Here is a 131,898-nt window from a genome sequence, read left to right on the forward strand (position 1 = left end):
ACCATCATCACGAAATCTCATATGCTCCTAGGGTTCGCGGACGACATCGATATCATCGGTGTTAACCGTAGAGCTGTGGAAGAAGCGTACACGCATCTTAAAGAGAAAGCTGCGAGGATAGGGCTTATCATAAATTCTACCAAAACAAAGTATATGGTGGCTGGTATACAGCGTGGTAGCCCTTCGGGTGTTGGAACTGCGGTGGTGATAGATGGAGATACTTTTGAAGTGGTCGACGAATTTGTTTACCTTGGTGCGTTAGTGACATGTGACAACGATGTGAGCCGTGAAGGCAAAAGGCGGATAGCGGCTGCCATTAGACGAAGGAGTGTGACGCAGACGCATGAATCTTGAAATATACCAAGTGTACAAACATGCGGATATTGTGAAGCGACTAAAATACGGCAGGCTACAGCGGGCTGGCCACGTAGCAAGAATGCCGAATGAGAGACCAGCGAAAACAATATTTAGCAGAGAACCCGACAGAGGCCGACGACTTCGAGGCAGACCCCGTACCCGTTGGATGAGCGCTGTTGACGAGGATGCTAGAACAGCGGGTGTTAGGGGCGACTGGAGAGTGGCAGCCCAAGACCGAGTAATTTGGAGACGGCTCCTGAATTCGGCATTGATTCGATAAGCGGATTGTCGCCGAAAAAGTAAGTATCATCCAGGAGGTTTTTCTGTATTCCACACTTCCTTTTTTTGCAGTATCGTTATAGTCTGAGTGAGTTACGTATTATCCATTTCTAATAAGTGTGAGTGTTTTTACTCTTTTTTTGTTTGTGTCTTTAGTCTTTATTACTCTTCAACCAATTTTGTTCTCTAGGACCAGGAAGTGCGGAGAGTATTTATAATTTGAGAGAACGTTCGGCGAAACAAGTCGATAGAAATAAGTCAAACAATTCGTCGAATTCAGGCGAATTAGGAATACAGAATGAGCGAGTTTGTGAACGTAATGAACTTTTTAATAATATCTAATTCCAGAAAACATTTACACTTAAAAATTGGCCACAATTAAAAATTTTAAACCTCGAAATCGAGTACCATACCTCAGTGAAGATGCACAAAAACTTCAGCTGCTTATCTTTGTTTCAACTTGAACAATTATTGTCAGCCAGTTTCGTCTTACCACCCGTCCGAACATTCAAACGTTCATGTGTTAACATTTTCGACCACCCGAAGAAAACCATCCATCAATCCCGCTTGCCGGCCGGCCGGCGCGAACGCGACGGTATTGATTTCACATTATCGACTTTTCGCCCTTTTGACATGCACGGCAGCAGTGATATGACTACGACGAATCATCGCGCTGTTAAGCGCTCGAAAAAGACACCGAGTTCCTTTTTCCGGACCGGTAGTTGTGGTTTTTAATCGGAATTTATTTTTACTGTCTTAAGTATGAGCTGGATGATGTACAAGAAGTAAATCAATACGATTAATTCGGATGTCATTCTGTGGCCGTGAAGATCAATCTAGTTTGTTCTTACCTTGATCGACTTCCTAATCGGATTCGCTTTCGCTCTCCGACTGGAAGTCACCCACGTTGATGCTGAAGGTGTACTCCTGATCGCATCCCAGGTACGAGTCACTCATGTAGTACAGCGTGTACTCGTGATGGCCCGGACTGGGTGCCACAAAGTCCAGCTTGACCTTGGCTTTCTGCTGCAGTGTCAACCGTTTGATCGACAGCAACGAGTTGGTTTTGGGATCACCAATAACCACCCACCAGCCTTCCTCACGTTTCTGAGGAAAACACATGAAATGAAAATACGGTAAATTAATTAGTATAAAACTTGCCGGGCACGTTCTCAAACAGTAGTTTCGAGCAAAAATATGGGCTAACCAACAATCGCATTCATTTTTCTCTAATAGTCGACACGCTCGAAAGAGCCATCAGGATGTGTGGAGCTGCGAAATCCCAGTCACATTATTTTGTTCCCGTTGATAATGTGACCGGGGATGCGATTTACTCTCGAGGGAATAGAAGGTTTCTGTTTATTTGCTCATTGTTTGTAAATAGCTGCCCAACTTCTGATTACGGACGACGGGCATGGCTGATAATGATGGCAAAAAACAAGCCCTGCCATTCATTAGTAGGTGTAGCACGCGCACACGCTGCCAAGTTGTTTGCACAAAACTGTGGCGCCAAGGTTCGATGGAAACTTACCTGCGGGAAGAACGGAGCAATAACTGGTCCAGTAACATCATCCTCGCGTTCCAAATTGACAACCACATTGACGGAGGATCCGGAATGTATGCGGTCTCGGTCCACCACTTCGAATGTCATCTCGATGTTGGGATAGCGGTTGCAGAACCGTGCAACGTCCGACATTTGCAGGTCGCTCAGCTGCAGCAGACGGCTCCGATCGTCGTCGTCCAGTTCCATTATATCGAACACGGTTTCGATGTTCTTATCCTGGCAGCGTTTGATTATGTCGCCGCTAAAGTGCGGCAGCTGCTTCAGGTACGAGTCCTTGCTCCACATGGCTTGCGTGACCATCTGGGCCAGTTCCATAGCGGCAACGGCCGGCGAGAGCCAACCGTTCGAGCTGAGCACGTCAACGCAAGCCTGAATGAGCCGGATTGCTTTGCCCAGGATTTGCTCCGTATCGCCCTGCAGCTCGGCGCCAAGCTGAAGTCGTGATAGATGGGCTTGCAGCAGGAGGTTCGTTTTGATGTGCGGGTCGTTGTATCTGGAAATGTTAGAATGCATTATGTTAGAAATTAGAAATCCTTGAAATCCACGAATTCAGTTAGTCAATAAACTTATTATCATTTGTTTTACCGCTATCGGACATCTTTCTATTAAGTTATAGGCAATCAGTTTATCTTATAGTAACGAGCAAAACAAAGTGAAAATTTTCACTAAACCGTAGGAAACGTTCATACAGAACCAGTTTAAATTGAAACAGTCTAAGCGGCACCAATTCAAGGCGAATCAAGTCAAGTAGAATTAGGACAAACATTGACAGAAATATTCCGGAACGTATCACCAGCAAGTGGGCGCGGTACGTTATCATTGGCAGAGCAATTGCGCGGTCAACAAAACCGCAGCTTCTGAGTCTTTGCTGTTAGGATGATGGTTATTCGTGAAGATCCGCCGAAGTTCCGTCGCCAATCCGCCGGATGGACTATCGAAGCGGGCTCTTACGACAATATGCTTGGAACAGCCTGAAGGCGGCCTGCCAGGACAACGATTACGAATACGGGAATTCGGGCTGCTCCGGCAGTAGACCGGGGTCAAACTTGTGGAGTGTAAATCAGTCGAAGCCTACGGCGTTGATCTTCTGATGACCACTCGGCACAAGTTGGCTGCAATCGGATTTGAATAAATATAACGAAGGTTGGGTATCCAGTATCCTGTTGATGAGACTACCGAAGACGTACGATCCTATGAGTATGGGCCTTGAAACACCCAGGATCAAGCTGAGGGCGGGTACTGTTTAAGTGAGTATTTTCCAGGATATCAAGTGACCAGATGAGTCAGCAGGATGCGATGTTGTAAGGGTGTTCGATAGCCAGAACAAGAATAAGGCCGTGAATGTGCAACCGGACAAGTTTAAGATGAAATGTTACTGGTGTAAGCAGATCGGACACTTCGTGTCCAGATGCAACCGAAAATTTCAAAGGAATCACAGAAGGGTAAGAAAAAGTCGAATACGCACTCGGCGTTTGTGGTGTCAAACGGAGGGAAAATGATCAAGGAAGATTGGATTTTCGACTCTAAAACTTTGTCCCATGTCTGTCGTGATCTTGATGACCTGGAGAACCCTCAAAACGTGTCTTACTAACACACACAGGATTGCTGCTTTCAGAATCCAGAGCATTCCTATTTCATAGTGAAGGGGATTTATCGTTACCGAGTTATAATAATCCTGGAGATTCGACTGTTGGATTCTCATACTAGAAGCAAGATCTATAAGTGTTCTATAAGCAAGATATTCTGTACGAATCTTATGCAAAATTCCACAACATGATTCCAATGCGAGGAATCCTAGAGATTCCCAGAGTTTTGAGAGTGCCATTTAGCGAGGCGGAAATTTCGGATAAAACTTTTTGAACTGAAGTAGTTGCAGGCTAGCAGTTATACCAGAAGACAAGTTCACCGGAAAAATACCACATTCATCGCAGTTGTATGTGTGCGGGAGAAAAGCTGTGGATTATGTTTTAAAAATGCGAAGGAAGAAATGGGATTCCAAGTCCGAGACTGGAGTATTCTTTGGATATGCAACAGGGACCAAGGGATACCGTGTCTGCAACCCGCAAACGAAGAAAGTTTTCATAAACCAAGACAATGTGTTCTTGAGTAAACAGTAAAGCGGACAAAAGAAAGACAAATTTGTAAGAACTTATCAAGCCGGCTTCGTCGAAGATCGATTTACAACGGATCAAATATTTACCCTGCGGCAGATCCTTCAAAAGGGCCGTGAATACAAAGTTCCCGCGCACCATTCGTTTGTTGACTTCAAAGCCGCATATGATACCATCGACCGGAAAGAGATATGGAAAATCATGGACGAGAACATCCTCCCCAAGAAGCTCATCAAAATGATTCAATCTGCGATGGATGGTACACAGTGCTCTGTTCGGATTTCGGGTGGATTGTCAACTTCATTCGAATTACATAGAGGGCTTCGTCAAGGTGATGGTCTCTCATGCCCTCTGTTCAATATAGCGCTACGAGGTGTTATGAACCGAACGGATATCAACACGCGGGAGCGATCTTCAACAAATCTAGTCAATTCATCTACTTTACCGATGATATGGATATTATCCATACTACACCAGTACACCAGACTAAAGCGTGATGCAGAAAAGGTTGAAGGTAAATACGGAACCGACGCCGCTTGGACAGTAGTATAATGCGTGGCGATGAGTTTGAGATAGTCGACGAATTTATCTACCAGCCGTGAGATTCGGAGGCGTATTATCAGCGGAAGTCATGCTAACTATGAATTTCACAATGGCAATTACGGTCGAGCAAAGTAAGCCCCCGCACAAGGTGTACCCTGTACAAGACGTTTATTAGACCAGTTGGTTGTTCTCTACGGGCATGAAACATGAACAATCCTCTAGGGCGACCTGCGAGTGCTCAGAGTTTTCGAAAGACGAGTGCTAAGAACGTTCTTCGGCGGCGTACGGGAGATCGGCGTATGCAGACGAAGGATGAACCATAAATTCGCTCAGCTCTATGGCGAACCCAGTATCCAAAAGGTAGCTAAAGTTGGGGCAAGAATGCCGGACAACTACTCTGCAAAGATGATGTTTGCCTTTATCTGGTAGAAACAAGACGACCGCAGTGAATAAGATGGTTAGACCAGGTGGAGCGAGAACTGACGGAGAGTCAGTCAGTGTCCGAGGAATTTGAGAGCGGTAGTCCACAACCGAATTAACTGTAGAAACCTTGTTCAACAGGCTTTGTCTTAGGACGGCAAGCCACTAAAGTAAGTATGGACGAATAACGAAAATGATGTTTCTTGAACAGTGGTCTATTAGTAACTAAGGAAAAATATCTAGGTAACAGACCTTAATAACGAATGAATATAAAATCGACTGCTACTTAGATTTGTTTCTTCAACACCCTCTCTCAGTTGATTTCAGTTAATCCTATTTTATCCCGCAAGTTTAGGAATTGAGGTGATGCTAAATTCTTCGTTGAGAGATCTGCCTCTTGTTGTTGTGTTGTTATGTATACCAGTTGAAACTGCTTTTAAGCGACAGCCTCTCGTACAAAATGATATTTAACGTCTATGTGTTTAGCCCTCTTTGTTTCTTCCTTCTGCGCCATTGCTATTGCACCTTGGTTGTCTTCGAATCTTGGACCGGGTATATATTTTCAGCTTCCATTGCATCGGTCATTAGTCCACACAGCCGTAATGTTTCGGCTTGCACAGCTACTCATAGCAATATATTCTGCTTCAGTTGACGGCATTGCTACAGCGTTTTGCTCCTTTGAAGACCAAGCTACAGTAGAGTTGAAAACTTTCAGTAGATATCCTGAGACACATTTTCATCACTAGCAAAATCCGCATGGACAAAACCAACTACAGGTGGTGAATGGGCATTGCTTTTGTATACTAGTTTAAAACGTTTAGTACCTTGAAGGTATCGTAGCACTCGTTTTGCGTGCTTCCAGTTCTCCGGTCCTGCTGCATCCTGGAATCTCGATAAATAGCCAACAATATAACATAAATCCGGCCTTGTTCCCAAGTCGCAACGAAGATTAGCAATCTTTACTCCAAACTTCACCGTCACCATTGCCTCATACACCGAAGTAATCAAACACTTGATCTTTCGGCTTCATAAGGTACACGACAGCAAAAAGAGTGTAATCGTCCAGAAACGAAACAAAATACTGAAACCCATCGTGTGTTGCAGGAGTGATTTTTCCACAAACATCTGTATGCACTCCTTCCAACGGTCTTGTAGTAACGGGTCTAGTTCCACAGAAGGGCAAACGTACCAGCTTTCCCTCCGCGCAGGTATCACAAAAACCACCATCACCTCGTAGTTCATCCATTCCTTTTACCATTTTTGAACTTTGCAGCTTTTTTAAATTTCAATAACTCAGGTGTCCGTATCGACGGTGCCATAGTTCCAGTTTATCGCAATCAATTTTTGCAGCTAATACAACACCAGAATCCATATCCATGGACAAATAGAACAAGTTTCTTCGTAAAATCGCTTCGCAGATGAGCTCTCCATCTTTGGTAAGGAGTGCACGATCTGGCAAAAATTGTATTTTCACTCCTAGTTTCAAAAGAGCAGCCAGAGACAGAAGATTATACTTCAGATGAGGAACATGCATTACGTGGCTTATCCTTGTCCTTGGCACTTTTGATAGTCACGGGGCCGGCAACATTTTGACAGAAGACAAATATTTTTCTTCCTTCACCATATGCCTGCTAGCTCCAGAATCCAAAATCCATTCCAGTTTGTTACCGGGTAGCACCTCTGCTTCCTTTGAACTAACCAAGGCTATTTCACGATCAACTGGAATATCCGCTGCATTGGCCCGTACCGTTTGCTTCTTTGCCTTCGGACAGAATGAACGTTTATGCCCGAAAAGTCCACAGTTATAGCATTTTCCAGCGAAATTGCTTCTAACAAATTGCTTTTTTTCATGCTTTGCTGCCAACACTACACCATCAGATCCGTTGCTAGTACTTGAACCACCTTCTCGCCCGTTGTTTTTCAGTTCCTGTGCCAACAGGCGTGCTTTCACGGTATCCAAGCACAACTTGTCGTCAGGGAGATTTTCTATCGCCGTTGTTGTAACATCGAAGGATGTCGGCAAAGTTATAAAAAGTTGGCTAACCTGATCAAGTTCGCTCACGGTAGCTCTCGCATCTTTGAGTTGCCTTATCAGCTCATCAAATTTCCGGAAATGGTCTTTTAACGGTGTTCCTTCTTCCATTTTCAGTAGCGAAAGAGACTTACGAATATACGTTTGTGCAGCAAATCCTTTCTTCGCAAACGTGTTGGCCAGACTTCCACATTTCCTTTGCCGTTTCCTTGTCCCGAACGTACTCCAAATGACTATCTGCAATAAAGGCCACCAAAAGAGCTTTTGCCTTATCGTTTTTGTCCTTGAACGCCGCTTTCATTGCTTCAATTACGTCTTCAGCCGGCGGATCCTGTTTCACTGCCTCCAAAACTACGCGAGCTGCTAATTGCGTTTCGACTCGAAATTTCCACGTATCGAAACCTTCTCCAGCACACTGAACTACCCCAGCCTTTTTCGCGCTGAGTAATATTGTGTCAACACCATTCGGCCACTCGATATTCCTCGAAGAAATGAAGGATTAAAAGCTTGTGTACGGCCTAGACGACCCGATCGAATTCAGTGTCTTTAGCGATGCAGACTGGGGATTGCGATTGTTTGGCATGCGTTTGCGTCAGTGGAGTAAGCGTTAGATGCTTTGCTACTCACACTCGCTCGCGTACGTGTCGGCATCATAAAACCCGAACCAGAAATCTGAAATTTTCATCAGTTCGACATGCCATTAAAACATCTCTTTAACAGACTATTTAAGAAAACACGCTACCACACCTGTATGATTAAGAAATCATCCCACACCTGACTCGGCAAGGATTTTAGCTACCATTATTGTAAGGAATTCCGGAAGAAGTAAGCTTCAAATTACGATACATTGCCGATTTCACGCACCCACCCGTTGATTTGTTGAAATCAGCGTTGCCTCACTACGCGTGTTGGAGTCTAAAATTTTCTATTCACCAGCATACTTGGATCAGCCACTGACATACAACCGATTACATGATAGCGTTACAATCAGACACAAGGAAACTATTATTAACGTACTACCTATAAAAAATAAGGTAAGAAATTGATCGGGTTTGTACTTACTTTGGAGCGGTCCCGTTGGGACCGGTCAGCTTGTTCGGAAGCCGACCGGCTAAGCTCTTCAGGATGTTATCTTCGTGATGGCGCACGACTACGTCTTCATACTCCGCTGCCGATGAAATAATCTCCAGCAAACCACGAATTTTAGTTTTACTATTCAGCGAGAGGCTGAACAGTTCGATCGTCGTGTAGTTGATGTAGTAATAGGCAGCAATCATGCCCAAATTCAACGGGAGGGTATCCATTTCGTCCTCAATGCTGATGCACTTGGATTGCTCCAGATCGGAGAGGGTTGTTTCTACCAGTTCGGATAGATGATCGGACAAATGTCGATGGGTGACACCCTGTAGGTTGTAGTAGTTTGGATTTTGGGTCAAACGCCGGTACAGGAAGGTCCATGTTAGGTAATCGACAGCATCCTGTTTGTTTTCGATGGTTTTTGTTACGATTTCAGCGTTGAAATGATCGTGCAAACGATGATCCAAATGACTTTCGACCGGTAAACTTTCGTTCAGGAATTTTTTGAAGAAGTCCTTCTTGGAACTCTGACACATTAGGACACACTTGGCATCGTCATCTTCCAGTGGACGGTTGGCTCTGCCAACCATTTGCATGACGTCTGTTATGGGATAGTCGTCATAAGAATGGCTTTTTCCGTTGTAAAATTGTGTGTCCATAATAACAACCAGGTAGGCGGTGATGTTGAGGCCCCAGCAGAGATCTCGCGTAACCACAGCAACCTGAACGGCTCCCGAATCGAACAGCTGTTCGACGATACGATGGTCGGATGCAGTCAGTCCCTCATGAATGTAGGCCACTCCTTGCGAGAGAGTTTCCTTCAACGTCTTATCGGTCATTCGATCCAGGAAAGGTTTGATGTCCTCTTCTTCGGCATGGAAGAAACGATTCGGTTGAGCTTCTGCTGCGCAATATGTCAAGATATCGATCGCCGTAAGGCGAGCAAGTTTACGTGAGGACACAAAAACGATCGCCGGTTTATGCGGGCTGAACTTAGTTATGGCATTGTAGACAGGCTTTGACATAGCGGCGATTCGCGACGCATTGTGGGTTATGTTGAATCCTTGTACGTGCAATTCCAGTGGAATCGGACGAACGCTGGGGTGGAAATTAAAGGTCGCATTGGCGTTGCATCCCAACCAGTTGGCCACATCGCGTGCATCCGACAACGAAGCCGACAAAGCAATGATTCGAATCTGTTTCTCGATCTGCGAAGAAATGTAGCGCATACGGGAACAGACAACTTCCAGAACGGGACCATCCTCCCCTCCGATCAGCTGCAGTTCATCCACGATAAACAGCTGAATGTTCTGAACGTTCTTCCTCTGCTTCCAACGACGGGACAGAATGTCCCACTTGTCCGCCGTTGTCACAATGATCTGACCCTTCGCGATAAGCTTCAAATCCGTCCCGGTTTCACCGGTTAGCTTCACGACCTTACAGCCCATGTCGTCATTTTCCAAATTCTGTCCAAACTTGTGATGCCAATCCATGAAGATCAGCTCGGCGAGCGAATCCCTCGACACCAAATAGACAACCCGTCCGTGCGGGTTTTGTTTCAGCATGCGAAGCACTGCAAACTCGGCGATCGTGGTTTTGCCCGACCCCGTCGGTGCGCCGACAAAGACATTATCCTCGCTGTTGTAGACGGCATTAAAGACCTGCGTTTGAATGGGATTAAACTGCGGAAAACGATACAACTGCTCGAACCGTGGCTCACGGAAAGCACTAATGGGAAGAGCCTGCAAATCGAGCAGCTCCGTTGGGGGAAGATTTTTCTCTGGTAAAATCAAATGTCGGAAAGAAACCGGCAGCTGCGTTTCCGAACCGATCCAGCGATCCGACACGATGCGTAAAAAGTACTGCGGTGGCAACGGTTCAAAGACCGGCACGAAAAATTTCACCAAATGATCGTCCTGACAGTACTTTGCCTTCAGTAGAAAGTACTCATGATGCAGAATGACCTCCGAGTCGACGTCTTCGACCAAAATCCAGAACGCTTCCGACTGACCGTGAATCTTGTCGTCCCACTGGAAGTCGGGAGTAATGGTTAGCTCCACGCGGAGCGTGGAACGCGTGATCGGTTGAATGTGCGTCGAAAGTTCCAGCTTCGGAAACTGGTGAACATACTTATAGATCGTTTTGCCCAGCTTTGGAACGCGGATCAGTTCGCCGATTTCGTTTGCCTCCAGATCGTACAACCGTTCCCAGGGGAAGTTTTTCTTTTCGATTTTTTTGACGATTTCTTCGGGCATTTTGCGGAACTGACGCAGAGGGGACATACTTTGCCACATTCGACGGTCGATCATTTTGCATAGCGTTAAGCATTTGTCCGCCAGTTGAGCCCACTCTCGGTGCAGGACGATTTCGAAGATTGCCCGAAGCAATCGAGATGCCGATTGGGTTACGTAGACCATGTCGGCCATCAGGGCGAAGCCCTCGAGTTTCAGCTGCGAGATGTAGGCCTGCAGCAGGACATTAACCTTGGCGCTGGCTTCCTCCATGCTTTCTTTGATCGGAATCGGAACGCGTTCCATTAGCTTTTGCAGTTCCAGTTTTTCCTCCTCACGAACGGTAATGTTGCGGAACTCTCCCGACAGGGAAAACACACGGAACAGTTCGATTTCGCTGAGGGTTGGTTTCAGTAGTTGGTTGTAAGTCAGCATGGTTTCGTGGGTACAATAATAATGAGAAGCGATTCTACCGATTTCCGTCACCTGGAAGTGGCCACTCTTGCGATCGTACTTAATTAGGCCACTCTTCTCCAAATTCAATGCAGCCGTGTGAACCAAATCCGCACGGAATTGTTCTAGCAGAGGATCATCCTTAATGGCATCGTACGAAACCCCGTACAGAGTCGGCTGACGAAGCATCCGGATGTACAGATAGGTGTAACCAAGCCAGGTGACTGCATCCTTAACGTTCTGTATGGTTCCCAGAACGATCTCAGCATTCAGCATGTCGGGCATCTTGGAAATTAACTGCGATTCGATCGGTAGCTGTTGGTTGAGAAGCGACAGATAAAACTGGAGCTCACTGTGGTTGGTAATCAGAATGCCTTCTCCCTTGGTATCGTACTGTGGACGACCGGCTCGACCCAGCATCTGAAGAACATCCAACGCTCCAAGCTCAACCCAACGGCCTTTCTCCGGATTGTAAACCTGTGTCCCTTTAATGATGACAGTATGGGCGGGTAAATTTACACCCCAAGCCAGGGTAGCAGTTGAAACCAACACCTGGATGTGCCGATCGGCGAAAAGATCCTCCACAAGCGTCCTGTCGACACGAGTCATACCGGCGTGATGGATGGCAAAACCATACGGAAGCAAATCTTTCAACTCGGCATTTTTCACCTGCTCAGCTTCGGACCGTAAAACTTCCATACTGGCAGAACCTTCCCGCAGAAAGTTTCCCAACGTATCCTTCTCCAGACACATGTCCCTAATTGCACGCGCTGTTTTACCGGTTTCCTTCCGCGAATGGACAAAAACCAGCACCTGATTCTTCCCGGCATGTTCCATAACCTTCTCGTAAACGATATCATTCATCACCTGGAACCGCTTGAGGGCTTTCTTCTCCGTAACACCAATGTACTGCTGTTCCAGCGCAACCGGACGGTAGCTGTTATCGAAGTAGAACAAACCAGTTTCCGGTCGAACACGCAGAAAGGTCGCAACGTCCTGATAATTCGGCAGAGTAGCTGATAATCCAACCAAACGAACATCCTCCTGAGTGGTTTCAATGTTTCGAATGGTTCTCGCAACCAACGATTCCAAAACTGGACCCCGTTCGTCATGCAGCAAATGAATTTCATCAATAATTACCAATCGAACCAACTGTGTGTAAGTTTTCTCTCCTCCCTTTCGCGTGATAATGTCCCACTTTTCCGGGGTACATACTATAACCTGCGTAGCAGCTATCTGTTCTCGACTAAGCTGATGGTCCCCAGTTAATTCCGATACGGTCAAGTTGTAAGTAGCCAAGCGCTTACCAAAGTTACCGACCATTTCCTGTACCAACGAACGCATCGGAGCAATGTAAATTATTTTAAATTCGTCCACATTAATTGTACCATCATCGTTAATATGTTTACCAATTTCCCGCATCATCGTCAGCAGAGCTACGTTAGTCTTACCGGCACCCGTGGGGGCACACAGTAGTAGATTTTCATCACTTTCCAAAGCCGTCTTATACAGCCGACTCTGAATTCGATTCAGTGTCTTGAATCCAGCAAAAACCGGCTGCACATATTTCGGCAGCTTTTCGATCGTCAGCAGCTCTTCGTTTTCCTCAAACGCTTTAGGCTTCAGCGCCGGCACGTGAACCTCCTCATAACCCTTCCGCTGCTTCCTAAAGCTACCATCCGGCAGCTGACACCGTTTGTTAGCCATCAGATGCGAACCCTGCGTGAAAGCCAGCTCATCCAACTCCAGTAAATTCCGATTACCAGGAATCTGCCCTCCAATACCTTCCATGTTATCATCGTCCTGTTCCTTCCTGCGACGTTGCATTTTAGACTTTTCACTTTCATAATCCTCTACCTCCTGCTTACCGGTATCGAGCTGCCTCAAAATTTTCGCCAAATAGGCATCTCCCTTCATCTTTTCACGAATCTTAATACGCTCACTTTCGCTTTGCGAAGAAGCCAGCATTGTACAGTACAGAATCATTTGCCGATTTTTCTTCAACAGTTTGATGAAATCAAAACAATCATATCCCAGCAGCAACACCAATTGGTTTTCACACTCTCTATCATCCCCAGCGTCCTTCAGGACGCTGAGTACTTCGCCAGCCTTCGCCTGTGACAACATAGAATCGTTGTAGTACTTCCGCAAGCAGCGCTGCAGCCAATGGGCATCGATATCACGTGGATCCAGCGCCTTTTCCTTTTTACCCTCCTCGTTACCACCGAGCTGAAAAAATTCAAATTACTCAATCTACACTCTGATAAGCAACTCAATTCAGAACTCACATTTTCTGCGTGCAACATCCCGTCATCCCTCGCCTCCTCGCCCTCATCCTGCACGTCATCATCCCGAATCTCCCCGTACTTATCCTCGTCACTTTCCTCCTCGGACTCCTCAAACTGCACATTAATCCCGTACGTATCGTCGATCTGTTCCTCCGCCGTAACGCCCATCGCGCTCGCCGCATCCGACCCAAAGTCGGTAATTTTCTTCCCCAAATTAACCAACAGCGCAAACCGTTCATCCGTAACATTCCCCAACAGCCCATCGATTTCCCGCTTCCTCTCGCGATCTTTCATCTTATCATTTTTCAAAACCGCCAAAATCTCGTCGGCCGCACCGCAGAGAATATCCCGCGGTTGATCACCGATCGCCTCCTGAATGAAGCTCAGCAGCACCTCGTACGTCTGGCGGGTTTCCTGCGTCTTCGGCCGGTACACGATGCCGACCATTTCGTCGATTCCCTCCGACAGCAGGGTCGCGCCCTTCATACTGTTGAAATCGTACTGCGCTTCGTCACGCTTCTGCCGCTTAGCCTTGCGCTCCTCTGTTTTTTCCGGCTTGGTGCGCTGCGCCCGGTCTCCCATGCGGGTGCCCTCCAGCTTGCCAACCAACGACAGCACTTCGCCCGTTGCCTCATCCCGCCGGGGACGTTCGATCAGACGAACATCCGCTTGCAAGACAAGATTCGAGTTCTGAAATGTGGTGAAATAAATATTACGCATATAAACAAAACGTTTTTAGTGCGTTTCGATTTCAACAAGGGCACCCATCTTGGTTACCTTTAAATAATATTGAAATAGCGAATAATTCAATACGTACCGCTTTATACTCGTATTGCAGCTGACGTGCTGCGGCATCAGCCATTATATAAATGTGATTTCAACTGAATATAGTTGATAAAATTCTGCAAAATTGATATTTTCTCGTTTTTCTCCGACGGACACAACACTTTTTCGGCTTGTTTTCGGTTTTGACAGTTTAATTTAGGCAAAGGAGTGCGTTCGCAGAGTTGAGTAATTTGGTTCAAAGAACTTAAAATAGCAGGTTTGTGTGTCTCGCGCTCTCGCTACCACCCCCATCCACTAATCGAAGTTTGCTATTCGCTGTGACGGCACCGCACGACCTTTTTTCTACTCAACTGCCCGTAGCTGATTGCGTGAAAATTATTTCCGACATATTTCTGTCTTTTGCACTCTTTAACAAATCGCTATTCTGCTTCACGCAAACTCGAAACTAATGTAGGTGCCTGCACTGCGGTGCCTTCATAGCGAATCCAGCTTTCCACGAGCGATAATGGCGGATATTGAGCACAAGTTGGCACAATCTTTTGACATTCATTGGAGGAGCGTCGATGGATACATTCATGATTGTTTGTTGTTCGAGTGTAAAAATGTAAACATTGTTTAATCGCTCGTTGCAAAGCTGGATAGGCAGACTCGCGATGCGCAAAGATCGCTCGTGGAAAGCTTGATAGGCAGACTCGCGATGCGAACTTAAACTTTTTCAGTACTGATACTTTCGTGGCACGCTGGTCAAGAGTTCGTATTTTCTGATGAAAAACTCTTCATCTTGCAACAGCCACACAATGTCCAAAATGATCGGCTGTGGGCGCCGACGTTGGCCAGCATCCCCCGTCCCACATAAACATCCCGCGGTTCCAGAGCGCCGCGTCGGTGATGGTTTGGGGGGCCGTATCCAAGCGTAGGAGCTTCCACTGGTGTTTGTCGAGAAAAACGTGAAAACTACAAGACCGAGGTTCTGGAGAAGGTCGTGGCCCCGGTTCTTCGTGACCTCTACGGGAAAGATCATTACGTCTTTCAACGGGACGGCGGACCTGCTCACACGGCGAATATCGTTCTACCGTGATGTCGGGAGAATTTGACTGATTTTCTCGATAAGACTTTGTGGCCTCCCAGCTCCCCGCATCTTAATCCCCTGGACTTTTATGTATTGTCGTACATGCTGGCCAAGCAGAGAGAACATAAAGTGAGCAGTATGCACCAATGTATGAAGCTCATTTCCAAGATCTGGGACGAGATGCCCATGGACCAGGTGCGTGCCGCGTGTGACTCTTTTGAGTAACGTCTCAAGCTCGTCATAAAGCACAAAGGGGGTCTGCTTCCACCAAATATGTCGTGCAGGTTCTCAATAAACCTTGCAATAAACACTGCTTCAACAAAAATTGACTCAGAAAAGGATATCTTGTATTTTCATTTTTTAAACACATTTTGGGTGTTGTGGGTTCGAATCCGGTTATAATCTCAGATTACAGCTTGGTTCGACTCATGTACCTTCCAGCATTGGACAAAAGGTAGGAGTCAAAATGACTACTTGTCAAGCATAGCTACCAATACCCTCCCCCCCCCCTTCCTTTCCGCTCTTCCCCCCACCTTCACCAAAAAATTTTCATTTCTTTGCCCTACCGTCCCTTCATCAATTGTAGAACCATCGTTTCAAAAAAATATTAATATATGTATGACCTCATTCCAAGGTCAAGACTAAAAACATGAGATTAGTCTACATTTTTAAAGGTTTTAAAGTGTATTCGAACTTTTTGAACACCCTGTACTTGGTCCTTTTAAAGAAGGCACGTTCACAGTTTTTCTGTTAAGATTAAAGCTTTTGTTTTTTGTTTTGCTTTTCGTGATGCACTTTGTTGATTTTGTGATTTTCGCATATTTCGTGATTAGATGAGACCTCGGATGTGCGTCTTTAGTTATTTTGTACTGTAAAACTGTAATTTGTATTGTATCAACTGCAGTTTAAGCATGAGCATAGTGCAGTCGAATATTTCCACTACGATCCGTAGTTTTAACATTTCGGACGACATCCGGATTGAGGTGAAAAAGTTCCGAACAGATGCTGGTATCGACGAGATTGATATCGAGGAGGATGAAGACGATATTTGTAAGTAACTAGCACGTACGATGGTTTGATGGAATTTTGATCCCGATAGAAGTCATTTTTTCATCCAAATACAATTTATAATATTGTTTTGTTTCTAGCCGTCATTCAAAAAATTCATAAAACATTCTCCGATCCGAATGAAGTCGAGTTCGACCCCGATACATTGAAGTCCATCATTTCTCGGCTGGATGAAATCGAAAAAAAGTTAGAGAACATCATCTATATGAACGCACAGGCAGATAGCCTAAATGCGGTACACATGAATGGGCTCATAAATCGCCAACTGGTGGCCGCTTCCGGTTCGATGACACCAACAACACTGACCATAGCTCAACCGGGTTCTCCCGGACAGATGGCAGTGGAACCGATGGTACAGGATGACATGATTGACGACATACGGCTGGGCATGAGCTTGGATGAGAGTGAATTGATCGGCGAATTTGTCGAACATGACGAGCTGAAGCTGGTGGAGTTCCCCATCAATCGGGTCGACGATTTGCGGGAACTGGAAGAGTCAATTACCAGCGATCAGGAATCGTTTGTTTCATTTGTGAGTAGGCCTGTATTAAGAAGTCGCAGTTTTCTTACGTATCTTTACGTTCGCAGGCAAACTTTCTGGGTGCAACAGTTCAAAAGCACAATCGCAACCTGGAACCGATCCTGCGAGATTTTGTAACCGAGAGTCTGATCAATGAGCTTGGTTTTTCTTTTGAAGTCAACATGATGTCGTTCTACATTTTTAATCAACTGTTGTACGGTGAGTTTTTTTTATATTAAAGAATGTAAACGTTTTTGATAATGTAATGATGAACTATAGATATTTGGAAAACGGACTACTCAACCATGAATGATTACCGAAATCAGCTGCGTAAAATTGCCGCTAAAATTCGTAATCGAGCTGCGAGGAAACAAAAGTAAGCTGATTAAAAATATATTTGGTTGTTTAATGGTTCGAATAAATTAAAAAAAAGAGTAAAATTTTGCTTTATGATTATTCTAGATAGAATAAGTAAAATATCTGGCATAATTCTTAAATCTAGATCGTAGCAAAAGTATTAATCAATGATTTCCAATAATTTGTATAAATGGAATTTGGCTTGTATATTTATTAAAACGATGCTTGGTTCGAGTTTTGAGTTTTTGAAATAAGCGTCGATCATGACAATCGAAAAATATTCGTTGGAGTTTTATGCGAAACTTGACTACATACCTACTTGATTTTTTTGAAATATTTAGTTCCACTAACAATTTTTAAAAATTCATGTGATTTACAGTTAACATTTGAAATTACATGTCGGGTAGAACATACTTACTTATGTGTCCATGTCCGCCGGTCCGGCAGAACAAAGGGATGATATCAGAGATCTCCACTGCTGACGGTTGCCCGCCATGACTTTTACCTGTCGCCAGGACAGGTTCTCGTCTTCAGCCCGGATTTCGTTGGCTGCGTCGCCATGAGCCTCTGGGTCTGCCTCTCCTATGCTGTCCTTGTGGATTCCAGTCGACTGCTTCTCTGCAAACCTCGTTCGCTCCTTTCCTTAAGGTGTGTCCGATCCACTTCCACCTACGTTCACGAATTTCTGTGGCTATTGGCCGTTGATGGCACCGACGATGGAGTTCCTCATTGGATATCCAGTTGTCAGGCCACCAGGCACGAATGATATATCGCAGGCACCGGTTAATAAATACCTGCAGTTTTTGCGTTATCTCCGCCTAGACGCACCACGTTTCGCAGGCATACAGCACGGATCTAACGTTTGAATTAAAGATTCGGGTTTTCGTACGTAGAGTGATCTGGTTTGAGCACCAAATGTTTCGCAGACCTGCAAAGGCACCCCTGGCCTTCCTGATCGGTCTGGCTATATCTGTCTTGGTACCACCATCGGGCATTGTCTGACTATCAAGGTATTGAAAGGTGTATACCTGTTCAACTTGTTGTCCCGCTACTGTGAAATTGATGGAATTGTCAGTGTCCACTACCATAGACTTAGTTTTTGCTACATTGACTGTGAGACTTGCTGCCTGGAAGCTCTCGGAGAGGTCATCTAACTTGCTCTGCATCGTTTCGGCGTTGTGCGAGCAAGACAATGTCGTCGGCTAGGTCGAGGTCATTTAGTTGCTCCATCGTCAGAGGATTCCTAGGCAATCCTCGATTTGGTCTACTGTCAATTGCTCCAACTAATATCTCATCCATAACAATGAGAAACAGAAGCGGTTATAAAATGCAGCCCTGTCTCACGCCTGCAGTACCCTTATGGGGTCGGACAAGACGCCGTCATGCAAAACCTTGCACGAGAACGCTTCGTACTGAGCCTCGATGAGATGGGCTAGTTTATCTGGAACTCCTCTACGCCTAAGTGCGCCCCAGATGTTTTCGTGGTTGAGTCGGTCGAACGCTTTTTCGAAGTCAACGAACACCAGCAGAAGAGAGTCCTGGAATTCGTTGATCTGCTGCAATATGATGCGGAGCGTTGTGATATGGTCTACACATGATCGGCCAGCACGGAATCCAGCTTGTTGCCGCCGGAGAGTAGCGTCGATCTTCTCCTGGATCCGGTTGAGGATTACCTTATAGAGTACTCTGAGAGTAATACAGAGCAACGTGATGCCACGCCAATTACCGCATTCCGTTAGGTCTCCTTTCTTAGGGACTCTGACCAATATGCCCTGCATCCAGTCCACCGGAGAAGTTGCGGTTTCCCAAATATTGCTGAAAAGCTGATGCATCATCTGGGCTGACAAAGATGGGTCAGCTTTGAGCATTTCGGCTGAAATACGATCTATCCCTGGCGCTCTATTGGATTTCATTCTCTTGATGGCTGCTACAATTTCATCCAGCGATAGCGCCTCCGAGTTGACGCGATTAGTTCGACGAACTGTAAGCGTCATACGCTGCTGCGTGCGCTGCTGGTTCTGTTGGTCTCTGACATTTAAAACTCTGAAGAGTTGTTCAAAATGTTCAGTCCATCGCTTAAGGGAACAAAGTACTTTTTCAATTCTAAGAAATCGAAATTTTTTTTATTGTTTATATCGAAAGACTAACATTTCGAGCATATGTATTTGAAACCGTCAACCGAGACGTGAAAATCATCATCGGAGATGCAAACGCGCAGATCGGGAGGGAGGAATTCTTCCGTCCAGTTATTGGAAGACATAGCCTGCATCTGCACCAATGATGGACCAATGACCAATGATAACGGTCTGAAGCTCATAAATTTTGCCGCGGCCAGAGGGATGGCCATCTGTAGCACCTACTTTCCACGTTTGAATATTCGGAAACACACCTGGAGGCATCCAAATGGAGACTAGCTCTCAGATCGATCATGTCTTGATTGACGGTCGACACTTTTCGGACGTTATCGATGTACGGTCTTTTCGTGGACCAAATATCGACTCTGACCACTATCTCGTAGTGAGTGAGATTCGCGCAAGGCTGTCGAACACGGCTCGCACTGAGAGGACGCTGCGTTTCAACATCCATCGGTTAACGGCAGACGGCGTAGCAGTGGAGTACGCCAGGAAGCTTGACCAGCGAATCGCAGAACAGCAGGTAGAAGAAGAAGATATAAATGGGCTGTGGAGGAACATCCATGGTGCCATCCAAACAGCAGCGAGAGAGGTGGTAGGCACGACGCGTGAAAGACAGCGTAACACCTGGTTTGATGCCGAATGCCAGAGAGTGACAGATGAAAAGAACCAGGCCAGAAGCCGCATGCTCACTGCGGCAACGCGTCAAAACAGAGAGAGATACAGAGAGACTAGAGCTGCGGAAAAAAGAATCCATCGTCTAAAAAAACGCGAGTACGAGGAGCACGTGCTCGTCGGCGCCGGCAACGACACAGGGAGTTTCTATAAAACGGTGAGATGCAGGAATTTTGCCATGCCTGTGATGTGCAATGATAGTGCTGGCCACCTGCTTACTGACAAAACGGCGGTAGCAGCCATGTGGAAGGAGCACTTTCAGACACTATTGAATGGAGAGGTAAATGCGGAGATCAGCAAGGACAGGATAAAAATTGTAATCGGCGATGGTCAAGCTGTGGAGCCACCAACACAGGAGGAGGTTAAGAAGGCAATCAGTGAGCTGAAAAGGCTAAGACTGCTGGGAAGGACGGTATCCCTGCTGGACTTCTAAAAGCGGGGTGCGAGCGGCTGTACGAAGCAATCCACCGGATCATTGTCAGGATCTGGGAGGAAGAACAAATGCCGGAGAAGTGGTTGGATGGCCTGATTTGCCCAATGTTCAAAAAGGGACATCGAATGGAGTGTAAAACTATCGAGGAATTACATTGCTCAATTCTGCCTACAAGGTGCTTTCCCGTATCCTGTTCTGCAGACTGAGACCGTTAGCGGAGTCCTTCGTCGGCGAGTACCAAGGTGGTTTTCGTGAGGGTCGCTCCACGACGGATCAGATGTTTACCCTGCGCCAGTTGCTAGACAAGTTCCGGGAGGACAACTTGCAGACATACCATCTGTTTGTGGACTTTAAAGCGGCGTACGATTCAGTTAAATGAAATGAGCTGTGGCACATAATGCTAGAACATGGTTTTCCGACGAAACTAGTTACGCTGATTCGTGCGACGCTGGATGGATCCAAATCATGCGTTAGAATAGCGGGTGAGACCTCAGCTGCTTTCGTGACGTTGGATGGACTGAAGCAAGGGGATGCACTCTCTAACCTGCTATTCAACATTGCCTTGGAAGGTGCATTACGAAGAGCAAACGTGGAAAGGAATGGAACTATCATCACGAAATCCCACATGCTTCTTGGTTTTGCGGATGACGTCGATATCATCGGAATCAACCGTAGAGCAGTGGAAGAGGCATTCAGGCCCTTTAAAAGGGAAGCTGCGAGATTGGGACTTACCATTAATACCGCCAAAACGAAATACATGGTTGCTGGTAGGGAACGTGGGAGCTCAAGTGGTGTTAGTGCCGAGGTGGAGTTAGATGGGGAACGATATGAAATAGTGGAGGAATTTACATACCTTGGTACACTCGTGACATGTGACAACGATGTAAGCCGCGAAGTGAAACGACGAGTTGCAGCTGCGAATCGGGCTTTTTACGGATTACGTAGCCAGCTGAAGTTCCGTAGTTTGCAAATTTGCACAAAACTGGCGTTCTACAGAACACTAATGCTCCCGGTGGCCCTTTACGGACACGAATCATGGACGCTAAAGGAAGCTGATCGGCGAGTGCTTGGGGTTTTGTGAGCGCAAAATTCTCGATCTATACTTGGTGGCAAAATGGAAAATGGAGTGTGGCGCAGACGCATGAATCACGAGCTGTACGAAGTATACAAATATGCTGATATAGTGAAGGTAGTGCAATGTGGCAGGCTGCGGTGGGCTGGACACGTGGCCAGAATGCCCGACGAAAGAGTAGCCAAAACTATTTTCAGCAGAGAACCAGGAAGAGGCCGTAGACTCCGAGGCAGACCCCGCATCCGGTGGGTGTGTGCTGTCGAAGACGATGCACGTTCAGCTGGTGTTCGTGGGGATTGGAGAACGGCAGCCCGGGACCGACGGTACTGGAGGATCATAATTCGTTCGGCGCAGGATCGGTAACGGACCGTTGCTACTAAAGTAAAGTAAGTAAGTATTTGAAACCGTATGGATGATTTCCAAAAAATGACCACTAAGGCAGCGAGAAATATCGTACAACAAAAGGATATCACCATTGGCGGCGGCGGTTTCTCTTTGCTCGGCTAGAGAGTTAGTCCAGGCTCTCTTGGTTCGCCTACAAGCACGGTTAACAGCCCTTTCCAGTTCGGCGTATCGTTGACGGGCAGCTGTCTTAGCCGATTTGGTCCGCGCTCGCTCAATGCCTCTCTCCGCTCGTCGATCTTCCTCCAAGTTTCATCTGAAATCCACTCCCTCCGCCCGCTGCGCGCTTTGCCGAGGGTTTCATCACTGTCCAGGTAACCAGTAAGCATTTCCAATGCAATTTAAATGCAAGCCAATTAGCATTTAAGTTGCCTTAAATGCTACCTAAACGCTATTTTAGCAAAATATGCGGCTACTTTACTGCTAGCCCTCTTATAGTGCTGACAATGCTTATTTGCAGCTAGTTACCGACAAGAAGAATTTAAATAGAATTGTGGATGCCAATTTACAACAGTTGTGCAATCAAAATGCTGATAAATAGCAACCTGCAGTATAAAACGCCAGGGATGCTAATAAACGATTGATTTACTGCTTATACTAATGCTTATTGGTTACCTGGGTGGTTGTGATGAAGGCGTTGTTGATGCCGGTCTATTGCTCTTCGACGGTTCCACCAGGTGGCAGCTCCGAGGCTCGAGATTCAAGTTGTTCGTCATAGGCCCTTTTCACCTCAGGATTCTCCAATCGGCGGACGTCGTAGAGGCACCCAACTTTCTCCTCCCGTCGTTGGACACGTGCGACGCGCAGACGTCTCAGCAGTAACAAGATGATGGTCGGATGCAATATCAGCGCTGCGTTTGTTGCGTACATCAAGAAGGCTCTTTCACCATTTCGGGCTAATGCAGATGGGGTCGATATGGTTTTGTGTTCGACCATTGCGGGAAACCCACGTGACTTTATGTACTGGTCTATGGGGGAAGAGCGATCCACCAATGACCATGTCGTTATTACCACAGAATTCTGTAAACAGCTCCCCGTTTTCGTTCATCTCTCCTAGGTCATGGCGTCCCATGACGCGTTCAAGGTCCGCTTTGTTTGAGCCAATATTCGCGTTGAAGTCGCCCATGTGGATTTGGATATCCCCCTTCGGGATTTTCTCAACCACGCTGTTCAGCTGGCAGTAAAAACTCGTTCTCCTGCAGGTCGGCAGCATCTGTTGGCGCATAGCACTGGATTGCTGTAAGGTAGGAACCCGTGTTCTGAATCTGGCAACGATTCTTCGCTCACTTATCGGTTCCTACTTCATCAGGGCCACATGTGCCCCTGGGCTCAGTAGGAATCCAACTGCTCTTTCTCGAGTAGCTCCTTATCCTGGTGATGGAGCTGATATCTTAATGTGGGCGGGAGCCACTATGCCCCCTTTTTCTGTTAGCGTACGACAACCAAGGTTGCGTACTCCAGCCGGCACCTCGTGGAGGTATAGGAATATAGGAGTTAATGAACAGAGGTTACGGAATTCACATGTTCATCCATTGCCAGCCAACATACATTTGCCAGGGTAGAACATATTTACAATCAACCAAATCATTCCGTTTAAAGAAAAATTTGACTAAATATTCGCGCGAAATTACCACAGCAAGGAAGAAATTCAGAAATTTATCTGGCCTCTCTGCCTTTTATTGAGCCATTTTCTGATGTTTGGCTTCACCCTGTGACTGTCAGATTTGAGCAGGGATGCCAGATGTGTAGATTTGTACGCAAACTGCCCAAAATGCAGACTGTTGAGTTTGGGTGTACGCTATACTTTCAGATCTTTTTTCAAAATATTTTTTTAGGTTTCCATTTGTTTGAGGCTAATTTGTGTTCTAAGCTCTTAAGATTATCAAAAAACGTTCGAATATTATTGCACAATGTTTCCAAAGCGGCAATATTTTCAAACGAAATTCAAGTAGTTATTTTTCGGATTTCAACTGTTCATTTTTTTTTGTAAAAAAAAAATCTGGCATTGCTGCGTTTTAAGTTGAATAATTGACGTAAAAATATTACTTTGATTTAATACGATTCGTGTTTGTAAATGGCTTGTTTTGGGGGGAAATTTTAAATATTTCTTCTAATATTTTGGATAAAATGATTTTTAGTTACTGCGAGCGCAACCTCTAATACGTTCTTCGAGAGTGGGTAGAAGAGAACAAACCAAATCCGTGCGGAACCTGTGCTGAAACCTCTTGTTTACGGTGTCGGATTACTCTACTGCAAGATCTAAGAATGGACAATTGCCATAATTATGCTACGACTTGTAAGATTATCAAACAATATGAATTTAACTGCTAATTTTGAGATGTTTTGGTTTGCAGCAAAAAAGCGAAGAATACCGATCTCAGACGACATTCACATTATTATCAAAAAATTCCGAGACAAGGATAAGCATGACGAAAAACCCTGTAAGTAACTGTTGGCTTGTGATATATACAAGTTTACAAATTATTTCTGGCATTTTTTTCAGCGACGTCAGGCGATCATGATTACGACGACGAGCATAGCATGGACTCGGAGGAACTCAAACGAGTTCGACAGCAAGAGCCATCCTCCTCCTGTGTAGTGGCTAGCACTTCCAGTAACAGTAGCGGAACACTATGTTCATCGAACAATAACTTGGGCGCTGGTAGTACTGGAATCACTATCGGAGGAATGACAATACAACAGCAACCAGTTTCTTCACAGCCCGATGATATCAAACTTATTTTGAAAAAGTTGACAAACATCGAAGAGCTGCTGAAAGTTGTTGCCGAACAGAGTTTCAACCGGTTGGCTGCTCTCAAGCAGGAAGCTGGAACTGGTGCAGCTACTGCCGCCAATCTTGGCTTGATTGCTGCCGAGCCAAGTTGCATTAACGTGGAGTCTATGTTTAAGTTCCCACTGAGGACACTCAAGGAACTGATCGAGCTGAACAAGGGCATCTGCAGCGACGAGAGCTTGTATAACAAGCTGTTTGAGTATCTCACCAAAATTAAGCTGGAATGTGATGAAAACATTGTGATGAATGCTCTCGGTTCGATAGTCAGTGACGAGGTGCTCGATGCAGTATCCTGGGATGGCGGTAAAAAGTTCAAATTGTCTTCGCTGGTGATTTTCAGCGATTCTCTGTACGGTAAGTACGATAATTGAGTTCGGTTTTTGCGTTGACTCTATACCTGCGTACGATTTATTTTAGTGGCCTGGTTCAAGGATCGGCTTAAGTACGACGAGTACGTCGCGGAAATGAAGGACGCAATCGAAAAGTCTCACAAGCGGTACGCAAAAACAAAAGCGAAAAAATCCACCTTACAGCAGCAGTCGCAGCAGCACCAAACGCTCACACTGACAACGGCCAGTGGAACCACAACGGCCACGGTCGTCACCGATGGCGGTCAGCTTTTTTTGTCGTAGTCATCCATTTATTCAGTCAAGGTAGGTCGTTTTTTCACTAATTGTTCCGTTCATTTTATTATTTGCTCTGCAATAAAATTCTGTGTCACTATACATGCACTTTCTTCTTTATAAAAATCAGTTTGTTGAATTGATATGTCTATCATATATTGCACTTTCCGTTGAAAAAAGAATCGGACAGAAGTTAGAAACACGGAAGTAGGTTTTACTGACGGTAGCGTTGAAAATATGGCGAGGCAAAGGCAGTTGCTAAATAACAAACTTTATAGTCAAGTGTGATCGATTACATAAAATAACAGAAAAAAAAATGTACTAATGGTTTTGAAAACTTGATAAGACAAGAATACAAAAATCTGAGAACAATTTTTTGTGGGTTTGTTTTTAAGAGCATATTAAACTGTGAAAATTATTCGTAAAAATTTTTAGATGTTACAAAAAAAGCTGTTTGCGTATGATAGGTACTTTTATTGGTTAAAATACAACAAAACTATACCAAAAGTCTGCAAAAAATTATGGCCCTAGCAGGCGTTGAAAAAAATCGCACTCCTAAAATAACGTTTTCACTTTTTTCTCGGACCAAATTTTTAGTGAATATCAATATTAAAAGTAAAAATGAAATTACATTACGACTCGGAACTGTGTCGTTATCCTAGAACTGCTTTTTCGTTCATTCTAAATTTTCTAACGTGGAAGTATAACTTCGTGACAAAAATGTGCACTACCTGTCCGTTCTACAAACATTCGGCCATTTTCGCTGGCTTATATCTGATCGTAGAACTGGTAAGCTCGCTTTAATCCGGCTCGCTAAACGTATAAATACTAGTCAAAGCTTTATGTCTCGACTTCATTGTAGGCACTGTCTTCGTACAGCCTGATTCAGTTGATGCTCGGTACCACCGATCCCGCCGCTCGTGTGTGGGTTCTTCCGCTGCACCTGGGTAGCTACCATGTGACGCTTCGAATAAGCAGTTACTACTTCCAGCTGGCAGGTGCACTGTTTTCCGTTCAGGCAGCGGCCCGCAGTCTGTACTATCTAGTTACCGGCGGTTACGAAGCGCTGCTTGGTTTGGTGGTTTTCGTTCCCCTGTTTATCGCAATAGCTGCAGTTGGCGTAAGTAGTGAATACAAACGAGAATGTCCAGGCCAACACTGCCGAAGGTTTATACTGAAGCAAACGCTTCGATTCGGTTCGGCGTTGGTTTATTGGTCCAGCATTTGCTGTTTGTTGTACAACGTATACTCAAATTGTATATTCAGTGGGCATTAAATAGATCAAGGATTCTCTAGGAAGGTATTCGATGTTTCTTTCGCTGGAATTTATAGATTCTAGATCAAATAACTAACGATAATATCTTCACCCTTGCAGCTAATTTGGAAAACGCTCTACAACTCTGGTGACTTTAATTTGTCATCTATTTAAATCGTTTTGCATCCTACATGGGTCTTACTTACTTACTTACTTAATTGGTTTTCCGTCCCAAGACATACCCTGTTAAACAAAACTTCTCCAATCCATTCGGTTGTGGGCTACGGTTCTCCAATTCCTTAGTTTCTTGTATGGACATTATTACTGCGACCAGTACCAGGTTCTTATGTAACCAATAATCATTATCTTAAACAGTAAATCAATCGCTTAATAGCATACCTGGCGTTTTCACAGCACTTCGCTGTATATATTAGCTTTTTAACTGCAGCACAACTGTTGTAAATTGACATCTAGAATTCTATTTTAATTCTTGTTGAGCAGTAAAGTTCTACATATGGCCCTGATTAAGTGGAAACCAACAAACGAAAGAATAATCGTTGCCAGATTGAGAACTCGGTTTAGAAACCTTACTGCAATCCAGTGCTATGCGCCAACAGATGCTGCCGACTTGCAGGAGAAAGCGAGTTTCTACAGCCAACTGAAAAGCGTGGTTCAGAAAATCCCGAAGGGGGGCATCCAAATCCACTTCGGCATTTGAACTCGAAGATTGGCTCAAACAACGTGGTAATAACAACATGGTCATTGGTTGATCGCTCTTTCCTCATAGACCAGCACATAAAGTCACGTGGATTTCCCGCGACTTTCTAACAGAAAACCGAATCGACCACATCTTACTTTCTTGCTTATTCAGCCGAGAGCCGGGGTGGCTCTTGCCGTATCAAGAATTCCTCTCCATTGTACTCGGTCCTGGGCTACTCGTCGCCAATTCGTTGCGCGTCTTGACACACGCAAGTCGAGCCATCTAGCACGTTGAACGCCACTATTCCTGGTGCCGGTGGGGTTCTTGAAGAGAACGGATTTCACTACACAGTCGTCCGGCATCCTTGCGACGTGGCCGGTCCACCGTAGTCTTCCAACTTTCGCCAGGTGTACGATAGGAATCTTTCCAAGCAGTGCCTGTAGCTCGTGATTCATACGTCTCCGCCAATCTCCGCTTTCCGTTTGCACTTCGCCAAAAATAGTCCGCAACACCTTTCGTTCAAAAACGGCAAGTGCACGTAAGCAAAGTTACCGTTTCAAGTACGTAGAGGACTACCGGTCTTATTAGCGTTTTGTACATCGTCAGCTTTGTGCGACGGCGTATGCTCCTAGATCGAAACGTCTTGCGGAGGGAAAGGAGGCTAGGTTTCCAGCTTGAATGTGTCGTTGGATCTCCTTACTCGTGTTATTTTCGGCGGTGACCAGAGATCCCAAATATACGAACTCATCAACCACTTCCAGTTCATCGCCGTCAATAGTCAATGTCCGTGGGAGGTAGACAGGAGCCTTTCCTACCATATATTTGGTTTTCGACGCATTAATTTGTAGTCCTATCCTCCTAGCCTCCGTTTTTAGTCTGGCATAGACTGCCTCCGCCGTCCCACAGTTTCTAGTAATAATGTCGAGGTCGTCTGCAAAGGCTAGGAGTTGGCTATTCTTGCTGAATAGCCGCTCGTTTTGATGCCCGCTCGCCGGATCACACCTTCAATAGCGATATTAAATAACATACAGGACACTCCATCCCCTTGCCGTAACCCTCTGCGCGATTCGAAAGGACTTGAAAGTGCCCCCGAAACGCGCACGTAACACATCACTCGTTCCAGAGTAGCTTTGATCACCCGCGTTAGTTTGTCCGGAAAACCGTACTCGTGCATTATCTGCCATAGCTGTACGCGTTCAACGGTATCGTATGCTGCTCTGAAATCCACGAAAATATGATGCGTGGGCACGTTGTACTGTCGACATTTCTGAAGGATTTGTCGGAGAGTAAAAATTTGATCCGTAGTAGCACGGGCCCCCATAAAGCCCGCCTGGTACTGCCCTACGAAGTCTATTGCTATTGGGGATAGACGACGCAACAAAATCTGGGAGAGCACCTTGTAGGCGGCGTTGACCAGCCTAATGCCGCGGTAGTTACAGCAGTCTAGCCGGTCACCCTTTTTGTAGATGGGACAGACTACGCCTTCCATCCACTTCTCCGGTAGTTTCTCTTCTTCCCAAATCCTTGAAATCAGCCAGTGAAGTGCCGTTGCTGGCGGTTCTTGGCCATTTTTATAGAGTTCAGCCGGGAGTCGGTCCTTTCCGGCGGCTCTATTATTCTTCAGCAGACCGATTTCTCGCCGGATCTCTTCGAGATCGGGAACCGGTACGCTATTGTCGTTTGTATTGTGATTGTTTGTGATTAGATCCCCTCCCTCGTCCCTACACATGTCAGGTTTTGGTGTGTGGGCCTTGCGAGTTTGGTCCACCTTTTCGTAAAACTTGCGGGTGTCATTAGCCCGGAATAGTTGTTCTAGCTCCTCACGATCTCGGTCCTCCTTCTGGCGCTTTTTCCTCCTCAGGATCGTGGTCAACTCGTTCCTCGCTTGTCGATACTTGGCCAAATTCTGTCTCATGGATATGCTCAGACAGTTTTCCCAAGCTCTTTTTTCCTCTCTATCGCTTCTTGGCATTCCCCGGCGAACCAATCATTTCGTGCACTCGAGGTTTCCACACCTAGCACCGCGGTTGCGGCCTCGTGGACGGCCGAGCGTATCCTACTTCAACCGTTTTCGAGGGTCGAAGCATCTAGCTCCACAGAGGAAGGCAGAGCTTCATCCAGTACGCGCGTAGTTTTCGGCAGTTCGCGGGTTGTCTAGTTGCCGAATGTTTAGCCGAGGAGGGCACCTTTGTTGCGAGGTATAAACCGTCGATAGTTTTGAGCGCACTTGTACTGCTATTAGGTAGTGGTCCGAGTCAATATCCGCAGTCCGTAGGGAGCGTACGTTAGTGATGTTCGAGAAAAATCGGCCCTCGTTGAGAATATGGTCGATTTGATTCAAGGTTCGTTGGTCAGGTGATCTCCAGGAGGCGTTGTGGATATCTTTATGGGAAAAGAAGGTGCTTTTGATCACCAAGCCTCGGGAAGCCGCAAAGTTGAAGCATCGCTGGCTGTTATCGTACGTGTCGGTGTGCAGGCTATGGGGCCCGATCACCGGTCTATACATTGCTTCCCTGCCGATTTGGGCGTTTAAATCCCCGATGACGATCTGGATGTCCCGTGGTGAGCAGCTGTCGTACGTTGCCTCCAGCTGCGCATAGAACCCTTCCTTCTCGTCGTCGGTCCACCTTCGTGTGGACAATGCGCGTTTATGACGGTATAGTTGAAGAAACGGCCTTTTATCCTCAACACGCACACCTTCTCGCCTTTGCGACAGATCTCCTGCAGTGCCATGATGCCAAACTTTCGTGGTTCTAGCTGATCGAGCAGCACCCTGTCACCACCAACGAAATTTAGCGATCTGCAGTTCCAGGTACCAAGTCTCCATTCCATGTCCTTATTTCGTCGCCTTGGTCCATGCCGAATGTTCCGAGAAGATATATCTTGACTCTTGTTGTAAGTTTTTTTTGGGTTCAGATATGATCGGTTACCTGATCTCCGTTAAGCTTGCTCGTATTCCGGCTGGTACCACCTGGAGGTAGGGATAGGAGTTGCTTGATAAGAGGTTAGGGACCACAATGGGGTCTGTTTTACACATTATCCAACCATTTATCGACCAACCAGGTGAGTCACCTAGGTGACAGTTGTCACCTGATTCGCGGCGAATCCAAAATAGTCACGTCACTCGCCTCGCAGAATAAGGGTGATAGGTGGAGGCGTTGGAGAGGACGGCGTGAAGCCGTGACGAAGGCCGTACTACCGAACAAGACTGACACATGCAGGAAGGTTGGTAAACAGGAGGAAGGAGAAGTTTAAGTACATTCATTGTTATTGCTTATACAATTACAGCGGGTCTGGAAAGTGTAAAGTTCTGTCATTTCTTCTTCCTCCTCATTAATTCATCATCATCAGCGTATTATGGCGCTAGTGTGGTCCGCATGGACTCTTTCATCATTATCACAACCACCTTCGCTCAGCCTTGGACAGACTTGGCTCTAACTGCCTCACCTCGTGCTGCAAACGGAAACTTTTACCCCCATCGCACTTTTGCCTCTTTTTACTCTATCCTACTCTAGCCCTAATAACTTCGTGTTAACGTTTACGTCCCCGACATCAAAAATGAATGTACTTTCAGTTACACTTTTGGCTCTATCTCCACTGATTTTCAATCGATTTATATGCAACTAGCCTTAAAAGAACCACATTAGATTGGCCTTTAAAGGAAAAATATGTTGGTAAATTATGGTTCCATTTTCCCGGAAATATTCCAGATCGCGTTGGGATTTTTTTTGACGTCATAAGTAACAGATGAAATAAAATTAAAAAACAGCTTAATTGACTGTGCAAAAGTTATCCATTTTATTTGTAGTCACTAATAATGACTTTTACACTATCCTGTAAAACGCTGGCTTACGCCTCACACTCCGGAACATCTGTTGTCGGTTCTACCGGAAATCAGAAATGGTCATTTGGTATTCTCTTCGAAAGTATGGTAAATGGTGTTTCAAATCACAGGATTTTTCAACACGAGGTCTTTAGTGCATACTTGGACGTATTTTGAGTCGATCAGGACATTCCAGAGCTTCCGGAATCGGTTTTACCGGAACTCAAAAGTGGTCATTTGGTATTCTCTTCAATAATATGGCAAATGGGGTATCAAATCATAGGAGTTTTCAACGCGAGCTCTTTAGAGGACATTTGGATGTTTTTTGATTCGATGTGGACATTCCGGAACATATGTTCTCGGTTCTACTGGAACTCAAAAGTGGTCATTTAGTATTATCTTCGAAAATATGGCAAATGGGGTATCAAATGACGGAATTTTTCAACCCGAGCTCTTTAGTGCATATTTGGATGTATTTTGAGTCAATCTGGATATTCCGAAACATTCGGATTCGATTCTACCGGAACTCAAAAGTGGTCATTTGGAATGCTTTTCGAAAATATGGCAAATGGGGTGTGAAATTATCCAAATCGGCTCAAAATACATCCAAATGTCCACTAACGAGCTCGTTTTGAAAAATCCTGTGATTTGATACCCTATTTGCCATGTTTTTGAAGAGAATTCTAAATGGCCTCTTTTGAAGTCCGGTAGAACCGACAACGGATGTTCCGGAGTGTGAGGCGTAAGCCAGCGCTCTACAGGCTAGTGTAAAAGTCATTATTAGTGACTATAATTACAATGGATAACTTTTGCGCAGTCAATTAAGCAGATTTCTAATTTTATTTCATCTGTTACTTATGACGTCAAAAAAAATCCCACCGCGATCTGGAATATCTCCGGGAAAATGGAACCATAATTTACCAGCATATTTTTTCATTAGAGGCCAATCTAATGTGGTTCTTTTAAGACTAGTTTCAGAAAAATCGATTGTAAATCAGTGGAGATAGAGCAAAAAGTGTAACTGAAAGTATCTTCATTTTTGATGTCGGGGACGTAAAGGTTAATTGAATGTCCTCAAAAGTGTTGTTTTACTGGTAGACTAGAATTTCTTTTTATGTCCATTCATTTTACGTGATTTCGTTTTACGTCAGAAGTTTGAATTAACGTCCTCTCGTTTTACGTCCAAAATTTGAATTAACGTCGTCGTCAATTCGTATTACCCCCACTTTTTTTGTATGTATGTATGAATGTATTGGGGGAATCCACCATCAGTTCAAGCTCCTGCCAGTGTATGTGGGTAGACTAACTGTAGATCCAAATCTGATTGTCAAATGAATTTCACACTAAAGCTGTTGTGGAAGGACCAAAAGGGATTGGGCGGACCCACAAGCAGAGACACTTGTGCGCATTCCGGGATTATGAGAATTTTCTTCCAGCATTAGGATTAGGATCCTTCCATGTAACAATCGATTTCGCTGCACCAGCTTTAACCCACGTGGTTTGTTTGTTCGAAGAGTGCAACATAAATATTGTTTCAGACCTTCAGGGATTTCCTCCTAGTGATTCCGGTTGACTCCTCACTCCTTCCTGCAGTTTTCCACTCAATGCCTCTGTATTTACGAATTTATCGTATAATGCATATAATGAATTTCTCACATGACATATAATGAAATTAAATTAATATGGATATAAATAGAACGAGCTCACCAGCAGTCCTTTGCATCAGTATAGTTGCATCATTTGAGTTTCCATCAGTGCCACACGATACATCAGCCCAGCAATATCCATGTACATTATTAGTAAATTTTACGGTCAATGTTTCCATTGTATAGTAGGTGTTTGAAGAGCTAGAACGAAACAAATAATTAGAATATATGTTGGAACTTACCTAGACACGTCTGCCCAAAACCACAATTTTGAAATCAGGCAGCCGGGATCCACGCAGCATCGCATCTCCTAGCTTAGCTATTCAATCTTAAGAAAAAAGCATTACCGGGTATGACCACGTGGAGGTGTTAGATAGGAACTTGGGATGGCTAGAGCTATGTTGGATGCATCTTCATTGCCTTCCCCCTTTCATACCCCGAATTAACGTCTACTTTGTTTTACGTTCAAAATTTGAATTAACGTCCTCTCGTTTTACGTCCAAAATTTGAATTAACGTTCACTTTTTTTTAAGTCCCCCCAAAAGTGGACGTAAAACGAGATTTGAGTGTACCTAAGTTGAGAACCGCTGCAAGTTACCCTGTTTGACGATACGCGATAATAATACCAGTTTTTTTTACTGTTAAGGGGGATTTTCGGCTTTATATTGACGGTATGGGAACCAATAACAGTTTTACATCGAAAAACTAGCTCATGATTTTATTGAGGATCTTTTGAATAAACCACCGTGTTTTGGAAAATAATATTACATCATTAAAGGTGATTGCAAAAATGTGGAGTTTATAATAGGTCATCGAAAAATGATTTTTTTTTTTTGCATGTATAAATAATGTGTGAGAATTTGGTGAAATACTTATATCACAACTGCGTAAATTGTTATAGCTTAGTATTTATGCTTGTTATAGCTATGTTATAGCTTGTTATAGCTTTGTATATATGTACGTGTGTGAAATGGTTGACTTTTAAGCCTAGATTTAATCTAAATTAGGTGTCGTACAAATCTGCAAATTTAATATTTCAAAATGGCCAAACTCAAGCGTCACTTCCACAACCTTACGATCGATGGGTGTCCCCAAAATCAAGAAGGATGTGAAATTTCGTGGTGCCGGTTTTCTTGCATTTTTCTTAGTTCTACGCCTTCAAGAGGAATGTTGAATAGTAAGAGCTTTGATCCTTTTGACTCTTACAACCACTTCCAATCGAGGGCTGGCTTTCAATGTCCTACCTTGAGGTCGACGAGGCGTAAACATCGGGCAACATCGCAAAAACGCTTCGGAGCAAATGACTACTTTATCATGGAAATACACCAAAAAGAAGCTCGAGTGTTGATTTTCATGGAAAAATACCGATCTGGAGGGCCGCCAGGTATAAAATAGTCCAACTTCTCTTTTTCGTTTTTTATGCCCAAATATTTTTTTCACAAAATTAAAATAAAGCATGTAAATTACTCATAGAAAAAAATTGAGGTATAGATACCCTTAATAGATACCCTTTTTTCATCAAAAGATGGTCAGAATGTTGTGATATTAATATCAAAATGTCAGGAAATCTGTTCTGAACATATTTTTCATATTGTTAATTCAAGAGAAATTTCGTATGATCATCATCATCAAAGAACAAAAGTGGAAGTTCAAACAGCCCGACGATCAAAAAGTGGTAACACAAATAGTGTTTCGATTTTGTCTCTCTTTTGGAATATTTCCACATATAGAGGAATAAAATAGTACGGTTGCTTTTTTCGCTGCTATATGCTTCCGTCTTTTTCTTAACTTCCACTTTTTATCTTAATTACCTTATCTTAATTACCGAAACATGGCTCGACAAGAAAAACCCGGACCGGACTGATCTGCCACAGCCAGAACTTTGCAGCCAACGTTCACCAGTCGTCCCGTTCTGTGTGTGAGATGGATGACGAGGTCCGTCGACCTGCATCTGGCGTCAGGCTAGTTTTTTCATTATTCCTTGGCATAGTACAACGTAGTACAAGTAAAACTGGTCGTAAACCATCACCCGTCGATGATACGCAAGCAAGTAGCGTCACGGTCTATTCTGGAGTGCAGTTACTCGGTCGACTGTCTTTTGTGATACTATCAGAACGTCAGAGGTTTGCGGACTAAAATCATCATAGGAAAATTAACCAAATTTTCTGGATTTTGGAAAAAACTGTAGATAACAAAAGCCCGATCTAAAAAATCACAGTTTTGCCTGCGTTGGTGACTGGAAATTTTCTCTATTCGCGCTGGTGCACGTACCAAATGTGCCAATAATCGATTTCGAAATATTCTTACTTACCTAACTAAAAGGATTAGCTGACCATAATAGGTCTTAGGCCTAAAACACGTTCTAAATTTAGGAGGTTAGGAAACGATGCGCATGGAATGGATATGTCTCAACGAAACTTGACAATTGATTGATGATCATTTAAAAAAAGTAGCAGCCGGCATTAAAACTTAGAAGCATTTTTTAAACAAATTCCTTAAATAACATTTGGTCGTTTCAATATTCGATATCGTGTGAATGGTTTGGCCTGGCCAAACCACAACCTCGTATCAAACGAACACACACTTGCACAAACACACGTATTTAGTTATAGATATAGATTGCATCGTTGATGTCGGACAGGACATGGGACAGTGTCAGTGGTGAATTTGTCGACACTAATCCACTTTATAAGTACCCATTGTACTTAAACGATATCGCTCACTTGTTGACACCGCGAGCTTGTCGTCGACGGTGGCCTAAAGCTAAGAAATATGTCCTCCAGCGAGGTTTCATTTATCGAGAAACTATCGATCAGTTGGCGGTACTCCGCCGCCAGGTTTGTCGTTTTCGTAAACAGTTCCGACAGTGGTATCCGTTCTTGCACAAGGAATTTTAACATGCCCTGAAAGTAAAGTAGAAAATTAAATCTTGCTTTAGATTTAGAGACTTGTTTCACTCACATCATGTTCTTCCTTGAGTGAACATGGAACTTGCTGTCGTGTCTCGGCAATTAGTTTGCAGGTATCCTCTTGACTGCAATTTTTCAGTTTGAGGAACAAATTGAACCCTTTTCCGTACTTCTCCTTCAGTCGCTGAATGAATCCGATGCAGCGCAGCCGGCCGTCTACCATAATCGACAGTCGATTGCACAGCTCTTCGCACTCATCCATGCTATGAGAGGTGAGAATAATAGTTTGCTCTAGTCGCTGTAGCATTTTGATCCTGTTCCACACGAAATGGCGGGATTTCGGATCGACGCCCGTTGTAGGTTCGTCCAGAAACACGATGGGAGGATCACCCAACATCGCGAGAATTGTGTTGATTTTACGCTTCGTACCACCCGAGCACTCATTGATGCGACTATGCGCGAAGGGCAGAATGTCAAGATCGGTCAGCCACTGATTGATCAGATTTTCCCGGTTTGTTAAATTTTTCATCAAAGCACAGTAGTTGATTATTTGATAGGGAGTCATGAAGTCCAGCAGGGAATCCCCCTGTGGGCAGTAGCCATACTGCGAACGATAGTGGTAATCGGATGATTGCCGAACCTCTAGTTCGTTCAAGTAGATTGTTCCGTCCGTTGTCGGTAGATTTCGGGTGATCATTTGAAAAGTACTTGTTTTTCCAGCTCCGTTCATCCCCAAAAGTCCGAAGCATTCGCCTTGTTTGACTGCGAAACTGATCCCCTTTACCGCCGAAAGGTTTAAGTACTTTTTGCGCAAGTTATAAATGGCGATACTGTGCCGGGCAAATTCCGGCGGCTCCTTGTTGATCATTTCTTCTATTTTACGAGACTCCGCATCCACATCGTCGTCGACGCCGGAGCCCATTTCGTAGTTCGAATCCGGTTGATCAAGGCCATTCTTTTTTGTTTTGCCACGTCGCAGATTGTTCTTAAAGTACAGGTCCAGCCGTGCCTTTGCGTTCAAAATAGCATCCATCCGATACATGTCTTCCACGATCAAGTTTAGTACCAACCACAACACGAACCACATCAACGGTACCATCACGTAGATGTTAGTCAAACCGAGTTGAGGGAGAGGTTCTTTGCTGGGGCGATCGATGGAATTCGCCCTGATTAATGCTTCGATCTTTGTAACCTTGTGGTTTTCGTAGACCACTCGCAGCGAGTGCTTCAATGCGAACTCCGGAACAATGTGGAACAGTGAAATTAGGCCCTCATTCTCCCGTATTCGATCGTAGCCATCGGAAAGCAAAAGCACACCAAACACGCCCACAATCATAAGGTAGCTCATGGCCGTTACGGCCGTATCCATTTTATCCACGCACTGACTGATCAGATATATCACCGGCAAAGCAGCCACACCGTACAGTAGAAGAATACCAAAAATTTGGTTATGCTCGGTTCTGGTGAACAGTGCCTCACGATCCATGTTCACCGCTAGCGCGAACACTAGCAGGCAAACGAACGCGTGAAGCGCCAAGTCCAGCAGAAATGTGCCACCCCAGTACACGTACCGGTTGACGTTCTGAAGCTGCTTGAAACCACTCGATGCTTCCAGAAAGGGCAACTGAAGGTACTGAAGTATGTACAGCATGAACACTAGAAGAAAAGCAAAAAACTTTGAGGTGCAACTTAACGTAACTTAATTCAGTGAGATGATTCCTACGCAAAGCAATTCCTTCCGTAAACATATACGGCGTCAGTGAATCCACCTGAAAGCGGCGCGTGGAAGGACTGTTCTGAACGGTGACCTCAGCCTTCGGGTAACCGTAGTAATGCAACAGCAGATTGCTTCCGATGTTGGCTGCAATAGCGGCACTGTGCAGCAGATTGTTGTTGTGTAATATTTTCAAACTGCGATCGCTAACGTTAAACTCGATGGCTGCCACCAGGGCATCGTGGTAGCGCTTCCAATCCTTGCCCCCTTCTTGGACCAGAAAACCTTCGATCTGTTGGTCCTCTGCTACGATTATGTCTAAATTTTTGAAATAGGCTTCCTCCCGGATGGTAGCAACGTTAAACGGACGGTCCTTGTCGTTGAGAACAACGACGGCGAAGGCACGGTTAACCGTCGAATGGTGCAGGGCAATCGAATCGTACTCGGTGCTAGAGTAACCACTACGCAGCAGAAAGCAGAGAAAGGTTACGAAGATCGGCAGGGCCGACATAAAGGCGTAGATGTGAGCATTTTGCTTCACGTGTATAAACTTTTTGTAGGCAATCGCTTTCTGTTGCTGTACCATGGACAGCAGTAGCGGTTGGTGATTCTTCTCCGGGGGCTTTGGTTGGTTGCTACTGGCGGACAAAATGCGTGGTTTTATTGGAGCGTCCGGAACGTCGAAACTCTGGTCCAGTTCGAGGGCTTTGTTGTCTGAGGAAGAACTGCGGGGGAAGAGAAAGTAATTGATGAGAATGACCCGTCGCTTCTAGGTGTCATAAATTTGACAATATTTTTGAATGTACTGCAGCGGAACTAAAAAAGATAATTTGTGCGTTTATGCAGGTTTAAGTGCCGATTCCCAGAGTTCGCCAAATTGCGCAGCGTTTGATGCTGTGAAATGCTATTTGATTGCAGTCTGATTATAGTGTTGAATAACGTGAATAAACGGCTTCCTGCAAATTTTCATTCGCTCCTCTTCTTAAGATATACCCGATCTACCTGAACTCACGCTCCCGAAGTGCTGTTTCTATGTGAGGCTGTCGATATTGCCGCCGGAGTGCCGAATTAGAGATCCAAGTGTGAGATCAAAAAACTCGAACAATACTTTGCTCTCTGTTGGTAAACCTTTTAGGATCTTACGTATAAGTAAACCGCAGAAAACCTTACGCCTTATGCGGAATGAGATGAATTAGCTTGTCTGGGACCACTGCTGCGAGGCCCGTACTCGTGCGGCTAAATTTTTTCACACACGGGCTCTCGTTCTAACCAACAGACTAACATGAGCAACTATTTCGAACTCCTTTTCTTATTTTTCATAAACTGCAACGAGTTTTTGCGAGCGTGTATTTAGCTGTCAGTCGCGGTCGTCGCTCTCAATCATCATTACGACCCGAGTCGTTGATAAGGATCGCGGGCAAGGTCACGATGAAGAAGACAAGAAGTAAAGCAAAGTCTGTATCCTTAGCATACATTCTAGTGTTCCACTCGCGCTAGCGAGTTGTTGGCCTGTTGGACGGTAGAAGGCTGTGCACTCGCGGGTGTGTAGGTAGCAGAATGTATGCACATAATACCAGCGGTGGTTTGTCGTACGCTTGTGTCAGTGGAGTGGAGTTTGTTTCTCGCTTGATTAATAACATTGCATGGCACTTAGCTGGCTTTAGTGTTACTTCGCATGTTTTCCTGATTTAATACTAGAAGTAGTCCTGCAATGCATGGATTTGCTCTAATCCAACTTGCTACCGCTGAAAAGTAGCGCGAATTTTCTCTTGAATTCGTTTAAGAGTGCAAGAGTGCAGAGTGCTTTGAGTGTGAGAGAAACATGATGTTGCACCAGTTTCCATTTTCAGATAGGCCCCTTTTCTTGGTAACTTTTATCTAGATGGCCTGCTTTCCATCTACAGGAAATATCATGATTTCCTAGTTATTGTTTATTAAAGGGACATAAATTACTAAAACTTTTGAAAATTTCATTATTTTTTCAGATTTGGATTCTGCAGTCTTTTGCGCTTAATTTGATACTAATTTTGACCACGGGAAGTGGCCGAAAAGCGATCATACACATAAGCATTCCACTTGATAAAGACTTTTATAACTTTTGAGCTTTGTAAACGAAACACAACCAGAGAAAAAAAAGACAAAATTTTATCTTTTTGGCCTTTTTTTCCTCTTCTTTTTTGTTTTTCTCAAGCTGTATTTCGTATTTCGGAAGTAGCCTCTGCCGTCGCAAAAACCCTGGCATTGGTATCAAAGGCATCTGCATAGCTAAGCCTAGAAGTTAGCTACCCTCGGTGAAAATCGTGCCTTTCGTTTCGATGCCCACTCGTCGAATCAACCACTCAAGAGCGATGTTGAACGGCATGTAGGATGAGCTATCATCTTGTCTCAACCTTCGCCGCGTCTCGAAGTGACTCGAGAGTGTCCCCGAGATGCGCTCGAAACACATCACTCGATCTAATGTATAGCTTTGATTAGACGCGTCAATTTGTCGGAAAAACCGTGTTCGTGCATTATCTACCATAGCTAGTCTCAATCGATTGTATCGTACGCTGCTTTGAAATTGATGTTATGCGTGGGTACGTTGTACTTCCGACTGTGAGATCTATCGGATGGTAAAAATTTGTTTCGTAGTACGCGACGTTTATCGGCGTTATGTCGCAATAGTTTCAGCAGTTGAGCCGACGACTCTTTTTGTAGGCGTGAGAAATCACACCTTCCAGCCATACCTGCGGTAGTTTCTCCTTTTCCCAAATTTTAGGAATTACCCAGTGTAGAGCCGATGCCAGCGTTCACATTTATAAAGCTCTGTCGGTAAGCGATCCTTACCGGCGGCTCTGTTGGTATTCAGCAACTCGATTTCTCGTTTGACTTCTTGGAGATCAGGTGCTGGAACATTACTATCTTCCATGGGCACCTCCTAGGTTAACTTCCTTTTCGCCTCCTTCTGCAACTTCGTCAATGAGGTGTTTATCGAAGAACTAGTTTCATCTGTCGACCACCTCGAACTCGTTTGTGACTAGATTCCCTTTCTCGACTCTATACATACATGTCCGGTTTCGGTGTGTAACCCTTGCGAGTTTGGTTCACCTTCTTGTAAAACTTTCACGTGTCATTAGCTCGAAACAATTGTTCTAATTCTTCACGCTCTCTGTCTTTCTGTTGGCACTTTTTATTCCTCAAGATCATTCCCCATTCCCCATCAAACCTATCATTTTGTATTCTCCGAGGCTCATCATCTAGCGCTGCGGTAGCGACTTCTCCAATGTCAAGTGTATTCTGCCCACACTGTTTTCGAGATTTGAAGCACCGAACTCCTCGGAAGAAGGCAGTGATCCAGTGTTAGCAGGTAGTTCTCGAATCTCGGGAAGCTGCGTAGCAGTATTCGCGCGTACCTCTCGGCAAGCTGCGAAGTCTAATTCCAAGGACTAAATTTTAAATGGTGTTATATCTGAAAACTATTATAACATTGTTTAAATATTATTCTAACTCAAGATTACCATTTAATTCCCAGTCCATGAGCACATTCAAAACAACACGAATAAGCAAATGTATAAAACAAATAAAAACATGTGTTCTTACTTACTTCAAGAAAACTTCCTCCAGCGTGGCATTTGTGATGCTGATAGAATCGATTCCGAGCACGTCTTTGCTGTCCTCAAGCTCCTTCAGCAGTGGTGCATACTGTTCAATACAAATGTACGGCAACGTAATGGAAAACACCGGTTCAACCGCCGGCTTTTCCACTGCTCCTTGAATATAGTGATTGATTTTGTCCATCACCTCGCCCCGGTTGAAATTACCCTTCTTCAGCAGCTTCAGCGTGTAACCCTTTCCATAGTGAAATTTCAGGAAAATCGAAGTACCGAACGCTATCAGCTCTCCATTTTCCATGATGGCAATCCAATCGCCGAGTACGTCGGCTTCCTCCATGAAGTGTGTCGTAATTAGGATGGTGTGGTTCTTCTTCAATTTCAGTAGAATATCCCAGATGTCCCTGCGGGATTCGGGATCCAGCCCGGAAGTAGGTTCGTCCAGTATCAACAGCTTAGTACGGCCGATAATCGCATTCGCTAGACAAAGCCGTCGTTTCATGCCACCGGATAGTTTTGATACTACTTGTTCGCTTTTGTCCTGCAAATTAACTTTCTCTAGTATTTCATCTGCCTGTCGTTCCGCTTCCGACATGCTCATCCCTCTGAGGGCTCCGAAAAAGATTAGATGCTCCCGACAGTTCATAAAGCTAAGCGCAACATTGTGCTGCGGACAGAAACCGATTTGCTGCCGATAGTTGTTGGCATTATCTTCCCCGTCAATTTCGATCTTGCCGGATGTACGTGGGGTCATACCGGTTATAATGTTCATTGTAGTGGTTTTTCCTGCCCCGTTGTGACCAAGCAGGGCTGTTATTTTATTTTTATAAATTCTTAACGAGAGATCATTGACAGCCGTTCGCGTTCCGAATGACGTTTTGAAAATTTTGTACAAATGATCGATCCTAACCACTTTCTCCAGATGATCGCCGTTTTCCATTGCTCCTTTGGCATTGTTGCTGCCCTCACCATCTGTGAGGCTTGATCGATCATAACCATTTTGTACCTTATTTTTACCCTTTTGGTAGTATTCGCTATTGAACAGGAACAGCCAGGGCTTCGGCGTGCCATACTGCCCTGGTCGCACGTTGGATATATAAAACCAGAAGAAAGCCCAAATCGATGTACCCATAACGAGCATTAACATAACCTCAAAGAGACTTATACTATTATTTCCTGGGTGACCGGTTACGAAGGCATCGCCTACCGTGAAGCTATGCCATGAGTTCTGATAGTCGTGTAGAATCGAAACGCCAACTTTGAAGCCTACCATTGGGAAAAACGTTAGGTACGGTTCGAATCGTTTTTGAGCCGAAGTGAATACGACCGGAGCAAAGTAGCAGATCGGAGCAACTATGGTCGAAATGGTTACCGACTCAAGAAGTGTGCTGACGAAAAAGGTAAACATAATGGTACAAACTAGAAACAAAAACAAAAGAATGTAGGAATAAACGATCTGAGCTATAGTTAGCTCCCACACTGCTGCGGTGTTGGTTATTATCATGCACACCATGGAAACGACACCAAGGTGGGCAAAATTCGTGATGAAGTAGGCTATTTCGTTCCAGTAGCTGGCCGGAGTGGCAATCTTAAGATACTCCTTCATACCGGAACTTTTTTCCTCCACCAACGGAACGAGCAACAGATAAGTACAGGCCACCGATATAAATACCGCTAGCATCAGGCTGACAACAAAAATTTCCGACGACTCCTGCGGTCGATCTGCCATCAGCGGTACGTGCTGATAGTTGTACTCTGGCAGAGTCTCTTCCGAGAGTCCAGTTCGGATTTCTACGAACGATTTTTCGATCGCATACTGCAGTGCAAGGAATCCACTTTCGAAGTATTCGTTGTGATCCTTCAGATAGCTACCGTAAACATCACGCGAATAGATTTGCTCCGTTCGAAAGTTATTGTTCTTGCTGCGAATCGTGTACGAGAGCCACGCTTCCGACGAATTAACGGCGAAATCGATTGCATAAAACTCCTGGCTGGTTAGAATGGCTTGCTCCATTTCGCCAGCCGTCGCAAATGCTTCCACACCTGGACGGACGGAAAAAAAGCAATGCATTAAAACCCTCAAGTGGTTCATATATGGCTTTAGAAAGGAAGAAACTTACGATCGAAGGTGATAAACAGCTTTACCCGAACAAGTTCGATCAGCTCCTCGGTGAACGCATTCTTTGGCGAGTAGAAAAGCTTGCTGGAGTATCCGGCGGGGTAAAATCCTACCAAGTCATCCTGTGGGACGAAAAATTGGAAGCATTTATCGGTACTTGGCTATAAATGTTAAATTTGCAGAATATTTTCTCAAATCATATGCGGCAAGTGAGCTTGCCTCTCCCTCATAATAGTTATGTTATGTTTTGCCATGATCGTAAATAACGGTTTGGACCCATTCCAGCATTACGGGACACTATCCCTACTATGCAGATCGGTTCCTGTTTCATCAAACCCCTTGCATTCTAGTGGAAGATAAAATACTCTTTTAACAATTATTTTACAAGGTATTTGTCAAGAAATTAGTGAAACAGGAGGCGACTCACACGGTAACAATGGGTGCTAATTGTGTTCCGTAACGCTGGAATGTGTCTTTGAACGGTTTAGCTAAATGTAATACTCAGCACTATGGGGCAAAACCTCTGAATTTTTATTTGAGATACTAGAAGACCCGGCAAACTTCGTACTGCCACAAATTGGGCTAAATATACGATATGTAAACTTCAGATGAACTCCTGCTGCGTTTTAGAAAAAGGGATATTTTCTAGGTATAAGTCAAGTTTTGCCGTTGTCTAAGAAGTTCTGCATATCGGTGTAAAAGTTGGTTTGCCAATCCCCGCAATATCAACAGTCGTGTTTGTGGTAGTTGCATTGAGTCTTGTTTTATAAACTCTGCTGGTTAATAATAGTAATACTGGATGTTAATATATTTGTTGTAAAATTTGGTACGACGGCTAATATCGTCTGCTGCAACTTTGGAATTTCTCGATAATTTAAGGGCCAATTTTATATTCTGATATGTATTCAATATCAATAGTCATCAGATTTTTTTTTTTTTTGATTCATAAATCTATTGATAAGAATTACCCAAAGGAATTGCATCGATGAATCTCGATAACTGTTATTCTCAATTCTCAAAACAAACTAAATTTTATTATTCCACAAAATCAATTGATCGCTGTATTGTTCCTTTGGTAATTCACGCACTAAAGCAATTTAACATAAAAGCGTCATTTTATAAACCTTTTTACACTTCTAAAGAGTCTAATACGAAATGAAATCGACTGAATGTTAAATACGATTGTTTTTTGTTTTGATTACAGCCACTTTAACCAGCTTGGGTCATTCGTGACTTCTGCGGGGTTGGGATTTGAACCTGGGTCCTCGGCGTGAAAGGCGTGAATGATAACCACTACGCAGGGACTGATCCCTTAAATACGATGTATAATAGTTGCTTCGTTCACTATTTTTTTTAAATTTTAAATCATATGCTCTTACTGTTGATTTATTAGCTTGATATTCAGTTAAGCCGAATATGCTCATAATCCGTTATAACATATGCAAAATGTATTCTTCATTTGACGATTGGGAAGTGGCAATTTAGTGAATTTAGTGCTTAAACCTTTTGTTAACCTGCATCTCCTGGCTACGCATCCGATGTAAAAAGGAATAAAAATGATTCGTGTTTGTTTCATAAATTTGATAAATGAATGAACGAATGAATGAAATTAACGAATTTTATTGCTGACACTTTAGGCTTGAGTTTAGGTTGATTAATAAGTTGGACCTATTGATTGGTTATTTTCTGAAATTGTAAACCCCCAAAATGTTTAATAGCATTGTTAGATGTGGCGATTCCAATGAAGGTAACCACGTGTTTGTTTGAATACGAAAAAGGTGCTGCAAAAAATCCTACGATGATCATAGCAGCCAACGACATGGCGCATACAATGCGTTGCGGGTTTTATATGGAAAACTAATTTTTCGAGTTTTCCTATCTTCCGAGTAAATTTTTCAACTTTTCTCGCCGTAAAAGACGGCTCAAATCGGACGCTCCGTTCTCAAGTGATACGCGGTCGAACTTTTTCACTTCCATCTTCTATACCTATAAAGAAGGATTTCTGTCTGTCTGTCTGTCTGTCTGTCCTGTGTTCCTTATAGAATCAAAAACTACTGAACCAATCGGCGTGAAAATTTGCATGTAGAGGTTTTTGGGTCCAGGAAAGGTTTTAGTGATGGTTAGAGACCCCTCCCCCCACTAAGAGGGGGGGCTCCCATACAAATGAAACACAAATTTCTGCATAACTCGAGAACTAATCAAGCAAATAGAACCAAATTTGGCATGTGGGTGTTTTCGGTGACAAGAATTTATTCTAGGGTAATTTGAGACCCCTCCCCTCTTTATAAGGGGAATTATAACTCCTCTCCCCTTTAAGAGGGGGGGTTTCCATACAAATTTCCTCATAACTCGAGAACTAATCAAGCAAATGGAACCAACTTTGGCATGTGAAGGTTTTCGAGGGCAAGAAAATTTTCTACGGTGAATTAGGACCCCTCCCCACTCTAAGAGGGGGGGCTCCTGTACAAATGAAATACAAATTTCCTCCTAACTCGAGAACTAATCAAGCAAATAGAACAACATTTGGCATGTGGGTGTTTTTTTTGGTGACAAGAATTTATTCTATGGTGAATTGAGACCCCTCCCCTCTTTATAAGAGGAATTATAACTCCTCTCCCCTTTAAGAGGGGGGACTTCCATACAAATTTCCTCATAACTCGAGAACTAATCAAGCAAATGCAACCAAATTTGGCATGTGAAGGTTTTCGAGAGCAAGAAAATTTTCTATGGTGAATTAGGACCCCTCCCCACTTTAAGAGGAGGGGCTCCTGTACAAATGAAATACAAATTTCCTCATAACTCGAGAACTAATCAAGCGAATTGAACCAAATTTGGCATGTGTGTTTTTTGGAGAAAATTTTTTTTTCAATGATGAATTGAGACCCCTCCCCACTTTAGGAAGGGGGTCCTATACAAACGAAATACAAATTTCCTCATAACTCGAGAACTAATCCAGTAAATGGAACCAAATTTGGCGTGTAGGTGTTTTTGGAGGCAAGAATTTTTTCTGTGATGAATTAGGACCTCTTCCCACATTAGGAGGGGGGCTCCAATACAAATGAAATACAAATTTCCCCATAACTCGAGAACTAATCAAGCAAATAGAACCAAATTCGGCATGTGGAGGTTTTTGGAGGCAAAAATATTTTCTACGGTGAATTAGGATCCTTCCACACTTCTAGAGGGGGGGCTTCTACACAAATGAAATACAAATTTCCTCATAATTCGAGAACTAATCAAGCAAATGGAACCATATTTGGCATGTGGGTGTTTTTGGAGGCAACCATTTTTCCCATGATGAATTAGGACTTCTTACCTTTTTAGGAGGGGGGGGGGGGGGCTCCCATTCAAACGAAATACAAATTTGCTCATAACTTTAGAACTAATCAAGCAAATGGAACCAAATTTGGCATGTGAGAGTTTAAAAAGGCAGAATTTTTTTTCTGTGGTGTATTACGACCCCTTTCCCTTTTAAGAGGGTGGGCTCCCATACAAATGAAATACAAATTTCCTTATAATTTGAGTACTAATCAAGCAAATGGAACCAAATTTAGCATGTAGGAGATTTTTGAGTCTTGAATTTATTTTATGATAGTTAGAGACCTCTCACCCCTGTGGTAGGGGGATACGGACTCTCATACAAATAAAACAGAAATTTTTGCGAAACTCAAAAACTAATCCAACTCGAGAAATTCGAGACTCTTCCATAAAACATTAATCAATAACAAGACCACAAAAACTATCTATAGTAACACTAGATCATTCAGGACGAGCCGGTCGCGAGTGTTGCCGGTGACTCGCCGTCGGAAGCGCCGCCCACTGGGGGGCTTGCAAAACTCGAGAAGTGACAAAGATCATCCGAGATTCATGATTTATGTACAACACAGGTTAATTTGTGGCAATACGAAGTTTGTCGGGTCAGCTAGTTTTGACGTAGGACTACGTCTTACGGCAAGTTTTGAGATAGGGTGTCATTCCAAAAAATCGAAAAATGCGAGCGTCACGAAAAATGAAAGGTTTTGAGCGCTAATAGCTTAGCGGTTTTCCGATCGATTTTCAATATTTTTACACCAATCGATCGGAAAATCTTCTAAGAATTGACCCAAATGAAGAAAAGTATGGATTCTTGATGTTGAACTATTGAAAAATTGAAAATAATGAACCTATGTTGTACCAGAATTCTCGCTTCGTGATTGGTTGGAAGATTCTTTGCGATGATCTAAACCTATACCAATTTAATATCTGTGCTTGGGAAGTAAACCAAAACAAGTGACAAAGTTCTCTCATTTCAACAAGATTTCTTAACACCGCGGTTAAACCTAGACCATTTTGATGTCCTTGCTTGGGAAGTATGCCAGAAAGAGTGACAAAGCCACCTCGTACCAACAAATTTCTTACGAACGCGATTAAACCTAGTCCAATTTGATGTCTGTGTTAGGGAAGTGTGCCAGAAAAAATGACACAAGTTCGTCGTCCCAACAGATCGCAAATTCTTTACTGCGAAACGATTAAACCTCGGCTAATTTGATATCTGTGTTGGAAAAATGTACTACAGCTGTAGTGTTCGATTATAACACGACACTGTATGAATACGCATACTTGCCGTTCCATTAGAAGTGTAGTGAAAAGATGTGCTGTTGATAAAATAGGATTAAATTGGTAAAATCCCTTCAACGTGGGGAACCGTGGGTAGTAAAAACAATCTTTAATTTCAGTAAGGCAGCAGGAAAGCAATAGTTTGTGTTCTTGATTTTGTTAAATTGTTTTCAAATGTACAATCTTTTGAGAATTGAACGTATGCAATGTTACTACTTTGATAAATGTTACATACAACGCATGTAGCATGTATATATGTTGCATATAGCATGTATACATGAAGAATCGAATGATTACAAGCATGAATACATGCCACTATCACTACAAAGACACTTACGTAGTCCTGCGTCACCTATATATGCGGTCGTGTCTTGTACACAACCCCTCTGATTTTTTATATATAAGATTATGCCAAACTGAATATTCTACCTACCAAAAAAAAAGTAAAGCCTTGGGCTTAAACGTCTTTCTAAGACTTGACCCTTCTTTATCGACAGACTTCACAGCCAGCTATTAGAGTCAAATCTTAGAGTCAAATTTTAAGTATGATGATTATGATGATGACGGAAAAATGATAGATAGATCGAATTTGTAAAGGTGTTTGCCCTGAACATTTTGTACCACTTGAGTTGTAAAATGTAGTATAGCGAAGTGGAGATCTCGTCAGCCTCACTTAACACCGGTTGTCCTCAATCGCGCAGCCGCCATCAATATTCCAACACAACAACTACAAATGAATCAATAGGAAGACAAATCTCGAACCACTTTTAGTTATCAACTTATCAGCGAACAAACCCATGGAACAAATTTCATCTTCCATTCCCCTGGAATTTATGCGCTGTCCCAAAATAGATCTACACAGTTAATTGAGCGCAGCACGACGTGGGTGTTCGCGGTAGTCGACAGAAGCTTTAAACCATAGAGTCGCACCCTCGAGACCAAACAGGCTAGGGAATCCGCCGCCAAACCTCAAAAAATCGACCGGATACCGGAAGTCCTTTGTGAACGACGCCTTAGCCTTACCCGAATGTTTAAGTTTTAGTTTTATCGATTCACTTTCTGTTCAAAGTTTCTGAAAATGATTTGCCTCATTGGCCTGACGTTTACGTTTCATAACCAGACTTACATAACGTAATTCATCCGTGTCTGCTAGCCTTCAGTTCCACAGGCTTCTAGTGCTCACCAGAACTTGCTTTCTTTTCCTTTCTTTCAGAGCTTTGCATTCTTTCAGGTTACTTGTCCGGCAATCTGACGAAATTATGAATAAGTACTGAGTTCGCCGTAGAGCCGCATGAGTTCATATTTCATCCTTTTTCCGTGCAGCATTCCCCACGCAACCTGATAAGTATTACGCCGGGCGCAACCGGTCTAATTAGCGTTTTCTATAAGGCGCACTCACGCACAGCTCTGGCCCTCTCAAGCACCTAGCGCCTTCTCTCAGATCTAAGTCAAACACGGACAATCTATGGCCATACCTGGAAATGCTTCATGTACATACTGGAGCAGCTAAGCTAACTAGGAGGTGCGAGCTTGAGCACCTGTTTCCCAGGTGAGGAGCGGCTCAAACAGGGTCTGTCTCGGAGCGCTACATCTTCGTGACTTTGGATAGACTGAAGCAAGAGGATGCGCTTTCTAACCTGCTATTTAACATTGCCTTGGAGGTGGCAATAGGAAGAGGAAACAAGGAAAGGAACAAAGGATATGAAGTAGTGAAGGAATTCATATACCTTGATACGCTCGTGACATGTGACAACGATGTAAGTCGCAAAATAAAACCGACTAATTCGGCACCAACGTTTCAAAAGGGCCAATCGGCAAAATTTAAACAAACCGAGTGAGGGATATTTTTTGCTGGACTACCATAAGGAAAGAAACCCTCACTCGGTTGGTTTACATTTTGCAGATTGGCCCTTTTGAAAAGTTGGTGCTGAATTGCCGCTGCGTATCGGGCTTTCTACGGATTACGTAGTCAGCCTGAAGTCCCGTAGTTTGCAAATTCGTACAAAACTGGCGCTTTACAGAACACTTATCCTTCCGGCAGCCTTTTACGGACCTGAATCATGGACGCTATAGAAACCTGATCGACGTCCCCAAGTTTTTGTTGAATTCTGCGATCTATAGTTGGTGGCGATCATTTTCGCATTGACATCGGTACGGTACAGAGCAGACAGCAGAGAGTTGCGATTATATCTCCCTCACTGGACTCGGCAAACTGGTAAAACGCAGCGCAGCGGCAGCAGCAGCAGCCGATCATTGTTTGGTGTAGAGTGCGCCGAACGCGTTGGTACCGGAGCATCGATCTATTATCTGCTATATTAGAATATTTGGTTGCGGGAGCGGAAGAGCTTGAATTAATGGAAAATGCTCTGTGCGGTATCCATTGTAAGCGTGTAGGGCGCTATATCTCTGCATATTAGTGTTGATAGGAGGAAATGCTTATCAACTTAGGAACTATATTGGCTTGTTTCATTATGCCTGATTTTTGTTTTCAGGTATAATAAATTCAAATTTGTCACGAGGTTTTCGAGTCATTTTAAATCTCGCATGTGCATAATATTTTTAGATATAAATTATCAAATTATGGTTGTATATGAGCACCAATGGCATTATATTAAATTTATTAAAAGGTATTTTTTAAAGGTATCTTAATTTTCGTAATTACTGGCTTTACCAGAAAATTTTTGAATAGTCAGGTTAGTCTTATATAACTCCCCCCATCTACTAACAACAATTCCTTTCCCGAAATACTTGTGAAGATGCAGAGGATTCCCTGGTCTTTAGTAGCAACAAGTATTGGACTAACATTCCTTCCCATCCCACCAGGACCCGCATTCGGACGTGGCCGGCGTCGGTATTGATCAGCATGCAGGGACCTGATAAGATTGCACAATGAGGAATAGCGTGCTGTCCCAAGTATGCTCTTTCCAGCCATCATTTTGCAATTTTCATCGGTCCTGGTCAATAACGGAGTAGCAGCACACGGGCGGTATCCTATGCTTATGCTTATGCTTAATTCTGTGATCTATAGTTGGTGGCAAAATGAAAAATGGAGTGTGGTGAAACTGTCACACTCTACTGAATCCTTTACACTGCTGATAAATTTAGTTCCTGGAAAATCGTTCTCGTCCAGAATTTCCCATAGCTCTTGTCGGTTTACTCTCATATGCGACTTTGATGTCAATGAATAAGTAACGTAAATGGGAATAAGGTTCTCATTCTTCCACTTTTCCGGTAGTCCTTCAACCAGTTGATACAGTAACAGTTTCGTTCCAATACTATCCTTTCGTGCTGTCATTATTGTTCAGTTTGTTTAACTTTACCTGACGTTGGACGGCATAACTCCGTCGCTTGCTGAACTAACAAAGTTCCTTCCTTCTGTCAAGATATCTCCATTCATTTCTCTGCACATTTCAGCTCGCGACAGGGCGCGTGTGTTTCGTGTATCACTAAAACGGTACAGCCGCTCGAGTTCTTCGCACTCTGAAAGGTCAGTCAATACGGAAGCTTAGGCTGTGAACCATTTCGCGAAATTTTTAACTTTTTAGTTAACATTTGACAGTTCGATGATTATTTCTCCTCGTGTGGTTAAAATCAGTTCAGAATGCGAACCATTTCATATTTGACAGATTGATAATTGTTTTACTTAATGAGAGCATATATAAAGTGAGGATGAAGATATGTTTCTATAACAGCGAATTTATTTATTCAGTCCAGATTGAAATTGGATGAATCTTTGGTGACATTTGCTCCTATTTGATAGATAAACTTTATCTCATTTTATTTCGGGTTGAATAAACAAATTTATTATATGTTAAACATCCATACGTTGGTGCAAAAAAATTCAAGGAAAAATCAGTGAAACATATCGAAGCTCTTTCCTCACCTGTGGCATATCTCATTGGCTCTCAGAAGCGAACCATCGAACTGTCAAAACTAACCATGCTTCCCGAGCAGGGTTCAGTCTTAGCTGCACATTTTTTCTGTATTTTATACAAATTGAACTTTGAAAGACAAATAATCTAATTTCGTAAATAAAAAATTTTATCAATTTACACGCATTCTCATTTGATTAAAGTTTGATCGTAACAGCGCTTTAACAAGTATGCCTTCCACCCTAAGCGGCGATAAATGGGATTTTCTAATTAAACACACTACTCAGTCTTGATAAAAATAGATTTCTCCGAAATTCATTCGACGACTCGGCACGTTCTGACCAACACTTGTAGTCAAAATAATTCATTTACCACATATTAGATAGCATTACTAGGAACCGATCCGTACACGTATACGTTGTGAATTCCAAATGGATTAGATTAGTTGGAATGTCGTTATTTCTTTCATTCCTGCGAACGAAAAGTTGATGCAATGTCTATCTAGATCTACAGCAAGATCTCAAATGTGATAATTGGTAGGCTACCGTTTATAAATGTGCTAAAAAAAGGATTCTGTGTTTGGCCATTAAGCTTCCCCTACTTTCTGTACTCAAGTGCAATGTAAATATAATACACTTAAATGGCATGTAAATAACACACTTTATCTTATCTGGGTAAAGTGTTCGTTTATTAGGAAAAAAAACTTTACGTTTATCAGAGCAACAAGAAATCGTCCGTCAGTGATAATTGAGTAATAAATTCCAATCAATCAAATATCAGTCAAAACGACTTTGATCCTTGCGATTTTATTTTGTTGACAAAGGAACTATGTTCAATTCTAAAATAGAGAATACCAACTGACACATGAATTTCAGTGTGCAAATATGTAATTCCTTTAAATTTATTCTTTCTTGTGTATGAGTCTATCGTGGCCATAACGTTAACTTCTTTGGAAGTGGAGTAAATGTAAGATGTAAAAACTGATTAACCAGCAAAACTAGATGTTAGGCTACCTACCGAATAGAAGGATGCGGTGGGGACGTAAGGGTGGCAAACTTGTATGCATTTTCTGGCGATCCAATTCTTTATGATGATTAATAACCGACCGAGGAATCCTCTGATTTAAGCACAAGTTTCACAGGAAGGAAATGTTGCTAGTGGAGAGCTAGGTGAAACAATAAATTATTCGAGCTCGCATACGATTTGAAGACGTGTTTCGCGAAACAGGTAACGTAAATCCGAAGGATCGATATAAGAAAAGAAAAAAATACGTCAGAAGTCAGATTACCGACAACAACGATACAAATCTTCCACACGACATCGAGGAACGTGCCGCTCGAGCCACAAATTCTGATTACGGACAACGAAGATTATGTGCTATTAACATCATCGGTTCATTCAACGCGCGAATAGATACCGGTAGACACTTGTTGCCTTTTGGCATCCTTCAACCATGGCTACTTTATTGGGGAATCGTGCAAAAATTGTCAAGCTTTTGATATACGATTATCATATAACGGAAATTAAACGCGCAAAGTTTTTAGGCAACCGACTTTCATGAGAGACATTCAATTTAGCCAACATGGACAAACTTTCTGTTGTTTCGTTACGAATTCTACATTCCAATACCAGCAAAAAGACTACGATTTAAAATCGCTGGCACAAAAGGGTATTCACAACCACGCGATTATCTTGTATTGGCCTTTGCGATTTTAAAAATGAACCCAATCTACTGATTAGCTATGGAAAGAATGTTGTTATTGTGCATACCAAAAGTTAGTAGGTTATCCCGTGCGGCACCGTGACCACTAAAGTTGCAACAAATGCTTCGTCTTGTAACTAAAAGCTACGACACTAGGTATTGATCAACTTGTTATTGAAGCTCATCTCGAAAATGTTTGCAACTGAAAGAACTGACATTTAATTCTTAAAAGGAGAAAAGAGAAGTGGTCCAAGACAGCTCCCCTGTGGTACGGTATGTTGAAGAATGAGTCGGATTAACACCAACGGTGTGATAGATATGAATGTAGCCACTTATAAAACATTGGCGAAACCCCCTTCGGTTACACAGGCAGAACGAATCGATATCAACAAGGTTTGTAGAGTCTAAAATTCCTGTTAGTCATCAGAGATCTAGCGAGGATAGTTGAAGAAAATGTAGCAAATCGAGCGAGAAGCAAACGATGCCCACTCTTACGCGAGCGAGTGTGAGATGCAAAGCGTCCAACGCTTAAGGCCTAAACACAATGCATATGGATTTTAATACATATGTTGCGAAAAAATGACAGAAAATCCATGTGAAAATTGTCAAATGTCCGCATTTTACTCCACTGTCGAAAACGCACAACAAACGCTGGAGCTGTGTATACATACATTCTACACCTTACACACTCGGAGTCAATCCCGGTGTAGTGGTTAGCATTCACGCATCTCATGCCGAGGACCCGGATTCAAATCCCAACCCCGCAGAAGTCACGAATGACCTAAGCTGTTAAAGTGACTACATATAATCAAACAAAAAAAACTTACACACTCGCGAACGAACGGCCTTGTAGCGTCTTCTGCATAGCCCGCTCACAAGTCAATACCAAAAGCACGTGAACGCGAGCAGCACACTAGAATGCAAGGATACAGATTTTGCTTTACTTCTTTTTTTCGCCTTAGGCCCTTGCTAACACACGCAGCGATCCAGAATCAACTGCAGTTAAACTGCTTTAAATCTTTAAATGGCCGCGTCATGATTGACTTGATTGATTGAGTTAAAACTAGGGTCTTATAAACAATCAACCGGAATAAATAGTTTTGTTGCAGAATTACTTATTTGACATGATATACAAAAAAAAAACGTTTTTGGGTATTTATGACTGTCGGTTTTCTGGCTGAGCGGTTCGGTTAGTTGTAATATCATGGGTACGGTAAGTTTCAATATTATGTTTTGAGGTATAAAAATCTACAGTCGTTTGTCTTTCCCTGCTTTTTCCTGCTGAATTCAAATCAGATAATAAATTTCTTATGAAAAGTAAACAAAATTAACCATTTGTAAATACTTTCTATCTTATCTGTTCTACGCGAGTCGTTGTACGGAATATCATTTTGTTATCAGAGTTCATGAGGGTTTTCAGAGAAAAGAATTATTTCAAGACATGATGTAGCAAACTTGAAGTGGTAGGCTTTTGAGCTTCACTTCTCACAAGCTTTAAGGTTTATCTTACTTATTCTTTAGTCACCAAGGCACGGCTATCTTCCAGTGATTATTATTGATAGTAGAATCACGTAGCAGCCCATAGTAAATCTATGACCGAACAGCCTCTATATTCGGACACTAGTGATTTCTCAAAAATAATTAAAATTTTTGAATACAGTGGGACAATAATAAATTAACAGATTTTATGGTTTACAAAATATGACGTTTTAGTTTCAACCTTTAATGTGAAATTTGTCAAAAGTTTCAACTAACTGTCCAGCCATAGAGGAATTTCCCCTATATGGTAAAATCTCATCCTTCATACACGATAAGCTTATCTATTTCCTAAGTTATCTGTTTATTTACGCAAATGATCGATATATGCTGCAGCAAAAAGGTAACAAATATCTAGTGACCGAATCTGAACGTGATTTACTGCTGGAGAAATGAATGAAACTACAGACTTCGTATTAGAAACAAAGTTGATCATAACTCATACAAATTTCCATTAGATATGCGATATAAATTCATTAACCTGCTGAAACAAAGCATCTGTTAATTATAATCGACAGACTCGGCTATAAGGCAAGAACTTGCTCACACATGAGAATCATATTTTGCTAAAAAAGCACGATAAGCGGTTTAACGATAAGAATTGCCAGTTTTGAAACTGGGAAATTCCCCTTCATGCTTTACTGAAACTCAATATGTAAATACATATTGTAAACAGTATAGGCTTACGCTTAAACATCCGTTATTAATAAGTGTGAGTTTATATCAACTTTGACTATCAAATGAAGTTGGTGTCACCAAATACTTAATACGTAGATCGTCCATTTTGCTCGTTAATAGCTGACTCAGTTTAAAACTTGTTTTATTTCGTTTACTATAATTATTCTTGATGTATTTACTTTACTCATGAATTCTAAATGCTGTGAAAGTATCTAATAGTCCCCATATTTATATTATTAGTGGCAATAACAAGTTATAATTTCCTTGTCCATTTCTTCCATTATTATTGATGCAAAATGTTAATTCATAACATTGATAATCAGGCTAGACGCTAAAGCTCGGTGAAACTTTATGCCTATTCTGATGCATCATCACCTAGTTCTATTTCCTGGGTGCATATTTGTCTAACTCATCTAACTGCATTATAATTAGTTTTACAATTTCACCCTGGAAAACCAAAACAAACCAGTACCACTCATACACACACATACAAGTTCCGAACGTACCTGCGACAAAGAGGCAAACGTTGCAGTGGCAATCTCGGAATTGACTCGTTTGGCCCCACCGCGCTGGAAACCGGAGCGGCTGAACACATACAGCGCAATAACTACTATCGGAAAAACGGTATTTAACAAATTCCGCACTGGGTGGCGCCATTTTTCCTTCCAAGCTTTGTAGAGAAAAATTACGATTGGACTGGCTGCGGTCATAGTTGGTGCACCCGAGGGATCCCGTTTCGTGTTTCCTTTATATAAACAAAACTCAATAAATGGTAACAATTTTTTTTGTCTCTTCAACTGATTCGCAGCGAGTACCACTCGGGAATTGGCATCGTTTATCTTGTAAAGAACATTAGTCTATAATACGATTTTTATGCGCGATACAACTAGCACCAAGAACCGACGAACGACGAAACATTTGCGTTAAACAGTATTTAGTTAGCACAACTAAATGAAACTCTGAAACCAATGAATGATTGAATGAAACACTTTTACTTCAACTGCACTGCACGGAAAGCTGCACGACCAGTTCAATGTTCAACACACTCACAAAAAGTTTCTTATTGGAAAAGTGACGTGTACTGTAGCAAAGCTGCCAGATTTTGTTTTAATTCAAAACTTTTCAAATTTGGGACTTCGCCGGATCATCAATATTTTGTTTAATTAATCATAAAAATAATGAAAATATTGTCAATTTCAAGGAAAATTATACCATCCAAAGTGCGATATCGCTCATAAAAGTGTTATTTTAGCTTAAATCGTTTCGGTCTCTTCGGTGCACTTATTGCTTGGAAGATGACGAAAAAGTGCGCCGAAGATACCGAAACGATTTAAGCTAAAATAGCACTTTTATGAGCGATATCGCACTTTGGATGGTACAATTTTCCTTGCAATTGACAATAATAGTCTGATTAATAAAAATAGTTCTATGTAAAACGGCTTGTTTTCGCTAAATCAAAAAAGCAATGCTTTGGCAATTTTTCGCCCGCGGTGTCCAGAGTCAAACACCGTTCATTTGAAATACCTTTACTTTTGGGATTTGGCAAATTACTGAATCGTATTCCACTCTTGACTAAAATTTAATAACTCTATCTAGTATTCTATATACAGATTAGAGTGACTATATACAGAGTGGCGGCATGTCATCCCAAAAGTATGCAAGGCGCATTTTCTTTCTCTTGCCTGCATACGCGTTGGATTGGTCGTCTGCTCGATTGGAATGACACTGACAGATAATTATCATTCCAATCTTGACATTGTCGCCACTCTATATATAGTCACTCTAATACAGATATACAGTCAACAAAAAATTGTTTCCCCACAAAAGGTCAAATTCAAATCTGAGAAAGCGACTTACAATTTAAACGCCACAAGCGGATCCAGCTGATCGATTTTACAACCCGAAATGTATAGGATCAATTTTCAGAAAAGCGATTTCTATCCGAAAATCTAGAATGCCAGTTTACTTGGTGTTCTATTCGCCACTCCACTTGAAAAAAATTGTCTGTCAGGCGTCGGACCGACGCAAGTATAGGTCTTAAGTCTTATCCGGAAGCAGGCTTGGCATACACTTTTCGCTTCGATTTTGCTCTTTTGATTACTGCACCTTAGCAAAGCAAAATTTGAAAAAGTGATGTATGAGGCGTTCGTAGAATTTGTTATTATCTACAATATTGCTGAAGTAATCATTACTGTGCATTTTGTATTTATGGCGCTATAAGGCTGTTCCAGTTGGAAGTTGAACTGTTTTATCATCGCAATATTATCGACATTCATCTTGTTTCTGCAACATCGATAACCATACTTTTGCATTATCGACATTTGTTTACACCCACCGTAGCGACATTTGTCCTGTTTAACCAACGTGCCTTTCTTCTGCTTTACCGATGCGACATTTGTACTGCACCCGCTTAGTCGACAACGATCTAGTTGGAACTTTATCTGCGCAGCCGTTTTTGTTCCAATATGAATTTGCACCATTTAATGGAACTCCCGTGGAACATCGAACGCAAGTGGTGGGGGTATTTACTTATGTACAACATTATGTATTTTAATAAATCGCTTGTGCGACTTGTACACTTTAGGTTAGGACAGCGCTCCTTGTACGTTAGTTTTAAGTTTTAAGTGAAATATACCGCGTTTATATTCCGTACCAGTGTTTTACTAGCAGTGTAGTCCAAAAGTGAAGAACAGTAATAGTCCTGACTCTAGTGCAAGTGTTTCCATCCCAGCGAGTCTGCAGAAGCAACCTAGTGCTCTGCAAGTAGTGATCCTGTGAAAGCAAGGTGTCCACCAGGAATCCTTATTCCGTCGCCTTGTTTGCTTCTTCCGACAGAAGCCCTACAGTCCATTTTGCTTGTTCCACCGAAGAGGAACATATGGTCCTTCGAACCGGATCTCCGAGCCGGTTATTCCTTCTTGCCATTGGATACGCTGCTAGTTTGAGTGAAAAGTGAAAACGAACCCGAAGAATAAACACGTTAGTGAAGTGAAAAAAAATGCCAATAACGCATAGCCCACAGGGGTCGCAAGGGGCTAAGTCGCCCAATGATAAAGATGCAAGTGATAGTGAAAGTTTCCATGGTTTCGATGAAGGCGCGAAGCGCCCTTCTACAAGTGCTGTTGACAAAAGGATAACGGTTCTTTCTCGTCAACAATCTCAAGCGCAAGCGAAGATTCAGCGTATCGCTGCGATGATAGAAGATTCGATAGTTCCGCTTGCCCAGCTCAATGTGTATGTGAAGTGTGTAGAGTCAGCATATCAGGAGTATTGTTCTTTCCACAACCAATTAACAGCGGTTCTTTCCAATGAAGAAATGGATGAACATGATACGGATTACGCTATTTTTGAGGAAACATATCATCACGTGCTGATTCGACTGGAAACCTTAATCCTAGAGAAGAGGAATTATGTTGAGCCAGCTCCGCCGCAAGTGGTCATCCGTCAGCAGCCTCTCAAGGCACCGGTCCCAACCTTTAATGGACTTTACGAGAATTGGCCAAAATTCAAGGCTACCTTTCTCGACATCATGTCTCAGTCCAATGATAGTGACGCTATCAAGCTATATCATTTGGACAAGTCGCTTGTAGGAGCTGCTGCAGGGATACTTGATGCCAAAACGGTGAATGAAAACAATTACGCACACGCTTGGGAGATACTAAACGAACGCTTTGAGAATCCACGAGTGATAATTGACAATCACATCAAAGGTCTGCTAACGATGAAAAAGATGTCAACCGAATCACATCGAGAGCTGCGTCAACTACTCGATAGCTGTACAAAGCACATAGAAAATCTCCGGTACTTCAAGCATGAGCTGACAGGCATCTCCGAGCTAATGGTGATTCATTTAATTTCGGCCAGCATGGATCGAAACACGCGAAAGCAATGGGAAGGAACAATTGCGAAGGGTGAGTTGCCAAGCTACAATGGCACAATCACATTCCTGAAAAAACAGTGCAACGTACTAGAAAATTGCGAAGAGGTAGTTAAGTTGCCAAGTAGTTCCAAGTTAGTACAGAAATCAGCATTTTCCCCGAGAGTAACCACGAATGCAGCTACAGACAGTGTTAGCGAGTTGTGTGATTTCTGTAAAGGTGCTCATAAAAACTTTCAGTGTGACATCTTCAGAGGCATGAATTTATCGCAACGTGTTGAGAAGGTGCGTGAATTAGGCATGTGCTTCAACTGCCTCCGGAAAGGGCATCGTATAAAAGATTGTCCCTCCGAGCGTAAGTGCCAAAAATGTCGAATGCGTCATCACACGCAGCTGCATGATGATAGCGTGTGGAAATCATCGAGATATCAGAATTCAAATCCATCAGTTACCGGTAAGCCACAATTTGATCGTTCTCCTGTACTAGCATCCAGTGCAGAAATTAATACTAGCGATGCTGTAGCAACAACTTGTTCAATCGCCAAGTCCAATGCTAAGCGGACAGTCATGCTTTTAACGGCAATGGTCAACATCGTCGATCGTCGAGGCAAGCCTCATTCTTGTCGCGCTTTATTAGATTGTGGATCGCAAGTCAACCTTATCTCCAAACGAATGGTTGATTTGATCGGTTTGAAAACTTTTCCCACCAGTGTTTTGATTGCTGGTGTTAATAACAAGGCAAGCAAAAGCGACAAAAAGGCCAATGTGGAGATTTTGTCAACCAACAACGATTTTCGAACAGTCCTAGAATGCATCGTAACACCGTCAGTAACCGGTTTAATACCTAGCTCGTTTATTGATACTCGCAACTGGTGTATACCTCCAGAATTCCAGTTAGCCGATCCTTATTTCAACGCTCCGCAAGCGGTCGATTTGCTTATAGGTAACAGTCATTTCTTTGCATTGCTGAAACCAGGTCAGCATAAGCTTGGAGCGAATTATCCAGAACTCCGCGAAACTCGACTTGGTTGGGTTGTAACTGGAGAAGTATATGAGCCATTAGTCGAAGCTGACTCCGTGTATTCTCATAAGATAACCGTTGAAGACGTTCATAAAGCTATGCAACGTTTCTGGGAAATAGAAGATGTCGCCGAAGCACCAGTTTTGTCTTCAGAGGAGCAGGAATGTGAGGAGCATTTTCGTGCCACGCATAAGCGTGATTCTTCAGGACGGTTTATCGTTCAGCTGCCGTTGAAGGAGAATGTTGTTCATCTGTCCAATTGCCGAGATCTTGCATTAAAGCGATTTTATATGCTAGAACATCGTCTTTCTCGTAACTCAGCGCTTCGGGAGCAATATGTAAAATTCATACAAGAATACGAAAGTCTTGGCCACTGCAAGCAAGTTGACGAGCGGAAGGATCTTCCAGCTCAGCGAAATTGTTATTTGCCTCACCATGCCGTAATTCGTCCAGACAGTACTACGACAAAATGCAGGGTTGTTTTCGACGCATCTGCTAAGCCTTCAAGTTCCAGTTTGTCTTTAAATGATGTCCAAATGGTAGGTGGTACTGTTCAATCTGATTTGTTCTCCATAGTATTACGGTTCCGTAAACATAAATATGCATTCACCGCAGACATTAGCAAAATGTATCGCCAAATTTCTGTAGATTCTAGCCAAACCAGTTTGCAAAGAATCTTCTGGCGAGAAGGTTCAGAATTACCCTTGAAGGTTTTAGAATTGACGACAGTAACATATGGAACAGCAAGTGCTCCATTCCTAGCGACACGATGCCTGAAGCAGCTAGCAGACGATGAAATAAATAATTATCCAATGGGAGCTGCTACTGCAATGAACGATTTCTACGTTGATGATGTCCTTTCAGGCGATGATACATTAGAATTGGCATTAGAGCGACAAAGGCAGGTCAAGCAGCTATTAGCAAGTGGTGGTTTTCCAATCCATAAATGGTGCTCGAATTCGGACGAACTACTGGCATATATTCCTGCTGTCGAACGGGAACAAAAAAAGGTTTTAGCAGACACCAACACGAACACAGTTATTAAGGTTTTAGGAATAATGTGGGATCCGCAGTTTGATCAGTTCATGTTTTTATCGAAGCCTTCTGAAGCGAATCAATCCTTTGATGTGCCGACCAAACGGATAATATTTTCTGGAATCGCGAGATTATTTGATCCGTTAGGACTCGTTTCTCCCGTAATTGTATTGGCTAAGATACTGATGCAAGATTTATGGCGCAGCAAGGTCGGTTGGGACGAACCAGTCGACATAGAGCACCAGTTAAGATGGAAACAGTTCCAGAACGCTCTTCCTCAACTTAATGATATTCGCATTCCAAGGCGCGTAATTTCAGACGACTGCAGTGTTCTTGAACTTCATGGATTTGCTGATGCTTCCGAACAGGCGTACGGAGCATGTGTTTACGTCCGCAGTATTCACTCCAATGAGTCGGCGCAACTACAGCTGCTTTGCAGTAAATCAACCGTGGCACCTTTGAAAAAAGTAACAATACCCAGGTTAGAGTTGAGCGCAGCACGGTTACTTGGTCGCCTCGTCGCCAAGGTATATCCGACCATAAATATTTCTTTCCAGCAAGTGGTTCTTTGGTCAGACAGCCAAATTGTTTTGAGCTGGTTAAAGAAACCTACCGAAAGGCTAGATATATTCGTTCGTAATAGAGTAGCCGAGATACAATCAACAACACGTGATTTTTCCTGGAAGTATGTACGCTCATCGCAGAACCCTGCCGACATTCTTTCTCGAGGTCAAATGCCCAAGGAGCTAGAAAATAACACGTTATGGTGGAATGGGCCATCTTTTCTTGCGTCAACATATGATCAGTTGTCGGACCCAGTAGAACTTCCAAACAGTGAACTTCCAGAGATGAAATCTTTAGTCACCGCCCTACCTGTAACGAAGGAACAAGCTGTGTTTTCAAAATATAGTTCATTTAGAAAATTGCAACGCATCATCGCTCTGATGCTGCGATTTATTCATAACTGCAAGCAACGAGATCCAGCGGCACGAGTCTTCAAGGAATTACCAACAATCGACGAACAAAGAAAGGCTTTGCTTGTGATCTTCAAGGTTGCTCAAAAGCTTGAGTATAGTGATGAAATTATGAGAGTAAAATCTGGTAGGATGTGTAAGAAACTAGCCGCTCTCGGTCCGATTTTAGTGGATGGATTGCTAAGAGTTGGAGGGCGAATTCAACACTCTAAACTTCCATTTGCTTCTATGCACCAAATCATTTTGCCCAATAATAGTCCTATTACCAGATCCTTTATTCGCCAGTTACATGTTGAGCACCTTCATCTAGGTCCAACAGGTTTGTTAAACGTTCTTCGGCGAAATTACTGGGTAGTTAATGCTATTTCCACCATCCGCTCAGTGACAAGAGCCTGCATTAAATGTTTCAGGGTGCGACCGACAGAAACATCGCAGTACATGGGTAACCTTCCTGCCTATAGAGTAACGCCCGCACCGCCTTTCGCTGTAACCGGTGTGGATTATGCTGGACCATTTTTTATCAAACAAGGTGTACGGAAGGGAGCTACAGTGAAAGCTTATATTTCAGTTTTCGTATGCATGGTTACACGAGCAATACATTTGGAGTTAGTGTCAAGCATGTCAACTAATGCGTTTTTGGCAGCCCTTCAGAGGTTCATCAGTCGTCGAGGTATCGTTCAGCAATTGCATTCAGATAACGGTACTAATTTTCGTGGCGCTTCACATGAATTAAATCAGCTGTACCAGATGTTTCAAAGAGAGCAGCAAGCACATAATATCGAATATTTCTGTTTGTCAAAGGCTATTGAATGGCATTTCATACCACCGGATGCTCCAGAGTTTGGTGGTTTGTGGGAGGCAGGAGTAAAAAGTACCAAGATTCATTTAAAGAAAGTATTGGGAAACACATCTCTCAATTTCGAACAATTTGCAACTGTTTTGACGGAGATTGAAGCTGTCCTGAATTCACGTCCTCTCTTCGCAACCACATTGGATCCGGACCAGATTAAAATAATAACACCGGCAGACTATCTTATCGGTCGTCCACTGACGGCAATTCCGGAGCCCTCCTTAGAGAACATTAAGGTTAATCGATTGGACAAATGGCAGCATTTACAGATGTTACGAGAACATTTCTGGAAGGCCTGGAACAGGGACTATCTTAGCAGTCTTCAACCTAGGAAGAAAAATTGGAAGGTAAATACAAACATCATTCCAGGAACGATTGTCTTGATTCACAATAAAAACTTGCCACCGCTTCAATGGAAATTGGGGACAGTAACTAAAACTTATCCAGGCACCGACGGTTTAGTACGCGCTGCAGACGTTCGCAGTGAAAACACCACTTTTCGTCGCCCGATTACCAAATTATCAATCTTGCCGATTGAAGACAACAAAGCTGCTTGCTGCATGATAAATGCTAATCTAAAAGGGTATAATATTGGCAAGGAATGAATTGAAAAGATATTTCAACGGGGTGGAGTATGTTCCAGTTGGAAGTTGAACTGTTTTATCATCGCAATATTATCGACATTCATCTTGTTTCTGCAACATCGATAACCATACTTTTGCATTATCGACATTTGTTTACACCCACCGTAGCGACATTTGTCCTGTTTAACCAACGTGCCTTTCTTCTGCTTTACCGATGCGACATTTGTACTGCACCCGCTTAGTCGACAACGATCTAGTTGGAACTTTATCTGCGCAGCCGTTTTTGTTCCAATATGAATTTGCACCATTTAATGGAACTCCCGTGGAACATCGAACGCAAGTGGTGGGGGTATTTACTTATGTACAACATTATGTATTTTAATAAATCGCTTGTGCGACTTGTACACTTTAGGTTAGGACAGCGCTCCTTGTACGTTAGTTTTAAGTTTTAAGTGAAATATACCGCGTTTATATTCCGTACCAGTGTTTTACTAGCAGTGTAGTCCAAAAGTGAAGAACAGTAATAGTCCTGACTCTAGTGCAAGTGTTTCCATCCCAGCGAGTCTGCAGAAGCAACCTAGTGCTCTGCAAGTAGTGATCCTGTGAAAGCAAGGTGTCCACCAGGAATCCTTATTCCGTCGCCTTGTTTGCTTCTTCCGACAGAAGCCCTACAGTCCATTTTGCTTGTTCCACCGAAGAGGAACAAAGGCTGTTACCCTCTTGGTAGCAAAAAGAGCGTTCTTTTTGCTACCAACGGCATTGCTACTAAAGATAAAGCTTCACTTTCTTCAGCAATATTATAGATAATTACTAGCTCTACAAATGCCCCATACACCACTTTTTCAAATTCTGCTTGGCTGAGGAGCAGTAATCAAAAGAGCAAAATCAAAGCCTGTCCGGAAGGTAATCACAAAATGTTAAATATCCGCAAAGTTTGTGTTTATTTCTTGTCCTTACATTAGAGATGGTCGTCGGGCCGACGCTAGTATAGGTCTTAAGTCTTATCCGGAAGGTAATCACAAAATGTTAAATATCCGCTAAGTGTGTGTTTATTTCTTGTCCTTACATTAGAGATGGTCGACGGGTTTCGATCGGGTTCGGGTAACCAAAAAAATAAACTTGCGGGTTCGGGTCGGGTACGGGTTTTTAATTTTTTTCTCAATCGGGTACGGGTCGGGTTCGAGTATTCAAATTTTCATACCCGATCATCTCTAGCTGACATCTGGCAGCTCTGATGGTATCACTTTTTTTTAGCGTTATACACGTTTGTAATAAGATGCTCATTAAGATGAGTGGTTTTTACTCAATTTCGTTTACGCTATCCCTACAAATGTACTGTGCCTCTAACTTTATAAGGTTTAACAAATAATTTGTTGTACAAAATACAGTCAGCTTTAGTGCGTCGGGCTGTCTTTAAATGGGCTACGTTTTAATCAGGATACCGTTGATTGGGCTATAGCGCATCTAAAAGGAAGTGAAACGTCATTTCTGAGAGTGTATGTTTTCTTTCATGGGGTTCTTGAATGAACTATTTCAAATGCGGAAAATAATTTATTGCTAATTGCAAAAAAAAATTGTCCAATCAATAAGTGCGAAATCGCTCTTAAAAGTGCTATTTTAACTTAAATCGTTTCGGTCTCTTCGGCGCACTTATTGCTTGGAATGTAACGAAAAAGTGCGCCGAAGATACTCAAACAATTTAAAGTAAAATAGCACTTTTAAGAGCGATATCGCACTTTGAATGGTACAATTTTCCTTGCAATTAGCAATACACTCAAGTCTTTTTTTACACGGTTTGCTTTTTCGATTACTCGAAAACGGTGCAGTTAAGGAACTGTTTACAATCTACGTGAGGAATGTCGAGCTACTCCCAAATGTATTAAGAAATAAATTAATGGTCTCTAAGTTACCCCGTTCTTAATACTCAAAAAACTAAACCGTGTAAAAAAAGTACTTGAGTGTATATACAAACTATTACAATTAATTAAATGGAATATACAATTCCATCATTTCATCTTCTGATCATTTTTGAGCTTGACCCTCTCATTTCTAGCATCACGGCGAAATAGTTATAAATGCCAATATATGTTAACATTGTCGTATAAAATTCTGCTGTTTACTTGTTAAACAATCTAGCAATAAATTTAAACAACGAAAAGATTAAGTTCCGCTTTGATTCAGTATTTATTATAGGTATATATTTTTATAAACCTTTTTGCGACGATTTCAACAAACGATTTCCCTCGGCTTCGACAGTTCAGCCCAATTAACGAAAGTCAAATCTTCGCTAGTGTGGGTGCTTAAGTTGTCAGCAAGCTCTATTAGCGAATGTTGACTGTGTTGCTGATTGCAAGGAAAATTGTCTAAAGCCCTGTAGAGTTCCGAGCGAAGTGAAAATCCCATACAAAACGTTCAACTTTTTCACTAGCGCAAAAACTGCATTTCGCTTCACTCGGAACTGTAAACAAACGTGATCCACCGAAATTAAAGATTGTGGATGACATCTTTTTCACTTGGGTACTTTTCTTTCGCGCGCGTCTACGTTCGTGAACAAAGCTGCAGCTAGCGAAAACTTGACGTTTCAAGCCAATGAGTGTGTACAGGTGTGGAAAAGGGAAATATTTATTAATATTGGCAAAAAAACTTCATGACTCCAAAACATACCGCAACGAGCAATGTGGATTTTTTGTAGAATTAGACGTCACGCCAAACCGTTATTACTGATTTTTAGGTTTTAAAAACGTATTGATAATGTTTTGCGCTACACTTAATTACTGCAGCACCGTTGCCCCACTTGTAAATACCGCATTGGCTTTAAATTTGTTTTCACTTCGCTCGAACTGTAAACCCTTCAATTCACTTCGCATGAACTGTAAACCGAAAGCTCATGAAATTATGAAGAGATCCACAGTCTTTATTTTCCGCGAGCGAAAAGACACGCTTTTTCACTTGCTTCGATTTTCACTTCGCTTGGAACTGTATACTATGCTTAATAGACAAATGCGCAATCGTTCATAAAAGTGCTATTTTAGTTTAAATTGTTTCGATCACCGGCGCACTTATTATTTACTTGGAATGTATCGTAAAAGTGCGTCGAAGATACCGAAACGATTTAAAGTAAAATACACTTTTATGAGCGTTCTAGCATATTTCGTAATCAGCGTGCGAAGAATCAAATAAGTCAGCTACTGCGTTGCAACTTGCCGACATGTATAGCAGATGGGGTCATGGCCGTAGGATATCCACGTTTTCGCGCTTAATTACGACTAGTGAGTACACTTTTCGAAAATGCTTATTTGATTTTGGCAATTCCGCTCACGTACGCATGATAGTCCTACAACAACAAGCAAGGGTGGAAATGTTAACTTGACGTGAATTAAGTGTCCAAAGGCTTGCTAATATTTTCCGGAAGTTCTACCCACTAGCCGCCATTACACACGCGAAAAGGTGGATACCCATGGACAGCACTAGGCGGGGTGGGGTGGTGCGATCTTATGCTCTTACAGGAGAGTCTAGCCTCCTGGAAAAATTGAGGGTCCTATTGTTATTCTCACAGTCACCTCACTCACCTCATTCTCTTATGCGCTTAGTTTGCTTCTAACAAGGCCTTTGTAGATTGAAATTGTGCTCTAATTTAAAAAATTTAAGTTAGGAAACTGCCTCAAGTAACAACAGCAGCTGATTTGCAAGAGCAATAGCTGTTTACTGGTTGATTTGAAGCGATCATAGCCAGGGATGGCACAGTCACTTTGACTCAATTCACATTCATTAGACAGTACCGTCTCAACCCAGCAGAATTTGAAAAAGTTATGTATGAAACGATTGAAGAACTAGTTATTATCTACAACTTTTCTGTAGTTTTGCTGTATCTTTTGTAGTTATGGTGCTACAATGCTAGTAGCTTAAGTGAACATTAACTTAGCTGTTAATGAGCTACTCGCATTATAGCACCGTAACTACAAAAGATACAGTAAAACTTTATTCAGCAAAATTGTAGATAATAACTTGTTCTACAAATGTTCCATATATTATCAATTTCCCACCCTTTCGTACGCGATGAATTATAACCGACGCGGGCGAAACCGTCGCCAGAATCGTCGCGGGGGCAAATATCGTTTATTTTGTGTAGTAAATCAATAGCTTACGTGCTAGACAAGCATAATATATACTTATAACTTACATACAGCCAAGCAGATTCTTTCTGCGACGATTTCGAGCTATCAAAAAAGTGAGCAGCGCGTTTTGTTACCAAAGAAACGGGCAATATAACTTTGTCAAAATTTTGCTTGGCTGAGACGGTAGTGTCCAATGAATGTGAATTGAGTTAAAGTGATCGTACCATTCCTGATCATAACAGCATAAAGTAAGGACTAAAAGGGTGTTTTACCAAGCGATGCTTAAGCTACTTTAAGTTCTTCAAATCAGCTCTCCACCAACAGCTGGAAAACAAGCTTAATATTGTGTTTTCTGCTAAAAAAACAGCCATAAACACTAAACCAATTTATGGCTGCTTACCTTTCATGAGGCTCACAGCTCACAGCTGACAAACTGTTTTAAAGTTGCTTAAAGGCGAGAAACTGGATTTACAAACTACTACAGCACTCGTGCGCTAATTGCACGTCCTCTAACTGCACCGTCTTTTAATTGCACGTTCGCTAGTTGCACGATCGTGCAACTAAAAAACAGTTATCTGTCAAACTACACGGGGTTTTCCAGGTGGTTGCTATAAACAAAAATGCAGCGTTGCCGAATGCAAACTCTCTATCTCTGCATTACGTAGATACATTACAAACAAATTCATGCAAATTTGACTAAACTTTGACTAATTGAACACATATTCATTAAGCTTTTAGTTCGTTTGTAAAAACTTAGATGTTCTTCCCAAAATTTAGCGTACGTGTGAATGCATGTGTAGAGTTCTTTACAGTGATAACGCATCACGTTTTACAATAAATATTGGCAACTATCGTGCAATTAAAAAACGAAATTCGCTAATCGCATCGCCTCATTCGTGCAATTAGCGAACGAGTGCTGTACTAAATTCACAGCGCAGATCATAGAATTTCGCAATTCGGTTGACATCAAAAGTTTGTGTCACTGTGTCAGTTATCGATATTATATCGACCACTCTATTAACCTTCTGTGGCTGAGGTGGTAGTCTGACAGACACCAGAAATCAGAAAAACGTAACAGATGCGTCAAGTGTTGTATTTTGATTCTTATGTTTGCAGTGTCTTCCCGACTCATATCTGCGGTCCAATTACATCCAATAGGTTGCTAAAGATATATACTGAATTCTAAAATAATTAAAATCAGAATTTTCATAATTCAATAAATAGGAATTATTAAGTTAAGTTTAGGTGTCCAGCAGACTACCACGTCAGCATAATCGTTGAGATTCGGGCACCTCAGCCGCAGAAGGTTAAGCTTCTTTGAGGCTTCGGAAGCTGCCAATAATAATCTCAAAACTTGATATCACCAGATTTAGATGTTTAGTAGTTGAAAAAAAGTGTTCATATCTAATAACAAACCTTAGTCCAGACAAAAGTTGAATAAAATCGCAAAAGCTGATCAACAGAAATTTCTAGAGAAATTTTACTCGCGTACAATATTTTCAAAAGTGCAGTATTAAGAATTAATATTTTTCTTCATTTGGGTAGACACGTAGAAGATTTGCTGTTCGATTGGTGCAAGAATATTGCAAATTGATCGGGAAACCACTAAACGATTAGGGTTCAAAGCCTGACCACTTTTCGAGAAGGATTTTTTGGAATTACACCTTATTCCAAACCTTGTTGTAAGACGTAGTTCTACGTCAAAATATGCACAGGGTGTCCGAATACTTTTTTGACTAACTGTACAAAGTACAATAAGTATTGAACTTCATCTAGCTCCGTCCACTGTACGATACGAGAAGACTACGAAGCCTCGTAAACGTAATTCGAATAAGCGAAAAGCGAAGCAAAGCGAGTCGCACGCGATCAATTGGATGTATTGTTATCCTGCCTGTTCCAGAAGCTTTTCCCCATTGTGTCACAAAGCGTGCAGTCGTTCGGACGTTCTAGTTCAAGTTCAGCTTTCGTTCTGATATATTTGTGATCTTCGCGTAGCTCATTTCAAGCGATACTTGATACGTTCTGCATAGATAGGCACATTCAGAATGACTCATCTTCATTTGCAATTGATTGGACGGCGCTTCAATGAGCTTGCCGGTGACTATTTGCGCCAAATCAGCTGGATTTCGGAACCGACGGCCGATGCCTTGTGTGCTTTGCAGAAAACTTTGCAAGCTGTATGCAGCAAGCAACAGTTTTACAGCCCTCAATCGTTCATCTTCGGAACGCTGAATTTCCAGAAAGATGTTTTGCATTTTTTGAAACCATTTTCATGCTGTGAGGTAAGCATATTTTCCAATATATCAAAAATCAAGTCAGTGTACGGGGAAGCGAGTTCGCTTTATCACTGCAGACTTGCTCACTAAGCATTTTTCTCATTCGTTATGCTTATTTACAGAAACGCCTAGCATATGCAAGTGCTCTGGCGTCGCATTTGGTCGGTGGTCATGCTGACTGTGCACTGGATGTCGACTTCAAGCAGTTGGTGAGTATTTTTATTTTGGGTCTTGTTGAACGACACTATTTTGGAATTTATGTTGCTTTACATAGCTTAAGCCTCAATTACCTACATTAAGCTGTAATTTGCTATCAGCTTGCAAACTCGCTTACTACTAGCCAGCAAACTCGCCTAGTGTAATTTAGGCTTTAGATATACTTTATGCTTTTAAAACTGGGTTCCTATTTGTTCTTAAATGTTTAACATATTTAAAAATGCAATTATTTAATGTAATTTGTTCATTTCCAGGTTATTCTTTTCAACCTTTACTTGCAAGTAACGAACGACATTCTCGTTCGATACAACGGTAATTTTGAAACTATCGATCAGGTTGCAGTCGAAATTCTGCACAAAGCACGTGGCTTTGTTAGCTGTATCTTGCAAAAACCAATTAGCGCTGATCCCGCATTGGCTAGTTTGTTTATCGAAACACGCTTTAAAAAATGGAAAGTGGTTTTCGAATACACGTGCCAGGTCTGTGAATCGCAAGGCGTCGAACGCTGTAGATTCGCGAATGCCATCGCTTGGTACAACGTACATGCTCAATCCATCGTAAGTAACTCGATCCTGCACGTAGGAAGTAAGCTGCATATTGAGAGCATTCGTCAGTTACCCTCCGATCGAAGCATCACTTCTCGTACGCTTGATGTCAACAATAACGAGTTTTCGAGCGGTGCTGTATATTTGCGGGATTTGCGACTAGAAACATTAGATAAGGAATGCTTCGTCAGAGAGAAAGTGACAAAAACCACTCCATTCACGGCAGTTGAGGCCTACCTAATTGAACAGTTTTCGGCCTTTCTCGGCAGAATAGATACGTATTTTTTTGGATCGCGTGCTACAGGTGTCGCAGAAAAGGACTCTGATCTTGATGTATGCATTAAATCCCGCTCAGGCCGCGATGATAATTCAACGTATAGCGAGGTATACAAGTGGGCTAAAGCCCAGCCCAATTCCGAAGTAGAGATTCTACATTACATTCCAGTAGAGCCACTGCTTATTCGGGTGCACGTTAATGCATTGAGTCTAACATTGGATTTAACATTTGGATGCGGATTTGTTGTGGCCGATTCTAAACTAATTTTGCACTACTTTAACATGCAACCTTTAGCTCGGAAAATGCACGTTTCTTTGATGATTTGGAAAAAGTTGATAAAATTGTCGAAGAACTTCCATGCTCATGTTCTTACCAGACTTATTATATTTTTTATGCAACAAAGGAATTATCTTCCAACGGTGGAGAGAGTGCTGGCTGAACCCCTAGATCAGATGAACAAATTTAATGTTAAACTTCATTCAATCGACAATTTTCTACTGGATAAACCAAAGGACTTTTTGAGTTTAATTAAGGATTTCTTCGCTTATTGGAATCGATTTGATTGGACGCAAAACGGAATTTGTGTACGGAACGGTATGGTAAAACCAAGGCCATGGTTCCATTTTGACACCGATCGCCAATCGGAACCGCTAATGATGTCCAGCGATTACTTCAATCAAACTCGCAATGCTTCGAGCAACGTGAGAGCAGGTGATTTTAAAAAATTCCAAAATGCTTGCGAAGAAGCCGATAAGGTGTTGAAAGAAAAATTCTTTATTTGAAATGACAGAAGAGATAATGAGCTGCGTTTAGCCCAGTTATTAAATGAAATACCGTTAAAATTAAGTTCCGATTTTTATGTATGTTCGAAGCAACATATGACTTTAAAATTAAAGAGAAATAGCATTGAATGACAAAAAGCAAATTTATCATAATACCAGATAATAGCTCCGTAGAACAGAGCACTTTTTCAAACATACTTAAACGTAAGTGGAATATGTCGCAGGACCTAAATAAAACATTTGAAAAAATTAAATTTAATTGTAGCCACATGTATTTGCAAAGGTAGAAGCAAGAGAAATAAAAAGAGCATTATTAACAATGCGTCTAGTTCAGTGCAAAGCCCTAGGTATAACCGTCTTTAGATATTACCGTTTGCATTCGGTTATTAGAGTACAGGACAATTACGGGGCTAATGCTATTAGCCGGTACCATACAGTGGGACCATTCTGGAAACAGACGGTCAAAAGTATTTTCTCGCTTTTCCTGACGTTTTTGAGCTTAGGTGTCTTCGGAGAAGTTTCTTAGAAAAGTATACTGCATTTGGTGTCATTTTCATACATTCAGATATTAAGTCATCAACTTTTTATAGGAACTAGATAGCATGTTCATGTGTTCGGCAAAGTTGTAGAACTTTGAATTTCATTAAACTTTGCCGAAGATACTAAGTATCTGCATCATATGGTTTGCGAGATATAATTGACTTTCTGTCATGACCCCCGTAAAATCAGTTTATTAAACTTTTTGTACATAAAACCTCATCCAACAGGTCTGACATGTTCTGCAAACTTTTTGATACTATCAAAATACGTATCTCTCTAGGAGGTGCAAATATCGTATGTTGCTTTATTTGCCTTAAAAATTGATTTGAAGCATAAATTTTACCGTTTTTACAAGTATTTTTTTCCGTAAATAGGCACCTGCTGGCAGCTAAAGTTAGCATCGCTTGAACCGCCATAGAATTTAGTATAAGTGTATAAAAAACACGGTCGAGTCTGTTCGGGCATTTTGAATTTTGCTTTAATCGTTTTGGTTATTTCAATTATGAATTTATGAATATGGGCAGGGATGGCACCTCCTCAGAAGAAAAAAAGAGAAGAGAAAAATTCAAACTGTGCTCAGTCTTCAACGCGATTTATTCTGCTCCGTTTCATTTTAACTGTGCTCTTTCTTGCTGAACGCAGTTGTATGAGCAACCGCACACTGTGCTACTCATTGAGGAGAATGTTAATACACTTTGAATACGTTGATGCGATGCGCTGACGTATGACAACTACGGGTAGTTTTAACATGGGTAGTGCGTTGAGAAAAAACGACGATTGTCAGTAGCGGTCATTGCCATCAGAAAAATATTAATCCATTAATGCAGTTGAATCATGATTCTTACATTTAGTATATTCAGTTGAGTTTGGCTGCCCGTGAACGCAACTGCATCATATGGTTAGGCATGTCACAACGGCAACAGTGCGAAAAATGTTATTTAGATATGGCAACATTTGAATTCCCATACATTTGCTTCTTGACGCCTACCAACAGGAAAGTCCCATTATAAACAAAGGCAATTCTCTGAGTCTATAGTTGCTGTACGCGCACCGGTTGTTTTGTTTCCACGTTTACTGCTGTAGCTACCGAGAGGACCGGGAGCAAAACCGAAAGTTGCTCATTTAAAGAGCGCATTAAGAAATTTTTCTGCACGTCAGTTTTTCTCATGAAGTATTCCACCACGCACACATATAAGGATTTTTTGACATTAGCTGAGGCCCTCGCTGAGGCTGTTTGCAGTAGGAATAATATCAAAAACATCAAATATCAAACTCCCGGATCCTCTCCTCCACTCTTCGCTCCCCTCTCACTCATACATAACCGATCCTCAGCTAATGTCATTCTGGTTAGTGACGAAACCGCAAATTACTTCATTGTGTTTAGTCTGTTTCTCATTGTGTGGATTTACTTCTCATTTCTGAAAGCAGTTCTGCTCATTGTGTTGAACAAAAAAAGTTGCACTTTTTGCACAATGAGTGAGGAAATAACAAGCCTGAATATGGGAAATACTACAACGAGCGGTAGTACCCTTCCGCCGTGGCTACAGACGTCTGGAATTCAGCGATATCGTAAGACCAACCCTAAGCGGAACTACTCGAATACACAAACTAGAAATCCTTAAAAAAATAGCAAATTATGTAAATTTTATCGCAGAATGTATAAATAATGTAGACTTACCTAATTTAAGATTTGAGCTCGATTATAATAATTAACTTACTATACATACAATAAACTTAACAAAAATCCAAAAAAAATTACATATGGGTCATTGCATCTCAAACGTACACAAGGTTTGGATTCGACCGTCAGCGATTTCAACCAAAGTTGGCATAATAGTTCATTAAGACCCCACAACTTCCGGTGAATCGCGTGGGGCCCACCCCTTCCCTAATTGTCATCGGAAAGTATCAAGTTTTACTGATTTTGCCGTTTTTTGACAATATTTTAACTTAATGGACTTTATCAGGCAAGACTTTGAAAAAACAGAACTTTAAACCCCATTTATATTATGCAAAGAAGTTCGTAGAATCAAAGAGTATTGTTCCAAGTTTTATTTTCTCAAAATCTTATCTGGTGTAGTCCAATAATCCAATAATAAGTTTAAATGTTGCTAACAATAGACGAAAATTAGCAAAACTTGCTATCTTCCGATGACAATTAGGCAGTGATTAAAATTTTCACTCACATGTAGGATAAACGTTTTTCGCTCACCCATTATTCTCATATGACAACTAGATTCTGTGCTTATCTGTTTGAAGAAAGCGAACGAAAATCATTTTTCTGCTGCAAAATGAGAGTTGACAATATCTCATTGCATTTTTCCCTGAAAAACATTTATCCTCTCACTCAGTGAACCATGAAAAATATAAATCGCAGATGGAATTGGCGCGAAACTCTAATGCATTACTAGGTATATAATGAAACCCATGGTGATACCCAAATACATAAATTCGGTTGTTTTATATGTCTCTCTCTTGTTGGCTGGTTGCTTGGTAAATTCAATAGTAACCTGTGTATTTTCGTCTCTGACAAACGGCTGATATTGCTTTATCCTCTCGCAACAAAGAGAGGATAAACTCGTGTTACGAAAAATTTAAAATAAACAAATCATGATCGCGTGTTTCTAGGGATAAAGGAAAATATGGATAACCTGCGCTCACGAGCGACAATACATATGTATAAAACATTGTCGTTTCTCTTTTGCTAGGTTATAAGTCGTAGTAGGCAACATTCATTGAATATCGCGCATTTGAAATGATAAATTGAATGCCTGCAATTAGGGAAGGGGTGGGCGCCACGCGATTCACCGGAAGATTTTACATAAGATCGTTTTTTTATTATTAGCTGACAGGCCGTTTCTGAATTACGTTCGTTTTTAAGGTAATTTTTCCTATAGTGAACCGTCGAAGAGCAATGGACCGGCATCAAGAACGCCTTCATCACGACCAGTGATGAAACCCTCGGCAAAGCGCGCAGTGGGCGGAGGGAGTGGATTTCGGATGAAACTTGAAGGAAGATCGACGAGCGGAGAGAGGCGAAAGCCGGCATTGAGCGAGCGCGGACCAGATCGGCTAAGACAGCTGCCCGTCAACGATACGCCGAACTGGAGAGGGCTATTAAACGTGCTTGTAGGCGGGACAAGAGAGCCTGGACTAACTCCCTAGCCGAACAAGGAGAAACCGCCGCCGCCAATTGTGATATCCGTTTGTTGTACGATATTTCTCGCCGCCTTAGTGGTGCCAGGATGAATGCAAAGAAGGACAGAGCTGGTCAGCTATTGACTGACCGTACAGAACAACTTAAGCGATGGACTGAACATTTTGAACAACTCTTCCGAGTTTCAAATGTCAGAGACCAACAAAACCAGCAGCGTATGACGCTTACAGTTCGACGAATTAATCGCGTCAACTCGGAGGCGCCATCGCTGGATGAAATTGTAGCAGCCATCAAGAGTATGAAATCCAATAGAGCGCCAGGGATAGATCGTATTTCAGCCGAAATGCTCAAAGCTGACCCATCTTTGTCAGCCCAGATGATGCATCAGCTTTTCAGCAATATTTGGGAAACTGCAACTTTTCCGGTGAACTGGATGCAGGGCATATTGGTCAAAGTCCCTAAGAAAGGAGACCTAACGGAATGCGGTAACTGGCGTGGCATCACGTTGCTCTGTATTACTCTCAAAATACTCTGTAAGGTAATCCTCAACCGGATCCAGGAGAAGATCGACGCTACTCTCCGGCGGCAGCAAGCTGGTTCCGTGCTGGCCGATCATGTGTAGACCATATCACAACGCTCCGCATTATATTGGAGCAGATCAACGAATTCCAGGACTCTCTTCTGCTGGTGTTCGTTGACTTCGAAAAGGCGTTCGACCGACTCAATCACGAAAACATCTGGGGCGCACTTAGGCATAGAGGAGTTCCAGATAAGCTAGTCCATCTCATCAAGGCTCAGTACGAGGCGTTCTCGTGCAAGGTTTTGCACGACGGCGTCTTGTCCGACCCCATAAGGGTTACTGCTGGCGTGAGGCAGGGCTGCATTTTATCACCGCTTCTGTTTCTCATCGTTATGGATGAGATATTAGTTGGAGCAATTGACAGTAGACCAAATCGAGGATTGCCTTGGAATCCTCTAACGATGGAGCAGCTCAATGACCTCGACCTAGCCGACGACATTGTCTTGCTCGCACAACGCCGAAACGATATGCAGAGCAAGTTAGATGACCTCTCCGAGAGCTCCCAGGCAGCAGGTCTCACAGTCAATGTAGCGAAAATTAAGTCTATGGAAGTGAACACTGACAATTCCATCAACTTCACAGTAGCGGGACAACAAGTTGAGTAGGTAGACGCCTTTCAATATCTTGGTAGCCAAACAACGCCCGATGGTGGTACCAAGCCTGATATAGCCACACGGATCAGGAAGACCAGGGGTACCTTTGCAGGTCTGCGAAACATTTGGCGCTCAAACCAAATCACTCTACGTACGAAAACCCGAATCTTTAATGCAAACGTTAAATCCGTACTGCTGTATGACTGCGAAACGTGGTGCGTCTCAGCGGAGACAACGCAAAAACTGCAGGTATTCATTAACCGGTGCCTGCGATACATTATTCGTGCCTGGTGGCCTGATAATTGGATATCCAATGAGGAACTCCATCGTCGGTGTCATCAACGGCCGATAGCCACAGAAATTCGTGAACGTAGGTGGAAGTGGATCGGACACATCTTGCGGAAAGGAGCGAACGAGGTTTGCAGAGCAGCACTCGACTAGAATCCACAAGGACAGCGTAGAAGAGGCAGACCCAGAGGTTCATGGCGACGGAGCTTAGCCAACGACATCCGGGCTGTAGACGAGAGCCTGTCCTGGCGACAGGTAAAAGCCATGGCGGGTAACCGTCAGCAGTGGAGATCTCTGATTTCATCCCTTTGTTCTGCCGGACCGGCGGACATAGACACATAAGTAAGTAAGTAAGTGGGCGCCATGAGGTTTGTCGGTAAATTCTACATAATATCACATATGACACTGACAAAATACAGTAGGCAGGCAGTTACTGAATTTCGTTCGTTTTCAGGTTAATTTTTCCCATAGTTCAATGAAGTGTTAATAAAGCCATTTTCAAGCCTCGAAATTAGGCCATTACAAATATTTTATAAAATTTTTGTCCTTCCGGTGTTTGGCCACTGAAGAGGGGGGGGGGCGAAAAAAGAACAAAGTGAATTTTTTAATCGAGCAAAAAAAAACATGGATTTTAAGAATTTTTATTTAAGGTTTAAACGTGAAAACCGAATCTCTTCTTGCTTATAATATATACGTTATTATTTTCTATGCAAAAATATACGAAAAAAGACAAAAACGAAGGAAAATTTTTTTGGGCGATTTTCGGAAATTCCGTTGTTCGAATTTCCATTTCTGTTTCGTGCTAGAAGCGTTGATTCAACTCGAAGACTCATTTTTCGAGTTTTTCAGACTGTAGAGCCCACAGACAATTGATGTTATAAAAATCTTTTTGCATCTTTTTCATTAAAATACATTATTCAATCATGACAATGTCCGGAAGTTTCAGATAGACGTGTTTAAACATACTTTCACTAACAATTCAGATAGAATTACGCATGTCCCAGATATTCAAAACGCTATATCTCCCAAACTACTAATATTGTTTTTTTAGTTAAGTGATTCTTATGTAGAATTTTCTGGCAAACATATTTATTTGAAAATAAAATTGGGGGTGTTTTGAGATATTCGTATCTTTCGTATTATATTGCAAAAAAATGTACGATGGTAACAAATTAACTAAAAACTGATAACATTATTCGATTGCGCGGCCAAAACCCCATAGAAAAATCATATTGGCATGCCTTCCCATCAAACTGTTTCTGAGGTATTTAAACTCGAAAAATGACTTTTTTTTTTGAAAATCTGTAAAAAAGGAAGTAGCGCCACTGCACTATGGGCCAGAAATTAAAATTTCGGGACAAATATATTTGCGGTTAAACGACGTGTCTCAGCTCAATGTGGTCTTCGGCAACTTTTTGAATGAAAAAATGATGCATCTTTTGAAGGGGTCGTCCAATATTTACGAGTTACTTTAACAACAATTTAAGTAATAACTTTTTGAGTAAATCTTTTTTCACCTTTTTGGTTTCAAAATATTAAATATAAACCAATTTTAAGTATTTTTTCTGAAGATACCAAACTTCTATCTTTTACCCATTTACAGCAATAGACCTTTGTTTATAAACGACCCCTCAAATCACATTTCTTCTTGTAACATGTTTATTTCAACAGACAGCTCAATGTGATGTTCTAGAAAACATTTTGCACATAAAAGAGAAATATTTTTGCTGAAGACTGTTTTGCTTTTTCTACATTAATTAATAAGATATAACTGTTTTTAGGCTAAAAACCGTTTGATGAAAAATGTGTATTTTTTCAAGGGTGGTGTCTTCGGAGAAGTAAAATAATAAAATATAGCGCATCTTTCTGCACTATTAGGGTGACCATGAATTCATCTATTAGGGTGATACAAACTTTTGTTTTCTTAATTAATTTAAAAAAAAAGTTTTTTTCTCCAAAAGTTTCAGAAAATACTAAAATAAGCAACTTTGCTGAATTAAGTTACTATCTATCTCTTACCGGTTACGAAATATAATGATGTGTTAAAAAAGAGCGCTTAAAACTCAATTGCACTCAATAACTTTGCACACGATTATTTTATTGCTTTCAAGTGTTCTACAAAGTTATTTAGTATGTTAAAATACATATTTTCTGTGAAGACTGTTTGACGCTAGGACGCATATTTATTAAGTTATAAAATGTATGAAAAAAAAATCCGCACTATTCCCAGGTATTCCCAGCCATGATATTCTCAGGTATTCTCTGAAATACACATTTGGGCAGATAGCTTTAATAATTCCCTACAAATTGGTATGCAAACTAATTGCAGATACTTGCAGATGGCTAAGATATTCGGATTTTTCATCAGGCGGTTTTTAACGTAAAACCAGTTATATCTTATTAATTAATGCATATAAAGCAAAACAGTCTTCAGCAAAAATATTCCTCTTTTATGTGCAAAATATTTTCTAGAACAACACATTGAGCTGTCTGTTGAAATAAACATGTTACAAGAAGAAATGTGATTTGAGGGGTCGTTTATAAACAAAGGTCTATTGCTGAAAATGGGTAAAAGGTAGAAGTTTCATATCTTCAGAAAAATTACTTGAAATCGGTTTATCTTTAATATTTTGGAACCAAAAAGGTAAAAAAAAGTTTACTCAAAAAGTTATTACTTAAATTGTTGTTTAAGTAACGCTTAAATATTGGACGACCCCTTCAAAATATGCATCAATTTTTTATTCAAAAAATTGCCGAAGACCACCTTGAGCTGAGACATGCTGTTTAACCGCAAATATTTTTGTCCCGAAATTTTAATTTCTGGCCCATAGTGCACTGCTAGGCGGATTGATCAATCGGCGTAAAACTTTGGGAAATTGATTGTGGGCCAACTTTGGTTGAAATCGCTGATGGTCGGATCCAATTTTTCCGATTTTTGTGTACGTTTGAGATGCAATGACCCATATATGAATTTACCGGATTTATTTGAAAATAAAATTGCATCGAGCTTTCAGTACGCTTGGATATCCTATTGCATGCAGTGTACAGCAAGTGCCAGAAACACGACTGCAATCGCGTCTGTTTACATTAAATCCAGTAGAATGTTGTCGATATTGCGAGTTTTAGAATTTATCGCTATGATACAGCTATGAAATATGTTCAACTATACAGTTGGTATTAAATGCCACAATCGGTACGTCGAATTTTAATTCACGGTGCAGAAATAATAGATGCAGCTCTTCTACCGGTTGGTCGTCTTTCGGAAGATCCGCAAGAGTACCGTAACAAAGACATAAAACTTTTTAAAGATAAGCGTGCACGTAAATGTTCAAGATATGTTATTTAAGAGTAATAAATCATGATTGTATGTAATTATTTAAGTAATCTGATTTCTGAACAGAACATCGACAAACGAAGATGTTTTCAGAAGATTGTTAATGACGTCGGATCCGTTGATTTCAACTTTAAGAAGACCAACAGTAAAATGCGGTTGTTACCAGCAGCATAAAAAACTTTTACAAAAGTCCCAGAACGAAAATAATTCTCCAACAGATAGTGAAACAGACGTGGACGAGTGAAATTATTATGAACATATGGGAATAATAAAGCCCTGATAAATTACTAAAACCACCATATATGTATGCAATTCATAATTGAAATAACCAAAATGCCCGAACAGACCCGACCGTGATTTTTGGCGCACTTATACTATATTCTATGGCGGTTCAAGCGATGCTTACTTTAGCTGCCATTAACAAAGCCATGGGTTTATACCGTCTTTAGACATTACCCTTCTTTACCGACAGACTTCGCAGCCGGCTGTTAGAGTACAGGAAAATTACGGGGTCAGTGTAACGATCCTATTGACTCTAACTAGCAAGCACCGCCTAGCCGAGATTCGAACATACGCCGACTAGCTTGTTAGACCAGCATCGTACCTCGAAGCTAGCTGCCAGTAGGTGTCTATTTACGAAGAAATTTAGTTCAATTATCAATTTTTAAAGCAAATAAAGCAACATACGATATTTACACCTTCTAGAAAGCTATGTATTTTGATATCAAAAAGTTTGTAGAATGTCAAACCTGTTAGATGAGATCTATATATCTATATCTATCTATATATATATATATATATATATATATATATATATATATATATATATATATATATATATATATATATATATATATATATATATATATATATATATATATATATATATATATATATATATATATATATATATATATATATATATATATATATATATATATATATATATATATATATATATATATATATATATATATATATATATATATATATATATACTAGAGGACCCGGCGCGCGTTGCTACGCCATTCTAAGAAGGGGGTACATGCGTAATCCTGAAGATTTGATTAATTGTTTTCTTGCAACCAAGAGCTTTTGACAACCCAAGATATTCCTAAATCATACCGCAAATTTCTAATCTAACGCATCAGCATTTGTGACTCGAGCAGCCCAACGTAACAATTTGGGTTTTATTACCATCCCTTAAAATGGTAATGTTGGCAAAATTGTAATAAAACATCAGTGCAATTCGATTGAAATCAGTTGAAAACTGGTCAGAAACGATAAACTTAGTGTAATCATTATTTTCTTAATATTTTCATTTTAACAATGTATTTTCTCTTCAATTTTCTTTTTAAAATAAGTATTATATTATCTTACTTTTATTTAATTTGACCCATTATCTAGGCTTCACCGATTTATTCTTAACAATTGTCTTCCAAATTTATCCTATATTTTAGTATGGACGGCAACACTTGCGAGTTCGATTACTTTTTGAATATTGCAAAAAATTCTGTTTAATTTGTATGAGAGCCCTCCCCTCTTCAAGACGGGAGAGGAATCTCAATACGCCATAGAAAAAATTCTGTCTCCAGTAACTTCCAAATTTATTTGCTTGATTAATAGTCGAGTTATGTTAAATTGGTGTTTTATTTGTATGAGAGCCCCCCCTGTTAGAGGAAGGAGGTTTCTCAATCTACTATAGAAAAAAAAATTCTATCTCCAGAAACCCCCACATGCCAAATTTGGTTCCATTTGCTTGATTAATAATCAAGCTGTGAGGAAATTTTTGTTTTATTTGTATGGGAGCCCCCCCCCCCCTCTTAGAGGAAGGAGGGTTCTCAAAATACCATAAAAAAAATCTACCTTCAAAAACCTTCACATGTCAAATTTGGTTCCATTTGCTTGATTAATAGTCAAGTTATGAGGAAATTTTTGTTCTATTTGTATGGAAGCCCCCCCCCCCTCTTAAAGGAAGGAGAGGTTTTAATTTACTATAGAAAAAATTTCTGCCTCCAAAAACCTTCACATGCCAAATTTGGTTCCATTTGCTTGATTAATAGTCAAGTTATGAGGAAATTTTGGTATTATTTGTATGGGAGCCCCCCCTCTTAGAATAAGAAGGGTTCTCAATCTACCATAGAAAAAAATTTTGCCTCCAAAAACCTTCACATGCCAAATTTGGTTCCATTTGCTTGATTAGTTCCCAAGTTATGAAGAAATTTGTGTTTCATTTGTATGGGAGCCCCCCCTTCTAGAGGGAGGAGGGGTCTCAAACAATGCTAACAACATTCCTCACATCAAACGCAATGTGTATGCCAAGTTTCATCAAAATCCGTCGAGCGGTTTGCGAGTCTATACCGGACACACGAACAGCATTTCATTTTTATATATATATAACTTGGCATGTGGAGGTTTCTGGAAGCAAAAATATTTTCTATGGTGAATTAGGACCCCTCCCAACTTTAAGAGGGGGTGCTTCTACACAAATGAAATACAAATTTCCTCATAATTCGAGAACTAATCAAGCAAATGGAACCATATTTGGCATGTGGGTGTTTTTGGAGGCATGAATTTTTTCTATGATGAATTAGGACCCCTTACCTTTTTAAGAGGGGGGGCTCTCATACAAACGAAATACAAATTTCCTCATAACTCTAGAACTAATCAAGCAAATGGAACCAAATTTATCATGTGGGTGTTTTTGGGGGCAAGAATATTTTCTATGGATTTCCCCACTTTAAGAGGGGGGGGGGGCTCCTATACAAATGAAAAACAAATTTCCTCATAACTCGAGAACTAATCAAGCAAATGAAACCAAATTTGACATGTAAGTGGTTTTGGACGCAAGATTTTTTTCTATGGTGAATTGAGACCCCTCTCTTATTTAGAAAGCGAGTTATGGCCCATCTCCTCTTTAAGAGGGTAAGCTTCCATACAAATGAAATGCAAATTTCCTCTTATCTCGAGAACTAATCAATCAAATGGAACCAAATTTGGTATGTGGGAGTTTTAGATGGCAGAAATTTTTTCTATGGTGAATTACGACCCCTTCCCCTTTTAAGAGGGAGCTCCCATACAAATGAAATTCAAATTTCCTTATAACTTGAAAACTAATCAAGCAAATGGAACCAAATTTGGCATGTGGGAGATTTTGGAGTCTTGAATTTATTTTACGATAGTGAGAGACCTCTCACCCCTGTGGTAGGGGGATATGGACTCTCATACAAATAAAACAGAAATTTTTGCGAAACTCAAAAACTAATCGAACTCGAGAAATTCGAGACTCTTCCATAAAACATTAGTCAATACAAGACCACAAAAACTATCTATAGTAACACTAGATCATTCAGGACGAGACGGTCGCGAGTGTTGCCGGTGACCCGCCGTCGGAAGCGCCGCCCACTGGGGGGCTTGCAAAACTCGAGATTGTGACAAAGATCATCCGAGATTCATGATTTATGTACAACACAGGTTAATTTGTGGCAATACGAAGTTTGTCGGGTCAGCTAGTATATATAAAGATTGTATTACATTTCGCCGAATACCATCTCGCGGAAAACAACCAATTCGTGGATAACAGTATATCTGTTTCGTGGAAAACCGTTTCGCGAAAAACATTTTCGCGGAAAGTACCATTTCGCGGAAAACACTTTTGTGGAAAGTACTATTTGACGGAGAACCACCGCTTATTCAGGTTGAAAGGGAGAGGACTAGGGGACAGATGTGATCTCTGCGGCGTGGCTGCCCCACCTCCTCCCCCTCCCCGCAGTGGTCTGCGCTTTCGACGGCGGGTCACCGGCGAACACTCCCCGTTGCCTGCGGCCAGCTCGCCCTGAATCATCTAGGAAACGTTTGCTACTAACAGGGTTTTCCGCAAAACGGTTCTTTCCGCCAAACGGTTTTCCGCGGGATAGTCCTTTCCGCGAAAGGATTTTCGGCGTATTGGTACTTTCCGCGATGTGGTCTTCGGCGAAATGTTATACAACCATATATATATATATATATCTATACCTATAAAGAAGGATTTCTGTCTGTCTGTCTGTATGTTCCTTATAGAATCGAAAACTACTGAACCAATCGGCATGAAAGTATGCATCTAGAGGTTTTTTGGGGCCAGGAAAGGTTTTAGTGATGGTTAGAAACCCCTCCCCCCACTAAGAGGGGGGGCTCCCATACAAATGAAACACAAATTTCTGTATAACTTGACAACTAATCAAGCAAATAGAACAAAATTTGGCATGTGGGTGTTTTCGGTGACAAGAATTTATTCTATGGTAAATTGAGACCCCTCCCCTCTTTATAAGGGGAATTATAATTCCTCTTCTCTTTAAAAGGGGGGGCTTCCATACAAATTTCCTCATAACTCGAGAACTAATCAAGCAAATGAAACCAAATTTGGCAGGTGAAAGTTTTCTAGGGCAAGTATATTTTCTATAGTACATTAGGACCCCTCCTCACTTTAAGAGGGGGGGCTCCTGTACCAAAGAAACACAATTTTCCTCATAACTCGAGAAGTAATTAAGCAAATGGAACCAAATTTGGCATGTGGGTGTTTTTGGAGACAAAAATTTTTTCTATGATGAATTGGGACCCCTCCCCGTTTTAGGAAGGGGGGATCCTATAAAAATGAAATACAAATTTCCTCATAACTGAAGAACTAATCAAGCAAATGGAACAAAATTTGGCATGTGAAAGTTTTTGAGGGCAAGAATATTTTCTATGGTGAATAAGGACCCCTCTCCACTTTAAGAGGGGGGCTCCTATACAAACGAAATACAAATTTCCTCATAACTCGAGAACTAATCAAGCAAATGGAACCAAATTTGGCATGTGAAAGTTTTCTAGGGCATGAATATTTTCTATGGTGAATTAGAACCCTTACCCACTTTAGGAGGGGGGGCTCCTATACAAATGAAATTCAAATTTCCTCATAACTGAAGAACTAATCAAGCAAATGGAACAAAATTTGGCATGTGAAAGTTTTTGAGGGCAAGAATATTTTCTATGGTGAATAAGGACCCCTTCCCACTTTAAGAGGGGGGGCTCCTATACAAATTTCCTCATAACTCGAGAACTAATCGAGCAAATAGAACCAAATTTGGCACGTGGGTGTTTTTGGAGGCAAAAATTTTTTCTATGATGAATTGGGACCCCTCTCCGTCGTAGGAGGGGGGGATCCTATACAAATGAAATACAAATTTTCTCATAACTGAAGAACTAATCAAGCAAATGGAACAAAATTTGGCATGTGAAAGTTTTTGAGGGCAAGAATATTTTCTATGGTGAATAAGGACCCCTCCCCACTTTAAGAGGGGGGTTCTCATACAAACGAAATACAAATTTCCTCATAACTCTAGAACTAATCAAGCAAATGGAACCAAATTTATCATGTGGGTGTTTTTGTAGGCAAGAATATTTTCTATGGTATATTTTCTATGGATTTCCCCACTTTAAGAGGGGGGGGGCTCCTATACAAATGAAAAACAAATTTCCTCATAACTCGAGAACTAATCATGCAAATGGAACCAAATTTGACATGTAAGTGGTTTTAGGCGCAAGATTTTTTTCTATGGTGAATTGAGACCCCTCTCTTCTTTAGAAAGCGAGTTATGGCCCATCTCCTCTTTAAGAGGGTGGGCTTCCATACCAATGAAATGCAAATTTCCTCTTATCTCGAGAACTAATCAATCAAATGGAACCAAATTTGGCATGTGGGAGATTTTGGAGTCTTGAATTTATTTTACGATAGTTAGAGACCTTTCACCCCTGTGGTAGGGGGATATGGACTCTCATACAAATAAAACAGAAATTTTTGCGAAACTCAAAAACTAATCGAACTCGAGAAATTCGAGACTCTTCCATAAAACATTAGTCAATACAAGACCACAAAAACTATCTATAGTAACACTAGATCATTCAGGACGAGACGGTCGCGAGTGTTGCCGGTGACCCGCCGTCGGAAGCGCCTTCCACTGGGGGGCTTGCAAAACTCGAGATTGTGACAAAGATCATCCGAGATTCATGATTTATGAACAACACAGGTTAATTTGTGGCAATACGAAGTTTGTCGGGTCAGCTAGTATACACATATATTTAAAAAGTTTAATAAACTGATTTTAAGGGGGTCACGACAGCAAGTCAATTATATCTCGCAAACCATATGATGTAGATACTTAGTATCTTCGGCAAAGTTTAATGAAATTCAAAGTTCTACAACTTTGCCAAACACATGAACATGCCATCTAGTTCCTATAAAAAGTTAATTTCTTCAAATGATCTAATTGTATGAAAATGTCAACAGATGCAGAATACTTTTTAAGAAACTCGTATGAAGACATCTAAGCTCAAAAACGTCAGGGAAAGAGAGAAAAGACTTTTGACTGCCTTTTTCCAGAATGATCCCACTGTGTACCGGTGGGGTTCATGAAGAGAGCGGATATCATTGCACGATCGTCCGGCATCCTTGTGACGTGGCTGGCCCACCGTAGTTTCTCAACTTTCGTCAGGTGTACGATGAAAAGCTCTCCAAGTAGTGCCTGCAACTCGAGGTTGATAGTAGGGTGCACATTTTCCAGCATACAGTACTGGTTTTGTATCGACTTTGCCTATCTCTTACGAGAGTTGAGAGTAACCCGAATACGTACATGACAATAAGAAAACATTTTCTTACATACGGTGATTGATCATTTAAAATGTCAGAATAGGGGTGTGTATTGATGTGATCAAGAACCAATAGGGCGTATGAATAAAACAGTTTACTTTCTCCATTAGGTTTATGCGGGAAAAGCAAAGCAAACTGTTTTATTCATACGGGCTAATATATTAAGAAAGTTTCCCCTGATATACAGTCAGTCCACAATCATGGGTCACACACAATTGTGGGTCTAGCTCTAGCTGCTAATTTCCGTTTAAATATTATCTAATGATTGATCAAATTGTTAGAGCTACGAATGAGTAACAATTTTAACGTCTTTGACGAGCGTCACCGTCAGTTCATTCTCTGGACAATTTTCCAAAGTTGTAGTTAACGCATCGAAGGAACTTGGAAGGCTTCTGAAAATCAGGACCACTTGAAGATCGTTATCTAATTTCGTTTCAGCATTCGCCAACTTCTCAAAAAGGTCTTCGATCAGATTAGATGCTCCACGATGTCGTCCTCGTCCTTGAATTGCAGGTCGCAAATTCGCTTCAGTAAACGTACCTTGGATGTTGGAGATTTCTTCTCATGCTCATGTTCCGGATTAGACCGTGCTGACTCCGACTGAGCAGTACGGGCCTTCTGATCTCCTTTTTCCGAAGCAATCAACGCCACAGCATTCGATCCGTCTGCAGCCGCTTCAGGCTTCACTCCCGGTTCGAAAAACTTCCACAGGCCTTCTCGTACTAGTAGAAGTTCGACTTCAAGCTTCCAAGAATCGTAGTTTTCATTATTGAGTTTGATGATTCCACTTCTCTCCATTTTTTCAAAACTGCAGGCCCACAACCTCTTGAAACGTAGTTAAGTTGGTAGTTAAATAATTACACGGTGTGAACTGGTTGACGAACAAAATTGGAATGAAGGTGAATGGAAATTGGAGCTCAGTCACTCGCGGCCTCCTGTCATCATTAAATCTAATTTGCTCAACGATGAATGTTGTGCGTGACTCTGTTCAATGTTGCTCGAAAAAATTCTAACAATATTTTTTTCGAGCTCAACATTTATGTGATTTTATGAACTGTACGCTACAAACTTGATTACCTGGTGTTTTCGTTAGACAGCACGGATCGATTTCGTGATGATACGATGATATTTGTGGCCGTTTGCTTGTAGTCAGTATTTTCTCCCGCGTTCATCGACTGATACTCCGCAAGTTTTCGAGCAAAAGATTCAGAAGTTTTCGTCGAGATTCATGCGCATTTGGTTTTGACGAACCGAAAATGAGTTCCAATGTAATTTCTTTAGTCAGTTTCTTTAGTGTTTTCGAAAGACGAGTGCTTAGAACGATTTTCGGTGGCGTACAGGTAAACGAAGTATGGAGGCGGAGGATGAACCATGAATTCGAACTGCTCCATGGCGAAGCCAGTATCCGAAAGGTGGCTAAAGCTGGACGGATACGATAGGCAGGGCATGTTGCAAGAATGCTGAACAACTACCGTGCAAAGATGGCGTTTGCTTCAAATCCCGTTAGGAACAAGACGACTAGGAGCGCAGCGAGTAAGATGGTTAGACCATATGGAGCGAGATCTGGCGGAGAGTACTCGGTGCCTGAGGAATTGGAGAACAGTTGCCCACAACCGAGTTAACTGGAGAAACTTTGTTCAACAGGCTTTGTCTTAGGACTATGCAACTAAGAGTGCTTTTTCGGCCAGTTCGGCAAAAATACTATTAATGGTTATACAAAAAAATACATAATCCGAGTTTATTGAATACATTTGAAAGTATGCTTGTGATACTATTTGTATTTGAATATGACTTGAATACGTTTTTTTTTGAGTGGGGAAAAGCTTGGAACTTGCGCTTAAGTGTAATAAAAAGAGCTTTATTCTATGTTTCCTAAATCTATTACTAGTACTAGTATCATCACTAGTATTTACCGTGCCAGCACCATATTCAAGACAATGGGCCCTATTCTCACAGTCATCTCACCTAAATTTTTCAGGTGAGGTGACAATTTGCGATTCTCACAGTCACCTAGGTGACCCAGCTCACCTGTACAAATCAAACGGAGAGCCGTTAGGTGAGGTGACTGTGAGAATAGGGCGCGTGAGGAGAAGTAATATGAGGTGAGGTGACTGTGAGAATAGGGCCCAATGTCTAATTATAGACAATCGCAGATTTTTCTCAAATACTGACCAAAGTTTAGCTATTTAAACCAGTTTAATAATATAAAATCATCAGATGTATAGTGATTGAATTGTTTAAACAGCTAAAATTTTATCAATATTTAAGAAAAATCTGCAACTGTCCAGGATTTGGTTTGAATGTGGTGTAGGTACGGTATGTACTCACGAAACTCTTATTTCTAAGATAAATGTCACTTTTAACATAGGTACATAAATTCAATAGAAAATGAAGATGAATTTTATATATTTAAATAACATTCTTTTGTTTTAATATCTCATCAGCTTCCTGGCAGGCCATTTGAAATTTTTTGAAATCTCCTACGTCGATACTACGCGATATATTGCGAGATTGATTAAAGTAATCACTGGCCATCATAGGCGGTTCCGGTTTACAATCGGTTTCAAACTGGAAAGATTCTCTAGATTTTACCCTGCCATTTAGTACACAAATTCCGTTTCGAGTCCAGTCAAACTGATTCCAATAAGCGAAGAAATCTTTAATTAAACTCAAAAAATCCTTCGGATAGCTCAAGATAAAGTGTTTGCGAGGGAAAAACTCAACATTAAATATGTTTGGCTGATTCATCGGTCCAAGAACTGTTATCTCTACTGCTGGAAGATAATTCCTTTGTTGCATAAAGAATACTATAAGCATGGTCAAAACGTAACTGCGGAACTGCTGTGAAATATTCGATAAAGATTTCCACTCCGTCACACAAGCATACATTTTGCGAGTTAAAGGTTGCAGGTTAAAATAGTGCGAAACTAGTCTGGAATTTGCCACCGCGTATCCGCTGCCAAATGTTAAATCTAATGTTAGACTTAATGTACTGATGCGCACTCGAAGAAGTAGTGGGTCCTCCGGAATCTGAAGTATAATCTGCATTTGTGAGCGTTTCGCTTCAGCACACTTAACTGCCCTACTAAACGTTAACTTTTTCTCAAAGCCTAAGCTAGATTTAATGTATACATCAAGATCTGACTCACGCTGAGCCACTCCTGTAACACGTGAACCAAAGAAGTAAACGTCAATTTTTCCGAGAGAGACAGAAAACTGTTCAATAAGGTAGGCTTTAACTTTCTCGAATGGAGTGTCTGTTGTCACTTGCTCTCTAAGCGAACATTCTTTATCTAAATCTGCTTGTCGCAAATTCAACAAATACAAGCTGGCACTCGAATGCTGATCAGGCGTACGAAGAGCGATTGTTTGATCAGAAGGTAATTGCTGAATGGTCTTAGCATGTACCTTGCTTTCAACGTGCCGAATCGGAGCGCCTACTAAGGATTTCAGGCCGTAACGAGCGATGACGTCCTCGAAACTACACCGCACGACACCCTGAGTTTCACACACCTTACAGGTGTAGTCGAAAATTGTTTCCCACATACTGAAACGTGTCTCGATGAACAACCGATCCATTGCGGAATCACTACGATTATTCGGTTTCTGCAGGATAGAGCTTACCAGCCCTTGTGCTTTGCGCAGATTTTCGACTACGGCTTGATTGATAGACGCGTTATTATTATTGTATCCAACAAGAATGTCGTTTGTTACTTGTACGTAAAGGTTAAAAAGGATGACCTGTGGATAAGTAAGTTTAGGATTAGTATTAAAATTTGTGCTGCTAAATAGCTTAATAGCTGTGATAATACTTACCGATCGTTTAGAGTCGGCATCCAGCGCACAGTCAGCATGGCCGGAACCAGCAAACAATAAGTGCAGTGTCAGCGAATCTGAACACAACATACATTTCTGTAAACAAATATTACAAATGAGAAAAAATCTTAGTCAGCAAATCTTAATTTCTGATATATTCAAAAATATATTTACCCCACAGCATGTAATTGGTTTTGAAAAATGTAACACATCCGCCTTATAGCGTACCATGCCGAAAATCAAGGAGCGAGGGCTGTGAAATTGAGCCTTGCTGCATACAACCTGTATCGTTTGCAGCAGTACGCGTAAGGCGTTGGTCGTCCGCGGCGAAACCCAGCCGATCTGTTGCATATAATTCTCGGTCAGTTCGTTGAAGCGTCGTGAAAATAACTGCAAGTAAAGATGATCCATTCTGTATTCAAACAAAATATTCCGCAAAACCGATAACAGGTCGCCAGGACAACCGCAAATATGCCACAACGAGAGACGAATTTAGAACCTCCGAACCACTGCACACTTCGGGTTAGAATGCACATTATTGTTCGCGCGCTTGGAGTGGCTTGCTTTGATTTTCTACAACAGTAATATGCTATAGTAGGTGTTTCTTATCATATAACCCTAAACTATATACAGACACAAGACACAACGCGAATATTTTTTTTCAGATCCCAGAAAGGACGTGAGTCAATCGCGGTCCCTTCACAAGCCCTTATTTGTTTTACTTTTCAATAGAGATGTTCAAATTTATGTAGCATAGTAGCACTGCGGTACACTGAGGCACGTGCCCCACCTTCTCTGTAATATTAAGTGTAAGACAAAATAATTTCTGTATCCCAGAGGTCCGTATTTTTTAATGTAATCAGCCACTATTTTTGCGGTAAGTAATTTAATTACGTAAAAATAGTTCCAGTTTCAAGTCCAACAACTTCCAGTTATCAATTAAATATCAAGTTTAGTTTCAAGCCTATAATTTAAGCTCAATTTCAAGTTTGAATTCAATTCTAATTTCATGCCCCATTCAACGCCGATTTCAAGTCCAATTTTAAGTCTATAGTTTCAAGTCCAATCCAAATAAAATTTCAGGTGCAATTTGAAACTAATTCATACCAAATTACAATTCCTAGCATTTAGGTTCAATTTCTAGTCCGATTTCAACTTTAATTCTACGTTCAACTTCAAGATATAGGGCCCTATTATCACAGTCACCTCACCTCACTTCACTTCGCTCACGCACCCTATTCTCACAGTCACCCTCACCTCACCTTACCGGCCCCATTTGATTTGTACAGTCACCCAAGTGGGCGGAGTCACCTAGATGACTCTGAGAATCGCAAATTGGGTTCTCATCCAAAAAATTTAGGTGAGGTGACTGTGAGAATAAGGCCCATAATTTAAGGTCCGACTTCAAATCCAAGTGTAAGTTTAATTTCATCTTCGATTTTTAAACAATTTCACTGCCCAGTTTGAAGTCCAATGAAAAGTCGGTAAATTACGTTCTGTCACATCGCAAAAAAAATTTGTGAAATATTTTTTACTTGTTTGTCTATTAGGTACTTGCTTGATAACATTTTTGTTGTTCCTGAGTTATGGCTGAAAAATAGAGTTTTCTGAATATGTACCTAATTCGAAAATTCATTTTCTCAAGAACCGAACAATCTAGAGCAAGCACTTTTGACGTAGGACTACGTCTTTCAGGAAGGTAGCTGGTTTAGGGTGTCATCGATCGATTTTCAACATTCTTACACCAATCGATTGGAACATCTTCTAAGAATTGGCCCAAATGAAGCAAAGTATGGATTCTTGATGTTGAACTATTGAAAAATTGAAAATAATGAACCTATGTTTTACCAGAATTCTCGCTTCGTGATTGGTTGTTGGAAATGACGTCATCAAAGTGGAAATGCGTTCTCACGCATCGGCTTATAATTCAGTCAATTTTCAATAGATTTCCAAGATATTTACACCAATTGATCGGAAAAACGATTTGGAAAATATTGAAAATATAGAAAACTATTGATTTTCAATGCGCGTCATTGAAAAATTGAATTATTTTCATATTTTTGCCTTCCCTCGTCAGTGCTTTCCTAGCACGGATGACAGAAATATATACGATATGAGCTATGAATTAAGCTTCCTTATGATTGTATTTAATTTACGCCCTATAGAATCCGATCGAAAATTGTTGAGGTTCAGCTGTTGCTGCTTTCCCGGATAAGGCAACGAAGGCATCCAAATTCACCAAGCGAGACGCCAACAAACCGAAAAATCCATCGACACATCCGCCAGTGCACGGTATGGTTTTGACTGATATGCCTTTTACTGCGCATCGTCAGTCGGTCAGCGGCTTTCGTTGGCGACACATCGCACAGTGGGGCGACTCCATACAAATGCTGATCAACCAAAAAAATCTCTTTAAATCAAGGATAATATATGGTTCTTAAGTAATTTTGGGGTGCTAAGCCTGAATTTCAGGTTTATTTTGTATTAGATCGTATATTTTTTGTGTTAGAGAGAATTTTCAACTGTTTTGCAAGTATTTTTTTAAATATAATGAGTATAAGAAATGAGGTTCATTGGCTAAATTATTGCAGATGAATTTTTATAGGATAAAACATTTTATAAAACAATACAAAGCAAGTATGAACTTCAATAAACAACACAAAATCACATATTGAGCTTGCTGACGTTTATCGTACGCACACATCGACGCGCGATTTGTTGTTGCTGTTGTTAGATTTTACATTGATTTTACACGTTTGTTTTTGTTTTCCCCCAGTTATACCCCGGTAAAAAAAACATACGTTTGAGTGATAAACGATAAGTTTTTGTAGCCTTTTGCACTGGGCTTAGCAAGCTCTATTGAGCTTGCTGACGTTTGCCGCACGCACACATCGACGCGCGATTTGTTGTTGCTGTTGTTAGATTTTACATTGATTTTACACGTTTGTTTTTGTTTTCCCCCAGTTATACCCCGGTAAAAAAACATACGTTTGAGTGAAAAACGATAAGTTTTTATAACCCTTAGCAAGCTCTATTGCACATATTGCACATATCACTGCATTGCATTATTGGTCATTCCATCTCAAACGTACACAAAAACCGGAAAAATTGGATCCGACCATCAGCGATTTCAACCAAAGTTGACATAATTGTTCATTCCGACCCCACAACCAATTTCCCAAAGTTTTGCGTCGATTGAGCAATCCCCCTAGCAGTGGCGCTACTTCCTTTTTTACAGATTTTCGAAAAAAAACATTTTTCGGGCTTAAATATCTCTGAAACAGTTTGATGTGAAGACATGCCAATATACTTTTTCTGTGGGTTTTTGCCGTGCAATCGAATGATGTTATCAGTTTTTATATAATTTGTCAACATCATACATTTTTTTGCAATTTAAAACGAAAAATGCGAATATCTCAGAACGCCCCCAATTTTATTTTCAAATAGATATTGCGGTTATTTACATAAATTTTTATCCTGTTGCGGCGGTAACCCGCATCGTCAATCACCGCAACGAGAACAAGGAAAGGTGGCCAAATATTTTTTGGTTTATATGTGCAATTGTTACTGATGCCTTAGCAACTAAAACTACATTAAAAAAACGTCTTTTAGCCTTTTACATTCAAAAATATGTATTATATAAATTCATTGAATATCATAAATATAAAAATATGTGTAAATAGTAACAAAATTTAAGAAGTACGGAATGGGGTTGCAAATATCTAAACAATAGAAATTAATCTATTTGTATAAAGCATTGCACGCAGATGTCAGTGCGTTTTTTTTCCTCCCAGATTTGACAGTGTTGTGGGGTTTGTTTTGATTACTTATTCGCAAGACCCAGAAGCAAAAAACTGCAAAAATGACAAAAATATATGTTGTACAGAACTGTTATCATTTTCCTGCTTCGGAAAAGTCGGGTATTTCCGGTTTCCGCAAACAAGTGGTACGAATTACAAGTAATAAACCCACTAGCAATAAAATTAGGTTACAAAGGGAATCAAAACAAAACACACAAAAACGTCAAACCAGAGTTGAGGTTAGGCACCGTGCAAAGGTTTATGGCAGCTCTGGACAAAAGCACATCCTTCAATATTTGGCGAGGTCAGCATAGGGCGATAATGTATCGATATAACTGGTATCGATATTCGTGGACGATATCTCGAGAGTTTTTTTTTCAAAATAGTTAATTTAGGCACGCATATAACAGCTTTGTAAATGTTAGCACGTTATACGGAGTGTTATAAAACAAATGTAAAATGCAGATCGTCACGTGATGCGAGCAATTTTGCTGATTATGCTTTCAGCTGAGTTAGAGTGACTATATACAGAGTGGCGACAAGTCATCCCAAATGTATGCAATGCGGTTTTTCCAAGGTTTTTCTTTCTCTTTCCTGCATACGCGTTGGATAGGTCGTCTGCTCGATTGGAATGACACTGACAGATAATTATCATTCCAATTTTGACATTGTCGCCACTCTGTATATAGTCACTCTAGTATCGATATGTGAAAAATATCGACATTCAATTAACGAAAATTCGTCAGCTTCGCTCAATACAGAATTATTTTGACAGCTTGCTATGAACTTTCCGAGAATGAAAAGATTTCTTGCAAAGCACAATATGCCTAAAATATTCACCAGAAAATTCTACATAAGAATTACTTAACTAGAAAAAACAATATTGGTAGTTTGGGAGATATGGCGTTTTAAATATATGGGGCATGCGTAATTCTATCTGAATTGTTAGTGAAAGTATGTTTAAACACATCTATCTGAAACTTCCGGACATTTTCATGACTAAATATTAATGTATTTTGATGAAAAAGATTTATTTTCAACATAGAATCAACATAATAAATGTTCTTGTTCTGGGTACTTTTGTAGGGTAGATGATCCATTAGTTGCGCCACTAAGCACAATATACCCTCATTTTGCTTGTTTATTGAGGTATATGCTTCAATTAATGCTTGTGGGATATAAATTTATTAAATACAAGGTATTTGTCACAAGGCAAGACAATTGCTTCCGTTGTACGAGAAGCTTTATAAAGAAAAAATGAATTTTCCGATTCAATTATATTGTACCAACAGTTGCGCTAATGTTTCCTTAATTAAGTTTGATGTTCCTTTAATTGTGTTATTTCATATACATTGCTAGGTTGCTAAGTGAAAAAACATCGTAGCAAAACTATAGATGAGCGCCTATAGTTGTGCGCTCCAACTGCGCGTTAGATTTTGGAAAATAGGATTTTAGCAAATAATGCTTTAATTTTAAATGGTGTAGTCTAACTACCAATACTTCTAAAAACTTGTTTTATATAATAAATGTAATTGTTTTATCTAAAATGCTACGGTGACGAAAATATGCATTAGTAATGAATAGTAGCGCAACTATTGGTAGTACCACAACTACTGGATCAACTACCCTATATATTTAAATAAACGTAACAATTTCGTGTAAATTTGTATAGTTTTATTATCTATTTGTGCTAGTTTATTTGTGCAATATAATGCATTGCTATGTCGACTAATGTGGTATTTCACTCCTGAGATTATTCGAAATTTCCAAGTAACTTCGAAACTTGAAAATGGGAAATTGGTTGTGGGGTCGGAATAAACAATTATGCCAACTTTGGTTGAAATCGCTGATGGTCGAATCCAAACCTTGTGTACGTTTGGAATGGAATAACCAAAAATCCAAACTTTTCCCCTCATTAATTTTCTTAATTTTCTTTATCTCCATCTTCTTCTTCTTCTACCACGGGCCATTCGCGTTGACGAATGTAAGCTGCTGCCACCTCCAAAAGTTTACTGTATGGGTGAAGCGGAATAGGAATTTCTTAAAGAGCGCAAGAGATCGAAGCATTTTGGCAGATTTCCACCCACACGTACATACGGGCATTTCTATGAGTGTGCAAGAGATCGTTTAATGCCGTCAACGCGAATAAAGTTCGAAGCTTGATTCCATGAAATTGTGATGAATATATGATGTGAATTTTGCTGAGTGTAAAGAGGGTTTTCTGTTCAAGGGTTCCGTAAACAAATTATACTTTGAAGTGTTTTACTTGACAAATAACGAAAACGACCAACGAAATAATTTCATTTTGATTCTGTGGTCTGAAATGAATGCATCGGCAGTTTACTTTATTATCTATCCTGTGATTTGTTGAAAGTCGACTAAGCCTTTTTTCCATCGGTGCCGGTCATGTATGTTGAATTTGAATACGCTGGATCTCGATTCAAAGTAATTAGTAAGTATTTTTCTGTTTGTCGGATAGGACAGTAGGATCTGTTGTTTATCGAAACACTTTTCAGGACGTGGGAAGCAAATTTCTATTACACCTGTCTAGTCTTTGAATGTCAAGGCGTTGTGAATTCAAAACGGCCATCGCTTGTTGCGGCGTGAATGTACCCGGATTCGGTGCGTTTAAACTAAGGTGCATATTAATATAAGCCTTACAATGTGTTCGAGTGCCGGCTTGTATTTGCTGAATATGCGGCAATTCGACTTGGATAAAGAATGCTTGCTTAGAGAGCAAGTGACAAAAGACACTCCATTCGGGAAAGTAGAAGCCTATCTTATTAAACAGTTTTCTGCCTTCTTCGGCATGATAGACGTCTATTTCTTTGGATCGCGCGTTACAGGTGTGGCACAGAATGATGCCGATCTCGATGTATGCATAAAAGCCCGCTCAGGCCTTGAGGATATGTTAGTGTTTAGTAAGGCAGTAGACTGGGCTGAAGCGAAACCCTCTGAAATACAGATTGAACGTAAGATTCCAGAGGGGCCGCTGCTTCTACGGGTGCACATTACTACATTAAATCTAACAGTAGATTTAACATTTGACAGCGGATACTCTGTGGCCACTTCTAAACTGGTTTCACACTACTTTGACATGCAACCTTTTGCTCGCAAAATGCACGTTTGTTTGAAGGATTGGAAATCGTTAACGAATATTTCGCAGCGGTTCCATACTCATGTTCTGACCAGACTTATTGTATTCTTTATGCAACAAAGAAATTATCTTCCAGCGGTGGAAAGAGTGCTGGTAGGACCGTTGGATCAGATAAACCTGCTTAATGTTGAGTTTTACCCGAACGAAAACTTTACGTTGAGCTATCCGAAGGATTTTTTTAGTTTAATTAAAGATTTCTTCGCTTATTGGAATCAGTTTGATTGGTCGCAAAACGGAATTTGTGTACTGAATGGTATGGTAAAACCTAGAGAATGGTTCCGTTTTCATACAGATCGAACTACGGAACCGTCAATGATGTCCAGTGACTACTTTAATCAAGCTCGCAACGCATCACGCGGTGTCGACGTTGGAGATTTTGAATCATTTCGAATGGCTTGCCAAGAAGCAGAAAGGATATTAAATCAAAAGGATTTTATTTAAAGAGTGTGATGACGTGTTTGTTTTGCCCAGTTTTCTGTCTGCTATGGATCTAATTTCATTTTTCATTGGACTTTGTATGTTCAATGCAACATTCAACTATCTGAAAATAATATAAAGAATCTGATTCATTTCAATGATTGACTGCAATACAAGATAGATATAGAAAAGCAGATATATTTGTAAGTGATAACATTTGAATAAAACTGCAAATTAAAGTTGTAACAAATCGTTTTCATAACTCAGTGTAGTCAAGTTACAGTTCAGCTACAAATAATTCTTTTTCGGACTAAATGGTTTGAATACTGGATGGTTTCTATCTTCGTTTCTATATACAAGTTTCTATGCAATAGGTTCTATACAAACTTGCATACAATCACACATGCAAGGCGAAAAGATATACGACACCACTCCCCGTTTATGCGTCTCTGTCCGGCAGAAATCTATCCAAATGTCTGGCAGCGAAAGCTTCTTTTGTAACGATACCGCCAGAATGCAGTGTTTCCTTGCTGCAGTTGTATGTTCAGCCCTTTTTCGCAAGACATTCTGCCAGAAAGCTGGCAACGAAAATCTGCTCGATTTCTGCTAACCAACATAAATATAAATATAACAATAAATATATTTTTTTCAAATAACCCGAAATAACGAGCAATAAACGGGGGGCTGGTAAATGGCTGGGTAATGCTTAACACCGGTACCTCGCGTACCTGCAGTTTTAAAATAGACCCCACAGCGGTCATTAGCTTCTTATCCAGCTACTCCTGTTCCTACCTTATCGTGGTACCAGCCGGAATCCGCGCAACCTTAGTGGAGATCGGGTAACCAACCCCGGTGGAAGCTAAGGTCGTATAGCGATAGGGAAGGAGGTACTCATGCATCTGCTGAGTGTTGGCAAAAGGAACAGCCTTGCCAGCCGTGAGTGTCTGACTCCAGGTTAGGGGCGGCTCACGATGCACAGTGGTTCAAACAGCGAAATACGTGATCGTGTGATATTGCGCCGAAACGTGAAGATTTTCGCATGTAGTGTCTTTAGGAACATTTCTTGGTATAATAAGCCCTTCTTGTAAGAGAAATCTTTGGGTGATTAATTCCCTTAGAAGTGAGATACGAAATTTATTTTCTCGTATATTCGAGATACGGGTGTAGTACTTTCAGCAAAGTTGTTGTAAATATTAATACAAACAACTTTGTCAAAGACACCATACTCGTATCTCTTCATGGAAATTATCTATTAAGCGTTATTCGTGGACAAACCCTTTAAAACAGTTTTTAAACCCTGACGTATTCTGGTCAATTTTTACGTGTTCATAGTGTTCTAGAAAGTTGTTTATCTTGCTAAAATCAACGTTTCTGTAGAACATTATTATAAGTTATTTTCTAAAGTTTCGGAGATTTTGAGCTTTTTTGGTGAAAAATAGTACTTCTTTGAGCTTAAATATTTCCCAAGGTGGCAAATGGTGGCAGATCAAACAACTCCTACCTAAAAGTACAACAAAAAGCCTGTAAAAGCAAGTGTCAATTGATTGTATCTGTTTGTATCCTCAAAAGTTATAGTTGTTTTAAAAATCAATCTCAGTCATGTTTACAGAACAATTAAACTGTACTTCGGATGCAAAAAACGCCATTTTGTTTACGTTGACAATCGCTTTCTATCAACTTAAGTTAACAACAATTTTTTCGCCAATTTCCGATTCGAAAATTAATGTAAACTTAAAAAATGGACGCAATTAATAAGAGAAAAGCTTCCAAATAACTAACTTAAGTCTATTTTGTTCAATTTTGCATTGATCTCTCCTTCTGCATTTTTCCAAAACAACATTTGATGATGAGTCATCTCACCTACACCTTTATTTAACATAATTAACTATATATGACGTACTGCTTACTTAGTCATTCCGAGAAAATTCGGTCTTTCATGACTCGGTCTTTTGTGACTGTTGTTGAAATTCGGCCATTTGGATTTCGGTCATTCGTGATTCGACCATTTGTGTTTCGGCCATTCGGTACCAGCCAGAGTGTTTTCTTTTGAAAAGACACCAATCGAAGGAATTGAACAAAATAGGCATAAGTAAGTTATTTGGAAGCTTTTCTCTTATTAATTGCGTTAAATAATTTTAAGTCTACATTCATTTTCGATTCGAAAATAGGCGAAAAATGGCTGATAACTTAACTTGGTAGAAAGAGATTGTCAATGTAAACAAAATGGCGTTTATTGCATCCGAAGTACAGTTTAATTGTTCTGTAAACATGACCGAGAAGGATTTTTTAAACAACTATAACTTTTGAAGATACAAACAGATACAGTCAATTGATACTTGCTTTTACAGGCTTTTTGTTGTACTTTTAGGTAGGAGTTGTTTGATCTGCCACCATTTGCCACCTTGGGAAATATTTAAGCTCAAAGAAGTACTATTTTTCACCAAAAAAGCTCAAAATCTCCGAAACTTTAGAAAATAACTTATAATAATGTTCTACAGAAACGTTGATTTTAGCCAGATAAACAACTTTCTAAAACACTATGAACACGTAAAAATTGACCAGAATACGTCAGGGTTTAAAAACTGTTTTAAAGGGTTTGTCCACGAATAACGCTTAATAGATAACTTCCATGAAGAGATACAAGTATGGTGTCTTTGACAAAGTTGTTTGTATTAATATTTACAACAACTTTGCTGAAAGTACTACACCTGTATCTCGAATATACGAGAAAATAAATTTCGTATCTCACTTCCAAGGGAATTAATCACCCAAAGATTTCTCTCACAAGAAGGGGCTTATTATACCAAAAAATGTTCCTAAAGACACTACATGTGAAAATCTTCACGTTTCGGCGCAATATCACACGATCACGTATTTCGCTGTTTGAACCACTGTGCGATGGTTCAAAATTAAATCAAGCGTCAGGATAGCAAGTCAGACATCGGACTCACTTGTAACGTTAGATGGTTTGAAGCAAGGTGACGGACTATCGAATTTGCTGTTCAACATTGCATTGGAAGGTGCTATTCGAAGGGCAGGCGTGCAGAGAAGCGGTACCATCATCACAAAATCTCATACCCAGCAAACATTTTCGTACGTATATCAAAGTAACAAATATGATATATGTACTGATATATATCTAGAAAAATCGCATTCGATGCACGAAACTAGCATATGCGTACTATTTTGGAGGCGATATACGTACTGCAGATTATTCGAAAATAATTCACATTCATAAGTATTTGTACACGATGAAATCCGACTCAACATGATTAGTTCCGTAATGCTATACAATTCTGTGATAAAAATCGCATGTGAATCAGTTACCATCATTTTGTACGAATAAATGTAAACTAGGGTGCGCTTTATTAAGCTTTATGTACGAGTTCGAGTTTGTTTAGCGATATTTAAGATAATTTTCATACATTATTATACGATTTGTGGTTTGCTGGGTATGCTCCTAGTGTTCACGGACGACATCGATATCATCGGTGTTAACCTTAGAGCTGTGGAAGAAGCGTACACGCATCTTAAGGCCGTCCTAGGTAACCAATAAGCATTAACATAAGCAGCAAATCAGCCGCTTATTAGCATATCTGGCATTTTATACTGCACGTTGTTGTATATTAGCTTTTTGACTGCATAGGTGTTGTAAATTGGCATCCACAATTCTATTCAAATTCTTCGTGTCGGCAATTAGCTGCAAATTAGCATTTTCAGCACTATAAGAAAGTTAGCAGTAAAGCAGCCGTATATTTGGCCAAAATGGCATTTAAGTAGCATTCAATGCGGCTTAAATGCTTATTGGCTTGCGTTTGAATAGCATTGGTGATGCTTATTGGTTACCTGGGGTATGATAACAGGGAAGGAAGGTTCTTTCGAGCTACGTTGGATATCCGGCGATACAATCGCTGGGGTTAGTTGCGGGCCTAGCAACGAACGACAAGTGGTAGTTCGGACTGGAAAAATCGGCTGACTTAAGCGACAAAAAATTTAGCATCGTAACGCTGCGGGAGGCATGCTGGAAAGGAACGATGATACGTACGTATAATGACTGTAATAACCGGCAGCGACGTCTGTCGATAAAGAAGGGTGAAGTCATAAAGAAATCTTAAAGATGTCATACCTCAGACTTTGCTTTGGAGCGCGAATGCGACCGCTGTCCAAAAGTTGACGTCAAAATCATCATCGGAGACTATAATACTCAGGTTGGTCCAGAGAAGGAATTTAAACCGGTAATTGGATTGTTTAGCACGCAGTAGCCGCAAAAGAAATGGCCTAAGATTCGTCGATTTCGTCGACATGACTATACGTAGTAGTAACTTTTTCCATAAGCTCCACCGTCATGGATACCTGGAGATCACTCAACCAGACGGAATTGCAATTCGAGCGTGTTCTGATAGACTGATAGATGATTGTCACTTTGTAGACATTATCGACGTCAGTACCTATCGGGGCTCCAACATTTATCGTTGGAATCAGTGCTTTCGGAGGACGGTAAGCTGGAAAATGCTCCTCTAAAGAACTGTTTCGTTAAAACAGCGATTAACAGCGTAGCGGAGAAAGTATTGGGCCGTGTAGCATCGAATCAACGTTAGGGATGGGTTGACGAGAGGTACCAGCAGATATTTGATGAGAAGAACGCATCAGTGCATGTAAGTAGTGCTGCATAGAGCCACCTGTTAGGGTGTGGAACGATACAAATAGAAGCAAAGGCAGCAAACTCGAGCAGCAGTACTGTTCTCGCGAAACACGGAACTTATACTAAATTTTCACTTTTCCTACAAAAACAGCTGGAAATTTTCGCAGAATGGTGCCAAATAAACCGCATGTCGCAAATCCACAGTCAAGGATTTGGGAATTCTAATCGATACTAAACTAACCTTCAAGGATCACATCGCTAAATATTTCTTCTATCAGCGACTCGGAGCCGGCGTTTAGGCCGGCAAATCCGTGCGGTGGAACGGAGCCTCGCGCTTCAGGGGGGCCTCGCGCTTGGTGGTGACTAGAGAAAAATTTAAAGATTCTAGTTGTTACCGTTTCACAATCTTTACCCTATAACACCCATTTAGAGGAGATTACGTTGAATGCACTGAGAAGCAGCAGACTAGAGTTCGTGATGAATTTTGTATATTAATATGTAGTTTTAGGTTGGGTGAGCGTTTAAATAAATTATATATAGTATATTTTGTTATGAATATAAAAACTAAATTAAAATCGAATTTAAAATCAATAAATATTTAGGGACAAATAAAACATACAATAAAAGTAACTCCGAGTAAATAAAAATAGGGACAAATTAAAAAGGCTCACAATACAACGATGCAACACGGAATCCACAACTTGACAATTACCAACGTCAGTTATAAGTCAATCGATAAAATGTCAGTTCAGTGGCTCAAGTAAACGGCAGGAAATAGAGTGAGGAATTTCTCCCTCCAGCAGTATTGGAGCTACCGACACTTTCTGTTAAGTAGTTGACCAAGTAAGATGAAAATTATTAAGCTCCGGCTATTTGATTAAAATAGTTAACGTGTTAAGCCAACTGACACCTGTTACTATTAATTGTACAAGATCCGTGGCACGCATAGTGGATTAACCTAGTCAGGTATGAAGAGCACAGAGAACAGACTACCAGGTAATTGACAAAAAGTGTGTAAAAGGTTTTTATGTAATCTACGAGTAATCCTTCAATAGAGCACCCCTCGAGCAGTAAGTGGCAAACTAAATCTTGATGTCGCTGCCATCGCTGCTATGTAACTCCAGCACAAAGAAATGTTGATAAAGGTACATGGATATTTTTTGATGCGTTTGGCAAACTATTTCTGGAGGGCGCTACCGACAGAATTTACACACAAAAAATCGATTACTTCCTTCGAGCCTGTTAATCTGTTCTCTGTGTGAATAGGTTTATAGGTTACGGGGAAAGCATCAACCCTAACCTCAGTGGATTTATACTGATGAATTTATTCTGTCCACGTGCTAGGACCCATTAATCTTTGGCATCAAGACGCCGTCAGCGCAGAATTAACCCATTGTTCTTTTGGAATACCGTCGTCCGCGGTCGAACCCGTGCTTCCGAGGTCAAACGCGCTCGAAGAGAGGATGTGACGAGCCGGGATGAATCAAATAGATCGACCAAAATAACCCTGATAGAGATACCGTCCCCGCGGTAGAGTCCCCCGCCTTTGAGGTCACTCGCGCTCATAGGGAGGCGGTGACGGGTCAGGGGTGAAGCAGAACGATCGAGCCGGGAACCATGGAACCTGTAGTCGAGAAACTATTCCCAGTTTCTACGCATACGAGCTCGGAATCTCGGCACTCTAGTAGCCGGATTGAACTGACCACGTGAGATTAGCAGCAATGAAATCGATGTACCTAATAAGCACCAACGGTCGGCCGACCACCACAATAAGCAGCATCGACAGCAACCAGCATCGTGAGTAGAGTGTGACAGCCAAAAAGAGTTAGATTAGAATAAATAGATATAAAAGTGGAATTTAGGGTTTTGATCTCTTGATCCCGAAAGTAGACCCGGAGCCGACCCTGAAAGCCTTCGCGTTCTCAAGGTTGAGCTAGCCAGTGAGAAAGGAGGTCTTGAGAGCCCAGCCCCTACACGGTTCCCAGTGGTTCGACCAGGAACCTGGGGTGAACTTAGCCGAGGCCCCTCCGGCCTCGGAAGTAACATAGTGGACAATCCCTTCTTTGGCTATTCAGAAAAAAATGATTAAATTAGGCCTCGTTGCTTTGGAATGTGTCGTTACATAATGTGCCAAACGCTCTGCTTACACGCCGATTATTTACGGAGGATTCGTTCAAATGGGCACTTAGCTGTTTTGAACCAATGAAATCTCCAGATGCGGGTGGTATTTTACCCGATTCCTTACAGAAAATGGACAGCATTATAATATCTAAGCATATCAAAAATTTTCGAGCCAATTTAACTTTGGGACATATCGTGGAGAATTAGTGGAAAGTATGGAGATATCCAAAGGCATACCTAAGGCCGATAAAAAAAAGAAAACCATGCAAAAGGCTTTAAGACCAATAAGTTTGACATCACTACTTCTCAATTTGATAGAGCAAATCGTGGATAACTATATCCGTAGTGAGTCGTTGCATGGAAATCAGCATGCATACGCAAACGGTTGAAGAGTTTGGCGTTCGAGGTTCACTGTACAACTGGTATCGTATTAGAAGCAGAGAATACAATTTGTTAAAGAAAGGTGATAAGCTGGATTGTGAGAACTACCGAGCAATTACTATCCTGAATTCCGCCTGCAAAGTGCTGTTTCAAGTGACCTTTCATCGACTATCGCCAATAGCTAATAGATTTGTGGGAAGTTACCAGGCCGGTTTCATGGAGGGTCGGTCTACAACGGACCAAATTTTCACCCTGCGGCAGATCCCCCAGAAGTGCCGCGAATTCCGAGTTACCACGCACCACCTGTTCATCGATTTCAAAGCCGCAAATGATAACGTAAACCGACAAGAGCCATGGAAAATTTTGGACGAAAACGGCTTTCCGGGTAAGTTTACTAGACTTATCATGGCTTCGATGGATGAGATCCAGTGCCGTGTGAGAATCTCGGGTGGATTGTCGGACCCATTCGAATCTCGTAGGGGACTTCGACAAGGAGGTGGTCTTTCCTATCTGCTATTTAACATTTCGAAATGCGGGACACGATTTCCAATAATTCCAGTCAATTTATCTGCTTTGCTGACGACGTGGATGCTGTCGGTAGAACATTTGAGGCGGTGGAAGATCAGTACACCAGACAAAAACGCGAAGCAGGGAAGATTGGATTAAAGATAAATACGTCTAAAACGAAGTATATGTTGGCGAGCGGGACCGTGCGCGACGGAGATGAGTTCGAGATAGTCGACGAGTTCGTATACCTTTGCTCATTGGCAACAGAGGACAACAATACCAGCCGTGAGATTAAAAGACGTATTATCAGCGGAAGTCGGGCCTACTACGGACTCCACAAACACTTGCGGTCGAACAATTTGAGCCCCCGTACAAAGTGCACACTGTACAAAACGCTAATTAGACCGGTTGTCCTCTACGGGCACGAAACGTGGACACTGCTAGAAGAGGACCTACGAGCACTCGGAGTTTTCGAACGGCGGGTGCTAAGAACCATCTTTGGCGGAGTGCAAGAGAACGGTGTATGGAGGCGAAGAATGAACCACGAGTTCGCGCTTTTCTACGGCGAACCAAGTATTCAGAGAGTGGTTAAAGCTGGACGGATACGTTGGGCAGGACATGTTGCTAAAATGCCGAACAACTATCCCGTAAAAATGGTCTTCGCATCAAATCCGGTAGGAGCAAGACGAAGAGGGGCACAGCGAGCGAGGTGACAAGACCAGAGGGGGCGAGATCTGGCGAGGACTGGGTGCCCACGGAACTGGAGACCAGCTGCCATGGACCGAAATAGATGGAGAAATTATACTGCGCAGGTCTTGTCGTAAGATTAAGTAAGTAAGTAAGTACAATTTGATAAAATACGTGGCAACAAATCTCGCTCATTTACTGTAGACTCTGGAGTACCGCAAGGCAGTCACTTTAGGACCGCTGTTGTGCATGATTCTAATGAACAAATTGCCACTCAAGTATTCTAATTTACGACGACGATGTAAAAATATTTTTACCTAGCAAGTCCATGGATGATTGCTTGAAATTATAGTTCGACCTGGGACAATTTGGAATGTACTGCGAAAACCGTGGGTTAAAAGTGAATACAGACAAGTGCTCCGTAATGACATTCAGCAGAAAAGTTATCCCCGTGACCTTTGACTACGCTTATCGGAATAGAAGTACCACGTGCAGAATATGTTCGCTACTTGGGTGTAACATTTGACCGCTCACTCTCCTTCAATGGACACATTAATAACGTGATCAAAGAGAGCTTGAAGCTGTTCTCACTCGTTAGGAGATTGAGCCGTGACTTCAATGATCCACACGCTATATTGGTAAACTACAAAGGCCTTGTTAGGGGCAAACAGGAATTCGCAAGTGTAATATGGTGCCCGCGGTACGTTACCCACATTCAGCGAGTAGAAGGAATCCAAAAGAGATTTATTAGATTTGCTCTTAGAAATCTCGGATGGAACGGAGAACAGCTACCACCTTATCATGATCTGTGTTGTTTGAGCTCTCTCACTCTTACTTTGATCACTTGCGGCCGACTTCACAAGCAATCAAATGAAATGGGCACGTTAAAGCGGTGCAATGATATAACCACACGTTTAGCCATGCTTCTGTGAGCTTGTTTCTGTTACACCAGTCAGTAAAGGTGTTCAACGGTGCTTTCAATCGGTAGCAATCATCGAAAGATTTCACAATGAGATAGGTCTTCAGATCGTCAGCAAATATCAGTGCGCATGCGGAATCCAGCAAAATAGCAATAGCAATAGCAAACAGCATATGCCCCAGGTTACTGCCTTGTGGGATACCAGAAGTATTACTGAATGCACGTGGAACCGTGGAATTCAGGTTGACACGTGTACAGTGCGGCCTAAAAGGTATGAGCTCAAACAATTTGGCTGCCAAACAAATGGGAAAATAGCTAGTGTTAGAATGATGAACCGTTTTCACGGGGACGATATTTTTTCGCTTAAAATGGAATTTCTTTTTTGGATAGAAATAGATGAGAAAGAAGGGGGTAATTCAATTAAATGTAAACCTTTCATTCCTGGTAAAGCTAATTTTATTAATTTTATGACACACATAGTTTCATGACAGGTGTAAACACGTTTAAAACTTTTATAGCATCAGCTCATATGTTGCGGTTCTGCTACGAATTTGATTGATTGCAGCAGTTTACGAGCTTGAAGCTTTTTTCATTCACCGCACGTTTTTTTCAAGTTTTACAACCGCAGTGTAGTAAAATAATAAATTCTCGTATGATCCATTATAGAAACATATTCTCAACTCCTGCAGCATGGTAAAGCCTTTCATAGGTAAAATTTTATACTGCTTCATTCTATTTACACTGTAATTTTATCTCAATTGGTTGAATATTGAAAACTTTAAGAGTTTTGTCAAACAAGATTGTTACATTTTTGCGTGTTGGATTTTATTGACGATGGTTTAGTGATAAATTTCATATATCCAATCAGCTGTTTTCCTTCGAGTATAATCCTTTTTTTTCTCCCTCTATGGACACGTTGAAATAAGTATGTACCGCGGCCGTTGGTTCTGCGTACAACATGTCCCTTGAGGTAAATGTGTTAATTCCGAGAGGTAAAACATTCTGCCGAGTAAAGGATGCATTTTTTTTTTCTCAAAACCCGAAACGAGAAATGCTTCCTAATCCCTCGGAAATGAGTTCTCCACTCCACATGTGCACGTTAGAATTATAAATTATGTTGTTTTTAATTACATTAATGCTGCTGCCTGTGCGTGCGGATATGGTTGGAGTCATAAATTAAGGGATGCGTGAGAATCATATAATTACAAAGTGCACGTCTTTTTCTGAGGCTCAGTGAGGGAATTGAGCACCAATTCCGCCGGCGGTAAATGCCCTTGATTGGATTAAAACTGACCGATTGCGTAGCAAGCTAAAGTCGAAACCAATCGAATTAAATCGATACCGGCGATTTTATATACCCGGTATCGATGCGTAAGATTATGTTGGGAGGGTCATTCCCGCTTACGTTTCAGGTGGAAATGCCAACATAAATAATGGTCTTAAGATGGTCGATCGTCCCAGACTTTCAGTCCCAGTGTCTATTATTTTGCCGAGGGTAAAAGTTGTTTTGTGACAAGCATATAGGCCATATTTCAGTGAGTGATAGGACCTTGCCAGGATCTGGGAAGAATAGGTATCTGGTTAAAGTGTTACATCTGCGTTTTTCTCACTCCGTCGAGCGCGTCGAACAATAGCGACCATAACAATGTCAAAGTCTGTCCCCGGTATCGGATGGTCCTACCCAACAAGAGAAGGGCCGAAAGTCGTTAAACTGACCTCGAGCCGATTTTGTTCTTCGGATTTTCTTTGACGTTTGGGTTCAGGGTATTTTTTCATCTGTTCTTCGCTTTGGGTGTTGGTCGTATACCTGGAAAAAAGATATACATACCACTTGAATCGTCATTCATCTTTTCCCTCTTCCCATCGCACGCATTTCTATATCCTTGCAGTTCGATTCCAATTTATTTGCTATTCAATAGATTTTTCATACTTTTCATCTTTCTTTTGTTGATGAGTGGCACAGTTTTCGTTTCTCTATGCATTTTCCGAGAACTTAAAATTGAAGTGGGTCATATATCACCCGTGTATAGCCGACCTACTGGGTTTATTTATTGCAAAAATGCAGTTGCTCTCGAGTTCATGACTTGTCATAACGTTTTTTCGGTTATTCACTCCTCAATTCCCAGCGCGAACAGCAAGAAGCCACTCGAGGACTCCTCATGCATGCTAGGCTAGGCTAGGCTAGAGACTGCTTCCAGTTCTTGGAGGGAACAGCATTGCTGGCCAGGAGCACTTATCGGATTTAGCTTTCGGTGCTGCGGTGGCTTTCGGACGAAATTTGTAGATTGCTATCTATCAAGCTAGAAGCCTGGGTAAAGAACATGCCACCAACACGGATCGGAAGCTGCGAGCCCCTTTGGGCCGTTGCGCTGCTAAAAGAGATTTACAGCACTCTGATAGTGTTTTGAGATGGGATGTTTAGATATCCATAAATGAATTAAATGTGCAAAATAATATTTTTTTTCTCAATCAAAAAGCTTAGAAAAAGTTGCTGCACCTAAATTGTATAGTTTCCCCTTCAAATGCTATCTGTTGATAGAGTTGCAGTTTTTTTACGCTGGAACCATCACATAGTTAATGAGAAGGTAAATTGTTTTATTTTATTCTGGTTATTCCAATACAATATTGAACGAGAACAGACTTTGTGCTACTCAAGTACACAAAAAATATTTTTTTAACGGTAGATTTTACAATTAACGTATGGGACGGTAGAAGAAAGCAATAAAATAAAGATAAAATAAAGATAGGGTTTTTTTTCTAATTCCCGTCGTAATATGTAAAGCCATTCTAATTTTCATCATTTGCTGGATGGATTTAATGAATACTCCAAAAGTTCTTGTGCTGATTTGACTAAAACATACTTACCTTCCGATCCGTTAACTTTGAAATCACTGAAAAGTGACTATTAAAGCATATTATTGAAACTACGCAACTGACTTTATTTCTAAAATTCGTCGTACCGTTTTAAAATCCGTCCATCAAAATTTTTCATCGTCCGAACTAAAAATCACAACAATATTTACGAAGCTAACGTGCATGTATTTGTGTAGGACGGCATGACAAATGTTATTCTACAAAATTTCTGCATGTCAGGCAAGTTTTCCTGGCTGTACAATAACGACAATGCCTTGCGTGAGTTATTTTCATTTGTGAATGACGGAAATTAAAACGATTAGTCGACATTGTCTTCTTCGTCGCACGAAAAAACGTAGGAAATTTGGCAGGAAAGACTTCTTTAATGATAAAAAGCACTTAAATAGATCTCAGCTCACTTTGATTGATCGCATGTGATAGACAACAAACTAAAATATTAGGGAATAACTGGTTTTGCATTGTGTGTCATAAAAATGCTGATATTTTTAATAATTTGTGTTGGATAGGACGGAAATAGGCAATTACGACGATATAGCAACATAGCCTATATATCAGGAGTATTGAATGTCATCGATTTCATACCGTAAAGAATTTACAAGAGGTCCATTTTGCCTGATACGGAAAAACGCGATCATTTGCTTTTTGCTAGTTGCAAAATATAATGATTTATTTGTAAAAGCAATGCTGCACAAAATGAACAATTCAACATACGATCTTATTCCAGGTCGTTATAGATTATTTACATGGCGGAGCGGTTTTAAAATTATTCTTGTTTTTTATATTGAAATTCGTTTACTCGCTCAGAAAGAAATCGCACAGTTTTGCAATGTGACGACCTAAAATAGAAGATCATATTTTACTTATCCAACATTTTACTGTTTTCTTAACATTGGCCTTCGACTCATCTCGAGCTTATCTTCATAGGTGTTGGACTTGTGCGTTTCCATGACTCAACCCTAACAAATGTTTACTAAAGGCTTTTCCCAACTCAATCAAAATACTCATTCGCCATGGCCCTCTCGCCGGCTCAAGTTTAACACGAATTGGCCCTGGGCTTTTCCCAGCTCAATCTTAATATACGCCAGCATCTTAATAGCGCCAGCTGCAAGCTGTTGTCACTGCAAAACTAGTTATCTTCAAAGAGCCGGTATATAGGGTAAAGAACTAGTTTTAAGCAGTCTACGCGGGTCACTGATTGTTTTACCTTATTACAAGCGATGGGTTGACTAAGTGGGGGATATCAGCATACCAATCTTCTTGCTATCTTTAGTTCTTCAAGCTGTTACCATTGGAAGACACTATTGTTGAGCTAAACTTTTGATTTTTCGCTTTAAAAGTTGAAGCGGCGGAACTAATTTTGAACACACCGAACCCATTTTCACCCGCAAGGTGCTATTTTAAGCAATCCTGAAATCTGAATTTTTTTACGTCCCGTTAAAAAATCCCTCGAACTTTTCCCCCTATTCAGTAAGTTCGCGTTCCTATCCGCGACCTACTAATCGGCATCTGATGCGTAATCGGCATAGCGTATCGGCATAGATGCGTAAAATGCCATCTGTCTAAATTGTTTATCGGGGCATACACTCACCGCACCGTTCGGCAAACGGTATTCGTCGTCTCTTTTATTCTCTGGTTTTCTTATGGGAATCTGCGAGTTTGACGTCTCACTCGCTGTTCATAAGGATGGTGGGAGAACAAAAGAGGTAAACATATAGCAGTACAAACGATCCGCTTAGAACAGTGTTGTCAAAGCAAATACATTGAAACACATCGTTGCTTTATTAAATCGCTGAGAAAATCTTCGAAAATTATTGAAAAAGCTGTCTTTTGTGTTGTTTTTAATAAAGAAAAATTAATTATGAACATACATTTCTCTTGAAAGTATTGAACCACGTTTTCACCATAGGAGGTTTCAGTTAATTTCAAACTTAAAATTCTTATTTCCAGAACCGAAACAGTGTCTTGGCAACACGATAGTTCATCAGTTGTGCTGCAGCTGCTGCTAGTGGTGAACAGGTTATTGTTATTGTTATTTATTTGAGTACTTCATCTGACTATAAATTGTCTACATGAATAAAATTGATTACAGATTACAGTAAATTCGATCTTCTTATCTTTTGCGCGAATAAGTGCGAAGGCATACCGAAGTCAAATAGTTCTTCGACTTTTGAGAACAACCTAATGCATTCCGTAATCGGTTCATTAGCTCCAAACGCGGTTCGATGAAACGGTATTTGCAGCAAGCCAGTTGAGCGTAATGTCCGTTGCGATGCTCGAAAGTTAAGCATAGATAGCAATTTTGGAGAATCAATTTCGCCGTTGATAAGTTTAGCCACGAATATAGCCTGATGCATTTTACGCCTGCGTTCGAGTGTATCGAGGTCAAGTAGACGACATCTATTCGGGTAAGGTGGCAGGTTATCAGGATGCCGCCATGGGAGATGTCGTAGAGCCAGCCGAATAAACCTACGTTGCACACGTTCGATCCGTAGGTTCCAAGTAAGATGACTGGGGGACCAAACCAAATTACAGCTCTCAAGTAGCGGACGAACCAAAGCGCAATATAATGATTTCAGGCAGTAAACATCTCTAAAGTTCCGTCCAATCTTAGCAATAAATCCAAGTTGTCGGATCGCCTTGGAAATGACTGATTCACAGTGTAGATTGAATGTCAATTTAGTGTCCAGCAAGACACCCAGGTCGCTAACTTGATCCACTCTGCGAAGTTCAATGTCGTCGATAGTATAAACGAAGCAAATTGGATTTTTAATCCGGTAAAAACTCATAACTTCACACTTTGAAATGCTGATGATAAGCCAATTAAGTCTGCACCATTCAGTAAATAGATTGAGCAAATGTTGCAAACGGCGGCAGTCATCTCCATTATCTATCGTAGCAAATAGTTTCAGGTCATCGGCGTAAACTAACTTGCAGCCGTGTTCTAGCAGAATCGCAACATCATTGAAGAACAATGAGAAAAGCAAAGGACCCAAGTTGCTACCTTGAGGGACTCCAGATTTGTTGCTAAACACTGACGAAGTACTGGATCCTAGTTTCACACGTAGTACTCTATCGCTAAGATATGAGTGAAGCCAATCAATCATTTTCTGGGATGCACCAAGTCGTTGGAGCTTTCGCAAAAGTATTACATGGTCAATCCGATCGAAAGCCGCTTTCAGGTCGGTATAGATGACATCAACCTGTTTTTTCTCTTCCATTTGCAAAATACACGTCGAGGTAAACTCTAACAGATTAGTACAGGCAGATCGACCAGGCATAAAGCCGTGTTGAACAGTGGATATATAGTTTTTAGTTCGGGACAGTATTACACCGCTCACAATTATCTCAAACAATTTTGATGCCGCGGAGAGACTAGTAATCCCGCGGTAGTTCCTTACATCACGGCGATCGCCCGATTTATATACTGGAAACATAAACGATTGCTTCCAAATATCGGGAAATTTACTTTGTTCGAAAGATTTATTGAATATTGCGCATAACGGCTCAGCCAACACTTCTATACAACGGCTCAAAACAACGGCTGGGATGCCATCAGGTCCCGCAGAGAAAGAACGCTTGAGTTTTTTGGTGGCAGTTAACACCATTTCGGTAGTAATAGTAAATAAGCTCAAATCCGCCAAATTAACCGGTACATGCGCTGCCGCTACATCAGCATCACCATCAGAGGCGGTATTATCCGCGAAAACGGAAGCAAAAAACTTCGCAAACAGCTCACAAGAGTTTGAGATTGAGCTTGATTCATTATCATCAAGGTATACGTTTGTTGGGACAGAAGAGCACTTTCTTTTGGAGTTGACAAAGTTCCAAAATCTTTTCGGTTGCTTTCGAAGGTCGCATTGCACACGTAACACGTATGACTTGTACAACATGGCATTCAGGTGACGGTATTTGTCACTAGCATGCTTAAAATTATGTTGAGTCAAGATTGTTCTACTCCGGCGATGAGCACGTTGAGCCCTGTTACGCTCACGCTTCAGACGTCGGAGACGAGGGGTACACCATGCGGGGATAGTTGGCCGCTTCACACGTGGTAAGTTTGTAATCAACCATTGATTAATTGCACTGCAAAAATGCGTAGCCATTTCATTGATATCACCGCATTCGAACAAAGTGTCCCAGTCAATACGCGACAAGTACTCAGACAAAGCAGCGAAATCAATCTTCCTATAATTCAAATCACTCAATTCATCTCCAGCAGCGGTGGTAACTACAACGGCACTGCTATTGTAAACAGGCAACGACAGTACAAGCGGTGGATGGTGCGGATCGACGGGAAGCAGCGGGGTGATACAGCTATCAACCGTAAGCAAGCAATCTGAAGAACAGAACACTAGGTCCAGTGTGCGCCCGAGATGGTTTCGCTGCGTGTTCACTTGAGAGAGGTTTAAAAAATTTATTCCATCCAACAAAGCCACACTGGCACATGGTAGCCGGGAAGTTGAGATGTTTCGATTCTCATCAGCGGCTTGCTCCCAGACGATGTGAGGCTGATTGAAATCGCCACAAACAATAATGTTACCACGCTCTGCGCTGATGTCACACAACTCACAGACGGATGAGATGTGGTCATTCACGATATCGACACTTTTAGCTCTATCTGGTGGTATGTATATGCAACAGAGCAATAGCTTTTTGCCATAGATAGAAGCACTTACACATACCTGCTCCAAGCGATTACCATTAACAGTACGCACGAATGAACTTGAGTGACGTTGTGCGACAGCAATTAAAACACCACCGAAAGCAGACTTATTGCTATTGCTTGGATTACGGTCGCAGCGGAACACGTTGAATGATGTCCCAAATAACTGTAGTGAGTTGATGCGGTCGTCAAGTCCAGTCTCAGTGAAGAATAGCACGTCGTAGTTGCAGTCAGTAGTCGATAGGAAGATCTCGTCAATTTTTGTTCTTAAGCCACGGACGTTTTGTACATAAAAGGAACATTCGTCAGGTACCGATTGCTCGGAATTAATATCGATAGAATACTTGCCTACATTGGCAAGCTGGAAGACCCCTTCTCCATTCTCAAACACAGGACCGGGACGGCTGATGAGCGCAGGCTGCAGTGGCGCGACTGTGATGAGTGGATTAGGGGCTTCCAAAATGCCTATTTCGGTGCGTCCCGGGCCAGATCCAGTCGTTAGTTTTTTGGCATATCCACAAATTCACGAAACAGCACTCCAGTGGGCCAAGAAGCAGGATCCAGGGCAACATCTTTTAGTTCCGGGTCCAGTCCAATTTTATAGGAAACGTACGAAAAGCCGGACGTATCTGTTCCTTTTTTTACGAGGCGAAAAACAACAGCGGGCTCAGCTGTATTTAGGCAGCGAGAAACAATTTTTTGTATATCGTTGTCGGTCAGTTGTGGATTCAACCCCGACAAATACAACCAAAAGCGTTTCTGTGCTGCGACGGTAGCGATGGATGGTACTGACAGATCACTTAGATCGATGTTGTTTTCACCGCGATCAGATTGTGCAGTAAACGGAACCCTCTCAGTTCGGCGACGCTTCACACTCTTACTTGGCCACACAGGAGTGGTCTGCAAGGCAGAAGGTGTTACATGATCTGTATTCAGCGGTTTACTATTAGGCAAGCTATCGATTTTTTTGCTCAGTCCATCAATAATATCACACAGCTTTTGAACCTGTGTCGGTAGTTCGGTGAGAGGTGGCGATTGTGTAGGTACATTTAATTGCAAATCAGCCACATAAGCCGAGATAGAGCGGCCATTGAGCATTTCTCTACAAGTCGGGCAAATAAACATAACTTTTCCTTGATTGAATAAATCTTTGCACACTCGACTATTGAAGCCACAACATTGTTGATTAATGTGGAAGCTGGTTTCACAAAAGCCGCAACGGATCGGTTCGAGATCGTTGACGCTTTGTTTACATTCTCCACACTGCATCTTTTCCATTCTGTTTTGGTTCAGAAATTGGCGCGGATGTCAGTTGTAATTTAACGAAGAATATTAGAACAAAAGCTGCCGGTAGGAACAATCTGGAGCGTATCGCAACAATATATTTATCCGTTTGCGGTTCAAAACTAGTAATCAGATGAAATTCCACAGCGTGCGACTAATACGAGTGATGACGATTTACTGTATGTGCAAAAATAAAGCGACTTCACTATATTTCACAGTTAAAAACGCGAAAAACTTAGCAGCGAAAAATCAAAGCTATTCACTTTAACTTAACGAAACAACGAGTTCCGTCAATTCAGAATTTGTTTTCAGTTTTGTTAGAAAATAATAAAACTTTTGGCTAGTGACAAAGCCTTAGATAATAGAAAAAAAGAGACTGAATAATATGGTATGTGACAATTGAGTGCTTGACTTTCAGAGTGATTGTAATCAGTGCTGAAAATTTGATGAATTCGTTAGTAGCGAGGTGGCGATTGCTGAAGAGCAGCTGAAAAATGTACGTTTTTGGACAACCATTTTTAATTCATCATATTTCTTGTCGGAAACCCAATAAACTGTGTTTGTGTGAATCAAATGTATGGTTAAGTGATTTGTGAAGATGATCCTATCAAAAGATTTTGAAAATATGAATAAAAAAGTGCATTTTCGGATCATTTATGCTCAACTGATTAAAATAGGTAACACTGCTTAACTCGTTCCTTACCCTAGGCAACAGGGATGATTCCTCCTCAGAATAAAAAAAGGGAAGAGAAAAATTCACACTTTACTCAGTCGCGATTTATGTTGCTCCGTTTTGTTTGAACTTTTCTCTTTTTTACTGATCGCGATTGCTCAGCAACCTGCTCATTGTTCTTCTCATTGAGGAATAAACTGTGCAACAAAGTGTTAATACACTTTTTGGCTGTCCATGATATGGCATAAAAAAAACTGTTTTGTCTTTTCGCAGCGGCAACAGTGCAAAAAATGTTGCATATGTCGATGATGGATGATAGATTCCCGTGCCACTGGTTTCTGGTGGTCTTGTTATTGACTAATGTTTTATGAAAGAGTCTAAAATTTCTCGAGTTTTTGAGTTACGCAAAAATTTCTGTTTTATTTGTATGAGAGTCCTTATCCCCCTACCACAGGCGTGAGGGGTCTCAAACCATCATAAAAAAAATTCCTGCCTCCAAAACCCTCCACATGCCAAATATGGTTCCCCCCTCCTAAAGTAGGGAGAGGTTTCAATTCACCATAGAAAAAAATCTTGTCTCCAAAAGCACCCACATGTCAAATTTGGTTCTATTTGCTTGATTAGTTATGAGGAAATTTGTATTTCATTTGCATGGAAGCCCCCCCTCTTAAAAGGGAGAGGGGTCATTATTCCCCTCCTATAGAGGGGAGGGGTCTCAATTCACCATAAAAAAAATGCCTACAAAAACACCCACATGCTAAATATAGTTCCATTTGCTTGATTAGTTCTGGAGTTATGAGGAAATTTGTATTTCATTTGTATGGGAGCCCCCCTCCTAAAAAGGTGAGGGGTCCTAATTCACCATAGAAAAAATTGTTGTCTCCAAAAACACCTACATGTAAAATTTTGTTCCATTTGCTTGATTTTTGATTTTTATAGGTATAGATTTGTATGGGAGCCCCCCCCCCCTCTTAGTGGGGGGAGGGGTTTCTAACCATCATAAAAACCTTCCCTGGCCCCAAAAACCCCTATATGCAAATTTTCACGCCGATCGGTTCAGTAGTTTTCGATTCTATAAGGAACATAGGGACAGACAGACAGACAGAAATCTATTTTTATAGGTATAGACTAGCTGACCCGACAAACTTCGTATTGCCACAAATTAACCTGTGTTGTACATAAATCATGAATCTCGGATGATCTTTGCCACAATCTCGAGTTTTGCAAGCCCCCCAGCGCTTCCGACGGCGGGTCACCGGCAACACTCGCGATCGTCTCGTCCTAAATGATCTAGTGTACCTATAGATAGTTTTTGTGGTCTTGTATTGACTAATGTTTTATGGAAAAGTCTCGAATTTCTCGAGTTCGATTAGCTTTTGAGTTTCGCAAAAATTTCTGTTTTATTTGTATGAGAGTCCATATCCCCCTACCACAGGGGTGAGAGGTCTCTAACTAACTCTAACTCTAAAATAAATTCAAGACTCCAAAATCTCCCACATGCCAAATTTGGTTCCATTTGCTTGATTAGTTCTCAAATTATAAGGAAATTTGAATTTCATTTGTATGGGAGCTCCCCTCTTAAAAGGGGAAGGGGTCGTAATTCACCATAGAAAAAAATTCTGCCATCTAAAACTCCCACATGCCAAATTTGGTTCTATTTGATTGATTAGTTCTCGAGATAAGAGGAAATTTGCATTTCATTTGTATGGAAGCCCACCCTCTTAAAGGGGAGATGGGCCATAACTCGCTTTCTAAAGAAGAGAGGGGTCTCAATTCACCGTAGAAAAAAATCTTGCGTCCAAAACCACTTACATGTCAAATTTGGTTCCATTTGCTTGATTAGTTCTCGAGTTATGAGGAAATTTGTTTTTCATTTGTATAGGAGCCCCCCCCCTCTAAAGTGGGGAAATCCATAGAAAATATACCATAGAAAATATTCTTGCCTACAAAAACACCCACATGATAAATTTGGTTCCATTTGCTTGATTAGTTCTAGAGTTATGAAGAAATTTGTATTTCGTTTGTATGAGAGCCCCCCTCTTAAAAAGGTAAGGGGTCCTAATTCATCATAGAAAAAATGGTTGCCTCCAAAAACACCCACATGCCAAATAAGGTTCCATTTGCTTGATTAGTTCTCGAATTATGAGGAAATTTGTATTTTATTTGTGTAGAAGCACCCCCTCTTAAAGTTGGGAGGGGTCCTAATTCACCATAGAAAATATTTTTGCCCTCGAAAACTTTCACATGCCAAATTTGGTTCCATTTGCTTGATTAGTTCTCGAGTTATGAGGAAATTTGTATGGAAGCCCCCCCTTTTAAAGAGAAGAGGAGTTATAATTCCCCTTATAAAGAGGGGAGGGGTCTCAATTTACCATAGAAAAAATTTTTGTCTCCAAAAACACCCACGTGCCAAATTTGGTTCCATTTGCTTGATTAGTTCTCGAGTTATGAGGAAATTTGTATTTCGTTTGTATAGGAGCCCCCCTCTTAAAGTGGGGATGGGTTCTAATTCACCATAGAAAATATTCATGCCCTAGAAAACTTTCACATGCCAAATTTGGTTCCATTTGCTTGATTAATTCTCGAGTTATGAGGAAATTTGCATATCATTTGTATAGGAGCCCCCCTTCCTAAAGTGGAGAGGGGTCCCAATTCATCATAGAAAAAAATTTTGTCTCCAAAAACACCCACGTGCCAAATTTTGTTGCATTTGCTTGATTAGTTCTCAAGTTATGAGGAAATTTGTATTTCGTTTGTATAGGAGCCCCCCCTCTTAAAGTTGAGAGGGATCCTAATTCACCATAGAAAATATTCTTGCCCTCGAAAACTTTCACATGCCAAATTTGGTTCCATTTTCTTGATTAGTTCTCGAGTTATGAGGAAATTTGTATGGAAGCCCCCCCTTTTAAAGAGAAGAGCAGTTATAATTCCCCTTATAAAGAGGGTAGGGGTCTCAATTTACCATAGAATAAATTCTTGTCACCGAAAACACCCACAAGCCAAATTTTGTTCTATTTGCTTGATTAGTTGTCGAGTTATGCAGAAATTTGTGTTTCATTTGTATGGGAGGGGTGGCTCTTAGTGGGGGGAGGGGTTTCTAACCATCACTAAAACCTTTCCTGGCCCCAAAATACCTCTACATGCATATTTTCATGCCGATTGGTTCAGTAGTTTTCGATTCTATAAGGAACATACGGACAGACAGACAGACAGACAGACAGACAGACAGACAGACAGACAGAAATCCTTCTTTATAGGTATAGATTGCTGATTAGTTGGAGCTGATTTAGAAGAAACTAGATGCATATTTTCTTTGTAAACCGAGTGGGCCATAAAAAAATGGCAAAAATAATTTATTGAAAACTTTTTCATTTTCCTCCAAGAATCGGTTAGGGTTTTTATGTAGGGGAGTGTCGTCGTGGTTGGGCCACGTTTTGGAAGTCGCCCATAACTTTCGTTTCAAAAGGAGTTTTGGAAATCTAAATACATCGTTGCAAAGGTCTAAGAGTAAGGTATATTTCCGGAAAATTTTGAACTGATTGCTTCGAAAACAAAAAAGTTATAGGCATTTTCGTGAAGACAAAAAATGTTGTCATAGTCGGGCCATGTTGTACAGGTTGGGCCACCGCAGAAAATCTAAGACATACGTATTGAAATTGTATATAGAGACATGAAAAGAATGAATTGCGTGAACAACGGTTCATATAGGTACAAATACCCTATTTTTAATTGCATTTTTGCGAAATTTTGGCGATCTTGTAAAATCAATATTGCTACAATCGCCTTTTCCGAAGTGTACAACTACAATAAAAAAAGCAACAAAAATTTAGGTTTTTATCGTATTAATTGCGCTTTATTTCATCGCATTTTACGTGACTGACGTTCTCTAGCGATTATTGCGCTTCTGCGCTTGAAATTATGGTGGCCCAACCATGACTACTCAAGTGACCCGACCTTTACAAATAGCGCTTTTCTAGTATTTCACCTTAGCCTTCCCAAACACGTTACTGGAGGGGATTTTTCTATATTCTTCGTGTGCAGCACAACTCACTTCATACATTTTCAAAATTTACCTCGATAATTGCATTTCATGAATCATTTCTTGAAGAAAAGTTCATTGCACCTGGAAAACTTTTTTTTGTAAGATTTAGTCACTGAATTCAGTACGGGTGTTTTGAATACGTGATTGAAACTCACAATATTGTGAAAAGTTAGCTATCACAGTAAGAAGTTTTACAATGGTTGTATCATAGATATCATGAGTTACTAAAACTGTAAAATCGTGATGGCCCGACCATAACAGTGGCCCGACGATAACGACAATACCCTATTTGATAAGTTTTGAAGTGCTCTTCAACTTCAAAGAGTATATTCATATATATGTATTGTGATGATATAAAAATTGGTTATGTTAAAATAGCTAGACTGTGCTGCAGGTTGAGAAATTAGAATTTTTGCAAGTCAAATTTTTTTTGCATCGTTTTATCCATTTTTATAATTGAAAACTACTATATGTATAAGCAAGTTAAACATGTTTGCAATAAGTTTTGTACATTTTGCTGCTTTATACTGGGTTGACAGTCAAATAAACATTGGTGTCACTACCCGTCGCTATTGTCTTGTCTTGCCCATTATTTTCGACAGAGATTGGTCTAAATTTAATGCTTGATGTTCGAGAAATACCATATGTACAAATAATATGGATTTTGCTTTTTTCATTGTAAAAATGAAAAATGTCTCAACTTGCAGCAACAATTTTTATCTCGAATTTTAAGGACTTTAACGGAAATGACCATAATATCTTCATTTTGCTAAAACCAAATATTTTGCAGTTTTTTCTGTATAGACAATAGAAATTAAAACATTCTCATAAAGTTTTATGGACCGAAAACAACATTGACCTCAACCTGCAGCTGTCTCCCCTAAGCGAAAGTCAGACATGTGAATATCGATAAGCTGCAACCTGTGAGATTTGATAGCATAAACTATGTTCTAATAATCTAGAACTAAATTGTAAATCTGATTCAAAGCTGTACCCCAGAGGAACTGATATTGGAATTATCGGCGATAGACTTGTAGGTGGCAGGAGAACTATCTAGGCTTCGTATTGTACCCATTAGATGAGCTACAAATTTCCTACTCTGCAGAACGAGAGGACCGGTGCGAAGCTAAAAATGGCAACCAACACGAGAAGCGTATTTTGTATTATTTATAGGAATTTTTCACCCATCAGTGGTAACAGAATAGCTTTCATTTGGTTGCAACAAAGCCCTTACGGTGTGCTCATTCTAAGCCCTACTTCACCTCAAATCATGCTTCCTTCATTTTTCGTTCGAATCCCATTGTTGTTTTTGTGCTAATTCTTCTTTTCGCCTGCCAGCTTTGAAGCCGTATAGTTCATGCTCAAATGTGAATACATAAAGGAAAAGTCCTATTGTCGGTTTTCCTTTTTCTTCAATTTTATGAAGCATCTTCGTTAATGGAATTTTAAATAAGATACCTACCAACCATTGGCTTCTGAGTGCGGTGCGTGCATGTTCTGTTGTCATGGTTTCGCTCAAACGAACCATCAAAATAATATTCGCTTTCCATTTGATTGAGAAGTTTCCAGGTATGTTTTGACGATATCTTTGCAAATACAATATACCTAAGTAGTAGGTTCTAGCAGCCGACGATTCTGTTGTGTTCGAAATCAACCTTTTCCTTTTAATATTCCGCAGGAATGACCTAGATTCAGCTGCCCTGAACTTAAGGTCCTGAACACGGTTAAGGACAACGTGGATTTATTTTCTACTTGCCTACTTTCGAGTTGAGTGCTTGAAGGGTAAAATCGAAAGTTGACCTGGACCAATTATAATCTAGTTTTGGTGGCTTTTACAGCTCTTCTCTTCATTTCCTTAATTATTTATCTTAGCTTAGCTATTTCTTCGTTTTTCTATGATCTTTTATTGGGCAGAAATATCTTTTTGGATAGGGGCTCCCAACATGCGATACCCCATCCTCATAAAGGGTGTCCCTCATCAAATTGCATCACGGAAAAAACGCTGTAGAAAATTACCTAATTGACTGATCCTTTTTAAACTTTCAGACAATAAAATATAACTCATTAGTAAGCTTTTGACATATTTATTTCATTCAACTTCAACACCATAACCGTATGCTGACACCTTACGCTTAACTCCACTCAAAAAGTTGTATGCAACATCTCGCTGCAGCTTCTTCTGTACGGAAACCCATTTTTTCTTCATGTCTTCTTCAGATTTGACCTCCTTAGGATGTTTCCGTAGTGCCTGCTTCATAATAGGCCAGTATTTCTCATTGGGCCTTGGTTCCGGTGCAGTGGGGGCGTTCATGTCCTTGGGTACGAAAGTAACCTCGTTGGCTTCGTACCACTCCAGTCCAGGACACCCTTTGAATAGTGACAGGAAGCTAGACCCGGCCAGAAAATCGTAGGACCCTCATGTTGCTTGAACAGAGGAAGTAGACGCTTCTGTAGACACTCCTTGAGGTAGATCTGTCCGTTTACAGTCCCGGTACGAACGGCGCACTCTGTTTTCCACATGAGCAGATCACTTGCCAAATCGTGTATTTCTTGGCAAACTTTGAAAGTTTCTGCATCCTTACTTCCTCCGGAACATCAAACTTGTGCTGGCTGGTGAAGTACAGTAGCCCTGGAAGCTACTGGAAGTCCGCCTTGACGTTAGTCTCATCATCCACGATGATAGAGTTGAGAATTTTCCAGGTGCTTGCGCAAAATAAATTCGTGGCGTTGCTTTTCGGATGACGCTATTTTTTCCAATTTTCGAAAAACTGACCGCGATAAAAATACAGTGTAAACAATACACTTTAAACTACTTCTACCTAAATTTTCAAGAGAAAATACCCATTGGGTAATTTGTCTACAGCGTGATGCAATTTGATGTGGGACACCCTTTACAGTTCACAATGTGTAGTCCTATTAAGAAGTTTAGACGCCACGGTACAATGAGTAGAATCCATCCACGAAACCGATTCAATGCTTCGCAGATGCATCCGTACATTGATCTCGCCTCGAAAGCTGTCCGCTGCTGTCATGTCTCTTGGAGTATAGGTACTTGCGTGTCCAAGCTGATTAGCAGTAGGTATACACATGATACCTACTCCCGCGGCTCACCGAATCGAACAAGAATACGAAAATCCGCATGTTACAACTGTTCCGACTGACTGCAACTGTCTTCAGTCCGCGACGAGGACGGGCGGCATGCAGTGTAGCTGACATGCCGCATTATGATCTAATAAGCTGACAGTCAATTATTTCCTTTTTTTCCTGTACGTCCACCGCGCATTCATTGCTACATAGGAGGAGGACTAAAAATGTCTTCATGTTCCCCCTGTCTTACGGTCACGCGATCGTCTTTTCTTCCCCGAATATCATATTTTCCCAGTATTTTATGCTGCTCGAGCATATGTAGTTTTTTTTCCTCGATGTTCTACGTTCTATCTGCCTGCGAAAGGAGGGGATACAATGCTGCGTGCGGTGTGCGTACAAAAGCTAGCCGATGTCTTTATGATTCTCCGGTGCGTCTTCAAGATTGAAGATGACTCTATGGATTATGTGTGTTTGCTTTTACGTTATACGGAACAGGGATAAAATGCTATGGTATATGAATATTGATGGAGGACTATGGAGCTACAAATGCTGTGATAATAAATTTTTAAGATTCCATTTTTTAACTGAGTCATAGAGTTTCCGACAAGGGTTCGAGCTTGATATTAAACATGCCGATGATTGATTAAATTATGAGTCGACGCTTAAAGTATTCCTTTCAAAGCAAAAAAAAAAGAATAGTTGAAACTTTTTCCTGCGTCCAATAGCAGCCTTGCAGCCGGCAGCCGGATGAACTAGCTTCTACCAGATTGTGCCGCCTTCCCGAGAGTCGTAAGTAGTAACAAATGTGTTTTCAAGTATCCAGATTAGCTTCGGAGAATTGATGAAGTCCTTTGATTCTTCGACGCTGGCTCCTAGAGGCGATTAGAGTTCGGCTTGACATTGGCTTATTTTTTGTCCCATTATGTTCTTTCCCACCCCTTGAGGATTAAAAGGACAGTATGGGTTTGGAAACCAGACACGGGGTGCCGAAGCGATTTACAATTTACATACGCTGCTGGTGGGTAAAAACAAGTACCAAGCACAAACAAGGGACAACCTGCAGATGTTTTGCCTTTCTTTTTTGTGGTCATAAATTTTCCAGTCTCAGATTCCCACCATCGGCATTCATACTACTATGTAGTAACAGCCAGTACAGACAAGGATATGAAACATGAGAACCGCCCCGTTAACAGTGGTTTGGGCGCGGGGAAAACCGCCCGAAAAGTTCAAGTGCTTTGGGAAGTATAATTTTCAAGTGTTAATTAAGGGAACAATGTGGACTCGTTTTCGGGCCTTGACCTACGATACAATTGATGAGTATCATTCAACAGTTTCAACTCTTTGAGTACCACAGAATCTAATATTTCGTATAATATCAGTGAAAAGCGATGTTTCATGTTAATGCTGAGAACGAAACTTAAGAAGACACTGCCTGGCCATAACATCTTAAGTGAACCAAGTCAAGTAAAATTTTGGAAATATTACTATTTATGTTGGTGGGTCCCAAATTTATGCGTGTGAAAAAATCTGTGATTCTGGCATCTATGAGCCTCTTATCCAGCAACTCCGATCCCGACCTCCTCGTGGTACCAGCCGGAATACGAGCAACCTTTGCACTATGGGCCAGAAATTAAAATTTCGGAACAAAAATATTTGCGGTTAAACAGCATGTCTCAGCTCAATGTGGTCTTCGGCAACTTTTTGAATAAAAAATTGATGCATATTTTGAAGGGGTCGTCCAATATTTAAGCGTTACTTAAACGACAATTTAAGTAATAACTTTTTGAGTAAACTTTTTTTCACCTTTCTGGTTTCAAAATATTAAAAATAAACCAATTTCAAGTAATTTTTGTGAAGATATGAAACTTCTACCTTTCACCTATTTTCAGCAATAGACCTTTGTTTATAAACGACCCCTCAAATCACATTTCTTCTTGTAACATGTTTATTTCAACAGACAGCTCAATGTGATGTTCTAGAAAATATTTTGCACATAAAAGAGAAATATTTTTGCTGAAGACTGTTTTGCTTTATATGCATTAATTAATAAGATATAACTGATTTTATGTTGAAAACCATCTGATGAAAAATCCGAATATCTTAGCCATCTGCAAGTATCTGCAATTAGTTTGCATACCAATTTGTAGAGAATTATTAAAGCTATCTGCTAAAATGTGTATTTCAGAGAATACCTGGGAATACCATGGCTGGGAATACCTGGGAATAGTGCGGATTTTTTTTCATACATTTTATAACTTAATAAATATGCGTCCTAGCGTCAAACAGTGTTCACAGAAAATTTGTATTTCAACATACTAAATAACTTTGTAGAACATTTGAATGCAATAAAATAATCGTGTGCAAAGTTAATGAGTGTAATTGATTTTTAAGTGCTCTTTTTTAACACATCATAATATTTCGTAACCGGTAAGAGATAGATAGTTACTTTATTCAGCAAAGTTGCTTATTTTAGTATTTTCTGCAACTTTTGGAGAAAAAAACTTTTTTTTAAAATTATTTAAGAAAACAAAAGTTAGTATCACCCTGATAGGTGAATTCATGGTCACCCTAATAGTGCAGGAAGATGCGCTAAATTTTATTGTTTTACTCCTCCGAAGACACCACCCGTTGAAAAAATATACATTTTTCATCAAACGGTTTTTAGCCTAAAAACAGTTATATCTTATTAATTAATGCAGAAAAAGCAAAACAGTCTTCAGCAAAAATATTCCTCTTTTATGTGCAAAATGTTGTCTAGAACATCACATTGAGCTGTCAGTTAAAATAAACATGTTACAAGAAGAAATGTGATTCGAGGGGTCGTTTATAAACATAGGCTTATTGCTGAAAATGGGTAAAAGGTAGAACTTTGATATCTTCAGAAAAAATACTTGAAATTGGTTTATCTTTAATATATTGAAATTAAAAAGTTGAAAAAAAGTTTACTCAAAAAGTTATTACTTAAATTGTTGTTAAAGTAACACGTAAATATTGGACGACCCCTTCAAAAGATGCATAATTTTTTCATTCAAAAAGTTGCCGAAGATTGTATTGAGCTGAGACACGCCTTTCAATCGCAAATATATTTGACCCGAAATTTCAATTTCTGGCCCATAGTGCTTTGCGGAGATCGGGTAACCAACCCCGGTGGAAACTAAGGTAGTATACTAACCGGGAAGGAGGTATAGTGAGTCTCGGCACTATAAGATGGCAGCCCCATCACGAGACTCGGTAGTGTTGCCCCAGTACGGCTACACACCTAAATTAAACTTAAACTAACAACATTCAAGCATATTCGGAGCGGAATATTCGACATCGACCTAGGCGACGGAACAAGGACGACGAATGGGACTCGGGACTTGGAACTGCAGATCGCTAAGTTTCGCAGGTTGCGAGCGGGTGCCGATTGAACAGCTGGAACCCCGCAAACTCGGCATCGTAGCTCTGCAGGAAATCTGTCGCAAAGGAGAGAAGGTTTGGAAGATCCGTGGCGGAGAGGCCCAGTTTTACCAGAGCGGTGGCGCTACCAACGAACTGGGAACGGGCTTTGTAGTGCTGGGCGGAATGCAGGATCGCGTGATAGATTGGAAGGCGATCAACGAGAGAATGTGTGTATTGAGGATAAAGGGTCGTTTCTTCAATTATAGCATCATTAACGTGCACTGCCCGCACGAAGGTAGACCCGACGATGAGAAAGAAGCGTTCTACGCAAGGCTGGAGGCAACGTACGACAGGTGCTCGTCACGGGACATCAAGATCGTCATCGGGGATATGAACGCTCAGGTCGATAGGGAAGAAATGTATAGACCGGTGGTAGGACCCCATAGCTTGCACACCGACACAAACGATAACGGCCAACGATGTATAAACTTCGCAGCTTCCCGAGGCCTGGTGATCCGAAGCACCTTTTTCCCGCGCAAGGATATCCACAAAGCCACCTGGAGATCAGCTGACCAACGTACAATGAACCAAATTGACCACGTTCTCATAGAGGGCCGGTTTTTCTCTAACATCACGAACGTACGCTCCCGTCGGGGTGCGGATATTGATTCTGACCATTACCTAGTAGCAGTACATGTGCGCTCAAAGCTGTCCACCGTATACCGGACACGTCAAAGCCGCTCTCCTCGGCTGAACATCAAGCAGTTAGATAACCCACAAGCTGCCGAGAACTACGCGCGAGTACTGAATGAGACACTGCCTTCTTCCGAGGAGTTAGGTGCTTCAAACCTCGAAGACGGTTGGGGCAGAATACGCTCGGCCGTCGGAGAGGCTGCTACCGCGGTACTAGGTATTGAGCTTCGGAGTACACAAAATGATTGGTTTGATGGGGAATGCCAACAAGCGGTGGAGGAGAAAAAAATGCTTGGAAAAATTATAGTATAAGTATTGCCACTAGAGAGAGCCTGGCCAAATACCGACGAGCTAGGAACTAGTTGACCACGATCCTGAGGAGAAAAAAGCGCCAAAAGGAGGACAGAGATCGTGAAGAATTAGAGCAACTATTCCGAGCTAATGACACGCGCAAGTTTTATGAGAAGGTGAACCAAACTCGGAAGGGCTAAACACCGAAACCTGACATGTGTAGAGACGAAGGAGGGAATCTAATTACGAACGAGCGCGAGGTGGTCGACAGGTGGAAGCAGTTCTTCGATGAACACCTCAATGGCGAAGTCGCAGAAGGAGGCGGAACGGAAATTAACCTAGGAGCGCCCATGGAAGATAGTGATGTCCTAGCACCTGATCTCCAAGAAGTCAAACGAGAAATCAGGCTGCTGAAGACCAATAAAGCCGCTGGGAAGGACCGCCTACCGGCAGAGCTTTATAAACATGGTGGAGAAACGCTAGCAAAGGATCTACACTGGGTTATTTCGAGGATTTGGGAGGAGGAAAAGCTACCGGAGAAATGGATGGAAGGAGTGGTTTGTCCCATCTACAAAAAGGGTGATCGGCTAGACAGCTGCAACTATAGTGGTATTACGCTGGTAAACGCCGCCTACAAGGTACTCTCCCAGATCCTGTTACGCCGGCTGTCACCGATAGCACAAGGTTTCGTAGGGAATTATCAGGCGGGTTTCATGGGGGCTCGTGCAACTACGGACCAAATTTTTACTATCCGACAGATCTTGCAGAAATGTCGGGAGTACAACGTGCCCACGCATCACATCTTTATTGATTTCAAAGCAGCATACGATACAGTCGATCGAGACAAGCTATGGCAGATAATGCACGAATACGGTTTTCCGGACAAACTGACGCGACTGATCAGAGCTACTTTGGATCGAGTGATGTGTTTCGTACGCATCTCTGGGACACTCTCGAGTCCCTTCGAGACGCGACGAGGGTTGAGACAAGGTGACAGTCTATCCTGCATGCTGTTCAACATCGCTCTTGAGGGGGTGATCCAATGAGCGGGCATCGAAACGAGAGGCACGATTTTTACCAAGAGTAGCCAACTTCTAGGCTTTGCAGATGACTTCGATATCATTGCCAGGAACTTTGCGACGGCGGAGGCAATCTACGCCAGACTGAAAGCGGAGTCTAGGAGAATTAGGCTAAAAATAAATGCGTCGAAGACCAAATACATGAAAGGAAGAGGCTCAATGGAAACAAATGCGCGCCTCCCACGGACGGTAACCGGCGACGAACTAGAAGTGGTAGAGGAGTTCGTGTATTTGGAATCGCTGGTGACCGCGGACAACAACACTTGTAAGGAGATCCAGCGGCGCATCCAAGTGGAAAATTGGGCCTACTTTGCCCTTCGAAAGACGCTACGATCAGGAAGCATACGCCGCCGCACGAAGCTAACAATGTACAAAACCATTATTAGACCGGTAGTTCTTTATGGACTTGAAGCCATGACGCTGCTTACGGAGGACATACGCACCCTTGCCGTGTTTGAGCGGAAAGTGCTGCGGACGATATTTGGCGGAGTACAAACTGAAAGCGGAGAGTGGCGGAGGCGTATGAATCACGAGCTACAGGCACTGCTTGGAGAGACTCCCATCGTACATCTAGCGAAAGTTAGCAGGCTACGGTGGGCCGGACACGTCGTAAGGATGCCGGGCGACAGTGCGACGAAAATAGTACAGGGATACCTCGATATAAGATAATTTATAATTTCAAAAAGTTGTCTTATATCGAAATTGTCTTATATCGAAACATGAATTTTTTCTAAAAAATTTGATTTAGCGGACGCCAAGTTTGTTCTGTGTTATGTGTTTACGTTTTTTGAACTATTTACTATTGTTTGAACTATTAGTTTATTACAATTTTTAGGGTTATTTTGAAATAATGAACATCTTCATGGCGCCGATTTCGGAATGGAAAATTAGCTCTGGTATCGTTACCAGCTATGTCCAAGGGATTTGTTCGATATAGGACAAAAATTGTCTTATATCGAATTGTCTTATATCGAGGTTGTTTTATAACGAGGCTGTCTTATATCGAGGTATCCCTGTACTCTTCAACAACCCCACTGGCACCAGGAACAGGGGGCCCAACGTGCACGATGGCTCGACCAGGTCGAAAGCGATTTGCGACTTCTGAGACGACTAGGGAATTGGCGACGAGTGGCCCAAGACCGAGTTGAATGGAGACGAGTGCTTGAAACAGCACGAGAAGAAGAAGAAGAAGTAGATAACCCAATTTTTCCACTTCTCCGTATTCTAACAATCAGTCGGTGCATACAATCGGCCAGCTTTGCTAGTGCCATTTTAACAAGCTCTGTTCCGATGCCATCTTTCCCAGCTGTTTTATTGTTCTTTACTTTTAACTGCATGATATCCTCCTTAAATTCGTCTATCTTTGGGGTTGACACATCTTCTTCGTTTGTTGTACTGTCGAAATCGATTTGCCTGGGCACTATTCAGGTGTTTAACGAAGGACTACTTAATCACGCAGATTTCGGGTAATTCTTCACTAATTCCAATAGGATTTTTTGATGTGTCACTTTGAATCAATCAGCGCTTATCGAGTGATAGCGTTTGATTTTTTTTATGATTGATTTACTCGCGAAAACCACTAATAAAACAGCATTATGTGTAGCGCGTAAAATCACTTGCAACAGTAAGTAACGGTGGTTGTCTGTTCGAGACAGAGCTGTCAATGATCCTGATATTTGTGCATGCATAAATTTTGCACCCACCTATTATTTTAGTTACTGTGAGTTCTGGTTCTACCAATGTTCCCGAATTTTACAGTACTCCATAAACTATGTTTGTTATACAAGAGACTATATTGAGAAAATAAAATATTCTGGAGAAAAGAAAATTTATTGTAAGCGTCGGTAGGCTCCGCTATGAAGGCTGTATGGATTTGTTGTTTATTTTATTCGTTTGTTTCTTGTTCTATTTAAAAATGTGAGAAATGCTTGTTCTTGTTAATGTTAACTCCCACAAGATATCCCACAACAGTTAGAAATAGGGCCATATACCCCAAGTACGCAGCCCACCACCCATCGAGTTTCCACCCGCTGCCACCAGGGGAAAAAACAGGCAGAAAGCTGGACACCGCTCACAGGCTGTAGGTGGCGAAAAGGTGACGATCGGGGACTGTTTATATACAAGACGAGGGCAACGTCCTTTGGCTAAGGGGAATAACCTGCAGGCATTAAAAAGGTCTTGGCGAGACACAATTAACTCATTTGTGCATATTATCTTGGTCGAAACAGTCGACAAGTAAACATATAATAC

The 131,898-nt window shown here is 41.3% G+C and overlaps 7 protein-coding genes across 7 annotated transcripts; 5 read left to right on the forward strand and 2 right to left on the reverse strand.

Moving 5' to 3' along the window:
• Positions 1-1,364: 1,364 nt before the first annotated feature.
• On the reverse strand, positions 1,365-14,300 carry LOC128742353 (U5 small nuclear ribonucleoprotein 200 kDa helicase). The gene is made up of 5 exons (XM_053838689.1): positions 14,173-14,300; positions 13,356-14,045; positions 8,369-13,296; positions 2,168-2,693; positions 1,365-1,743 (listed from the first exon to the last, which is right to left on the reverse strand). The coding sequence occupies exons 1-5, from the start codon at positions 14,215-14,217 to the stop codon at positions 1,501-1,503; spliced, it is 6,432 nt and encodes a 2,143-aa protein (XP_053694664.1). The 5' UTR covers positions 14,218-14,300; the 3' UTR covers positions 1,365-1,500.
• A 1,732-nt stretch (positions 14,301-16,032) lies between these two features.
• On the forward strand, positions 16,033-17,227 carry LOC128743660 (uncharacterized). The gene is made up of 4 exons (XM_053840278.1): positions 16,033-16,260; positions 16,359-16,810; positions 16,867-17,017; positions 17,078-17,227. The coding sequence occupies exons 1-4, from the start codon at positions 16,122-16,124 to the stop codon at positions 17,176-17,178; spliced, it is 843 nt and encodes a 280-aa protein (XP_053696253.1). The 5' UTR covers positions 16,033-16,121; the 3' UTR covers positions 17,179-17,227.
• Positions 17,228-23,940: 6,713 nt separating this feature from the next.
• On the forward strand, positions 23,941-25,647 carry LOC128743208 (uncharacterized). The gene is made up of 4 exons (XM_053839738.1): positions 23,941-24,165; positions 24,224-24,310; positions 24,373-25,017; positions 25,081-25,647. The coding sequence occupies exons 1-4, from the start codon at positions 24,135-24,137 to the stop codon at positions 25,293-25,295; spliced, it is 978 nt and encodes a 325-aa protein (XP_053695713.1). The 5' UTR covers positions 23,941-24,134; the 3' UTR covers positions 25,296-25,647.
• A 260-nt stretch (positions 25,648-25,907) lies between these two features.
• LOC128739508 (uncharacterized) lies at positions 25,908-26,562 on the forward strand. Its single transcript, XM_053835002.1, has 2 exons — positions 25,908-26,075; positions 26,149-26,562. The coding sequence occupies exons 1-2, from the start codon at positions 25,908-25,910 to the stop codon at positions 26,560-26,562; spliced, it is 582 nt and encodes a 193-aa protein (XP_053690977.1).
• Positions 26,563-34,527: 7,965 nt separating this feature from the next.
• Positions 34,528-56,422, reverse strand: LOC128741267 (ATP-binding cassette sub-family A member 2). The gene is made up of 6 exons (XM_053836951.1): positions 55,933-56,422; positions 43,044-43,164; positions 40,917-42,966; positions 37,343-38,058; positions 35,672-37,275; positions 34,528-35,613 (listed from the first exon to the last, which is right to left on the reverse strand). The coding sequence occupies exons 1-6, from the start codon at positions 56,134-56,136 to the stop codon at positions 35,416-35,418; spliced, it is 4,893 nt and encodes a 1,630-aa protein (XP_053692926.1). The 5' UTR covers positions 56,137-56,422; the 3' UTR covers positions 34,528-35,415.
• A 2,002-nt stretch (positions 56,423-58,424) lies between these two features.
• LOC128739510 (uncharacterized) lies at positions 58,425-60,972 on the forward strand. Its single transcript, XM_053835003.1, has 2 exons — positions 58,425-60,863; positions 60,940-60,972. Exons 1-2 carry the CDS (start codon positions 58,425-58,427, stop codon positions 60,970-60,972), a joined length of 2,472 nt encoding a protein of 823 aa, XP_053690978.1.
• A 36,090-nt stretch (positions 60,973-97,062) lies between these two features.
• LOC128743356 (terminal uridylyltransferase Tailor-like) lies at positions 97,063-98,550 on the forward strand. Its single transcript, XM_053839912.1, has 2 exons — positions 97,063-97,202; positions 97,267-98,550. Exon 2 carries the CDS (start codon positions 97,413-97,415, stop codon positions 98,346-98,348), a length of 936 nt encoding a protein of 311 aa, XP_053695887.1. The 5' UTR covers positions 97,063-97,202; positions 97,267-97,412; the 3' UTR covers positions 98,349-98,550.
• The last annotated feature ends 33,348 nt before the right edge of the window (positions 98,551-131,898 follow it).

Source organism: Sabethes cyaneus, chromosome 3, assembly GCF_943734655.1.
Source record: "Sabethes cyaneus chromosome 3, idSabCyanKW18_F2, whole genome shotgun sequence".
NCBI lineage: Eukaryota > Metazoa > Arthropoda > Insecta > Diptera > Culicidae > Sabethes > Sabethes cyaneus.

Bases quoted from the DNA above. Each gene is read 5' to 3' on its own strand.
- LOC128742353 (XM_053838689.1), bottom strand. From the start codon at position 14,217: ATGGCTGATGCCGCAGCACGTCAGCTGCAATACGAGTATAAAGCG. The intron at 14,046-14,172 runs GTACGTATTGAA...ACCACATTTCAG, and splicing joins TGCAATACGAGTATAAAGCG to AACTCGAATCTTGTCTTGCA. The intron at 2,694-8,368 runs GTAAGTACAAAC...TAACATTTCCAG, and splicing joins CCCAACGGGACCGCTCCAAA to ATACAACGACCCGCACATCA.
- LOC128743660 (XM_053840278.1), top strand. From the start codon at position 16,122: ATGAGCATAGTGCAGTCGAATATTTCCACTACGATCCGTAGTTTTAAC. The intron at 16,261-16,358 runs GTAAGTAACTAG...TTTTGTTTCTAG, and splicing joins GGAGGATGAAGACGATATTT to CCGTCATTCAAAAAATTCAT. The intron at 16,811-16,866 runs GTGAGTAGGCCT...TTACGTTCGCAG, and splicing joins AGGAATCGTTTGTTTCATTT to GCAAACTTTCTGGGTGCAAC.
- LOC128743208 (XM_053839738.1), top strand. From the start codon at position 24,135: ATGGACAATTGCCATAATTATGCTACGACTT. The intron at 24,311-24,372 runs GTAAGTAACTGT...CATTTTTTTCAG, and splicing joins TAAGCATGACGAAAAACCCT to CGACGTCAGGCGATCATGAT. The intron at 25,018-25,080 runs GTAAGTACGATA...GATTTATTTTAG, and splicing joins TTTCAGCGATTCTCTGTACG to TGGCCTGGTTCAAGGATCGG.
- LOC128739508 (XM_053835002.1), top strand. From the start codon at position 25,908: ATGAAATTACATTACGACTCGGAACTGTGTCGTTATCCTAGAACTGCT. The intron at 26,076-26,148 runs GTAAGCTCGCTT...ACTTCATTGTAG, and splicing joins TATATCTGATCGTAGAACTG to GCACTGTCTTCGTACAGCCT.
- LOC128741267 (XM_053836951.1), bottom strand. From the start codon at position 56,136: ATGACCGCAGCCAGTCCAATCGTAATTTTTCTCTACAAAGCTTGGAAG. The intron at 42,967-43,043 runs GTAAGTTTCTTC...CCGTCCGTCCAG, and splicing joins GCTGTTTATCACCTTCGATC to GTGTGGAAGCATTTGCGACG. The intron at 38,059-40,916 runs GTAAGTAAGAAC...CTTCCCCCGCAG, and splicing joins CTGGAGGAAGTTTTCTTGAA to TTCTTCCTCAGACAACAAAG.
- LOC128739510 (XM_053835003.1), top strand. From the start codon at position 58,425: ATGCCAATAACGCATAGCCCACAGGGGTCGCAAGGGGCTAAGTCGCCC. The intron at 60,864-60,939 runs GTAGGTGGTACT...CATTCACCGCAG, and splicing joins CTTTAAATGATGTCCAAATG to ACATTAGCAAAATGTATCGC.
- LOC128743356 (XM_053839912.1), top strand. From the start codon at position 97,413: ATGTGTTCGAGTGCCGGCTTGTATTTGCTGAATATGCGGCAATTCGAC.